Consider the following 144,179-nt stretch of genomic DNA (forward strand, 5'->3'; position numbering starts at 1 on the left):
AGGGGGAAAAAATGAGATGAATGAATGAGAATAACAATCTTCAGAGTAGCAAGATCTCAAAGAAATGTCAGTTAGGAGGCAGAAACAAATCTTGTATTCTGTTTCAACATATTGAAAAGCAAAAACTGACTTTTGTTCTGTTGCTACTATATGACAACACAAGCACAGATTTGTTTGCAAAGTCTGCCTGAGCAAGACATACTAATGTTGTAAATCTTGTAAAAATGTTGAAGTATAAGACTTTGAAAATACAGTACCTAATTAGAAAGATTACACACCCAAAAGTCACGCAAGTGACATCTCTCTCACAGAGGCTACGATGCTTGTGTGTTTCGTACTGGGATGTACTCACACCAGCAACGGGCCTCACTCCTTCTTTCACTTGCAAGCTGATAAAAAGACCAGGAGTTGCTGGATGAAAAACACATCGGGTAAGATAATGTTTCATTTGTGACGTATATTGTGTTAGACGAGAGATGTGGTTTACTGGGCGGTTTCACACAAAACTAAATGATACTACGGCAAACCTACGACAAACTGCGACTTTCCTTATTTAAAACTATGTTTTAAATTGACAAACATCATATGTGTGATCCATGGCGCAATTCAAACGGGATCAAAAAATGATTTGTTTCTCGATGTTGATTACCGTACACATTTTTTTCCCAAAATAAGATCCCATGGTGGCCCACCGGAAGGGGCGGGGCTTTGCCTCTCTATAGGCTTCACTTTTCAGACACTGGAGGTTGCCCACTGGTAAAACTAGATTGTTGGTGGTTTGACAATAAATCCCAATATTGTATATAATCACAACTAAAAGGTGATACAGCGATACTGGTCAACAGCGTTGACCAGTAATGGCATAGTTTTAGCATCATGTGGATGACGGTGGATGTCATTTGCCAGAAGTAGGGGTAAACTGGGTGGCGGCAAGAACTGGCAGCCTCCTCTCAGCTGATACCAGAGAGCCTTGGAGGGGGGGTTGACTCAGATAAATGTGTTCAGTGTCAGGGACTTCTCTGTGGCAGATACACACATATGCATGACACACACAGATGCATTCATTCAATAATTCAGGCCTAACTGCATTCTAGTGAGGCCTCATATCCTCTCCTCATCATCCAGTGCGTCTGCATAAGTTTATCCATATATCACATCCTGTAGAGCTCTGCGTCTTGTTTCACGTGAATAATATTCTGTTTTTATTTCACGCTCTGAGGTCTTCCTCTACTGTCAGATGGCTTTATTTGTGTAGAGTTGTCATCTTGCGGCGCAGATTGTGAGCCATCGTGTGTGTCTGCTTCCTTCAAAGGCCTGCGTTCAGCCTGATGTCAGTGTGACTTACTTCATCATTGGCTCAAATCAGCATCAAAGCTGCGGCAGACGGGGCTGCTGCAGATGGCTGCTGCGTGCTCCGTTGCCTTGTGCGTCTGAGCGGCTCTGTCAAGTACTTGTTAATTAGGAAGAAGGGACGCCCGTGCTTCCCAGCAGGGTGAATGTTGTCCTGAACAGCCTTCGGTGTTTAACCCCTCCCTTCGCATCAGACAACAGATCAGTGAGATACGACGTTGCTCACTGTTGCACACCATGTGCCGAGTACATTTCTCGCTCTCTCTGTTTTCACTTGCTCCCCCGTGCACACTCAAAGTTTCTCTAAGCACTTCTCAGCGTACACGCTTCGATGCTCTGATGCTCTCTCTCTGTTTTGCTAGAAAGAGAAATGACGTTTTATCTAGAATGTGTCTCAAATCCTTCAGTCAGTACAGAGCTGGGGAGCAGCTGTGGGATTGGTGAAGCTGGTGATCAGTCCTTCTAAGGGCCAAATCAAAACACAATGATGACAATGTACAATGGCATATTAGGGCCATTGTAGGTAAAAAAAATATATATAATTAGGGAACCGGGAAAGGGGGTAATATTCAGAGAAAAAATTCTGAGATTGAAGACGTAAATTTATGAGAAAAAAACTCTATAGTAGAGTGCAAAACTGTGATAACCCTCTGAATGTCGTTGCTTTTAAATTATTGTTTTTATGGTTTTATTTGTGAGTTTTTTTCTCGTAAATTTGCCACTTTAATCTCGGAAGTTTTTTCTTGGAATATTACCCCCTTTCCCGATTCCGTAGTTATTTTTTTCTATACGACAGTGGCGGCTGGTGACTCAAAAAACTGGAGAGGACAGGAGGAAAACCAACCCACATGATGTCATGTTATTTTTAGGGTTGTCAATGGATTAAAATATTTAATCGGGATTAATCCCATTAATTGCAAATTAATCACACATTTTTTATCTGTTCAAAATATACCTTAAAGGGAGATTTGTCAAGTATTTAATACTCTTGTCAACACGGGAGTGGGCAAATATGTTTGCTTTATGCAAATGTATGTATATATTTATTATTGGAAATCAATTAACAACACAAAACAATGACAAATATTGTCCAGAAACCCTCAGGTACTGCATTTAGCATAAAAAAAATATGCTCAAATCATAACGTGGGAAACTGCAGCCCAACAGGCAACAACAGCTGTCAGTGTGTCAGTGTGCTGCCTTGACTAGGACTTGCCCCAAACTGCATGTGATTATCATATTATCAAGTGGGCATGTCTGTAAAGAGGAGACTCGTTGGTACCCATAGAACCCATTTTCATTCACATAACTTGAGGTCAGCGGTCAAGGAACCCCTTTGCAAATGGCCATGCCAGTTTTTCCTCGCCAAAATTTAGCCCGACTTTGAAGCGTTACTGAGCTAACATGACATGGTTGGTACCAACGGCTTCCTTCGATTTTCTAGTTTCATATGATACCAGTATGTTCATTCTAACGATTTTGCGTTAACGCGTTATTAGCGTGTTAACTGTGACAGCCCTAATTATTTTATATAGACTTTGTCACCTTTTAGACTTAGTGTGAGGCTAGCTGTTATTTACAAACTGTTGACTTGGCTACAGCTGCAAATTGACACTAGTTGCTGTTTCAGCTTCAGCATGTGTGTGTGTGTGTGTGTGTGTGTGTGTGTGTGTGTGTGTGTGTGTGTGTGTGTGTGCGCGCGTGCGTATGCGTGTGTGTGTGGTGCAAGAGCTCGCACACTTAACATGGCGTGGCAGTGTATTAAAGTGGTGGTGTCATAACTGATGCTGGGATCACCATGCTCGCTCCCTCTCTCTGCATCACCTCAGGCAGGCACTTATTTAAATGTTGCCACAGTTGCATTTCATGCTTGTGCCTCCTCTGCTGCAACATGCCAACCAGAGCAAATTAAGCTTTGTCCAATAAGTGAGCCAATATAAAGATATTGAACGCGTACTTGTGTGTGTATAACAGATGAATTCAACACTATGCAATGATCTCATAAAGCTCATAAAATCAGTGTCCTTTATAGGAGGAATTATTCAGCACTGCACTAAGGGAGGCAGAAATGCCCTATATTTTCAGCAAAGTACCGTAGTGATGTGTAGCTAAAGTCCTAATTATCTTTCCAGATCATTTTAATTGTCATATGCGTTTTTTTTCCACAATTTGTACATCCTGAAAATGTGCATTTACCCCTTTTTGACATGTGGGTACATACCTTCTCCTTCTCTTAGTCTCCTAAAATAGCCGTGGCTTTGCTTTGGTCAGAAGACGCTGACCTCTGCAGGACTCGGTGAATCTCATATGCTGGCCCAGTACTTACAAGCCATAATCTTTTTGCCCCCACTGCTCCGTCTTCTTTTGGATTCAGCTGAACTCTCTGAATGAATGCACGACTACAGATGGGAGAACTTGGCATTCCAGACTTGGCTGTCACTTTATTAATCACACAACAGCCTGTTTAATTTTCTTTTTAGTTGATCTCTAAATTGACAATCAATACAACGATGTCGCAGAAAATGAATGCTGACGGAGCTCATTATTCATACAACATACGTCTTCCAATCAAGTTAAAAATAACAAGTGTAATCAATGTTAGTCAATAGCCAGTGAGCAGAGAAAACATCTGCTTGTGTAGTTCAGCAGATGAGCTCAACAGTCCCGTCTCACTTTTCTGTAAAGTGTCTGACCTTCCCAGCCGACACTCCAGGCTTTAGTCTACTCAATCAAGTTATAAGGTAGAAGGCTAAGCAATACTGACTGCGTAAAATATACAGAGACAACAAAAGCTGATTAAGTCAAATGTAATCAGACATCTGCTGCATGTTTGTCATTCAGTGAAGACCTTGGTCAAGCTATTTTGGCACTTAGCTGACATCTGCACTTAACTCTGGACACAAAGAACCAGGGTGGACTTTATCATTAGGCAAGGCAGGCATCATCCTGGGCCCTTCAACTAAGAGTTCCACTAATGGCTATAGTTATACATGTTTTGATATAAAAAATGAAAAAATGAAAAAATGATGTTCCTATTCTTACAGATATTTATAACTTAAAGCTAGGGTTAGTAATCTTGAGAAACTTGCAAGTATACACTGAATTTTTTTTAATTATCCAACCGAAAAACCGAGCTCAGTGTTGACAACTCTTTTCCAGTGAAAGTAGCTAGTAGCACTAGCTCCAAAAAGTCCCATTTGTGCCAAATGAAATGATTGGATGGGTTTATTACAGAGCTGCAACAGCCACAAATAACATTTTGTTTCTCTTTTTTTGTCAGAACATTTGATTTATTGATTGCTGTCGGGATGTATTGAGAATTCCAACAAATATAACAAAAATATTTTTGAAGAAGATTACCAACTCTAGCTTTAATACATACCAGCAAAGCAATTATTTTATCACCCTCACCCAACTCTCATATACAGGGCGGGATTAAGGCATAGGCCGAATCCGAATTTCACCTAGGGCACCAAAAGGGCTAGAGCCAGCCCTGCTCATATTACATAAAAATGAATGGACTACTTAACACTAGACTGGCTACTGCAGTTTGCAAATGCGCTACACAACACACTCGTTGGTGAGGACACTGAAACTGGTGACAAACTTCTGGTCCTACGCGGACTGAAACAAAGTTATCACAGTGGACATTCCAAGACAAACGAGGCTGAGAGTACAGCCATGTTAGCAGCTCAGCGAGGCTGTATACAGTAGGCACAGCTATGCTTTGAGCTAAATGCTAACGTCAGCATGTTAACATGCTCACAATGACAATGATAACATGCTGATGCTAAGCAGGTACATTGTTTACCATGAGGCGGGGTCCTCCTCTCTGAGTCAGGCGACCTGCAGCTTCGTCTGAGACGGCAAAGAATTGTTGCCCGATGTAACTGCAGTTGGCTGGGCTGATCACATGGAAATCTGTAACATCCTTAATACTAACAATATTGTACTGGAAAGGGTTAGAATAAGACACAAGGGAGGCCTCCTGACTGGGTTTGCCCAAGGCCCCCAAATCACTAAATCTGCCCCTGCAATGACCACATAAAGCTAGTAGGAAGAGTAAACTGTATGCAATAATAATCTTCTGTTTGCACAGTCCACAGCTTTGTTGTCATATCGAGGTGTCTTTACTCGTACAGAACCAGAGCTTTCAAAGTCATCTCGGCTTTAATCATCTTCCATTCGCTCGCTGCTGAATAAAGCTGATCTTTGGGCTAAGACGCTATAAGCCTACAGTACCTCTCCATGGGATATCTCCCTCCCGTTGAAGGAAATCAAAGAGCTGCTGCGGCCTACACATTCATAATCACACACACAGAATCACCCACTTTCTTCAAAGGAAAATGATTTCACCAAATGTGCGCACACACCGATCCACCCACAAAGTAGCCAGAGGGACGTGGCACGCTGGCACTTAACCAGCTTAGAGCAACAGCATGCATCATCATGCACTGAGGTTGATAGACATGACACACATGAGGGGCAATTATGTGGCATTGTCTCTGTGTCCTCCCACTCCAAACCACAGATCGAGCTCTGTCTTACTCTATCTGGCAGCGCTGCTTAATTCTTGTTTATTCAACATGGGGCAATGAGTGCTGGGGGCACACACACACACACACGTACACACACGGAGAAGTCTGATCTGTGAAGGAATGTTTCTGTATGTATTGTACCACTGCACTGCGCTGCAGGCTGCCTGTGAGCTAAATCCACATACAGCAGCATCGCTCCAGGTAGAGAGATAAACAAGAGGCCCGATTTAAGCTCAGCAACACTCTTCTGTTTCATATTTACTTCATGTCCATGTTTGAGGCCGCCCTTCCACTCCTCTGCCCTTCACACATCCCCCTGAGAGAGCGGAGGCAGGGATCAGCCATGTTCCTATAGTGTTATGATATGATGGTTTCACACTGCATGAAAAAGGATTCCCCTTTTACTGAAGGTCAATATATGGCACTAATTGCACTTTAAAGGGGATTAAAGAAGCATATATAACGATCACGCGTTAGCACATTAAATCGCATATGCTACACATTGCTGAGGACCATTTTGTAACACATACCATACATTTATTAAATTCCCACTTTCAAGTCATTTCAGTGTGGTATGATTGAATTATAGATAGTCTCTAAAAGTGATATTCGATGTCCAGTTACGCATTTATCCAAGTTACTCTGTGATTCAGTCATATAACAGTGTGTAACATTAAGGAGGATCTAATGGCAGAACTGGAATATAATATCGATAAGTATGTATTTTTTTGGTGTTTAATCACCTGAAAATACAGTAAGTTGTTGTGTTTTCTTTACCTTAAGGCTGGCACACACTAGAAGATTTTTTCAAATCTTAACAGATGTTGAAAATGTGAGAGACCCCACACACAACGACATCAATTTAACAGTTTTGTTCCTGTAGTGTGTGTTGGGCAGCGATTTGGCCAAAACAGAACATCACACACTAACAGATTCCATTCGTGAACAACAAGAAAACTGGAAATCTTGCAAAATCTCTCGTGATCAAACGTGACTTTAGTGAAAACAAACACGGCGAACGACCGGCAGGAAGAATTAGCGGTTAGTTTTTGCGCAACTTTGTACTGAAAATTCACGAAGGATGGATGAAGTCATGGAGACACGTTAAATAAACGTGTTGTTGTTGTCACAAATTAACAATTTGGTCCTCCATTTCTGATTTCCATCTTACTACTACTTTATGCTTTGCATTTTGCATCAGCTCATGCATTCGCCGCGGCCGCCATGACAGCGGTGGTTGTTCTCCCGCTTCAGTCATCTTGGTTCTAAATTGCTATCGTTCCTTCCCGTTCGTCATCGGCTGTCCTCAGGGTTCCCCACACACACACAACAGGATATCCGAGGCCAGGACGGACTAAAAACACTCTTAACATACCTCACACTACAGGAATATCTGGAAAGATAATCTTACGAGCCATCAAAAAGTCGGGGCTTTGCTGACGATCGTCGGGAGGGGGGGAATCAGGTGCATAATCGGCATTCATGTATTCTCGTTTACTTTGTTGATCATTGTTCGGTTCAGTGTAGTTTACTTTAGCTGTGTTAATTTACTATAAATCACATGTGTTGCCCAAGCAGCTTTGGAAACAGATGTAATTTCATTTGAATTGGTGGGTTCAAGTGGGTTTCTGTCTGCGATGGTGACGCTGAGGCGTCAACTCAATTATCACCTCTCTTCTCCACCCAGGAAGCTGACAGTTTCTCACACAATTACACTGACGGATCACTCGGTTTTGCATTGCGTACTAACCTGAAATGCCCCCCCCTCTCCACCACCACCACCTATTTCTGTTCTGTCCCAGCCAAACCTCCCAGGCTGTGTGTGTCCATCATGTGGCTTAAAATGGTTCAAGAAGACGCAGGCTGTCACGCTGAAAAAAAGACCTAAGTATTGCAGGGGGCCTGCAGCACACAATGAGCTGTCAGTTTCCGACCTGTGAATCAGCTTTGCAGCATGATGGATAGCTCCACTGGGACGCAAAAGCTCCGCCCTGATTTTGCTGTTTGCTTGATTTGCAGATACCAAAGCAATCGTTTTTAGAATCATTACCGACCAACAAAGAATATGGTTCACTGTCTCTGACGCTCTTATCGCTCTCTCTTCCCAGCTGCTTGTCACAATCATACGTCTATCTCTTTCTTTGTCTTTTACCGCTCTCTTACTCTGCATAATTTATGAGGCCCTCTGTCCCACAGACCCATTACTCTCTCATCAGGTGACCCAGTTATGAGGGGGAAGCCTGCAGTGCAGATATGCTCAGTGTGGGGCTCATAAATCAACATTTATGGTAACATTGTCCACTCATTCAGATGTTGAATGTGCGATCAGAGCCCCTCTAGCTCAGTGATTAAAAATGATGTAGTACTGGACTGCGGCCGGTATTGTTATGTTGGCGACGTGGCTCTAGATATTAAGGTCAGGATCAAAGGTTTCTGACCTGTGTAGTACTTTCCTGGGACTGATAGAGGATACATGAGAACATATTTCTCGCCGCATACTTCAAGCACTAATGACCAGAATTTATCGCTGAGCTGCAAGGAGTTGCAGGACATCCAATTATTTATGTCTATAATGAATTCAACCAGCTATTTATCAATGTTAAGGTCTCCAGAGTGCAAGCACAGCTAACTGTGTGTAGTCAGTGTATCTATGATAACATCAGCTGTATTTCTGTATTTTGTGGCCTAGAGGTAACTTCACTTCAATTTATTTTCATATAGCGTCAAACCATAACAGAAGTTATCTCAAGATACTTTTCATATAGAGCAGGTCAAGACCATACTCTATAATTCAGATACCCAACAAGAGATACCCTATGAGCATGTTCAGACCAGCATGTAACCTCCGGGTCTGAAAAGTGAAGCCAATGCGGAAGTGCCATAAACCTGCATTCTTTCTAATAGCCAGCAGGGGGCGACTCCTCTGGTTGCAAAAAGAAGTCTGATTGTATAGAAGTCTATGAGAAAATGAGCCTACTTCTCACTTGATTTATTACCTCAGTAAACATTGTAAACATGAGTTTATGGTCTCAATCACTAGTTTCAAGTCTTCTTCAATACAGCATGATGTTAGTTTAGCAAATAATGGTCCGAATTAGAGTCAAACAGACCATAAAGCAGGGTATGCTTTAGGGCGTGGCAACCTTGTGACTGACAGGTCACTAGCACGGTGTTGTCCGGACTGGGAGTCCTCCGTGTTTTCATCTTAGAACTTTAACCCTTTCACAGTGTGCTTTTAATTCATAAAAGTTAATTGAAACATTTTGGTCGCCTGAAAATGTCTTATTCAGCATTCAGTTGTGCTTAGCTCCACCCTCTAATGTCACTTCTGGTTGCAAAAAACCAAGATGGCGACAGCCAAAAACCAAGATAGCAATAACCAAAATGCCCAACTCAAGACATCAAAACGGCAGTCCACAAACCAATGGGTGACGTCACAGTGACTACGTCCACTTCTTATGTACAGTCTATGTTTCAAACTGAACAGCTAAGGAATGGTCTTCCTATTAGACAAAAGAACATTTCTTTAGAGCAGATGTGTAGGGATATTATTTACCCCTACACTATTGTCCATTTGAAGAGAAAAAATATCTTGTAATACTAGTCAGTGTTTTTGGGAAGGAAAAAATAAAATGACCATGGAGATCATTTCCATTTTGAAAGTGATTGGATCATGATAGCTTGTTCTTCCCTCCTACATTTAATTAACCTAATTAAACTTTTAGATTGATAACCCTCTGCAACACCTAGTGTCTCTCTAGATCGGTGTTTAAAACAAGTCCGGATCCAAAAATAGGTCAGGCCAGTTGCCAGCTATTTGTATGTTTTAATGAGCTCGGGGCCACGGAGTGAGATGATTTTCTGAAATGGATCCCAGGTTTGTCGAGGTTAAGGGCCTGTGTGACTGAGCACTAATAACACGCTCAATGGTAGTTTGTCTTACATCTTAAAACAGGAAGCAAGGCAGATTAAGTGAAGTGGAAATATAAATGAAGTAGAAATATGAAGTGATCTGAGGAACACAGACGCAGAGGGCTATTTAAAGAAAGAGCATCAGCAGAGGCCAGAAATATCTTTGCTATCACCTAAAATAGTTTCCCTCTTTCCCATTTTAATGCCAGCTGGTGCTAGATAGATAAAGGATCATATTTCTAACAACTCAAAAGAAGAAGAATATACATATTTTGAGTGCTTATCATATTACGAGAGTATTTTTTACTGAACTGCTATGTATGGCAGGCATAATAATACTTTACTATAAAACCACAAACCTCTAAAGGGAAATGTATACCGTGTATGGGCTCTGGAATTGTAGAGTCACATCATTTTATTTGACATTTTATATTCAAAAAGGCTGCTTCAGAAGTATGATGTAGCAGCACCTGAACAGGTTTGACGCAGGGTAAAGTTTGTTCCTGAATTAGCTGCAGAAATGTATTATATTTAGTTTATGATAATAAAGGGTGCCTTAAAGTAGCAGTAGGCGGTATATATTTTTGGCATCATTAGGCAAAAATTCCATAATAACCTTTCAGCATAGTGTAATTCAAGTGTTCTGAGAGAAAACTAGACTTCTACACCTCCTCATGGCTCTGTTTTCACGCTTTAAAAAATCTAGCCCGTGTCGGGAGACTTTGACCAATCAGGTTATTTCAGAGAGAGAGCGTTCCTATTGGCTGTGTCCTGTGACCGGTACTTGGCGTTCCTTCAAGCCATCTCTAACCTGATCTCATTTTACAGCTAAACCGTGCACTACAAGATGATTCTGAAAACATTTGAGGCGAGAAATAGGCATTACAGTAACATAATATTGATTCATATTTGATCAGCGCTGCCTAGTTTGACCGTTTGGTCGGAGTTCACGAGTGATTGACAGCTGGCTCTAATAGATAGCAGATGGACAGTAGACCTCAGATCAGCTCTGACTGGTTATTTTCCTCCAGTCTGTGAAATCTTGCAGATGCCATTAGGAGCACCGGAGATAACAGAGGCACATGATTTTTTTTCAGGTTACCTGTTTCATGCACTACTGTCAGGATATAGCGACCGTTTTATAAAAATAACTTTTTTTAATCATATTTGCTCCAATCTGGCCTACTTCAGCTTTAAGCGTTGGTATCTAACGCTAACGGCCGTGACAAAGTGCCAGTATTTGATGCCCTGTGAATTAGAATGAGCTGGTGAAGCAAGACAGAGAGCGACAGCGAATGTGTGTGCGTAAACAAGTGAGCTAGTGGAGCAGAAGACAGTTATTTTAGTTTTGAGAATATCAGGTGAATGTTCAGTGGAAGTTGCAGTTTGTGCAGAAATAAATGCTGCAGCTCCTCAAGACCAACAGAGCTTTCCCGTGTCTTGTTTCCTGGTGGCTGAGTGGAGTGACGGGGGTTAACTCCCGAGCGAGTAAAGTTATGGGCACCGGCCCAAGCAGGAAAAATTAACAGTGTTTGGTTTGTCCGTTCTGGGCTACTGTAGAAACATGGCGGCCGGCTCCATGAAGAGAGGACCCGCTCCCTATGTAGATATGACCGTCTCATTGAGATCCAGGATGAACTTCCGAGCCGATCGGGGGATGCAAAAACACTCTTAACATACCTCACTCCGCAGAAATATCTGGAAAGATAATATTAAGAGCCATCAAAAAATTTTGGCTTTGCTGATGATCGTTGGGAGGAATCAGGATTTCACGGTGACCTCCACCCCTCCTCCGTGTCACCAACACTTTGAACTTCCTGTGCAAAGTCCCGACACGGCAGGAACGTTTTTAAAGATTCTGTCCAGATGGAGCGTGAAGAACTACTCTCTTCATCTCTCTCCATCTCCCACCCATCCTCTCTTCATCCTCCGCCCACACCGCTGCGTGCCCTACCTAATGAGGCGCTTCGCTTCAGCATGTGGGTGTCTTATAGGGAGTATCGGCAGCCTTGGGCGCCAATCTGGATGCTTGCAACACTGTCAATCCCTCCGCGTGCTGCAGATTTCCCTCTGTCTCGCTCTCTGATGCACAGAGGTCCAACATAAAGGGACATATAAACACTTACAGCCAAATGCATCAACACACACTTCTCAAGTCAAGTCATCTTATTTATCTCAAGGGGCTTTAGAATCTGTACAGTAAATGACACCCTCTGTCCTGTGACCCTCGCTTCGGATAAGGAAAAACTCCCCAAAAAACCCATGAACAAGAAAAAAAAGACTCGTGTGTAGCCTACAGCTCTTTAAGAAGACAAGTAACCATGTAGGAGCTCATCTTTGTGTATTTCATGATGAGACAATGATACTGTCACCCTTAACTGGAGCGGTGTTTGGACTGAGCCATGGCACAATTATTTAAACACAATAACATATGGCAGTGGATAGCATAAATAATTAGCAATGTCACTTGAAGGAATAGTGCAGACATGTTGGGAATAGGCTTATTTGCTTTCTTGCCAAGAGTAAGATAAGAAGATCGATACCACCCTCATGTCCGTCTGTTCATTTCAAGGCTACAGCCGGTTTAACTTGACCCGCGAGATGGTTTGATACACAGAACCTTCTGAGAAGCCGTTGTTGGAAACTGTTTGGAAAAGAGCAGCCCCTTTCAAAAAAATACTTGGCAGGTGATTGGATGAACCATCTGTCAATCAAACTCTTGCCGAAGCCAGTCAGGAGAAGAGCGAAAACATCTTTTCCATCGAGAAAAGCCTTCAGTGCCGTTCTTTGCTCTTCTTTCAATGAAGAAATACTCTCCAGTTCTGATATAACTGATGCTGTTGCAGCATCTACGTTAACTTCTTCAGGAGCCGTCATTGTTGTTTAGAACAAACAGTCGCCTCTCCGTGTCGTCTCACCTAAGCCACGTCCGTAGCTGCCAGTAGCTCCTCACAGGGCGCTGATTGGTCCATGCTCTGGCTTGCTGGACACATACATTACTTGAAGCCTGACGAGATGGATTTTTGTGTGATATGTGAATCCGTGACATTGCGAGAATCCAGCAGCCGTGCAAGGTAACAGCCGGGTAGCATAAAGACTGGAATCAGTGGGCAACGGCTAGCCTGGCTCTGTCAGAAACAAAATCCACCTACCACTTTATATCATGTTTAGGCTATTTAATTTTTACAAAGACCAAAGTGTAAAAATGACATGTTATGGTTTTTACAGGGGATATGTGCCAGTTAGCTAAGCTAACCGGCTGCTGGCTGTAGCCTTAAATTGAATTGACAGAGTGGCGATATCTATCCATCACAGGTGGCATTTTTCTGCAAGTGCTTTTACTTTGATGCTTTATGTACTTTCACGAAAGTAGGATTTTGAACTTTTAGTGAATACTCCAGAGGTTATAATCTATACTCTATACAATATTCTCTTATATTTCAATATTTCATTATGAAAAGTATAGATAATAATTGATTATTACTTAGGTGATATCACATCATTTTGGCTGAAATGCTCTTCATCTCATGTGATCATTCCACTACACGGATATTTTCAAGACATGGCCATCTGGAATGAAGCTAAGTGGTGAGTGAGAGTGGTGTGAAAATGGTCGGCAAACGCCGCTTTGTTTCATGTACTAATCATAATAACGGCTTGTATATCCGCCGTCCTCGGTTTCCCTTTTTGAATGACAAATACAGACTACCGCCACCTGCTGGTGTGGAGAGTTATTTCCGCTCACGCAGTCGCTGAACGTATCTGCTAACTGGCCGTCGCCTGTCGCAACAGTCGGCCTTCATCGCCACTAGTTTTTTGACGTTAACTTGGTGTGTCTGGGCCTTAAAACACACACTTTAGGACACACACATATCAGTCCCAAGTCTTTTTCCATCAATGCCTGTCATTGCTCTCAGTATGGGTAACAATACAATTATTACCTGATATAAAAAAGCCACATATATGTGTAAGCGTACTCTGGTTACTGTGTCTCAACTGCACATGAACTTTCTTAATCCCAATTTTCACTATTTACCACCAAAGACCAGCGTTAACTGACACCAGATGGATTATGCCTCAGACATCAGCAGAAAACAGTTGGACAACAGGCGGCAGCAGGAACACGACACATCTAGAGTTAGTTAGGAGCCAAATTGGTGGTAGCAGTGATGAGGATGATGACAGTGATGCTGATAGGTGGTGGTGGTGGTGTGCCAGCACTGCAGCCACCACCTCTAATAAAAGCAACCGGACTAAATGGGCTTCTCGTGCCCGGGGTGACGGACAGCGTGTCCCACAGCAATTTGTCTCCTTAACAGTTGGGTCATATTATCTGTGTCTGCTACCATGGGCTCAGATCTTTGTTGTTAGTGGGGTGTCCACTGGTGGGGATGCATTGTAAGTCACACATGAATTACTTGTTGTTTACTGTGTGGTCTGGACTGCGTATGAAACAGCTACAACGGTACAAGAATATCCAGAAATGTTCATGGGGCTCCATTGGACATTTATTCCTTTTTATACTCTTTAACAGAACATTATTAATTCCCATCTCTATTCCCAGAGTTTGAGTCATTATTGAAGCAGGTTGTATGTTTGTGGAAAAGTAATATAGCTGCTTCCTCCTTTCATTTCACTCAGGCACGAATCAGTTGGAATAAATAGTGCAGAAGTTTAAATGCCATATCTGAGCTGTTTTTTTTTCTTCTTTTTTGCTTGTTTGTGAAAGTATTTTGTAACGACACGTTGTCTGAAAGTTCACAAAATAATTGGTTGTTTAGTAGGAATAAAGTGTCTTACCTTTCTCAACATGCAGGTGGTTGGAGTTCACAGCAACTAAACATAAAATATTATATTTTGCTGCAAACAGGCTGCACAAGCTCAGTGTGCACTCATAAACCCGTGCATCTAGTGGTCTCAGGTGCGTCCATCGGTAAGTTAACTTAACATCTTGAAATGGGACCTGCTCGACTGCGTGGGAAGTAACATTAGGGATGGCTGCCATTAAATGCTGCACCAAATCACAGACATTAGCCTTTACAGTTGTACGCTGTGCTTACTTCTTTTAAGGCTACATGATAGGATAGCTCACTGCTAATGAACTGTCAATAATTTAATAAAACTACTGCACACGGTCGTGGCTAGAAGATAACAAGCAAAATTGCGAAACTATGCAAGACGGTTAAGGTTAGGCATTGACCTTGAATAATTAAGTTTAGCTCCGGGGCACACAGGGAACATCAGCAGCGCATGGTGGCTGCAGAACCTGTTGTTTCCATTCATTCATTAACACAATGCTTGTACTCCGAAATATTCACAGGAAGGGGTTGTGAAAAAGCAGTTACTCCCAGGTCTCCATAAATTACCAAGTACCGGCTTTTAATTTTGTAAACACAGTAGTCCTAGCAGATACCCCACGTATGCTATGAATATAATAGGCTATGTTAATAAGTTAAAAGCACATCAGGTGAAGGGCAGTATTTTTCCAATGTGCTTTCTGTCTCTCTCTGTCTGTAAACAAAAACTAGGGGACTTTTTCTTGGGTACAACTCTTCACTTTTCAGACCGCTCATCAACAATGGATGACACAAAACTCATCGTGGAGGTAGAGAAACACACAGAGCTGTAGGATCTTAACCTTTTCTATCTTAAATAAATATAAATCCCATTTATAATGAAGTGAAATGGCCATTATGAAAGTCAAACTCTATGTAGAAAGAAAGGACTGGCAGCAGCAGCGCTGCAGCAGAAACGCTGCTGGTGTGGACACCAAACGCATGAGAGTCGCAGCCGAATGGTTGGCGAGTCTCGTGAGAGTCTTTGCAAGTTTTTGAACGTTGCCTTCTAGACACGACCACTGCGCACCGCCAAAGGGTAGCCGTAATGCTGTATTTTTTTTATCCTGCAAAAACTGATTTGGCCACGTGGGGGCAGACCAAACAAGCTACGGGTAAACGACCACATCGTCAGCAGATACGGCAACATTAGCATTCATTTGGAGTGGTGCTTCTGTGAACGTCCAATATTCACTCGCCCTGTAGCTCAGCTTTTGGTCTTCACTAACTCCTGAGGGAAATATCTTTGCATATGGCTTATTAGTTGCTAAAATTCACTATGTATTTAAATATACACATATTTAAAATGTCCATTAAATAAAACTACAGAAGAATTATCAGCAAAATGTACTCAAAACGAAAATATGATTTATGCAGGATGGCACCTTTCAGATAGTACGGATGCATTAAAATGTAAGCAACATATTTAATGTTGTGGCTGGTTGAGATAGAGCTAATTTAACTACTTCATATACTACGGGTAGTGACATTTATAAAAAGGCATCATATTTATAAACTCATCACATGTTTTGTGTGTAAAATTTTAATCTAAAACTAACTAAAGCTGTCAGATAAATATAAGGGGAGTTAAATGAACAATATCTCCCTCTGGAATGTGAATAAAAAGTCACATATAGTTATTTGATCTATTGTTATTGTAAAAATATTGATTTTAAGACACTTTAATATTGGCTGGTGGGTTTCACATAATAGGCCCCCCAGTCTAAGAAGAGCTGTGTCCTCAGCCTAATTTGACAAATGGGATTTATTTTCATGCAGGTTTGCTACCTGTCACTTACATTACTTTGCACTGTCATCCATTGAAATGAGCCTCCCTGTCACCATCCCCAGCCTGCCCTGGAGTCTCCTACATTTACATCTCATTATGAGAAGATTGCTGCTCTACCTCCATGTTCTCTGCTCCGGGACCCCATCTGGTGTGTTCACAATAACATGCATCATTTCCCCCCCTGTGCCGGAGGGGTTTTACAGCAGACCAAGGGACCACTCCACTGGATCCTCTTGTGTAAAGGGGTGGGGGGGTGATAATAGCCAACTGCAGCAGGAAATCAAATCACATGAGATGGAATTTATTTTCCAATCACAATGAAAGAGGGGAACACCTGCTGTAGCCTTGATATTTACAGAAACTCGCCCACATGATGTTATTATGGCTTGACAGTAATGGCATTTACCGATACAGCAAGACATGAAGCAGCAAAGCCCCATGATAGAACATTGAACTGAGACAGGGGACTATGTTATGAAACAAATTCCTGAAGAGAAATAGTTGGATTGAACTAAATGAGACTCTTGAGGAAGACGCTCATGGTATTTTATGTGTAGGCACTTGAGCTGCTACAAAAAGTCAGATACCTTATGAGTGATACTCTTTGATTGCTTCTATATTCTCTTAAGACAATCCAGTTCTATTCAAGATAACATTAGCATTAACAATAATCAGCCATGCTTGCATACCGTCACTTTATAGACCCCTATTCTGTTAGTAAACACCATGACGTATTCCTGTGGGCGGAGCATAGGTGGAGGCAGAATAATAGCGTGATCATGGGATGATGTATTTTTGTAGACCAACCAGGAAGTTAGCATCGGCCTGGGTTCCCTCGACAAAAAGCCAATGGGACTTTTCCATTGGGTTTTGGATTATTGCAGAAAATAATCTTCACAAATGAACACTACTATGCTTTTTGAAGTGTGAAAGCAATCGGCAGAAGTAAAAAGCTAACGTTAGACTATAAATGAACTACACCACGGTCGCATGAGCGCGAGTATAAACAACGAGGCTGTAAAGGTGGACGAGTAGGCATGATGACGTTAGTAGTCTCATTTAACCACTTGTTGGCAACTGCCTTTTTTAAGACATATAAAGGCTTCTTAATTCACGAGTGGGGTGTTTACTGATGTATTTTATGTCGTAGAACAAAACTTTTAAATCTCTTCAGTTTGTGTTAACCACAGACCTTATTTCAAGCATCTAACTAAAAAAACATTGACTTCCAGACGAGGGAACCGGAAGCAACATTTACTCTCCATCTCTTTTATAGTTTAGTTTATTAGCAACATTTTCTTTCCATATCTCTAAAGGTTTAGCCTATTAGCAACATTTTCTTTCCATATATCTAATATTTTTGTTTATTAGCAACATTTTCTCTCCATCTCTGAAACACTTCACCGATATTATAGCTCGCTAGAGCCTCCAATCACTGTTTGTCATCTCAAATGTATGCATTATTGATTCTGGCACTCAACAACACAGCAAGATGACATTTTTGACGTGTAACTTTAGCCTACTACTCTGACATGATTGGTGTATGCCTCCAGTCTTTTCCTTTGTTTTGCCTCCAGCTATAACACTGTGAAGTAATCATGAAATCAGCTGTAAAAAGGGTCTACAGTACACAAGTGTTCAGTATCTGTCTGTTATTTTACATTTTTTGTCAGATTTTCCCATATGGACTCATATGTACAGACTGTGAAAGTGCTGTACACACAACAATAAGTAAAACAAATTGACATGATGTAATAGGGATGATCTGATTTGAGAATAATCAAAAAATAAGAGCTTTGTTGAGTGTTTAACTTGCAGAATTAGCGCAGGATCAAGTGGGAAGTACAGACAAAGGAGAAAGCCTAGTGTAGGAATTTGGTCCTTTGTTGTCGAGCTCAGCTGATTAATGAATTGCCCCTGTAGACCACAGCTGGAGCTCTTGGCATAATGATACAGGGGCATGTCTCTGTGTGCCTGGGGGGGTTGTGTTTGGAGAGCTGTGCGGGAATTATGTGTGGTGGTAATCAGGGGGTGTGTTTAAATGATGGGCTTGAAATTGGACATCATGGTTGTGTGCTCATGTGCCCCTTTTTGTCATGTTTTGCGGCTTCGTAATTTAGACTAAGGGTATCTTGGTTCTTTGAAGGAATAGTTTGACTTTTTTTGGAGTTAGATGAGAAGATTAATACCATGCTCATGTCTGTAGAGTAAATATGAAGCTTAGCATAAAGCCTGGAAACGGGGGGAACCAGCTAGCCTGCCTTTGTCCGAAGGTAATAAAATCCAGCTAGCCTACCAGCAATGCATAAATGGTTGAAATAAATAGCTAAAAAGTAAGTATTTAATTTCAACTTTATACAATAAGTCATGTGAAATAACATCCAATTTAAAATAAAATAAAATTAACACATTTGGAACATGATGGATGGAGTCGATGAAGACTGGTGGACTCTCTCTGGTACTTCTACACAGCTTTAAAGCATTTTATTCTGAGTAGATTTGTGCTTCCAGCTCTTTGTATTGGCCAAACTTCTTGCATGAATGCCCATCTGATGTTTAACTGACTCTGAATTGATCATCTGAATTATTTAAATGAGGCATGTACATTGCCAGTATGCAGTATATGTGCACTGCATGCATTCATGCAGTGCACATATACAGTATACAAGCGTTACCGGACTCATGGTTGTGCATGAACGAGTAAATGTGTTAATGCATACAGTACATACTGTGTAACTTCCGTCCCATTGACTAAATGTGTTTTCTCCGCATGCTTCTGCAAGGTTTCCGTGGTAACAACAAATTCAGCTCAGCAAGATGTCTTTCAGATCCAACCCTTGTCCTTTTGCCCTTCTATATCCTTCTATATATATATATATATATCATTCTCTCTCAGTTCTTTTTCCGTCATTGAAGGACAGAGTTTATTTCCATTGTAGACTGGAGGATGGTGCGAGGAGCCAGGGAGGGGGATGGACATGGAGATGGAGAAGGGTATATGGCCGGGAGGAGAGTAGACCCATGGGACAGGCATCCAATGTGCTGTAAACCATAACGGCCCCATAACAAGCAGATTTCTCATTTCCACGATGCTCGGGCCATATCTCATCTACCGCCCTGACAATCCCACTGAGACCCATACGAGGCAGGGCAGCACACTCAGCACTGGAGGAGGGGCCTAGTGAGGTGGTGATTTGGAGGGAATGACAGAGAAGGGCGATGGATTTAGAAACAGATTATTTAGGGACAGGACCCAAGGGTTAGGATTATGAAATAGAGAGTTTATTAAGTGATTTTTTCTTTTGAGCCATGTGGATTTCCTTTTTCGGTCAACCTCGGTCAACCATTTCGCAAAGTAAATAAGTCAGTTATTGTTCTCTGCCTCTAGCTTGATGTATTATTGTTCATGAAATATATATCAGAAGCTATGTGCACATGAAAAATAGGCTGGTGGCTATTAATGTCTCTGAGGTAATGCTATATTAATGAAGAGTGGGCAGGGCAGAAGCCACCAGCAGCCCGGCTAACAGAGACGCCTGAGGTTAACCTCTTGATTCATTTAGCACCTCTGGGTCTCTCTGAGCTGTAGGAGTCAACCTGTCCTCCTGTTATTGTGTGCATTATAAAAGAAGATAAAACAGTGTATTGGTGATCAAATAAGTTGTTTCTGAGCAAAGCTTCTCGCAAAAGGTGATCAAATCCGACTTTGTATTTTAAATGAGGCACATTTTGCTCTCATATTTCATGTTATTTTTCTTTTTCGTAACTCATCCGAGAAGGTGAAATGAATGTGATAGTAGGTTATGATCAGTTATTAGGTCCCTTGTCAGTCTCTTTGAGGTAAGCGAGGCTACGATTTTTTTTGTCAAGCAAACAAGTGGATGAATAATTTAATTATATAAAAGAGCTAACTAAACATTACTAAAATATAGTCATTTCTGAATGTTATTAAAAGCTATGTAGATTTAGATACATAGACCTGGTACAAAGCATCCGTCTTTGTTTGAGATTAAAAGAGTAATTTGTCATTTTGGGAAGTACGCATATTTGCTTGCTTGCCCTGAGTTAAATGAGAAGATTGATACCACTCTCATTTCTTTACACTAAATATGGTTAGCTTAGCATGAACCATGGAAACAGGAGGAAACTTAGCATAGCTCTGTCCGGAGGTCAGAATCCATCCAAAATCTGCCTATAAACCTCATGAGTTAACAATGTATAGCTGGTTTAATCCAAAGCAAAATTTAAGAATATTTTGATATGTGGTTGTTCACCGTCTTTGTTTAGTGTGCTAGCATGCTAACATTTGATAATTAGCACTAAAAACAAAGTACAGCTGAGGCTGATGGGGGGAATGTCATTAGTTTTGCATGTGTTTGGTCCACAGACTGTATAGAAGTGGACGTAGTCACCGTGATGTCACCCATTGGTTTGTGGTCTGCCGTTTTGAAGCTTTGAGTTTGGCATTTTGGCCGTCGCCGTCTTGTTGATCTTGACACGAGAGGGTGGAGCTAAGTACAATCGAACGCTGATAAGACATTTTTAGGTGCCCAAAATGTTACAACTCATTTTCATGAACTGAAAACACACGGTGAAAGGGTTAAAGTTCTAAGACGAAAACACGGACAACACCCAGACTGGACAACGCCGTGGTAGCGACCTGTCACAAGGTAGCTACACCCTAAAGCATACCTTGCTTTATGGTCTATTTGACTCTAAATGGGACCATACTTTACTAAATGAACATCATGCTGTTTTGAAGAAGACTTGAAACCAGCGACTGAGACCATAAACTCATGTCTTCAATGTTTACTGAGGTAATAAATCAAGTGAGAAGTAGGGTAAATTTCCCATAGACTTCAATAAAAACTGACTAGTTTTTTCAACCAGAGGAGTCGCCCCCTGCTGGATATTAGAAAGAATGCAAGTTTACGGCACTTCAGCATTGGCTTCACTTTTCAGAACCGGAGGTGATCGTCTGGTTTGGTCATAAACCAAAAAGTATTGGACAAATTCAAATTTTGACCTGATGATTGCGCTAGATGAAACGTTAAGATTGCTTTTCTTTAATGATTAAAATTAATTTGTGTGAAGACATTTCACTCACTGTTTCAATAGCTTATTCTGTCTCCCCCATATCTCACCATGACCAGAGATGTTTTAGCAGACTGTTCTGTCGCAGCTCTATCTTCCTTTTCCTGCATGACTCCAAACTTTCATTCACCTTTAACACTGACACAACCTCTTCCTCTGTTGCCAGCTCCGGCCTATGATGTTACATGTGCTCCAGGAGCCTTAGATCAATAGCCATGTATCATTAACCCACATCCAGGGTGTGCTGAGCTGGAGGCAGGCAGCCAAGCATCCTCACACACACACACATGCAGCCTTCTTTTCTCCCCTAGTCTGCAGCGTCCCCTCCTTCTTTCCTCTAATGTTTGGGTCAGGTTCATGTCCTCTACGTCCATTCACGAAGAGGAGGAGAGGGAAAGAGGAGGGAGGAATGGATGGATGGATGGAGGGAGATAAGGGGAGAGATGGACAGAGGTAGAAAGAAGGGGAGGGATGGAGAGGGAAAACAAGCTTTGAATACAAATGAGCTGACACACATAATGCATGCCCTCCCTTCCCCTCTCTCTCTCTCTCTCTCTCTCTCTCTCTCTCTCTCTCTCTCTCTCTCTCTCTCTCTCTCTCTCTCTCTCTCTCTCTCTCTCTCTCTCACACATACACACACACACACTGGGATGCACTCTTACTCTCTCACACACATGTTCTCTCCCTCTCCTCCGTGTCTCCTCATTGGACCGAACGCTGCACAGGAGGTGATTTCAGCCACTTAATTTATTAGTCATCACTGGTTGTTGGAACAAGCTAATTAAAAGGAGGGTGAGTGTGTACATGTGTGGAAGATTCAGAGACACTGCCTCTGCCGCCGCCGTCTCTCACGCTTCACTGTTGGACCAGGAGGAAGCAGGGGAGAGAGTAGAGGAGGAAGAGGAGGAAGAGAGGAGACACAGACAGCAGGGTGGAAGGAGATTTTCACGCCACTTTTACCATCATTTGATTCGACATGGCCACCGCATAGGAATCTGGTGCCACGGCAACCGTCAGCACGGCCGACGAGGTATCAGGGGGGGGGTAAGGAGGGAGGGAGGGGAGGATGAAAGGATGGACGGATGGATGGATGGCGGGTTTCCTCTCCTCTCCTGCATGCCGGGCTGATTTGAACTGCCCGGGGTTGCTACAACAGAACATGTTGTTGGAAGTCACTGTTGTGCATTTTCTGCTTTAAGTGGATCTGTTGTTACGTGCTTCTTTCTTCCCCGGGTCTTTGAGTGTGCCTGTGGGTGTGTGTTGTGGTGGTGGTGGTGGTGGTGGGGGGGTGTCGCTCTGTGGTACTGTGTGTTTTGCAGTGGTATTCCCCAAACAGAAACCCTAATTATCCAGCTCTGGGTAAATCCTATTATGGATTTACTCTCCTCCTCGACTTTGTCCTATTAATAGCAGGGAGGGAATGCCGTATAGTAAGAGGAGTGGGATGTTTGTTGTTTCTTCGTGACTCAACTCCGGTGTATTGTTTGTGTTTGTAGCCTGTGTGTGTGTGTGTGTGTGTGTGGGCACACGGCTTCCTGTAGTGCATGTAGAATATATGAGTTTGATAAAGCATGAGTTTTGAAGGAAATCGGTGTGACAATGTCAGGGCAAAAGATGGCCACACAAAACAAAAAAATTCCAAAGCAGCATGAGAGCTGAGGGATGTGAAGCTTTGCTCAGATCGACAGTGACAGCACTGGGCTGCAGGTAAACGGTAAAAAAACAAAAAAACAATTCCATCACTGCCCCACGCTGAAAAAATTGTTCTGCAGTCTTGAATATGTAGGTTATGGAAGAGTGTCTCTGTGGATGGAGCACACAGATACAGGAGGACGTGCTGAGTGACAGTTGGTATTTTAACGCTGCATTGCTGCTGCACCTTCTCTCATGTTGCTGCTGCACAAATGTGGATTTATGCATTTGTGAAGAGCATCGTTTGGCAAGGAAGAAATAACTTTAAAAATCAAGCATGATCCAGATGCCCAATTAGCCTTTGTGTGTGCATGCTCACGTGCACCGGCGTGCGTGTACTGTATGTCCTGGGGCAGGGTGGTGGACTGCAGAGGACATATGGCTGCCTGGGTCTCTAGACTCTCTACCCTTTGACTGGAGTCCTCAGAGCAGCAGCAGAGGATTCAATTGTCCTGCTCTGGACATTTGTGTGTGTGTGTGTGTGTGTGCATCAGTGTGAGTGTGTGACGGTGCTAATTCAACTTTCCCCTCTGCAGCTTGCTTTGGTCCTCTCGTCTCTCCACCATTTTGATTTCAGTTCCCTCGTGTTTTTATTCTGATTGGTGTGTTGTGGCTGTGTAATTGTCTCCTTGGCTATAGTCTCTGTCTTTCTTTGTCCCCCCCCCCCCCTCAAACTACACACATCTGTCTATCCACCCGTCTCTGTCTGTGTTGACTGGTTGGATTGATTTTCTCTGATTGATAGATGGATGATCAGATTAGGCCCCTTTTCACTTGGACCCCCTCTAATCAGATCAAAACCAGCTGGACTACCTCGTCCTTCCACACAGTTACACTCACACACACACACACACATGCACACAGTGTTTGGCAGTAGCACATTACCTAGCAATGTTACAGTAATGTGATTCCTTTTTTCAATCATTTTCAGTAGTTGATATCCGTTGGTTTCAGTTTGTCTCTCTGTATTCAGTGGACTGGACTGGGACGTGTTGGTCGGAGGTGTGATAGGCCATTTAGCCTCTAACAAAATCTGAGAAATGTGATTTCAAGTAACTCCAAAGTTGTCCCTTTTAGCTCCAGATGTGAGGACAGGGCTTCTGAAGTGCCGCTGCTTGCTATTGATAGTCAGCAAATACCATCAAACCGTAAGCTAGCTTGTTAAACCACAATGTCTTAATTTCTTTTCATCCACATTTTAAACCTGCTATAACTGGGTTTTTTTCCCACTTCGGGGCAGTGGAAACACATTGACATATTATTAACTTTTAAGTTGATTTGGAGTCGTGTTTATGTCCACCTGGTGAATGTGAGTCCAATATTCTCTCTCTTTTAGCTCAGTTTTTGGTCTCTACCAACCCCTGAGGGAATTATCTGGCTCTTCAGCTGTTAAATGCTCCACTATGTTCACCAGCTAGTCTCTGACTCTTTCAGCTATTTGGTGCTGAGCAGGTAGTGTACAGTGGGTTTTCAGCTTTTTCTCCGAAAATGACGCTTTAAGAGCAGTGAGAGTGAACGAAAACAGTGAAGTTGTGGGCCGGTGGTGGACTTGTTTGACCGTGCCAACACAGCCTCCCTCTTTCATTCCTTCAACCACCTTCTTGAAAAGGTCGGCGTTGCGATATTTGTGAATATCCAAAAACCTGTTGATATCCAAGTCTTTCATAATGTTTAATAGTGGGTGTGTTTTTCCTTCCGACCAGAAATGTGGGCTTTTCTTTTGGTCATGCATCTCCGTAAACCCTAGGCTGGTTGTTTTGTGTACAACACACACCAATTCCTGAGGGAAATATGTGTCTTTAGCTGCTAAATGCTGCGCTATGTTCACCAGCTAGTTTCTGACTCTTTCTGTCTCCTGTTTGGTGCTGAGCAGGTAGTGTACAGTGGGTTTTCAGCTGCGTGCTGCATCTGGAAATGATGCTATAAGAGCAGCGACAGTGCACCATAACAGTAAAGTTTTGGGCCGGACAGCACAATGGGCTTAAACTTACTGTAAACCTGAGGGGGGCTGCAGATTCATGTAATGATTCTCTACAGGTTCATTACTATAAGCAACATCTTTGACATTGTCACATTGGTTTCTAATTGATATCTGATAGGACATTTGGAGATTTCTGCAACAATTGCATTTTTCTGTGACTGGATATTGAGCCCTTCTGTTCTGGAAACTGCTCGGAAACCCCTTTATTGTAAATCTACCTAGGAAAGCCATCCATCCTCTGAATGCTCTAGGTCTCTAGTTTGTGGTTGTAAAGTTTCATGAGGCTGTGATTATCCTAGAGGTCACCACAGGTCATTTTATACAGTGAGGTCAAGTTTAAAAAAGTCTCACTACAATGAAACGGCTACTATGGAGACTAACATCATCACATATGAATACAGTTGGGCTCATTGGATCCACAAGAGTCTCAGCTTTCCAGTCATTTATGCCAATTTATGCAATTCCTAGACTGTTTAGGGATCCCAGTATGCAGAAATATTTAAATGTACCATTTTAGGATAGGCAAAAATAACACATTTATACTGCATGCAAACAACTGCATGTGATTATCATAAAGTGGGCATGTCTGTAAAGGGCAGACTTGTGGGTACCCATAGAACCCATTTCCAGTCACATATCTTGAGGTTAGAGGTCAAGGCACCCCTTTTGAATATCTCTATGCCAGTTTTTCCTCGCCAAAGTTTGACATATTTTCATAGCGTTGTTTAACGTTTTTACCAACAGTGGTTGGTACCAATGGATTTCTTTATGTTTTCTAGTTTCATATGATATTATTGCATGCATACAGTCTTTTCAAAATAAACTTCAGCCTTCACAGGTAACAACTTGGTTAGGTTAAGGCAACAGAAGTACTTAGTTAGGTTTATGAAAAGATCGTGGTTTGGGTTGAAATAACCTACGGAAGTGGCGAAACTTAAGTACGCCAGTTACGTGACAAATAAGTCAATGTTGCCTTCTTGGTTCACACGGGACACTAACACCGGTTTCCTGGGCGAAAGTCCGGTGTCTTTTGACCCACCCATCCACCCCGCCTCCCTATGTGGTGTTTGGCATTCTTTATAATTCCTGGTTCAGGATTACGTGGATTACATACAAATTGATTTCATGGGATATATATGAATTACAGTGCATTACTTTTCAAAGGTCTAGCTACGAACGGTGTGTGAGAACAGCCTGGACAGAACTGTGCTGGGTAACAAAACCCAAGTAACAAGTATTGAGTAAGTGATTACATTTTTCAAGTAACTTTCCCAACACTGATTTTACAGTAACAGTTAACGTTAAGTAGATCTGTGTAAGCCTCTAGCTCAGTTTTCTATGTTCTGCATACTGAGCAGTAGCCAGATTTTCTCATACTAATTAAGCTGCAAACTTGTCACCCAAATCAGCACTCAGAGAGCGCTTCTGAGAAAAACTCACTTACACCAAATGTGCGTGGGACAGCTCAGAAGCCTGCGCTGCACACCCCTGGAGAAAACAAGCTTTCTAATTCCCATTTTTTACGTGGAAGCATCCCTTGCTTGGCGTCCCACTTATCAGTTATTAATCATCAAGAAGCTTCCTCGCCTCATCTCGCTCGTGGCCACCCGAGTGGTTTCTCCCATAACGCAGTTTCATCTTCAGGAGATCTGCCGCCACCAACTCACAGCTCATGGGTGTACTTTCTCAGCCGGTGGCCCAAACTGTGGGAGAGAGCCTCTTTGTGCCGCCTCCCACTGCAGGAGTGAAACACTAAAGTAACACTTCCCATCAGCCTCTAGTGGAGAAGACACAGCAACGATTCCTCCCTCTGTCTCTCTGTTTCTCTTTCTCCCACTGTTGGTTTCCGTTACCTGGGGCTTCTGCTTGTTCACCCTGACAGCTACTTTTTTTTTTTGACAAGTCTCACACACACACACTGTACACATGCATGCACACCGAGTCCAACCAACCCTCTCTAAAAGCAGTCTTGGTTGGCACATTGCGTTGTTCTGAGGGATGCTAAGAGCTTGGCTTCATGCCTTATTCATCCCTCAGGCCTATTCTTTCCACCAGCGTAGAAGGAATTAGGCGGAAGAAAGCTCTCTAGCACATTACACACCACTTGCCAGCAGAATAGAGGTCAACCTGACAACTTCTCAGAAACAAAAAAAATCGTCTCTATATATTGTATGTGTGTTTAAAACCTGTCCAACCTGACAACAAATGATCCAGAGTCCATGTCAAGCCTCTGAAAAGAGGGTTTCTGTTCCAAGTTCAGCAATGTGACGGATAAAAACCTGAACGCTAAATTTAGCTGAGCTCCTCATTTCTGAGACTGTTTGCAAAGTGTGACGACAGGGATCACGCAGTTCATACTGCTGGCACTTCTTATTTTTTCTTCCAGTTAAAGTGGAAATATATTGAGTCGTAGTCGTGTCTTGCCAAATTTGATACATTGCAGCTTAAAGCAATAGTTTGACATTTTTGGGAAGTATGCTTATTTGCTTTCTGGTGGAGAGTTAGATGAGAAGATTGATACCGCCGTCATGTCTATCCGTTAAATACAGTATGAAGCTACAGCCAGCAGCCGGTTAGCTTAGCCGAGCAAATACTGGGAAAAAAGGGAAATAGCTAGCCTGGCTGTCCAATGGTAACAAAATCCACCTACCAGCACCTTTAAAGCTCACTAATTAACATGCTATATCTTGTTTGTTTAATTTGTACAATAAGTTGTGTAAAAATGACAATTAAGATAAAGGAAGCTATCATATTAGGTATGCTGCACCATCCACTTTTATATTGTGAAGAATAAACTGCTCCACAAAACAGAAATAGTATGCAGTCAGTTATTAAATCAGGAGTCAATGGTACGGATGCATCCCTTGGATGAACTGTGTATTGTTCGTGTAAGTGTGTTAGGTTGAGGGATAGTTGTGTAATGTACTCCTTCACTGACTACCTGCTTGCAGTAAGCTAGCAAGGCTATTGAAAATTAGCCTACTGACGTCTTCACTAAAAACTCACCTTTTACAGAGCTTGTGCTCATACATTTGGGTATCTGGAGTGCCTACCAACCCACGAACTATAAATCGACCCAGTCAGTTTTTTGTGGCCTCCCTAGATCAGAAAACATGTGATTCAACCAGCCATTCAGATTTGGCTCCCCTTCCTATGTTGTATGCGGTCTCATTAGAATATACTGTATAGCCCACAGTTTGAGAACTACCTTTGCAAAGGTGCATCATATTCTTCTCACAAGTCAATCAGAGCAGACTGGGCTTTTTCTGGAGGGGGGCTTAAAGAGACAGGCGCTAAAATGGAGCGTTTCAGACAGAGGGTGAATACAGGTACATACTGTACAAGAAAAATAAAGTGCTTTTTGAACATTAAAGCATAAACCTGAAAATGAGCATGATATGTCCCCTTTAAGATTCTCCAATTGCGGCTTGATAGCAGGATGTTCCAGGCTTGCTAGCATATTACCAGTTAGCTTGCCAGCTGCTGTACATTGCCAGCCCTGCATATTGTCTTCAACTTATCTTCAAGCACCACTTGCTTTGCAAGGACTAGTGAATGAACCGTGCTACTATGGTGTGACCGTTCACAATTCATTTCCCCTGTGAAATATTCACATGTACAGTAATCACTCACATATGCAGATTTATTTTGGATGAAACAATTGTTTCAGTGTGCGGTTGCTAAATGATTATGCCTGGATGAGACTCAGTGTACTGTTATCATTGAATAAAATGCCGAGCACAGAGAGGTAGATTGTGACACAGTTCGCAGAATTGATTTGAATGATTTTGTTCTTCCTCCTAGGGCAGCTTTGATGCATCTAAATTCAAAATATGTAAAGCAATTTCAGTGACTGCAACAGTAAACTGTGGAAGGTACATAGCCCACAGTGCTAAGAAATGAGTTCACATTTTGTGTGTGTATTAAATATTCATGAATGTAGCATATGCAGTTAGATAAACAATAAAAACAGAAACAATGCGCTGAATAACAGCTTACAGCAGTGTGATCGTGCCGAAAGACAGATAAGACGTCAAGGAAAGCCCCAGATCTATCCAAAGCTCATTTGTCTTGATTGGATTCCACTTAATCTCACACTCTGGACTTGACCTCAGGTTGGCAGCTGGACTAACCTGCCTCACCCTCTTTCCTTTCCAGGATAAGGAGACAGAGAGCTGGACCGAGGGACGCTCAGAGCAACAGAGAGAGGGATGGCAGTGGAGGAGAAGCCGGGCGTGAAGAGCAGCAGCTCCATCGTCCCCTGCTTCCTGTTTGTGGAGGTAAGAAACACTGTGTTTGTGAACAAAACAAGAGAATCAACACTTGAAAGGTAATTTCCTCAAATATAACATTGATGAGACCTCAAATTGCAAGCAGACAACAAGTTCTTATCCTGTTGGTGTAAAATAATAGTGAGTGAAGAGCCAAGAGGGATTTCTTGATCGTATCTGCGTTGGCTATTTCCTGTTTCTCTGGCCTTTGACTTGTGATTTATCTCTGCGATTGCCCGTCCTGTCAGTGAGGAGAAACCTCTGCGGCCTCGCATCTCTACAATCTGAGCCACAGCGGTAAATATTTCACGCCGAGCGGCAGTGTTTGGGACAGCTCGGCAAACAGGCTCTCCGTCGCTGACATTCCCTCTCGGCGTCACACTTCCCGCCCTGCTCCGGCAGCACCAGGGCCAGCTGAGGCTTTCGCAAAGTGGCTACAGTTGTTTTGTGGCGTGTTGAACATTTTCCAGCATATTTGTGAACTGCATGATTCATTGAGGTGGTTGCGGATGTCACAGCAACGGACAAAGTGGGTTTTCAGCTGCTGCACTGTGGGGGCTTTGGAGCCGCGTTGTACAGATCATGCCAGAGGTCGTTGTCTGTGGCTGACCGAGAGATGCACTAATGCACCACACACACACACACACACACACACACACACACACACATCACACACCACTTCATCCCCTGTGGAAAGCATGCTCTACGTTGTTCGTATGAGCAGTCAGACTCATGACTCGGAGGGCAACGGAGGTCCCAGGGCCTTCACCAAATTGTAACTGAGGTGGAGAAATGCATGAACTGGTGAAGTAATCAGACTGTCTGTAATCCAATTAGACAAACCAAGCAGTCCAGAAGCTCATCGGCTTCAAGTAAGTCAACCATCAGCTTTTCAGCTGGAGCATCCCGTGTATTCAGGGGGCACTGATTCAGATAGGAAAAGCTGCTTGCATCGCTGCATTACAGGTGCATCATGATGTGATGCAGATGTTACATCATGTTGGATTTACATGTTTGGTTTCACTTTTGTTCTAACAACATGTGCGCACAGCAAACTGTATTTTACTGTATTTATTTTTCCCTGTCTGCATTGTGATCCCATGGCATTAATGAATCCAAGTTTTCAAAATTTATTTGTGAGCGTGTTTATAACCTAAAACTAGATAAATGTCATTTAGATTCGAAGCAAAGACACTGCGTAAGGTGTAAGGGACAAGTGCATGCAAAACAGGAAGTTAGTTACTGTAGTTTGGCCGTTTACCAACACAGGCAGCAGTTGCAGCAGCAGCTTTGACACGCATGGAAGCAATTAGGGTACTTAGCACCCGATTGCTGCCATTTGCGTCACAATTCGTACTCCTCCCTGGAGTCATAACTCAGAAGTCAGATCTGAACACACCAACATGATAACACATACGCTTCCCGAGGATATCATTATCTCAGATGTCTGTCGCTAATAAACGTCCATAAATCAACTTAGAAATAATAGAAAATTTGAATTACGGCCTTGTGGTTGTATGCCTCCATCTACCAGTCAAGTTGCAGTTTACATCCACGTCTGTCCAAAATGTCATCATCACTACATCATTTCATCCTATTAGACGTTTGTGTGAAATAGTCATAATTAGCATATGAATTCATGAGTTATGGCCAAAAATGTGTTTTTGTGAGGTCACAGTGACCTTTGACCACCAAATGACAAATTCTTATTGTACAGTAGTTTGTGCCAATTTTGAAGAAATTCCTTCAAGGCGTTCCTGAGATATCGCTTTCACAAGAATGGGATGGACATAAAGTCACAGTGACCTTTGACCTATGACCACAAAATTCGTATCAGTTCATCCTTGAGTCCAAGTGGATGTTTGTGCCAAATTTGAAGAAATTCCCTCCTTCCATGAGATATCTCGTTCACCAGAATGATCTGGATAGACAAAAATATAATTCATCGAAAGACATTTCTTGTAACTCCAAAACTTGCCTGAGAATTATCGTATTTTTAAGTTTTCTTCAGAATCAAAGTAACCCAGTGATAGTTTGTCTGTACATCCACGGGTGCATTGCAAATAAGAACTGCTAATAGCGAATTCGGCTTACTTTTAATAGTGCCAGTTTGCTAAAATGTAAACATATTTGAAGAAAAAAAAATCATATTTGTTGAACAAAACGTCTGCCATTTGTTGAAATACAGCAATTCCATCACATGCTGTTTTGTAGCTGGATGCAAGTAAATGTGTCATGAACTGAGCGGGATGCCGGTGTATTTTAGTTGCCCTTTAGTCTTCGCTGTCCACCTCTACTGTACCTCTGTGTGCGTCCGGCCCCAAAGGACGGACCAGCGTACAATAGTTACACTAACCCGCCCCGCCCATGCGAGCCTGTCTGTGAAACACTGGTCCCTTTGGTTATAATACGCTGTAAAAGCTCTCCATTAGGCCACTCCGCCATATGCCTCCCACACATCAGCTCTCAGCCCTCAGGTCTCAGTCAATTCCCTCGCTACCTCCACATCTATGTGTGTGTGTATAATAGAGGGAGGGAGTATTTCTATCTATTTGTACTGGGATGGAGAACCAGAGCAAGCAATCGGGGCCAGGGGAAAGAGGCCAGCAGCTGTTACCTGTAATGGAGGGCAGTGAACATGTGCATGGAAGCCAGACAAAGAGCAGGTATAACAGCAGTTTATTGCCCATTACTGTATTGCAAATTACACAGCAGTTACAACATTGGAGGTGCACCAACTTTTCAGGACTGAATGGATTGTTCGCTAAGCCCGGCTCCAATTAGTTATACAATGATAGCAGTGGCAGGCATACCATAGCAAGTTTTTGAGGCAGACAACAGCAGGCTCCTCACAGGTCCGGGTCGAGTCACGTATACGGGTTTGTAGCTAATGCGTCCTGGGTGATCCGATCACAAGTGGACAGCTCTAAGTACAGGTGTGAATGCACCCAATACGCATTGAGATCCTATCGCTTAAGGCCCCGACACACCAAGCCAACAGTTGACAGACAGTTTGGGGCCGTCGGTGAGCGTCTGTCGGCCGAGTTTTTTCGTTGTGTCCCGCACCGTCGGCTCTAGTCTGCCCATGTTGAAACTTTTTCGACCGATTCAGCATGTTGAATCGGCGGCGACGCCCTTCTGTGAAAGAAATCACTCTGATTGGCTGTTCCGCTTAAACAAAACAGTGCACGAGAAGAGAAACGGACGTGAGGAAAGCAAGCCAACGAGTAAAGTCAAGAGGAAAAAACACAGAAGACTCTTCTCATTTTTCATCTTCATCTCTTTTGATCATTACAATACACGGATATTTTCACAACCACATGGCCATCTGGAATGAGTGATGAGTGAGAGTGGCGTGAAAATGGTTGGTAATCGTTGCTTTGTTTCATGTACGTATCGTAACATTACAGTTTCCCTTTTTGAATGATGAATACAGACTACCGCCGCCTGCTGGTGTGGAGAGTTATTTCCTCTCACGCAGGTGCAGAATGTACGTGTTAACTGCCCTCTTGACTTTACTCGTTGGCTTTTGATTTCCTCACGTCTGTTTCTCTTTTCGTGCACTGATTCGTTTAAGCTGAACAGCCAATCAGAGTGATTTCTCTCACAGACGTGCGCCGTCGCCGATTCATCTTGCTGAATCAGCTGAGGAAACCTCTAACAAGGGCAGACTAGAGCCGACGGTGTAGCACACACACTGCGAAAACTAGTCCGACAGCCGCTCACCGATGGCCCCAAACTGTCTGACGGCCAACCGTTGGCTTGGTGTGTCAGGGCCTTGAGATTGGACAGTCACTGTTTGGGGTGGGGGGGGGTTCAGCAAACTGACAATTTGTTTTCTTCAATGGCTGATTTTAATTTTTTCTTGATTTCTTGATATTTTTTAACATTTCTGTAAAATGTTATGACACACATTTTACTGTAACATCCATCATGGATGGACCCGCTGGCCAGCTTGGACCCTTCTGTGTGGAGTTTGCATGTTCTCCTCGTGTTAGCGTGTTTTTTCTCCGGGTTCTCTGGTTTCCTCCTATAGTCCAAAGACATGCAGGTTAGGTTCATTGTTGACTCTAAATAGCCCGTAGGTGTGATAGTCTGGCGACCTGTCCAGGGTGTACCTTGCGCCTTCGCCCAATGTCAGCTGAGATCACCCTGTAAAAGATAAGCGGTTACAGATTTTGGATCAGAATCAGCTTTATTGGCCAGGTACTGTATGAGTACACATACCAGGAATTTATCTTATTTTTGTTCTCTTTGTTCATACGCAGAAATAAAAAATAGAGCTAAAAACAAGGATGGATGGATGGATGGATCCATCGTGGATAGAATAGTCAGGCTACATGTAGAAATGAGGAACTAAGACAGCTTATCATGCCACAGCATAAAACTGCTTTCATGTCAGCTACTAACTCTTCTTTTAAAATATTAAAAGGGGGGCTTGTGCAATGTGCTGCAATTTGCACTCTGCAGGGAGGGCAATCTAATTTACTGTGGACGGGCAAAGGTGTCATCAGTCCTGAAATATTATTCTACATTTAGATATAATCTGGCAACTAGATGTTGATGCAAGTCAGAAACCAGGCCACTGAGCCACAATATCAACTGGGTTTGGAGGAGTTGATCTCATTACTGATGCTGTTGCTAAGCAGACTGCAACATCACAGAGTTTCCTATCTTTCTTGCTCCTTTAGTCTAATTTCCATTCAGGCATCAAGGTTTTTTTTGCAGAACAATGGTTTTCTAAACTATGATATTAGAAGATGCCTTCATATTAGGAAGATACGGCCCCTCTATTACACCGTATTATTTCCATTAATTATCTTACCTTCTTTGAAATTACCTTACGTTCAGTACCACGATGAGGATGGCAGAATATGGCTTTTCATTAGCGGACGAATGAGAAAGTGGGGTTTTCTGAAGCAGTGATGTAACTGGGAGAGAAAGTCATCCCGAACTGAAGGAGGTGAAATTGGCAGATTTTGTCATCTGGGCTGAGAAGACAGTGTGAAGTACAGACAGGCAACTGTACAGCAGTTACTCTCCATTAAGCTCCTTCTCATTATTTTTGTGGTCCCTTTGAATACTCTGGTCCTGCTGCTGCCATCCAGAAATAAATGTGTTACTGAGCATCCATACTATTTCACACCAACACCCTGTTTCACACACACACACATCGGCAGTCATCCACGAGGAAACACCTCGGATAGGTTGGCGGTCTGTCGCCCAGAAACACGTCCACAATCACACCCCCAGTGGCAGTCCACTGAATCCAAATCACATGCATCCTAGATTCAAACCCTGGAGCTTCTTGCTGTGGCTCGCTGAGCCACTCTGCTGCCTTAAAACAAGATTACATTGATTATTGACTGCTTTAGTGCTTTCAGTGGTTAGTGCTGTCGACACTATAGTGAGAAGGACACAGGTTTGATTCCTGGGCGTCTGAATATTCTGTGATTGCCAGGAGTTTATGCGGCATAGTTTCTAAACACTGCAAGCTGCATATAGCAGGGTACAGGGTACCAAGACATTCTCACTCCCAACTCGTCAAAAGACCAACACACGGGGTAAGAGATAAGATAAGATATTCCTTTATTACTCCCACAGTGGGGAGATATGCACCCCTCCTGCCTTATTTTATTTAAACCTTCCCTTGTGAGATTTATTGTCAAAACACAATACATTTACACTCTCCAATTCTTCTCTGCATATTTGAAAAGCCTCATATACTGTCTATCATTAAAGACCAATACATATACATACAACATAACCAAGTCCATATGCTTAATTTATCCAACAGAAACATATGGACAGTCCTTAAACAGTGCTTACATCTTCAAACAAACATTTGCAAAATTAAGTTTGGGGAGACGCACAAGGTCAGTTCTTTTGGAATAAATTAGATTAATAATGGAGGTTTCCATTGATAATGTATTGCAGTGTTTTTCAAAGAGAAGGGGAGGGTCCAAATAAAATATTAATAATGCTCAAGATGCTCAATAATGCTTCTTTTTTTTTTTTTTAGATTCAACCTCTCTCCAATAATTTTCAGACAGTCCCTTAAATGAAGTTTAGGATATGAAAGCTTTACTATGAGGTGGGATGGCTGATCATCTCGGTTGTAAACATGAGTTTATGGTCTCAATCGCTAGTTTCAAGTCTTCTTCAATACTTTTGGACGGACCAGGGACAGCGTGTCAATATATGTTCGTTACATGCATAGTGTCCTTTCAAAATAAACTTCCATTTTCACAGGAAGTAGGTTTAAGCAACACAAACACTTAGTTAGTTAGGAAAAATGGTTGTGGTTGACGTTAACTTCACTGATTACCAGCTCACGGGGCTGACGATACTGACGAGTCACATGACTAAAGACTGACATGACAAAATAAGTCAACATTACTTTTAGTTTCACACAGGACACGAACACCGGTCACCAGTCTTGTGTTTGTTTGACCCATACACCACACCTCCCACCCGCCCTGAACGGACTCTCATGTTATTAATATTACGTCACTTGCTCCGACCATCGATTAACGCCGCGGGTGGGTTTACATTGGAGTTAGTTGAAAGCCCGGTTCATCACAAACTGTTGCTAAAGGGTGCCTCCTTGCGTCGGTTTCTGATGCCGAGTGGCGCTTACCAAACGGTGGTATTTGACAAGTTGGGAGTGAGAACGGGTTAAGGGTCACAAACCCTTTACCCTTGTGTATGCTGGGTCAGGTTCGGTTCCTGCGACTCAGAAAACAGGAAAGCTAAATAAAAAAACAATGAATTATTCACAAAAATAATGAATGAGGATGATTGACAGCCTGTTACATGCTGAGTAACCACGGCTCTTGCTGCAGCGTCTGATCTGCTTTGTGAAACGTACAGAGCAATGTCAGCGAACTATTAATAACTTCATAGTAGAGAAATGGGCTTTTGGCCAGAAGGCACTCTGGAGTGGACCGATTAATCTGTGTGAGGGTTGAAGTAGGTGAATAGCTGCTCACTGACCAACAATAGAAGGAAAAGTGATGCTGAAAAAAAAAAATCTAATTATAAAAACACAGGGATACACACAGGATAAATAAAAGGAATAGTTTGACATTTTGGGGGAATAATCTTTGCATTCTTGCAGAGAGTTATCTGAGAACATTGTTACAACTCTCATGTGTATGTAGTTCCAGCCAGCAGTCAGTTAGCTTAGCTTAGCACAAAGACTGGAAACAGCTTGCCTGGCTTTGTATCAAGGTAACATTTGCCTACCAGTAGCTCTAAAGCTCTCTAATAACACGTTTTATTACACGGCTTTGTTGAATACTCGATTGTGATTGGTCAATTACGGCTTCTACAGTCTGTTATTTCTTTGTAGCAGACCGCTGCTATGTATAACAGACCGACCGTTGCTATGTATAACAGACCGTTGCTATGGACGCAGTTCTTATATCAGACTCTTGAGGATCATTTTCTTTGTCAAATTATTGATTTCTTTAGTAAATATCCATGTAATAAGCGGGATAATGTACAGCTATCGGGTCAAGACCACCTCCACTTGGCGTCGGGGTCCTGCATCACCCTGTTGGGGTTTATTTTGCATCCATGACCTGCTTGCTGTACATTATCCCTTATATATACAGTATATAAATATATAGTTGTGGTTCAACATGGGGTTATGTGTGAGACTAGTTCATGCCGGGCACTGTGACTTACAGGACTTCCCCCTCTTTCCGATCTTTATGCTAAGCTAAGCTAACTGAACCAACTTCATATTGAATGAACAGATATGAGAGTGGCATAGATTTTCTTCATCTAAAAGCCATTACACACAGTCAACGTTTTTTTTATACAATTAATTTGCACATCAATATTGTTTTTTTCAACTGTTACTTTTTCTTTCGGAATGAGGTTGATTTCTTTTTTAGCTTTCGCACCGTGAATAGAGGCATCAGTTAATTACGTTGTGTGGAATGGGTTGAGTTGCGCCTATATTTATGATACAACAACAAAGAGGCTCTGTAGTCCGAACCAGGACGGCAAAATGTATTACTCCTTTTTAACCTTGACAAAGGCAGAACAGACCAGATCCACTCTTTCCGTTCTTACCTTTCACAATAAAAGCCTAGACATATATTATTTGCAGGTGAATATTTCCCATTTTTGTGTTGTTTATTCGTCATGCCCCTGGTGTGTAAATGCCTTAACTCTCAGCAAGAAACCAGAGAAATATACGGACTTGGCGAAGTTAGCAGAAGTATACACGTGTGACTACGTCCGGTTTTCAAAATAAGGTGTTAACAAATGGAACTGCATATACAAAATACATATATAGAGATAAGATTGATGGATTATATTCACCAGAAGTATAAAACATTAAATGTCTCTTATGAATTAAAAAGAAAATACCACTAATTTATGAGGGAAATGTCTTTTTCTTTGATTTTAGGGTTGCTGGGAAAAAAATGTAATAAATAATGCCTGACAATGACTGATATATTTAACTTCAGGACATCTCTGACTACATACATGCTGAAGATCAATTTTTTTACTGTATTAATTTATAGGAACGCAGATATTTTTTTAATATATAATAATATAATATAAATAATATATTTTTTCAGAACAAGGTCGATATTTCTGAGCTTTTGCACCGTGAATAAAGGCATCAACTAGTGACGTTGGGCAGAACGGGTTGAGTTGCGCCTATATTTATAAAACAACAACACGGAGGCTCCGTAATCCGAACCAGGACGGCAAACTTTATTACTTCTTTCAACCTTGACAAAGGTAGCGCGGACCAGATCAACACCTTCCATTGTTACCTTTCACAATAAAAGCAGAGGCATATAATATTTGCACATTTTTGTGTTGTTTATTCGTCAAACCCCCAATGTGTAAAGGCCTATGGAACTGTTCCTTTAAATAATGGTAAATGAAGAGTGGAGCTCTGCCTATAATGAGGAAAGGTGTGAGACTGCCTATCAACCATGTCCCTCCACACCCTCTTCATTTAGTGTGTGTGTGTGTGTGTGTGATATGTGACAGTGATCCATACCAAGCCAGAAGGACCTGCTCTTTTATTTAGCCCCACACCTCATCAGCAGTTACCATGGAAACCAATCAGCCAGACTCATTCTCCATCTCTGCTCTCTTTCTTCTGACTCCTTTCATCCTGCCTGCCCTAATCACAAGTCACAACCTCTTCTATCAGCGCTACCCACTCAGCCATCTTGTTCTGTGTGTCTCCTCTATCCCCTCCATTTTGCCCCATCATTTCCCATTTTTCAGTGGGATTCCCTGCCAGTGTTCATCTTTTGTCTCCGATTTCTCCCGGCCATTCATAGCGGCAGCACAGATATCGACATCACCTTCCATTAATCTCTGATTAATCCTGTTTTAATGTGCACAAATCGGTGTCATCATCTCCACTCCTCGTCTAATCCAATTCTGCGAAGGCTGATGATACAATCCTTTAACCTTTTCACCTGGGGAGCAAAAATAAATCCGTCTAGCACATTTTTATTTACAAATTGTCGATGTTTTTCGCTGTGTGGATGGATCAAACTCTCTCTACCTTCACCCTTTAAAAAAAAAGATAATTATCCTCTGCCATCTGGGGACACGCAAGCAAATTTGCAGTTAAAAAGTAATTTCTGTTTAAGGCTAATCTACTGTGTGCTTCAGTGAAGAGGTGTAATGGAGAATGCAGCTTTCTATTGCAAAGAGCCTCTGATTATAGGCACTTATCCAGACCAGTGGAGGGGCGAACATAAAGCTCCATTCCACCACTGTAAATACTTTCCACAGCTCCTCTTCTCTCAGCTCTGTATGTATAGGCTTCTGCCACTGTCACGTGACTGACTGTGAGCTGCTTCCTGTCACCTTTTGACCCATGTTCAAGTTTAGTTGCACCATTTACGCTGCAACTTTAGCCCTTGGCCTTTTCATACCAGCTGTGATTTAGGACAATTGGGTTTTATATCAGTATAGATTTACAATTTGGGCCTTTACGATATCATCCTATTAGGGAGTGTGCAAAAATTATAGGGGGGGGGGGGGGGTTATCAAAAAAGGGGAAGGGTTATAGTTAAGTGCTGAAGAGAGGGTAGTGTGACTTTTCTTGAAAGAGCACGGGAGGTACACAATACATTTACACTCTCCAATTCTTCTCTGCATATTTGAAAAAGCCTCATATACTGTCTATCATTAAAGACCAATACATATAAATACAACATACTCAAGTCCATATGCTTAATTTATCCAACAGAAACATATGGACAGTCTTTAAACAGTGAATACATCTTTAAACAAACAATTGCAAAATGGAGTTCTTTTGGAAAGAATTAGATAAATAATGGAGGTTTCCATTGCTAATGTATTGCAGTGTTTTTCAAAGAGAAGGGAAGGGTCCAAATAAAATATTAATAATGCTCAAGAGGGCATTGCTTTTTTTTTTCTTGCTTTTTTTAGATTCAACCTCTCTCCAATAATTTTCATACAGTCCCTTAAATGAAGATTAGGATGTGAAAGCTTTACTATGAGGTGGGATGGCTGATCAGATTAAATTACTTTCTGTCTCAAACACTGAATGTTACACATCCGCTATCATGTATTCTCCATTGGGCTATATGTGGGTGTGATCATTTCCTTTGCCATCATCTAAATTAAACCACATTTGAGCAGCCAATGTCTTAATCCACCACTATTTTCCCTGAGGTCCCTTCCTTGAAAAAACTAAATGTGTGGATTGATGTCTTACTATAAAGCTGCGGAAGGGCGACTCCTCTGGTTGCAAAAAGAAGTCTGATTGTATAGAAGTCTATGAGAAAATGAGCCTACTTCTCACTTGAATTATTACCTCAGTAAACATTGTAAACATGAGTTTATGGTCTCAATCACTAGTTTCAAGTCTTCTTCAATACAGCATGATGTTCATTTAGTAAATTATGGTCCCATTTAGAGTCAAATAGACCATAAAGCAGGGTATGCTTTAGGGCGTGGGTACCTTGTGATTGACAGGTCGCTGTCACTGCGTTGTCCGTTCTGGGTGTTGTCAGTATGTTTTCCGTTCATGAAAGTTAAAAATAGAATATTAGAATAGTAGAATAGTTAGAAATTACAACATTTTGGTCGCCTGAAAATGTCTTATCCAGCGTTCGGTTGTACTTAGCTCCACCCTCTTGTGTCATTTATGATTGCAAAAAACTAAAATGGTGATGGCTAAAACCAAGATAGCGATGGCCAAAATGCAGAACTCAAGGCTTCAAAACCACAGTCCACAAACCAATGGGTGACATCACGGTGACTACGTCCACTTCTTATATACAGTCTATGGAAATACTATATAGTGGATGTGCAACTATAGTTGTGAACAGGATTTGGTGTCACTTGTGGTTGCAAAAAAACAAGAGGGTGGCCAAATTGCCAAACACGAGGCTTCAAAATCGTAAAAAAATGTGCGACGTCACGGTGACTACATCCACTTCTTGTATACAGTCTGTATCCAACCGAAAAAAAATCCCAGCCCCTCCCTCAAAAGCCACTTCCCCAAAACACATGAACACACCTTGCCTAACTACGGCTGGAGGATGAGTCTATTTGTTTTTTTATTTTTTCCAAAATAAATGACCTACCCTAGCTTTAATCTTATGGACAGGAACAAAGGATCCTGCAGATATTACTATGCTTTTAGTGCTCTTTAAAGCTAAACTGTGATAAAATGGTGAAACATGTGCTCTGGTGTGGCTTTTCTTTTCTCTTCCAATGTGCTCCAGTACCATTTTTGTAGAATTTATCATGGATTGTACAACATTTGTGTTCCCATTACTCTGATATAATGTAGGAAGCAGAGCCTCCACCAGAGGGCACTGCTGTAACACAGCTGAACTCCCTCACAAGAGACAGTTCTACTGTTTCCAACTTGTTTGTGAGCTTTTCAGTGTTTTTCACATAGCTTTGAACCTGATCTATCAACAGGTGTTTTGACATAATCATCAATATCATTTTGTGCCATCCTTATTTTTCTCACTTAATTCACTTTGACACTTGGGTAAGAAAATACTTTCTCTCACAAATGTCTGTGTTATGCACACACACACACACACACACACACACACACACACAAACACACACACACAGTCTCACAAGCCTCATTAACACCTGAGCGCCATGCAGAGATTAGACAGAACACATCAGCGTGTCTGCGGCTGCCTCCCCCGTCTTTATAAATAGGCCGGTATGTTTAATGGTGGGTAACACTCTGGTAGCTTCACACCTCACAGGAAGTCTCCCCAGTCTTGCCAACAAAGACCCCTCCCGACGCACACAGACATTAATACACACACAGACATTAATGTAGACACACAAACATTCTTTAAAAGGATATCGGTAAATGCACACACACACTCAAATAAAGACAAACAAGCAGCCTAAAACACACGCATATACAGCGTCTCTGAGGTGTGATCAAGCAAATTAAATTAAATGTAACAAGAGCAGATTTTTCTTTGGTTTCCAGCTGGTGAACTTCATAAGCAGGACCGACTGTATGATGCTGCGTGGCAGCTTTAAATTGACGCTGTGATGCATAACAAGCCTAAGAGACTTTCAAAACCTGCACACTGATGAATAATAAGCAGAGTGTCCTTATCTTTACTGAATTTAATCTCCCCCATATCACCAAAGCTTTTTGTCTTTCAACTCACCCTGTCTCGTCACCTTGCAAATGTTTTCTTCCCGTCTTAACTTAGCTTTTACATCGTGACACTGTTGGCTCATAATCTCACAACTTAATTTTGTGAGTTTGGTGGTTTTATTGCAAAAACAGATATAAGTAGGGCGGGCTTCAAGGAAAATAGGTTGGGACCCACTGCTCTATGGCACAGAGGGAGAAGATATGTCAGGTTTTGGCTATAGGAAATACTTGTTAGTAAGATCAATCATTGTTAGTTTTGGTCTTTTCATGGGTTTTGTCGAAAAAAAAAATGTAAATATCAACAAATATTTCCATTAAAGCCGCAGTGGGTAGAATTGGAGCAAACATGATTGAAAAAAAGTTATTTTTATAAAACGGTCACTATATCCTGACAGTAGTGCATGAAACTTGTAATCTGGAAAAAAAAATTGTGTGCCTCTGTGTCCTCCGGTGCTTCTGCAAGATTTCACAGACCGGAGGAAAACAACCAATCAGAGCCGAGCTGAAGTCTGCCATCTCTGAGCAGCTGTCAATCACTCGCAAACTCCAATCAAACGGTCAAACTAGGCAGCGCTGATCAAATATGAATCAATATTGTGTTACTGTAATGCCTATTTCTCGCGTAAAATCTTTTCGGAAATATCATGTACTTGTACTGTTTTAGCTGTAAAATGAGAAGTTGTGGAAATAGCAAGCACCGCCCACCAGCCGGAGCAAACTTTAATTAATATTTGATCAGCACTGCCTAGTTTGACAGTTTGATCGGAGTTCGCGAGTGATTGACAGCTGCCTCCGTTGAAGAAAACAGCCAATAGGAACGCTCTCTCTCTGAAATGACCTCTGGTTGGCCAAAGTCTCCTGTCACTTGCTAGATTTTTTAAAGCCTGGACCCATAAGTCTAGTTTTCTCTTAGTACACTTGAATTACAAAATGCTGCAAGGTTATTATGGAATTTTTGCCCAATGATGCCAAAAACATTCTACCTACTGCCACTTTAAGGCGCTGCAGGTGTCTGCGTTGGCTGCACTCATCCATGGTGGTTTTCAGTCATCGACAAAGAAAGTAAACCAACCCCTGCTTTTTTTGCCTACTGTTCTGTGCTCTGGCTACTTCTCCGACATTACTCATTAATGAGGAGTGAGTAATACACAGATATGACTCGGCAGACAAAGGAGTTTGGTGCTCGGAGCAGGTAGTGGGCCAGTAATAGCTGTTTTGCTGCAGTGTAATCTCTGTAATGTGCATGCACAGGGTTTCCCCGTGGCGCTGTGTGCACTGCAGGGGTGTCTGTGACCGCACTGAGGACACGCAGAGAGGTGGATCCCTAACACTGTGTATTATTGTCCTGTATTATCCATTAAAAGGCCATTGTTAGGCGGTGTACATAACGGCTGGCAGGGAATGAAATGAGAGCAACAGGAGAGGTGTTTTTAAAATGGGGGGAAGAGAGCTGGACTGGAGGATGATTAAGGCATCTTTTCTCTTGTTCCCCATTGGACTCTCCTTTCCCTTCAGCCCTGTTTTCCACACAAACACACAACAAAAGCTCTCTCTTTCTCTCTGTCTGTTCTCACCTCACCTACCCAGAAACACACACACATAGTCAGCGGAGAGAGATGCTGCTGAAAGCATGTAGGCCAAAACTCTCCACTGCCAGCTCTCCTCTTCTCCCTTCTCCCTTCTTTTTCCATTCACTCACCCCTATCTCACCCCGCTCCCATCATCCTCCCACCCTGAACACCTCTTCTTCTGCCTCTTCTTTCTGGGACTACAACAGCCCTCTGAATGCACCATTGGTTCTGCCGCTTTCTTACTCCAACTCCATTTCCTCCGCATTATTTCACCCTCAAGTACTTCCTCTAAACTTGTATAGACTATAAAATACTCCTCTCACTCTCTCTCCCTCTCGCTCTCTCATTCATTTGCAAACAACCGACAAACCTCTCAGGGTCATTTTCATGTGGAAGTCATTTATTCAGCCCACAAAGCCTATTTATCATGTTCTCCTCCGTCAAAATACGAGTATAGATTGAGTGCACAAGCCAGCGCCAAACATTATTGTTTTAATGTAGCTGTTTGTCATCATTTGAGCGAGATATCAATGGAGAGAGAGGCTGCATGTTAAAAAGAGTTGTGGAGAGGTAATGTGTAGAGAGGCATACTGCAGGCAAATGCAGTATGTGAGTTTCCCAGATCTTATACGTGACTGTATAAACATAATCAAAGATCCCATTACAGATTCATATGGACTCAAAAACCACAACAGTATGGGTGGTGAGCCAAAAATCTACTGGAATATAGTAGTATTTCTAGCAACAATAACAATAATCTCTATTAAGTAATATAAAAAAGGGTGATTACTCCAACATTAGGCATCAGGTATCTAACAGTACGGATGTCATAATAGCAGAAATTGAATACTGTAGTTGATACAAATAGCAGTGAAATTCCAGGATTCTCAATACCCAATTCGATACCACGGTTAAAAAACAAAACAATAAATCCCATGTGCCTCGACCTAACCAAGTCGCCTATTTCAAACATAGTTATTTTAACCCAAAGCACGATCTTTTCCTAAACCTAAGTAGTTTTGTTGCCTAAACCTAACCAAGTTGTTTCCTGTGAAGACGGAAGTTTATTTTTGAAAAGACTGTATGCATGTAACGAGTGGAAATTGACATTTGGCACGCGTTGCTGGACATTCGTAGGAAACCGCTTGAAAAATGAGGAATAACTTTTCGTAAGATATCATAAGAAATCGTTGTGTGAGGAAACGTTGTTAGTGTTAAGCAGGTAGAGTATAGTGGGTTTAATCGGAGCTGAAACAACAGCTGCCTGGAAACTAGTGAGAGCGGTGAACCAAAACAGTAAAGTTGTGGGCCGTAAAACCAAAACAATGAGCTGAAAGATGCTAAAATGCTGCATAGAGCTGAGGGGATCTGCAGATTCAGGTGATACTCCTTTGTGGGTTCGTCATTTCAAGCGATCCTTTTCACATTATATGGAGTAATTTCATTCAGTGTTAACAGAAAATGCCACCCCTCATGGGCTCATAGCTATAATGCACTATATTGTTTGCCAACTGAAAGAGAGAGAAGGGATATTCCTGTTCCCTTGAAAATGAAATGGGAGCACTATATGGCTGGAAACCATTTGAGTATCACATTTTTGACAAATTTTGGGGGGTAATTCACACAGAGATGGGTCGCTACAGCCATGCATGCAACAATTGGGTTTTTGAAGGTTTGTTTTTTTGTTTCTGTCTCCCAGTCCCTTCAGTCTCAGCAGGGAGCCTCTCTTGTATTTAGAATGACTGATTAGAGATCAGTACAGACCACCAGGCTAGTCCAACTCCTGCTGCGAAGCTGTAATTAGCACTGACCGCCTGTCAGTTTCCAGTTCACACAAAATAACCCACATTAGGAGATGATGGAAGTCATGTTTGTAGCAAGGTAGAGTAGAGATAGAAAGGAACTAGGAGTGGGAGTATTGTGTGTGGGCAGGGATGGTGGTTGTGCTGGCACAGTGTTGGTTGGTAGGAGGTTTTTGGCTTTATACCTGGTTGAGGAAACAGACTCCAACTCACTATACAACAATACAAGGTCACTGTCTTCCAGGATCAAACATGTTTTTCAGGAATATGTAGCTGAGAAAACCAGTTCTTTCAATAATATATCATGTTCTTGTACTGTGCAGTTTGTAAGAGCATGGAGTGTGTTTCTGCTTTAACACTGAAGAAGCATTATTGTCATGTTTAGTAGTGTTCATTGCAGAGCAGAGCAAAGCAGAAGAGCTGCAGTGGATCTCCCACAAACACAGATAAACACATAAAGCATATACATGTACATATGCATACTAACAAGTCCTCCAAACTAAACAACAAAATAGGTTGTTCATCATTGCTATCTAAAAGGACCCATATGTGCATTTCAAAAATGATTCATTTGGCTGTTTTTTGATCTGCTGCCACACATGTTTAAAGGACTAGTTCGACTTTTTTTTTGGGGGGGGGGGGGAGGGGGGTTGTTATGTTCCAGACTATTTCAGTGACTTCCTGAAGTCTCCTGCTTGTCTTAAGGTCTTTGCAAACCAAGGACATATTTTACGTATGTATTTTTTAATCTTTCATTCGATAAAAATAGAAAATTCACAATACAATACAAAACTGAATTAGTTACGTGGGTGCAATGGATAGCGCTAGTCCCAAACGGGGCTAATGAATGAATGACATTAGCAAGAGGCTATCGTTTAGTTGCCTAGAGCACAATCACTGCTGTCTAATGTTTCGTACATCCTTTGTTTTGCGATCATCCCCGATCCCCAATCACCTGCCACAATCTATCTTTAAACTCCACGTCTCTGTATTCTTTACTTTGTTTGTGGTAAAGTGCTTTCTGCTGGGAAACGAACTGAATGTTTTTCATGATGACGTTTTCACAGACAGTGGCTCCAAGTGGTCAAACGACCCTCTTTTGGCTTTTTGACGGATACGAAAATCGCAGAAATTGAACCTGTTCAAAAAAGCTTTTGGAGTCGGTTTGTAAACGGGATTGATGCAACGTGAGGTTGTATTCATTTTGAAACATGCAACAATTCCTGAAGAAAAATACGGACTTGGTGTGCAAAGACCTTTACTGTTCCAGGTTAAGAAATAGTCCGGTGCATAACCTTCCGTAAAAACCACAACGTGTCGCTTCTTCACTTCAGTTTTCAGTAGGGATGTCACATGAACCAATATACTGTACTTTGGTATATTGTTTGAAGGAGATGTTTCACAGCAATATAAAATAGATAATAGAGAGAGAATTATGACCTGTTTAACTTCCTAACAAAAAACAGTATGCAAACGGTGATAAAGGAGTGGATGTTGAGGCACATGTTTGTTTGTTTTTACCGTGATATCAAATTGGTATCGAGAATCGTTGAATTTCACTGGTATTAGTATCGACTACTAAATTTCTGGTATCGTGACATCTCTAGTTTTCAGTTCAGTTGAGGAACTGGTAGAAACCAGCAAAAAGTGTGGAATCAAATCAAGTTATGTCAAAGCTGCTCCAAAAATAGAGGAAATGCTAGTGCACTTACACACAGCTCTACCACCAGAGATCAAGGTGGGTCAACATTAATACAACTTCCCATAACCACTCTACAGTCAGTCAAAGACACCTGGCCATCACACACACACACACACACACACACACACACATGTTTTCCCGTTGCCAGACAGCCATGGAGTTAAGCCCACGCAGACACAAACACCACCAAGCTAGTTGTGTTAGAGTACAAGCCACCTACGCTAACCGGGCAAGGAAGGTGTATTACTGTATTTCTACGAGGTGAATCGCGGTCATCTCTTTTGATGCTGACAACATTGTGGATTTGGAGCTGTGAGATGGAGAGAAGTAGCAGCCTGAGTAGAAATAAGTCAAGAAGAGAGGACATGAGGAAGACAAAAATGGAGCAGAGGAGGAGGTGGTAAAGTTTTTGGGCCACCACCCCGAGCTTTGCACCTGTTCCCTAGCCCCCCTCCTCTCTCTTCTTTTACCTGTACCACACAATTACACTCCACACTCTGTCTTTTTACCCCTCCTCTCTCTTTGTATTGCCTCGTCACTCTCGCCTCTTTCCGTCCTTCCTCTGTCTCTGATGTTGTCACTTTTTTTGTCTTTCTCATCTCATCTTTCCTCCCCCTACCCTTCTTCCTTCTCCACTTTTGAACCCTCTTCGTCTTTCATTCTTTTCCAATCCCCTCCTTTCTTCTACCCTCCTGCGGGCTTCCCTCTCCTCCCCCAGGACTCCTGTCATGCTGGCCAGGTGCAGTGTAGCGTGTGTTGATGTCAGGCCTCTTAATGGACAGCATGTGTCTCACGGTGGACCCCTGTGCCTCGCCGTGCGTCTTCTGCTCTAAATCCTCTGTCCGTAAAACACAAAACTGCTCTTTCAGGCAACATGGCTTTAACAGCGTCCAGGGACACGATTGGACCTCCAGAGAGAGAGAGAGAGAGAGGCAGGCAGGCATAATGACGCCTGTTAGAGCTTTCTAACAAATGCTGTGGAGATCTATCTTCGAAATGTAACATTTTAGCATGAATAGCATCATATTTCCTATCTTAACTATTTAATCTTTAATGTGCTTTTTGAAGAAGTGGGATCAAATAAGGTTATGGTTGAGAAAGCTGGCAGCTACAGGGCTGCATTTTGTGCCACTGGTCTAAACTTTTTGATAGTGTGATTGATTTAGAGCACCAAAGAGGAAGTGGGCAGAGTGCCTCCAGCACAAACTGAGCTAAAGTTGTGGTAATGGTCAAAAATGGAGTTCATTGAAAGGCTGATGGAAAAAAAAAATCCACTTCCAAAATGTTTATTCTCCTCATTAAAGCAAAACAGAAAGCACTGATCGATGCCAAGATGAGGAGTAGAATATTTGCAAGCAGAAGCAGATTGATCTCTGGGTATTGAGGTACACCGACTTTAACAACAACACCGGGGTGAGACTAAGTCTACCAACATTTCTTCATCAGCTTGTTGAGTAGTGAAGTGGGTAGTCTGCGAGTCTGCATCTAGACCCTTCTTGGCTTGGCTGGAAAGGACTCTAGTGAGCATGCTCTATGGGCGAGAGGGCCTAATAAAAACCCTCTTGAGGAACACCATAGAAAAAGCCATGCTGGGATTTGGTTTCAAAAGCTTTTGACATTTGGAGATTTCTGCAAGAATTGCATTTTTCGGCGATTGGATAGCAAGCACTTCTGTTCTGGAAGCTGCTCAGAAACCCCCTTATTGTCAATCTAGCTAGGAAAGCCATCCATCCTCTGAATGCTCTAGGTCTCTAGTTTGTGGTTGTAAAGTTTCATGAAGCTGTGATTATCCTAGAGGTCACCACAGGTCATTTTATACAGTGAGTATAAAATGGTCTCACTACAATGAAATGGCTACTACAAAATCATCACACATGAATAAAACTGGGCTCACTGGATCTACAAGAGCCTCAGTTTTCCAGTCATACCCAATTTATGCAATTCCAAGACTGTTTAGGAACCCCAGTATGCATGAATATTCAAACACACCATTTTTAGAATAGGCGAAAATAACACAATTATACTGCATTCAAAAACTGCATTGGGATTAACATAATGTGTCTGTAAAGGGGAGACTCGTGGGTACCCATAGAACTCATTGTCATTCAGATATCTTGAGGTCAGAGGTCAAGGGACCACTTTGAAAATGGCCATGCCAGTTTATCGTCTGCAAAATTTAGCCTAACTTTGGAGCGTTTATTTAGCCTCCTTACCGACAAGTTAGTATGACATGATTGGTATCAATGGATTCCTTAGTTTTCTAGTTTCATATGATGCCAGTATCTTCACTCTAGCTCTAAAACTGAACCTGCTACAGCCTCTGCAAGACAGTAAAGTTGGGTCTCAGGGGGTTAACCAGTATAAAGGCACAAATTTGTGGCTAATCAAACTGCTAATGACAGGAATGATAAAGACAGGAGCGCTGTGCTGTGTTAATGGTGCCCTGTAAAAGCAATGATGGTTGTATTATGGTGACAATAAAAGAAATTACTTGCGATTGAATCCTTGCCGACCCTCACAACAGAGAGTATAGTTTGGGCTTCAGACAAATCGAAAAAAATACAGTAGTCATCTCACCAAAACCTCTGAACCACTGAGCATGTCCGTTTGTTTCTAATTAGACATAGACAATAGACAATAGACATTTTCTGTATATGTAGTATATATAACACTCACCCAGGTAATAGACACAGCGCTATATTTAGATCCACAGTCATCATCACAGTTACTTTCCTTCATATAAAGTATTAATACGTTCATCAAGTATGGCTAACCCTGGAAAGCTGTCCATCCCTGTTTGCAAAAAACGTATGATTTGGATTTGTGCAAGGATGGCATGTTTTTAAATCCAGGTTAAGGGAGGCAGAGAGAGTGGTTATATTTTAAGCTCACTGTGGTAGGTCCTTCACACGCCGTCGGCTGTTGCTGTTCCCTGGACTCGTTCCCACAGCGCTCCCAAAATGCTCTCCATCTATCTGTGCTTGTGTTTTCAGTCGTCTTGATGTCACCGCTGTTGTTAAACTCTTGCTGCCTCTTGGCGTCACAGTCACTCCTGCTGGGCACAGTGTTGTTGAAGTTTAGAGGTACAGTACAGATATGAAATATTCAGAAAAGTTAAAAAATGTTTTTGCATGTTGGAGGGCAGAGAGAGAAGTGGAGGAAGCGTTGAAATGAAGAAAGACAGAAACGGCAGTATTTGGGAGGTCAAATTTAAGGCTGTCATAGTTAACGCGATAATAACGCGTTAATGCAAACTTGTTTTAACGCCACTAATTTCTTTAATGCATTAATGCAATTTGCCATTTTTAGGTTGTGGCAGGATCAGTTTTAAAGCTAAAGTGAAGATACTGGCATATACAGTACATATGAAACTAGAAAAACCTCAGGAATCTACTGGTACCAACCATGTCATACTAGTTTGTCGTGAAGGAGGCTAAATAACGCTCCAAACTTGGGCTAAATTTTGGCTTGGAAAAACTGGCATGGCTGTTTTCAAAGGGGTCCCTTGACCTCTGACATCAAGATATGTGAATGAAAATGGGTTCTATGGGTACCCGCGAGTCTCCCCTTTACAGACATGCCCACTTTATGATAATCACATGCAGTTTGGGGCAAGTCATAGTCAAGTCAGCACACTGACACACTGACAGCTGTTGTTGCCTGTTGGGCTGCAGTTTGCCATGTTATGATTTGAGCATATTTTTTATGCTAAACGCAGTACCTGTGAGGGTTTCTGGACAATATTTGTCATTGTTTTGTGTTGATTTACAATGATAAATATATACATACATTTGGATAAAGCTGCATATTTGCCCACTCCCATGTTAATAAGAGTATTAAATACTTGACAAATCTCCCTTTAAGGTACATTTTGAACAGATACAAAATGTGTGATTAATCACGTTTAACTATGGACAATCTTGATTGATCGCAATTAAACATTTTAATCGATTGACAGTCCTAGTCAAATTATAATGGAGGGACAGGAGGAGGGGGAGAGGTGTGTTTTTGGAGCAGTTGAAAGGGAAACACACAGTGACATTTCTATTGTCAGACATGTACAGTAGATATCAGGTAAAACTGTATTGTCATCTGAGAAAAGGGCAGAATCTCGTCCTGTAGTGCCGGTGGGAATGTGACGGTGCACCGAGGCTGAGTCCCCGCTGAATACTGTGCCCTTTGAGAGAACGATGATTCAAATTGAGGTAATTTTTTTGACTTGGCTTGTCAGTTGTGAGGTCTTAACACTTTCTTGGCTGTGTCACATGAAACAAGCTTTGTCTCTCACATGATTTTATGATTTCTCCTGTATAATCATACTGAACTAAAGGAGTCAGTTGAGACTCGGTGGTGATGGAACTCAATAACTATCATATTCAACATTGGTTGTTGGTATCATGTGACATGGATCAATGACATCATCCAGTTGTTCATATTGGATGCTACGCACATGTCGTTAATCCTTACATGCAGTACTGTACAAAGGACCATTTGCTAAGCCCCGCCTCCCTTAGTTACTGTTGCTACGCCTGTCATTCTTTCCATTCCTGTACAGCACAATGATGACTGACTTTCCGATCAGATTACAGGGATAGACCTTAATATTTTTGAGCACTGGCCCCAGGGGCAACCAAGCCCTTACATTTGGTGGCCAACATACATTATTGGTGGCCTAAATGTAAAAACACTACAGAAAAGGCAATTTAAGCTATTGATCAGGCAGAGTTTTGCAGGTGGAAAACGTGAGGCGCACCGCACTGCCTTTTTGTTGCCAGATCAGATGAAGTGTTTTTTGCAGTTTTCATTTTTTTTTATATTGTTGCAACCACCAAATGAGTGCTAATGTTACCTTACTAGAAACCATGAACTGTATGCTACCTAAATAGTTAATAATACATTTTAAATTAATGAAAACAACTTACCCGAAATCTCAAGTACCTCACTATTTAGCCTCCTGCTATTTTCTGTTCAGATCATGGTAACTACGGTTGGTAAAGCGATATAGCTCTGGGCTAGTGGGGACTAGTTCCACCTTAAAGGTCAGCCCACCTTAAGTGAGCCTGGGCCGAAGTTGTTGCTAACTTCGGGGCTGACCACCTTCGCTTTAATCAGCAGGGGGCCAGCAAGACACAGGAACTTGGCTTGGGTCTTGAGGAGTTGTAGCATTTTTCACAACAAATAAACTGTACACACACTGCACTGCTAAAGTCACAGCTATAACGTTACTACTGACTTCCTACTCAAAGGAGTTTGCTACTTGTGTACAGTAACTAATTTTAGTACAAAAAACATCTTAAAATGCATTTAAAAAAAACCTGGGAACTGTAATGTTCTTGTTGGCGAAGGCTTGCAGTATGGGGAATTACATTTTTTTATTTAAAGGAACAGTGTGTAACAGGGAGATCTACTGGCAGAAATGGAATATGATATTAATAAGTATGTTTTCTTTAGTGTATAATCACCTGAAAATAAAAATCATTGTGTTTTCGTTAGCTTAGAATGAGACGTTCATATCTACATATGGAGCGGGTCCTCTTCACGGAGCCGGCCGCCATGTTTCCACAGTAGCCCAGACCGGACAAATCAAACACTGGCTCTAGATAGGACCATCCGCGTTTTCACGTTTTCGTGTCGGCCGTCGTAGTTCTCCTACACGCTCGGCACAAAGGAGAAGTTTCTGTTGGTTGTAATCTGCAACCTCACTGCTAGATGCCGCCAAATCCTACACACTTCTCCTTTAACCTTTATTTAGACAGGTAATCTCAGTCTCATTCTCAAGAGAGACCTGATCAAATTTACAGGGGATATTTGGTGGCCACAGGCCATGGTTAAAGTCAAACCTTGGATTTGATCAGCTGCGGCTACATGTAGATAGCTAATTAAGCTAAGTATTGCTCTTACAGTGCTCCAATATGTGGAGAAATCCTGACAGGCTCTGTTTGGAGAGTCGCTTCTCCTGTTACGAAAACTGTGAATTTCCAACCTTCCAGGTGTCAGCTCTTTTTTTTTTTTTTTTTTTTAGCTTTGATTAAAACCTGTTCTGCATTAATTCACATCCAGACCCACTTCCAACACCTACTACCCAAGTAAATGCATAGTTATCTTGCCAGAGTGCAGTTAACATAGGGGAATTTGTGGGGGCTTTGGAAAGCATTATATTTCTGCACATTTAATATGTAGAACCTTATTTAATAATTAATTGTATCTTGTCATAGAAGTGTTACTGTAGTGGAATAAAGTGTAACATACCTCAGTTCTAAATTCGTGCACTTAATTACTGACCGTCGTCTTTTATAGATCAGTCATGAAGCCATTGTGACTTGTTGCACGTATGCACAGCATGAAGGAACTGAAACTTGTTAAAAATATCTGAAATAATTAAATCCGTTTTATGTCAGTACGTAATGAGGCGTAGCGTGGTAATGGCTTGATAATCTGACAGGTATTAAGTATATTTTCAAAGCTGGTGATATGAAGGCAGGCTCGGAGGGAAATGATGACATCTTTTAGAAGGTTGAGGATAGAAGAAGACGCTCCTTAGTCTTCAAGCTCGTAACGGGCGAGCCTGGTGTCTCCCCGTGACAGCTCCCAACTTGAGCTGTCTTAATGTGACCTTTCATCGTTTATGAGACGCCGCAATCTTTTTTTTTTTTTTGCTATTGATCTGCCTTTCCATCTCCACGCTAAAATAGGTCAGAGTTCTTTACTCAGAAGCCCGTCCCCTTTGCTATTAATGGCAGCTCTTTTGTGATGAGAGGTCAAGAGAGGAAAAAAGGAAGGTGAGGTCTCCAGGTGAGAGCGGGTAGAGGAGTGTGAAGCAGTGCTAAAGGGAGGGCAGGGGGAATATAAGGAAGTTGTCAGGGTGTGAAAGACCTGCTGTCACCCACATAACAGGTTCAGCAAAAAAAGTGTGCCAACATCTGTACGACCACCACTGTTTCACTGTGAGACAGATATAGATATGCACATGTAGAGCTGCTTACAGTCTTATGGTACATTACGTTTGAGTTCATGCTGCTTTTTGGGATTTCCTAGCACAGTGACTACGTTTACATGCACTAGGGATTCACCGATCCGAGATAATTAAACGTCATCATGCCGACTCGTCCTCTTTTAAAGCCTTGTTGTGTATACTCGCGTTCATGTGACTGTAGTGTAGTTCATTATAGCCTAACGTTAGCCTTTTACTTCCGGCGATTGCATTCACGCTTCAAAAATCATAAAAGTGGTGTTCATTTGTGGAGAATATCTTGCTGAACAAAACGTGTAAGTATCATAAACAGGTTCGCCACAGAGCTTATTTTCTGCAATAATCCAAAAGCCAATGGAAAAATCTCATTGGCTTTTGGTCGAGGGAACCAGGGCGATGCTAACTTCCTGGTTGACCTACAAAAAGACGTCATACCTGGAGCGCTCTATAAGGCCTAATTCAGAATATCCCAACAGAATATGCTGTTTGCATGACCCTTATCAAATTCGGAGTATTGTCATATTCGGAATAATAGTGGAATATGAGAGTGCATGTTAACTTAGTCAATGTGACCTAAAATGGGGCGATGAGGAAAAACCCAGAATCACCAAAAAAGCACAATCTATTAGCTGGACATGAGGATTTGCAGGTTAAAGTTCATGAACTCTGACCTGCGCATTTGCAGGAGCTCGAGGCAAAATCGCATCTCCACCATTCTTGAATTTCTGCCCTTTTCATGTTTGTCACAGGAAATTAAAGAGGCACGTTAACAAGCCGAACTCTACTGTAAGAATGCTGCTGATTTTTAAGGCGGCGTATTGAATTACTGGCGTTCCTTCAATGTAGCAATCACGAGCATGAGTCAGAGTTGGTCACAATATGCTGGGTAAATGCAGGGGAGGAGCACTCCGGTATTTAACAGCAAAACAAGGGAACGCTTTGTGAGTCACACACATCAAACACCCCCCCCTCTCGCCCCGAAGCAAACCCACCAAAGAGCTCCTGTCAGGTGTGCATGCAGCCCCTCACCTCCAACACGCACATGCACAAAAACACACACAAATCGGCAATAGTTATTGGTATGATTTCTGTTCAATATTTGGTCAGAAAGTGTAATAATAACACGGCCTTTACAGGAGGACTGGCCTTTACGAACACATTTTTGATGCGGAAGTGCTAAAAATACAGATTATAAATTCCTCAGTCATTTCTTCACCATGACAACCGCAGATAGCAAAACACTTCTCCCTCAAGGGAGGCACAGATGAAGGCTGGTTTGATACAAATAAAGAAACAACGACAAAAAAAAAAAAAAAAGAACACGATTGTTTATAAATAAATAATAAACGTGCGTGTGCACATGTGATGGATATAGATATACATGTTTCTTTCTGTATGCGTTGGTGGGAGATTGGTTACTCTTGCACATACAGTATATACAGTGCGTACTGTATGTTTTAGTGCATGCCATGTGCCAGTGTTTGTGCCACTGGAGTGGGTGGAGCCATGTCTCTATCAGAGTGATGTGACTTGAACATCCCTGAGGCTTCAGCCTCTCCTCTCTGTCCTCAAATGCAACACCATTTCATCCATTCATCCAAAAGAATCTGATGGTGACAATGCCAGTTCTTTATTTGAGACAACTTTAAAGCTCCAAAATCCAGTTGTTTTAGATTAACAATGGATGTGTAATGTGTAGTGATAAACTTTATATCAATTCCCCTCAGCATTTTTGGCCTCTTTCAGCTCCTTGTTTTCATTTTTACAGCCCACAACTTTACTGTTTTGGTTTTGTTTTAGCACTCTAATCCACCTCATGTCAAGTATTCAATGAAAAGCCCTAATAATCCAACGGTACATTACCTGCTCAGCAGCAAACAGCAGTTAGCGACTAGCTGGTGGACATAGTGAAGCATTTAGCAGCTAAAGAGACAGATATTTCCCTCAGCAGTCAGTGGAGACTAACCTTCCCTGCCAGATAGTTTGTTCCACCGAACCATCTGAGAAGCCGTCACCGGAAACTGTTTGGAAAAAGGCGGGCACTTTTAGAAACTACCTAGCAGGTGATTGGATGAACCATCTGTCAATCAAACTCTTGCCAAAGCCAGTCGGGAGAAGAGCGAAAGAGTCTTTTCCATCGAGAAAAGCCTTCAGTGCAGTTCTTTGCTCTTCTTTCAGAGAAGAAATACTCTCCAGTTCTGATACAACTGATGCTATTTTCAGCATCTACGCTAACCTCTTCAGGAGCCGCCATTGTTGTTTTGAACCAACAGTCGCCTCTCCATGTCGTCGCTTCACACACACCTAAGCCACGCCCGTAGCTGCCAGTAGCTCCTTACGGGATGCCGATTGGTCCGTGCTCTAGCTTGCCAGACATAAACACGTTACTTAAAGCCTGACAAGATTTTCATGCTATATGCGATCCAATTACATCGCGAGAATCGAGCTGCCGTGCGAGGTAAGGTGGAGACCAAACCAGAGCTGTAAACACAACACTGACATAGTTTCACCTTTAAAGGAACAATATGTAATATATTAACTATGACAAATCATAAAATGACCATGATATGTCATCAGAGATTAAGGAAACATGCCGAATTGAAATACTACAACAATGCTACAGCTGGTATGTTCTCCTTAGAAATTTCCATTACGGTCCGAAACGTGTGTTTTTTGGCGGGCCACGGCTCCAATGTTTGAATTTGGGCTGCAGTACCTATTTTGAACGCTACCTGTCAGTGCTACATATTGCTCCTTTAAAGTTTATATGGCAAACTTGTTAGCAAGCAAGTGCCTATTTACACGTCCCAACAGATACAGAGCAGCATTCATTTGGAGTCGTGCGTCTGTCCATGTGGTGATTATGAACCCAACGTTAATGAGTCTCAAACCATGAGGGAAATATCTGTCTCTTTAGCTGCTAAACTCTCCACTATGTTCGCCTGCTAACATTTGGTGCTGAGTAGGTTAGGTGACAGTGGACTACACTCCAAGATCTATATTTAACACCGCCTTCTTAAGTGTTATCTTCCCACTGAAATGCACTTATCACAAAGACACAAGAAGTTAGTAGAAGTATTTCAGGTATTAAACTTTTTTTTTAGAGATGTCAGCTGATGGTTAGAGCCACAAAAACACTCTCCTGTGCACGTGTTCTTACCACACACATTCATGTATTTTACACACACACACACGCACACAGTATCTACAAATACACCCACAGCTCAACTGTAGTAGATTTTATGAGTGCTGGCAGCATAAAGGCTGCTCCCCCTTTCTTTCCCTCCCACCTCCCTTCCTCTCTCTCACTCTATTGCTCTCTCGCTCCCCATGCTATTCTTTGTTTTTGACGCTCGTTCTGCTGCGGAACCCTCTTTTATTCTGTTTTTTGTTCATCTCTTGAAGACAGAAGCCTCCTCCTGCAGATTTTCTTGTCTCTCTCTTGTCTTGCTATCTTGTTATCTCTTCCTCTCTCTTGGATCCAAACACTGAGACCTCTCTCACTCTCAGTCCGTGTGTTCCTATGCATCTCCCCGTGGCTGAGGGGAACAGGGACTTGACTCTCCCCTCTTCCTCTCATCCTCCTCCTCCTCCTCACCCTCTTCCACCACCGCCTCCTCCGCCTCTCCCTCCTCTTCTTCTTCTTCCTCTTCGCCTCTCGTCCTCTCACTTCCTAACGGAGGGATAATGTTCTATTTCCAGCTGGTGATCATGGCTGGGACGGTGCTGCTGGCTTACTACTTCGAGTACACGGACACCTTCCCCGTGCACATCCAGGGCTTCTTCTGCTACGACAAGACCTTCTCTAAGCCCTACCCGGGTCCGGACGACACCAGCAAGATCCCCCCCGTGCTCATCTACTCGCTGGTCACAGCCATCCCCACCCTCACGGTAAGGTGTATTTTTAAGTGTGGAAGTAGAGGTGCATGAGAAAAGAGGCGTAAGTGGGTGTGCGTCTACTGCATGTTGGAAAAAGGAGAGTGGGGAAAAAGAAGCTTTAATAGAAAGTAAGAAGTTGTCAAAGTTGAGGTGGTGCGTTTGAGATGTTTATTTTGCTTTCGCATGCTGTGAAAGTGTATGAGAGAGTGTTGTTCGCTTCCTACTTCGTATGATTTGTGAGCTTTGTGATGATGAATCATCTCTGGTGTGTGTGTGCTGCACCACTGATATAGTGAGCAGATTGGCAAGCGGCATGGAGGTAACCCCCTCCAGCCATGACAGGCAGGTGTGTGTATGTGTGCGTGTGTGTGTGTGGAGAGAAAACACAGAATCAAGACCACACAGAGATGTAATGTGAACAGGCAGGCAGGTCATTAGAGAAAGAAAGAAAGAGGCAGAAGAAGAGTCACGGAGACAAACAAAAGAGAAATCAACAGAAAGAAATGGCGCAAAAGTTGGAGTCGAGGCAGAGTGATAATGGCAGACAGCAGATGCTGTTTGAAAAAAAAAAAAACTACTCAAGATGATAGGTGAGAAAAAGACACAATGAGCACAAAGGAAGGCAATTTGGAGGAGGGCTTGCACTGTGTTTTTGTATGTGTGACGTGTGCGTGAGGTTAGCTGTTGAACCCTCAAGTGAGACGCAAGGCAGTGAGCGTGAAATGCAGAACACCTGGCACCGACTCTGAGCACAGACACATCCCCAACAGACCCCCACAGAAACACCACAGACAGAACCAGCCGACAGCCACAATGCAAAAGCACCCAAATGACCCGGCCAGATTACATGCACAGACTAAACCATAGCCTGCAAAGACAAGAGTATCTTACAGTTACAGACATATCCTGTGTGTGTGTGTGCAGCAGTTAATAGCTTTGGGTTGTTATTATAATGTCAATACACCCTGGAAATAAAAAATAATTATATCCACATCGGACCAAAGCAATGTGCATGATTAGTAATTAATACAGGTCCAGCATCACTAATAAAGTTGGGTCTGTGTAAGTGTAATATTCATTTAGGGACTGTATGAAAATGATTAGAGACGGGAGGGTAGTCAGAAAGGGGGGAGGGTTCAGATGCTTTCTTTTAGTTGAAGGGAGGTGTAGTCTATTTTTATTTCTTCCTCCATATGCAGAGGACAGCAATCCTGTCTCTGCATCAGGGCATTCTCACCCATTCGTTGACTGTAATGACTTATCATGATTATTTTGCAGCTATTTTCTCAAAAATAGCCAGCGACTGTATTTTTATTGTCTTCCATAAATATACTGTGTCGAGATATTGGAGAGAGAGTAATGCAGTTTTTTCCAAGTCAAGGAGAGGGTTCAAAACAGAAAAAAAATAGAACAGATATTCCCATTCAAATCAACATAGCGTATGCGTACCGTTGCCATTGTGACCGTTGTAGCGGGTTAACTTCCATATAAACTAAACTGACTTACGGCAAGTTGCGCCCTCACTGACTTGTGTTTTTGCTGCAACGACTAAAATAATCAGTGAAGTGGTAACATTACGAAGCATAGAGAGCCAGAGTAAATAAGTCAAATTTAACAACTTAATGCTTCATCCACACATAGTGTAGGAAAGCACATTTCTATCGCCAGATGAGTGCTTTGTTCGGCTCATTTTCTGTAACCAGTGTAGCATTAAAACATGGTGGAATTAGCTAGCTAGCCAACTAGCGGACAGCTGGCAAGTTAGCTAGCTTGCCAATTCCGCCATGCTTTAATACTACACTGGTTACAGAAAATGAGCCGAACAGCGGGTCTAACGGTCCCTCCAACTCACTCCACCGCTGCTCTAGAGAAGGACAAGCTACCTAGCTAACTAGCCAGCCATCCGTCTCCGGGAGCTGCGTCTACTCCCATCCCGAAGAGCTTCTACCACACTTTACGGGCCCACCGATGGATGTCGTCACTAGGACTGTCAATCGATTAAAATATTTAATCGCGATTAGTCGCATGATTGTCCATAGTTAAACGTGATTAATCACACATTTTTTATCTGTTCAAAATGTACCTTAAAGGGAGATTTGTCAAGTATTTAATACTCTTATCAACATGGTAGTGGGCAAACATGCTGCTTTATGCAAATGTATGTATATATTTATTACTGGAAATCAATTAGCAACACAAAACAATGACAACAAATTTCAAGAAATCCTCACAGGTACTGCATTTAGCATAAATAATACACACAAATTTAGCCTAAGTTTGGAGCGTTATTTAGCTTCCTTGGTGACAAGCTGGTATGACATATTTGGCACTAATGGATTTCTAGTTTTCTAGATTTATTTCTTGTGTGTCTTCACTCTAGCTTTAAAACTGAGCCCAATACAACCTTAAAATTTAAAGTTGCATTAATGTGTTAAAGAAATTAGTGGCATTTAAACAAATTTGCCCTAGTTGTCACCATAACGCCTAACAACAATCACCATTGTCATTTGTGCAAGTCAATTGACTACAGAGCACGGTTCAATATCAGCTTGTATTCTATTTCTATGGTTCAAAGCAATAATTTAGTCAAGTGTCTTACTTGTGAATACAATGTAATATAAGATTCAGCCCCCACCCCATCCCCAATAATTTAGATAAAGGTTTACTTTCTTCCAGTTAAACTAAAAACCTGCATCATCACTTCATTATTGTTTAACATTGCTGATATATACGGCAGATGCACTATTTAGCACCAAGCTACACTAATCCAAACCAAGCAGCCCTTTAAAGTTGCCCTAGCTGAGGGTAAATGACTTTGGAAGTTGATCTGGGTCAGAGCACATTACTTACACCGGCTAGTGTGCCCTAATCTGCACTGACAGAGGCTTTGGTGTGTGTGTGTAACTAGCAGCAAGGTGGATCGCAGCAGTAACTCCCTGCGATAGCAGCAGTCTGGTGCGAATGTGCTTTTCCTCTGGTTCCTGAGGAGCCTGATCTCTTTCTATCCAGAGCGGCAGCAAATCAGAGCCTCGAGTTTGGTGATAAAGTGTCTTCATGGCACGAAAGCCAGTCAGCTTTTTGTGGCTTTTATATGGTTTTAGGTGAGAGGTTTGGCAAGGAACATTATTGTAAGTAGCATTGTGTTTTGAACAATTGGACTGTCTTTTGATTTTCAACTCTTTATAGTACAAGAAAGGTTGAGATGTAAAGAGATGACAGTATAAAGAGGAAGACCCTGCCTGGCCGAGTCACTGTAGGTGATAACCAGCCACCAGACACATATTTGGGTCAGTGCCAGAGTCCTACAAGCCCATAAGAGGGCCCTCTAGCTCTCTGACAGCTCCCAGTAGGGCCACCACATCTAATTAAAGTCATCAATCACCTTCTGAAGTTTCAGCACAAGGAGCCAATCCACTGCTAAGAGACTGAAACAGAAGAGGAGGGACCTGACATCTTCCCACCTCAGTCTGTTAGTCACATTTGTAGTATGTGTTAGTCACTGTTACTATGCCTGTCAAAGCTTTCCATTATAGTGCAGCCCGGTCTCACGAAAAGGCGCTCGAATGACACGATAATGCGCAAGGCAAAAGGGTGAAATAAGAATGACGTTCGTGCCTTAGGCGTGTTATTTGTACGCTATGTAGTCTGTACTGACTTCAGTGTAAATGCATCTGTGTAAATATGCTACGCTCAGAGGTAGTGTCATAATAAAAAGTGAGAAAGACTGCTAATCGCGGGCGGGACGGGAGGTGGATGGGTCCATTAAATGACGTGTTTTCCGTACTTATGTTACATTGTTTCCGTAAGTATTGTTCTTAGTTTATGTACTTATTTTAAGGGCAACAATGATGTTTTTCCTAAACCTAACTAAGTGGTTTTGTTGCCCCCTGCTGGTAGGCTACTGCACCTCCAAACACACGTGTGATATTCACACTATCCTCTGGTGGACAGGCGGGTCTGTCACACGCTTTGGCGCGATATTGTGTTGTATATTGATAATGGTCGAAATTCATAGTCATTTTTGAAAAAGCGCATCCTTGATTTTGGACAGAGGACGACAAAAGCAGCTTCTCATTTGATTGATTTTGGGGGCTTAAATGATGATTAATGCTGGCAGATTTTATCAGCTGTATCTAGCTAGCTAATTAAAAGCTAACATCAGCTCCATGAGTTGGTTGAAAACTCAGTCTCCAGCTGACTTTTTAGTGTTTCCAGCTTACTTGTGATTAAAGCTGGGGGAGGCAGTTTATTTTTGCCATTATTGAGCAAAAATTCCATAATAACATTTCAGCATGTTGTAATTCAAGTGGTACCCCAGGGTAGGCAGTTTTCTGGAAAAGGTACAAAAAATGCCAGAATATGAATATACGGCCCTCATCCTGCAGCTCTCCCCTATCTGTCCTAAGCCCCTCCCACCAGACGAGCACGGGCATGTGCAGTGTCCAGTGACACCAAAGATAAACTGCCTACCCCAGCTTTAAAGGAGAATCTTGCAAAGAGGTGTTTTTGTTCATCTTAAATGTTTAGTCATTATGTGATTAATTTATGTTAGCGGTAAAATTTGCAGGCATCCTTTGGATTTGATTATTTTCGGAAATATAACAGGGATTGGACAAAATCTCAAGCTTTTGCAAACAGTGAATTGGTGCAGAATCTCAATTAATTATTGTCATCAGAAGATTTCAGATTTACCTGAACCATAATAGCAAGCCACATGAGTTTGCATTTTAAAAAAAAACAACTCAACTTTACAATCATTTTTTTTAGGGCTGCAACTAATGATTATTTTCATTGTCAGACAATCTGTCGATTATTTTTCTTGATTAATCGATAAGTTATTTGGTCTATAAAATCTCAGAAAATGGTGAAAAATGTTTCCCAAAGCCCAAGGAGACGTCCTCAAATGTCTTGTTTTGTCCACAACTCAAAGATATTCAGTTTATTGTCATAGAGGAGTAAAGAAACCAGAAAATATTCACATTTAAGAAGCTGGAATCAGAGATTTTTTTTCTTTTTTTGTTAAAAAATTGCTTAAACCAATTAATCGATTATCAAAATTGTTGGCAATTAATTTGATAATTTATTGTTGCAGCTCTAACATATTTGTTTAGAGAAGAAAATACATTTCCCTTTTTCATTAGTAGATTCATGCTGGTAGAATACTGTCAGATTTCACCATGAGGCCACTGCTGCAGCAACACTGAAAATTCTCCTCACAAACACACACTTGAGTTTGGTTCATTTTAAGGGCATCTTGAAAGTTTGGCTAATGGAGCTTGTAAGCCAGTTAAGTCGAGGATGAATTAACTTATCTAGCACAGATTCAATCCGACAGTGCGTGTGCAAATGTGTGTTCATGCTCCTCTGTAAATCCCTCCTTTGATCAGCTTTGTTTTTTTGTCTTTCCCTCTCTGTTGCGTGTCCTCTCTCTCCACAACCTTCCCCAGTCCTCACGCCGCTACATCTCATCCACACTGACCTTTTTGCCTTCATGTTCTATTCATCACCATTTCTTCCTTTCCTTATGCAATTTTAGCCTCATCTGTGTTTAGTCTTGCCTTATTTAGTATTCACCCAACTCAGTCTGATAGCACTTTCATTTGTACCCCTTCCTTCCACCATCTCTGGGTTGTCTCCACTCTCATCAACACCTCCTTCCTGTCTTGCCCTTTCTGACCTCTCCTCACACCTGTTGTTTGTCTCACCTTCCAATTAACACGTCTCCTGTGAACCGAAGGAGCTGCTCAGCTTGTCTGCTCTACAGTCGGTGGCTGGAGTGATAATCAAACTCCTAGCGCACAGGAAGACATCAAAACTCTGTTCCTCCCACTTTCTGCTCTTTTCCTCAGAAAAAAACAGAGAAATCTTTTATTTGACTGAAGTCATACTGAGATAAAAGGCAGTGAGAAATGCATACCTATCTTAATAAATAGGAAAAAAAACATGAAGTCTTTGTTCTGACTCAGGCAGTTCAATTCCAGGTGAAGCCCACACTACATCCAGGTGTAGTTAAGACACTACTGTGAAAAAGCCGGGTCTCAGATGGCAAATAATCGCAAAATCACAAGTTATACCTCTACTGAAGCTGAACAAATTCAATTATGAGCCATTAATACAGTAAGTCCATCTCATTACTTATTTTAATTACTGTAATAATGATTTGAGTATTAATGATTCACCAGTAAGAGATTTTAAATTTTTCATGACCTGGCAAGTTGTTCTTATGAATGTCTTATAATTTATTTAGCCTATAAAGCATTAGTAAATGATTTACTATCATTGATAAAGCCTTAAGTTACAACTTATAAACCCTTTATAAAGGTATAGCGTAGGTCAGGCTGTCCTCATACATCGTTCAAATACTATACCTACGAAAAATAATGCACTTTAATTCGTATATATCCCATAAAATCAATTCGTATGTAATCCACGTAATCGTGAACCAGGAAGTATAAAGAGCGACGAGCTCCGCATACGGAGGAGGTCAGGGTTGGATGGGTGGGTCAAAAAACACCAGACTTTCGCACAGGAGACTGACGTTCATATCCAGTGCAAAGTATAAGTAAATGTTGATTTGTCACGTAACTTCCGTATTTAAGTAACGTCACGTCCGTAGTTATCTTAACCCAGACCACGATCTTCTCCTAAACCTAACTAAGTCGTTTTGTTGCCTGAACCTTACCAAGTTGTGTGAAAACGGAAGTTTATTTTTGAAGGCTGTAGCGAGCCGAGCAGAAATGACATGTGTTGCTGGTAGGGGTGTAAGAAAATATTGAAAAAATCAAATATCGTGATATTATGTTGTGTGATACTGTATCGATTCTCAAAAACTCTATCAACTTTTTTATTAATAGTTTACATGCAATGATTAATCAACCAATAAATACTTTATTTCATTTGCAAAGAGATGCTCCCTCTCAGTGTATGTGCCCTCTCAAAGTGCTATGTTGTTGCATGTTACAGGAACTGTGATTCATGCAAATGCAGATCTCACTGTTCTGATTGCTTAAAAAAATAACTTTTTTTACACAGATTTTATGCCTGTGGTGGTGTGTTCTTTATATTATGACAGTTTTCCTAAAATTAGATAAAAGAAATCACAATATATCGCCTTACTTACAGTATTGCAATATATCTCAATATATTGAATCGTAACCCCTGTATCATGATACGTATCGTGTATCGTGTAAGTGTAGTTACAATTCAGTGTTTGTGCAGATTAAACAAACAAGATATAACGTGTTAATCAGTGAGCTTTAGAGGTGCTGGTAGGCAAATTTAGTTACCTTTGGACAGAGCCATAGCTCGCTAACTGGCAGTAAGTAAGCTCTCTAGCTCCGAGAGCTCTTTGTCCTCATTCAGTAACTATTTATTGAGTTAAATCCTTAGAATAGGTGTACAGCTCTCAAGTGATAGAACGTCAGGGTCACGTCCGGGCGAGCCTCTGTTGTCACTAGCCTCTGTAACTCAGTGATTGAACTCTCATTTAGCATTTCTTTCACTGGTCTTTCTGAAAAAAATGAGAAAAAATGAATTTACCCTCTATATTCTGAGACAGATTGGCATTCACTACAGCACTATGAGAGGTTGTCCTTTGCGATTGTAGGCTAAGTTAAACATTAGTATACAAAAGAAATGGAAGTTCTATATTTGCTATATTTGCTGACCTAGCCCCGCAAGTAGACCTTGGGTTACAAAGCTTTAACACCTTTTACCACCTTGAATTATGCTGTATGACATTCTGTATAGTTTTATGTTCAGGTATATATGGAAATACAGTTATTCGAAAAATTATATGTTAGAAAATATATAATATTGAGTGGATGGTTGCAGTAATTAATTAATTAGAATACTCATAATGCTGAAACGTTGGTTGAACATGATCCTGTATTTTTTTGCATTTGTCCCATCTCTAACCTCAGAGCTTCCTGTACACGTTTAACTGACTGTCACAGAGGTGTCCTGTCAGCGTCCTCACATCCTCAGCCATAATGTCAGTGGACTGACATTAAACTGTGCTCTGCCTCACCCAGAGGAACCATGACCTCACACCAGCCCCAACAGAAAACTCTCACATTCATGCACAATTGCACGGACACGGATCAATGCCTTTCTGTTTGTCTGCCTCTAACTCTCTTTTAAGCTTTTGCCTTTCAATCCTCTTTGCTGTTTTTGGAACTTTACTGCATGCCATATCTCCTTTTTCAAACGCAGACCTGCACACACACATCCACGCAATCGAGGCCAGCATGCTGCTAACCCAGGTTAATGAGACAGATGGCCGGGTGGGCTCCATGGTGGGAGAGGGGGGCATCGGTTGCTGTGACACTGGCTGCCACGGGCGGAGGCTTTCTGCCCCTTGACTTCTGTTCTTCATCGTGCGATGGAAAGGGAAATGAGGAAAACGTGTGATAAGAGGGTGATGAGGGTAAAAGTTGTGTTATTAGAAAAAATAAATGTACAAACCAGGCTTGCAGCCTATCGCAGAATAAAAGAGGAAAAGATGAAATCACGGCTCAGAGAGAAAACGAGAGGGATTCTATTCATGGAAGGAGGAGGTACGTGTTGTTTTTCCTCACTGCACATTAAAGCAGCTTTATCTGCTCTGCCTATCTGTGGTGCTGATATCCCTACAGAATAATTTACCACAGTCTGCACAGATCCCACTCTGCCTGGAACGCAATCACAGCTCCGATCTAACTGCTGCCGATAATAATCACCCTACCCGAGCCAGTATGGGTTTGCATCACCGCACCATTTTAATATTTACATAACCAAACAATCTTCTTGTTCCCTCAGATTTTTTTTTCACCTTAGAAGGGGAACTACGCCCATTTTATAAATTCATACATGTTATTCCTATGGTCTAAGACAGTCCAAAAAATATTAGTAAACATGAACAACTCTCTCAAATCCAAAAACTACAGTGGGAACCACTGTTCTAGATAACACTGAGAGAATGTTCTGAGTATAGGGGAACATTTTCTGTTTCAAAACTGACAACACTACAATAGAATAAAGCTCATTTGGGTATTAAAAAAATAAAAATAAAAACATTCAGTGTCTCCCATTCATTGTCTATGAAGCAGCTCCAGACTTTATACCCTATGACATCACCAATTTGAGACTTACTTCTCTGGTTTCTGCCTTTGAGAGAGAGAGAGTAACTCATGTATCAAGTATTGATTGAACTTTCCTCGGCCATGGAAGTAACGTATTTGAATTCTTAATTTAGGTGGTGTTTCCCTTTAAAGCTGGGGTAGGCATATTTGGAGAAACCAGCAAGAGTAAGCTAGATTTTGAAAGTATCCGAGCCCCTCCCTTCAGGCCTCCCTACAAAGCCACACACAATGTGTGCACGGGCAGAGTGCACACAGGTAGGTATGCCATCCAGTCATTTCATGCGGGCTGAATGAAATGGCTTATTACAGTCCTGATACTGCCAAATATACTGTAATTTTTTTCTTTTCTTTTGTCAGAGCGTTTGATTTATTGCTGTCTGGATCCAATGACAATTTCAACATATATAACAAAAAAATGCTTCTAAAATACATTTCCTTCCCTAGCTTCAAAGGTAGGATTTGTCAGCAACTAGTGATGTGGTTGCAGATTGCAACCAGCTGAGAACCCCTCCGCTCACTCCTCCCTTTCCAAATCAGCGGTAGCGTGAGCTGCCGAGTACAAAACCGTGGTAACGCCGTTCACCTCGCTCAGAGGCCATCCTTACCATAATAACACTACTATAGGAGTAACGGAAGTCAGAAGGCGGCTGGCGGGACCACGACTTTGCACTCTGCGGCTCATGTTACCGCAGTTTCACAAGTGTCAGAGAACTACGGTTTGGCCGTTCTGGGCTACTGTAGAAACATGGCGGACTCTGTGAAGAGAACCTGCTCCCTATGTAGATATAAAGGGCTCATTCTAAACTAACAAAAACACAACAATTATTAGTTTCAGGTGATTACACACTAATGAAAACATAGTTATGAATATAAAAATCCATTTCAGCTAATAGATCCCCTAAATGTTACACGCTGGCCCTTTAACCAGTTCCTCTCTTTCACTCTGTGCAGTTAAGTTCACAGTTGAGCTGCCTGCTCCATGTACCATTTCCCTGGTGGGCCCGAGGCGGGTGTTGCATCACCCTGATTGGCTACACAGCGAACGAAGCGAGAGAGAGATAGACGGACACAGAGAGAGAGTGTTTATGCCTTCCTCTTGCCTATCTAGTGGTTTTTCGGCCGAAGTCACCCATTCCTGTGAAATGCGATTAGACCGAACAGTGGTTGTCATTTCTGCTTCTTTGCTTTGATCCATTTTTCAGTCAGGCAGAGAGGAGGGACACCTCAGGGGTCCTGCGTGGCTGATGCACTGCCACGCTTCACTCAGCAGCACCTCAGAGATCTCTGACGAACGCCAGTATGCCCAATCTGCATTCACAACAGGGGTGCGTCCCAGCTCGCCACCCTCTATTCTTACATCGTTGCTTTTGGCCACTGAACCAAATCTGAGGTTTTCTGTGTGTGACTGTGGGCATTTCACTCACACACACACACACACACACACACACACACACACACACACACACACACACGAGTCCTCTGCTGAAAATGATGAATCAAGGTGATATAACACACGGATGAGTGTCTCGGGTTGAAGGTTTTACCATAATATGACTTAACGAGAATATTTCACCACCTTCCCAGATTTCTCATCATAAATTAAGTTTCATTTTAAACACAGGCCTGCAGGTGTTTAATCATAAAATGTGTATTGTAATTGTCTGATGTTGTTGTTTCATATTCATTAGAATAATAGTATGTGGTGACTTTTACGAGTACATTATGATTAAAGTGGAGAACACCATGAAACAGAATCTTTTTATGCTCTGTTTCTTTTGTTAATTGTTAATGGTTGTTTCCGAGCATGTAGCCGTCTTTATAGTGCTGACCTGATGTCACTGTGTGCAGTGGCAGTGATGAAGCTGTCCAGTGCAGTCATTTTGGTATGTTGTTTTGGTAGTTTGAGGCGTGGTACGTTTAGTTGTACCATTAAGCCACTTGTTGAATAGACTTGGTATTTGGCTACAACTATTGCATGGCATGTTAAAACTTATAATATAGGATTATAGGATTTCAGTCCTGCTTCATTTGGTGACACCTGTGGTTACGGGTAGTAATAGGAAGTGCAGTTTATTTAATTTAGCTACAGCTATCACTTGTTGAGCAGCTACTCTGTCAGCAATGGCGTCTTAATGCACAGGCTCACCGGGGCTGAAGTTTATTTTATTTATTTATTTTACCTTTATTTCGCCAGATAAGTCAATTGAGAACCAATTCTCATTTACAATGACGACCTGGCCAAGAGGCAGCGACAGAAGTCAAGGCGAATCTGTATATTAAGTCGCCATAATCCAGGATTGGGAGAATTGTCATCCTAACCACGGTGTGTTTTGCAGAGTGGGTAAAAAATGCTTTATTACAGTATAGGAAACCAATTCTTGCCGTAACTTTGACAAATAATTTCAACTCAAAGGTCCACTTACTAGCCTTTTCATAGCTTTCAATCATATCTCACCGTCCAAACACTTCAAGCTTCTCTATAAGATATTATAAGTCCCGGGCCCTGAGTACCAGGGTCCTCACGACACATGTAATATCAGGGTTTCCCCTGCCATTATACGGCTGGACGAGCCGACGCATGGCATGGCACGGGGAGAACAAGGGTGCTGTTATTTATCGGTACAATGTTCACATCCTGCAAATGCAGTACATGCCGATGAGAGTGAATCATCTACCAATCATTCGTTAGAATGCTGGGTGGAACTGTGTTTACTGATGCGCGATGCACTGATAAAACGATGTTCATGACACTAACTGAGTTGCTAATGTTAGGTAGGTAGCGAATGAGTACCAGAAGACAGACGCTGCCTGTGTTATAAATGTTCATTTTCTACACACTGTGAATCCATAACATGCCAGTGTTTTCTTGGTAGCCCGTCTACCAACCGCACCGCTGTTATCGTCATTAGTTTATTGGCCCCGAGCAGTGGAAAATAAATCAATAACACAACAATAGTAGTTAATAACACACTCATCATGTTATGATTTGAACACACCTGATGCAACTCAGCAGCCCTTACTGTTGATCAGGACTGAGCATCGGCTGGTTCAGGTGTGTTAGAGCAGAGAGAGCTGGAACATGGGCAGGTAGGCGGTCTGGAGGTCTGGAGCTGGGAACCCTGGGTCTACGCTATAGGATAGAATAAATATAATTAATGAGACCGTATTTCTTTTTTTCTTTTTTTCTGAATCTGTTCTATTGATTTACAGAATCTGATTTTACATGGCAAATGTTTCCAGAAGAATTACATGTTCAGACAAAAGCTGTGATATGTATAAATAATAAAATAATTATTTAACTGTGGCAAGTTTTGTTTTTAAGCTTTTTGGGCATTATCAATAGAACTAATAACCCCCACCCCAGATTTATACCGGTTCTTTGGTTGTGATGTTTGCAGGTTTTTAATTGAAAAGGCTGATCTTCTCATGTTGCCACAGAACACAGGACTACTTGGCTCAATAACCTAGCTTTGCCTTGTCATATTGTTGACGTATTGTCTTATAAGGATGAGTTTCATATTCTGTTTACTAATGAGGAGGTCACTCCTTTTAACATTTGTCGCTGTCCATTGATGGGAGGTTCTGAATTAAAACTGCTGTGGCATATTGTAAAGGGAGGGGAGGGCCTCAAGTCATATAAAGGTGCCTCTGTTTGTACTACAGAAGAGCAACTGGTGTGTCTGTTTACAGCGCAGCAAGTTGTGCTGCCTGTCACTTCATCAAACCTCCTTCTTGTTCCATAACTCCATGTAATATTTAGAATGTATCCGCTGTCCAAGAATGCAGGAAATGACCGTTTTCTTGTTTTGTAGACACATTTTTCATGCCAGCTACTTCTCAATAAAAGCCATCCCATGTTTCACCAGTTAAATGCTTTTAATGTGAAGCTGCAGCAGTAGGAAATGTTGAGTTAGTGTTAGCAGTAACCCAGCTCTGATGTGTCTGTGGGAGAGTGAACGGTAAACAGATATCAAATAACAATATAATAACAATACAATACATGCATCATTTCCTGTTGAATCCCTTCGTGTCCGTGTGAAGGCAATTTGAATCTGGCGCGAACATGGTGGACTCTGCCACTAACAGTGAGATTTTCGATATAAAGAGGTAATTACTGAATGTAAATACATTGAATGGATATTGCTGAAAAGAATATCAACCTTTAGCAGTATCAACAACTGGATTGGACTGATTTCTAGGGCTGTCCTCGACCAAAAAAAGTTCTTAGTTGACTAACGCTCCTACGATTTTGTCGACTAATCGATTAGTTGATTTAATCGACAGATCTGTAAAACTGGGATTCTCCACAAACAATCACACAAAAGTGCCACTTTAAATCTTGTATTTACCAGAGATGTGCTCATATGTTTCTTGGAAATAAGTCATTCAGTAGCAAAAAGCATAAAAAACGACAGATTGATCGACTAAGAGGGGGCAACCCTACAGATTTGATGAAAATCCTAAGGATTATAATTAGGGCTGTCAGAGTCAACCCGATAATAACGCACTCATGCAAATTCATATTAACGGCAGTAATTTCTTTAACACATTAACGCAACTTACGATTTTTAGTTGGTAAACTCAACTCTAAAGCTAGCGTGAAGATACTTGTATCATATGAAATTACAAAACCTAAAGAATCCATTGGACCCAACCATCATACTAGCTTGTCGCAAAGGAGACTAATTAACGCTCCAAACTTACGCTAAATTTTGGCGAGGAAAAACTACCATGGCAATTTTCAAAGGGGTCCCTTGACCTTTGACCTCGAAATATGTGAATGAAAATGGGTTCTATGGGTACCCACGAGTCTCCCCTTTACAGACATGCCCACTTTATGATAATCACATGCAGTTTGGGGCAAGTCATAGTCAAGTCAGCACACTGACACACTGACAGCTGTTGTTGCCTGTTGGGCTGCAGTTTGACATGTTATGATTTGAGTATATTTTTTATGCTAAATGCAGTACCTGTGAGGGTTTCTGGACAATATTTGTCATTGTTTTGTGTTGTTAATTGATTTCTAATAATAAATATATACATACATTCGCATAAAGCAGCATATTTGCCCACTCCCATGTTGATAAGAGTATTAAATACTTCACAAATCTCCCTTTAAGCTACATTTTGAACACATAAAAAATATGTGATTAATTTGCAATTAATCGCGATTAACTATGGACAATCATGCGATTAATCACGATTAAGTATTTAAATCGATTGACAGCGCTACAAAAAATATGATTATAAGCCAAAGATGTAAAAAGACAAAGACAGAAGGGGAGAAAGAGAAAAAACAGAATGATAGATACACAGTGAGACATCAAACAGCTTGCAATCCCATTGATGCAGCTTTTTAAGGAATGTAACAGAGCAGATTTGGAAAAGGGGGGCGTGCAATTGGACTGGATAAAAAGGGAAAAGGGAAGACAAAGAATATATAACCTACTTTGAGAGAGGAAAAGAGAGGGATTAGTGATGCTGCAACACCATGATGAAGAGGTTTTACTTCTGTAAAATGGAATAAATTTATAAGCGTATACCAGTGTAATACTACAAACACGTATTTGGGTGCCAGGGCAAATTCTCAGCAGGCTAACAGTGGTTACAATGTGCAATCACACAATCACTGTGCCTATATTTGATCTGTATGCATGTGTACGCATGGGTGGGCGTGCTTTTGCACATGCCTCCGTTTCAGTAGGTGCAGTGAGTTCTGTGTGAAGCGCCCTATGCCCTTGTGAATGCATCTGTTTGCATGTATGTGTTGCGTGCCCATCCATCCATGATCCACAAGACCGTGTTCTTTTCTCAGTCGTCATTCTTCATCTTGTCAGTGGGTTGATGTACACGCTGTTGTCTGTTTTCTGTTAGCAACCATCCAACGCAGTCAAAATCGTGGTGAGAAGCACATGTGAGTAAAGGTGATGGGGAGCCTGATGTACTCCGACAGGTGCCGTGTCTTCCGCATCATCCATTAGCCCCAAATCTCACATAAACACTGCTCTGCAGAGATTAAGGTCGCAGTAGACGATGACAGATAATGGGATACTAGTGACAGCTCGGCATCTCTTTGTACTTTACACATGAATAACCTTCCCAATGTTGTCAGAAGCATTAGGTCTTACGGCTGCAGAGCTGCGCTTCACAGAAATGAGTCCGCAGTTGGTCCGTACAGCACAAGAGCTGCAGCGTGCTTTTGTTTCATCAGATGCCAGAGAACAACTCTTGTGGCTGCTAAATAATTTACTTATGAGTGATCATTGTTCTTGCTATTTAAAGTTTAGCATTCACTACTGTGGAAGGCTTTTCACTCTGCCTGAGTGTGGCCGTTTGGAACAGCTATAAAAAATGTTACCTTCAGACATGGTCAGATGACACTTCATACGTTTCAAGGCTTTAGGACTAGGGATGCACTGATTTGACTTTTTCAGTCCTGATACCGATAGCGATACCTGGGCTTTGGGTATCGGCCGATACCGATCAGATACCAGTGTTTAATTAATAAGCTGTATGCCTCACTGTGTGGAAGTGACTGGGATCATTCTTTTATGTGTAAGGCAACATCAGGCTTGACTTTGTAAAACAAAATGTAACAAATACAGTGAATACATAGATATGAATGAACTGAATTGTTATTAATTATTAAAATAATAAATCGTAAACCAGAAACCTGGTAAAAAATCCTCAAATTTAACAGGAATTACAATTCAAGTGTAAACATTTTTACTGCATCATGAAATTGGTCAAAACTTAAACAGGATTTCAAATTCCAGCTATTTGAGTCATTATCGGCCCGATATCCGATCCGGTATCTGTGTCGGTGCATGCATCCCTATTTAGGATCTTTCAAGCCATTTCACACCAAGCACGGATTTTCATCTGAAAAATTTGCACAGAATTGATAAAAAACGACTTTGTGGGTTCTTATTGAATGCTTCCACATCCCTGCGGAACATTTGGGCAGGGGAGAAAATATTTGGACGGACCGCGACTTCAGCGAATTTCTGCTGTTTGACCAATGAAATCCTTTATTCCAACTGATCACCGTCATTTTGCATAATAATAAGCCATGTGCTTCTGATTTTTGTTGCACAGAGCGTGTATTTTTGGAACAATGGCAGTTTCTTTTTCGGGGTAACGGACTGTCGGACAAATGTTTAGGACTATTGGTGTTTCAGAAGACCAATGGGTCGTCCCCTTCTCAACACCGAATAATGTACCACAAACACTACGACCTCAACAACCAAATAAAAGACTATAAAAATAAATGGCTTGAGATTGCCCAGCAGCTGGGATACGATGAAGATGGTAATGTAGCTGATATGCACTTGCTAATGTTATATATTGGTCACGGAACGTGGCTAGCCACAACAGCTAGCATTAGCGTTCGCATCACATTTGGGGTCTGATTAGTTTATGTATTTTGTCGTTAACGTTGGCCACTCTCCGTTTGGATAGGTTTTTATTGAGTGGAGGAAACTCATTGCAAAAATGGAACATGGCAACATGGATAATTCACACTGATTTCACAAAGTCAAACCATCTTAGTAAACTATGAATTGTTGGTCTTACTTAACAAAGTATACCAACATTTTAAGAAACATGTAAAAAACGCAATTAGGGTAGACATTTGGGTAGTTGGCTTCTTGCAGCATTGGTCCATTTTGTGCAATGGCTCAGAGTCAAGCATACATTATATTTCCATCTGTTTCTCTCTGTTGACTTCTATATTTTTTGCCACTTTATTTTATCACTAAGACGGGCTGAACAGAGTCAGTTGCTATTTGCAGAAGAGGATACTAATGGAAGCAATCTGCATCTCACTGCTCTGCTGCAGTGCCATCGTTCAGGCTTGTTCCAAGATGCTTGATTTGTCCTTGGAGCTTTATTGACACCATTACTACACGATGATGGCACGACAGGCTGTTTGCCTCCTGTCTGTAGACTAACTGGTGGCTTTAAAGTACAAGAAACGCACAAGTAAAGCTGGTTATACACAGTAATTAAACCGTACATATTCACCATTAAAACGGCAGTTGGTAACTTTAATAAAAATAACTTTTTGTCATATTTACTCAAAATGTCACTATATCCTGACAGTAGTACATGAGACAGATAATCTGTGAAAGAAAATCTGATTCCTCTGCCTCCTTTTAGTGCTTCTAATGGCATTTGCAAGATTTCACCGCGCCCGAAAGGAAAACAACCAATCAGAGCCGAGGAGTCTCCAATGCAGCTGTCAATCACTGCTCATGAACTCCGGTCAAACAGTCAAACTAGGCAACGCTGATCAAATATGAATCAAGATTATGTTACTGTAATGCCTATTTTTCACCTCAGATGTTTTCAGAAACATATTTTAGTGTTTAGCTGTAAAATGAGAACGTTTGTTACCCGACCGCCATGTTGACAACAGTAGAGCCAATACCAAGCACCGTCCACCGGCCGGAGCAACCTTTCTTATTTTACAGCTAAACGTTACACGACGAGATGTTTCCGAAAACATTTGAGGCACAGACCGCGGCCACGCCCCTGGGTAACTTTTCGAGTCTGATATAAAAATTGTATTATTTTTATTAAAAGCCTGAATTGTTAATTTTTTTTCTCAAAACTTGGACTTGAAACGAGCCAAACGATATTGGAATAGAGAGAGAGAGAGAGAGAGAGAGAGATATGCAAGCTGCAGATAGCTGTTCCTATATGCCTTAAAAAGCTGTTTCTCTGCACCTCCCCCTGCTGATTTTGACAGAGAATCGTTCATAAATTCAAAATATATTTAGCGCTCTGCTATGTTCTTATGTGAGTGCTCTGAATAATACATGTATTCTTTGATTTTGAAACAGTAGCCTTATGTGGTTGTCAATTTGCATTTCTGATGCTATTTGATGGTTAAGTTAATTAATTTTATTTGATGAATAAAAGTGTTCTGTAACGTTACTCAATATTCTACTCATACATCAGTATTATATAATATTAGCCCATGTCTGTTTCAATGCATATGCCCCCCACCACCTCCACGTGCCTTGAAGTACCGCCCTCCCCTTGTCAAGATGCGTTCCATGGTCCATGAATATTCCAAATACCATTAGCAGCACTGGGAGGACGCAGAGAAAACTGATTTTTTTCACAGATTATCTGCCTCATGTACTACTGCCAGGATATAGGGACCGTTTATAATGTGGCAAAAAGTTATTTTCATAAAAGTTACCGACTGCAGCTTTAACTTTTAAAGAGCTTTTTGAGATCATAATCATGTGGAGAATGAGCATATATCCTACCTTCTTTACTCCAGCTTCTGAATGTGCATATCTACTGATTTATAAAATAATATGTATAAATATCATTAGGGCTGTCAATCGATTAAAATATTTAATCGCTATTAATTGCATGATTGTCCATAGTTAATCACGAACATCGCAAATTAATCACACATTTTTTTATCAGTTCAAAAGTATTTAATACTCTTATCAACATGGGAGTTGGCGAACATGTTGCTTAATGCAGATGTAAGTATATATTCAGTACTGGAAATCAATTAACAACACAAAACTATAAATATCAAGTCTTATTCCCTCTTCTTCCTCTTTAATAGTGTTCTTCCTGCTCTCTTTATTCCCCTACTCCCACTGCTTCTCTGTCATCTCCACAATCCTCTTCATTCATCGCATCGCTCTGAGTAAAACATCCCCCTTCATTGTCTTCTAATTGACACGTAGTCATAAGAAGGGCCAGTGTGAACGCGCTCTCACATTTGACTAATACCCACTGACACAAATCGAGATCTGATTACTTACACACACAGAGCAGAAAATGGGCTCTGTACTCATGACGTCGTCTGTGCACGCACACAGAGTTAATCAGGTCTCGTGTGTATATTAATGTTTCATTCCTTCACTCCTCTCTCTTGTTCTGCTTCTAAATCATGCATGCGAGTGTAAATGTAAAACACGTTTTTGTTAACATGTTTTTTTCCCCCACATCTTGAAGCTCACCTTTCTATTTCTAGAAAATCATCACGGAACGGCACGTTTCATCATTTCTGCATTTTCAGACTCGATGGGCAGTTTAATTTCAAGGAATTATAATCCGCTCGTCCCTAAACTGCAGCGACAACCTCGTCATATTTAACTATGAATCCTTGGCAGAGGCAGGGAGCTGAACCACTGCAGTGGAGAGAGATAATTTGGGAATGTTGGTTGAAATAATGCGCTACATGATTCACATGGATGCCATCCACGCATGAATAATTCATTGCTGCAGTATTACCCCCCAACCCCATCACTGTTCTACCGTCCCCACACTGTTCCTCTCTGTCTTTCTTCACTCTTCAATGTTCCTATTGTGTATCTTATACCCTCACTCCTCCACTTAATCTCTCACAGACTCTCGCATATAGGCTTGATTTCAGAAGTGAAGTGGGGAAATGTAATTGTATCAGCATTTAAAGAAAAAAACAGTCAGTCTCTTGCTTTAACACAAGCGAGCGAGCTGTAATAACTTTGAATCTTTAGCTGTGGCTCAAAACAAAGTGACATAGTTATATAAACTTGTGTTCTGAGGATGAGAGATGAGGGAAAACCAACTTTTAGAGTTCAGTCCATGTTTGTTTTATAAGAGACTCTTTTGCACTTTAAAATCTCATGATCAATTATATTATTTAATGTAGTTAAATCATTAAATAAATCATTAAACACTAAGGCTGTGAAAGTTAACCTGATAATAACACGTTAATGCAAATTTGTTTGCGAAAATTGGCAATACGAGACAAAACTGAATGCCGTCTAGTTTTTTGTGCATCCTTTGTTTTTCAACCATCCCAAGCTATTCTACAATCACCTGCCACAATCTATCTTTAAATTCTGCATCTCTTTATTCCTGCATTTCTTTATTATAAAGTGCTTTTTGCCGTGAGACGATGTGAATGTTTGTCAGATGCCGTTTTGGATGATGATGTTTGCACAGATTGACAGATTCGGAAAAAAACCCCGCAGAAAATCTATCTTGTTTCGAAAACTTAAATGACGGAAGAAAGTTTCAGAGTCGCTGTGTAAATGTGATTGACACAACGTGAGGTCGCACGCTTTATTTTTAAACGTCCGACAGTTCCGAATGAAAAATACAGACTTGGTGTGCAAAGGCCTTAAAGCTCACCGATTAACACGTTTGTTAAATCCGTACAAAAACCAAAGTGTAAAAGCGTCATATTTACCTTACAGACATGAAAGTGGTATCAATCTTCTCATCTAACTCTCAACAAGAAAGCGAATGTGTGTTTCCCAAAATGTCAAACTATTGCTAATCAAACCCAATCAGCAAGTTTCTCTAAAAGATTCTCTAACTTCGACTAAATTAAGAGAAGTGAAAATTCTAAGTTGGATCAACTCAATAAGTTAAATTGTCTAATTTGTGATTTTATTGAATTTGTTACTTTGAAACAAGCAATGAAAAAGGTCCAACTGGTGAAGTTAGCTTGTTAACCTTAAGCACACAGTAAAGACTAAAAGCAACCTATAGAAGTATGTACATTTAGTCAACTCAGAGCTTCTCTGGATCACGGTGACTGGACAGTAAGAGGACACTGTTTAGAGAGATTTCAGAGAGCATGTTAAACTGTAGAAGTGGTGTTGATTTAAAAAGCTGTGGGGGACTTTCTTACTGCTCGTCTCAAGAGGCCTTTCACAGATTCACAGAATAAGCATTCACATTGAATAACAGTATTGGACAAAAAGGGCGTAGTAATACCACTACATGCTTCCAAACAGGCCTAACAGACGCTGCTTTACAGTTTTGCCCCGAGGCAAAGTGTTCAACAGCACTTTTCCATGAGTGGCAGCACACGACCATTATCTCACATTTTGTGGCGAACACATGCTCAAACCCTCCACAGTCCCCATGGAAACAGCCGCTATGCTGTCTTTAATTGGCCCATAAATGGTTGTCCACGGTGTGACGGTGCCCCTAAAATCTCTGATTTGAAGCTACTGATTAAACCCCCTCGGCTTTGATTTCATGCTCTTATTAGTGTTTCGTGGGTTGCCATGGGACACCCAGTGGGGTTGTGTTCCACTAATGGAAGAAAGCACTCGGCCGGGCACGCGCCTCACAGCGCCGCTGCACTGACTGGGCCCCTGCATGCCACTCAGTCATTCGACTTGGCCAGACTCGAAGCAGGAGACTCAACTGAAAGATGATCATCTCTTTCTTCCTCTGTTTCTCTTTCACTTCCTCCTGCTTTCCCTCCTCAGACAGCCCGTTGTCACCGAGGGGGATAAATGAGGGGATTATGTCAAATATGGAAAGAGGAAGAACAAGGTTTATGGGTTTGTGGAACACGGTCAGCGTTAAAGTGGGTCCCACTACTGTCACAGCGGAGCGTGGAAACTGTCAGGATGATTTAAGATTAAGCGTATTTCTCTGTCATATATAGTTATTCATTGAGGGAACTGTGTTTTAGTGTGTGCCGGCGTCTTTGAGTGCTGTGGGCTCTCGTACAGATGAGTCCCACTGTTGCGGTCCATTAAGGGATCATCAGTCTGGAGAGGCACCGCTGTTCACACTCACAGGGAGAGAATTGAGCACAATCACCTGACCAAAACCTCTGCCACGAGCCCGATGATGCTCCTCTCAAGGAGAAAAATAAAACTGCGAGCATTGGCTGCTATTTTTGATCACAGCAATTTCTAGACTGCAGTGAGTTGACATCTCTATGTGACCACAACCAGGGAGTCCGTACTTAATAGAACAGATGATGATTAAATCTAATTAGATTCATTTCCACTGTGAGCTCTGAGGTCATTAGTAATGATATGAGCTCTGAGCAGCACAAGGTCAGTCCTGCTGCAGTTTTATCATCTTGGTCCAATGATTCCTCTGTGTAGAGTTGTATAATGTTAGAACTTGAAACCCTGAGTTTATTGTCTTACTCCATGATGTGAGCTACCGGTGGAGAATCCTTTATTTATAGTATATAATCTATTTATTTGTAATATATTATTGGTTCAACATCTGCTTAAAGGTGCTCTATACGATATCTAGAGCATTGATATAGCAGCAAACGACTATTTGCTATGTAAAGAAATAGAGGAGTAATGTTTACCTGAGCAGAGAATGAAGTCTCTCTCCCTCCGTGTGTGTTGTAATCAAAGCTTCTTTGTGCTTTGTTGACATCGCCGGGCTGGATTTGCGTGCGTTTTAGTGCATGTTCATGCATGAGAGCGTGCCACACTGGCTACCTCACAGCCGCAGCTCTGCACTGCTGTCATACGGCGGTTATAGCTGATAACACCATCCCGACGGCACCGTTGCAGAAGCGTAGCGCCGACCCGCTGGTTTCCCCCAAGGTTAAAGTCTGTCAGTACTATTGCTGTTGTTTTCACTGTTAGCTCTTTTAGCACCGTTAGCTGCTCAGCTATAGCCATGGCAAGGTTAAACGTAAATGGTTTTTTTTCACTATCCCGGTCAGGCTGGTGGGTCAAAAATCTACTTGCACAAAGTAAATTTTTACTTGCCCCTATACAAATTGATTTATCTATTAGCAGTTCTCAAATGACAACAAAGACCAAAGTTAATTGTTTTTTTTGCTATGGTGTAATTTAAGTAAATTAATCTGGATTTTCGCCCACATCCTTTTAACGCCACCCAACTAAACTCCTGTTTCCAGGATAATTGAAATACTTGTGTGCGCTTCAGCTCATAAACTTTAACTTTACCCACCACCATTTTCTAGCAAGCGCCCGACCTATACTGCGCATGTGCAAATCACATGTTCTATTACACAGACTCATAACGGTTATAGAAAGTTAAAGTTACATCTCTCTCGTACAATTTCCGAACCTCCGACTCCGAGACTGCTTCACTCAGAGCAGCTGTCAATCATGACGTCTTACCCCCTTTTTATAGCATCAAATAACTAATTAAAACCAAACTTATCAGAAAAATGAACACATGAACATACATCAGTGTGATAAGAACTACCTAAAATGACAGAAACAATCTTTTGGAAAAAATGTATTTGACGTGTACTTTGACTTTTTAGTTTGGCCCATGTCCTATCCGCTAACATGGGGGGGGCGGGAGTTATTATCTATACTGCAGCCAGCCACCAGGGGGCGATCAAGATGTTTTAGTTTCACTTTTGGAGAGCTGTCATGTCGTCCGTTTTTATATTCAGTCTATGGTTGAGTGTTGCTGTAGTGGTGTGTGTGAGCATGACTGCAATACGTTTGGTAATATTATACGATAAATTCAACGTACCAGATGTACCAACCAGATCAATTGTAAAGCGTGACACTAAAGTTCCTCTCAGTTTTTAACCAGCAGCTTTGTGTTTTCTTTGTGTGCACAGATTCTCATTGGAGAGCTGTGTGCCTTCTTCACCAAGGCAGAGGGAACCCAGGAGAAGACCATCGTCACTGCAGACTGCTGCTACTTCAACCCCCTACTGAGACGCATAATACGCTTCCTAGGTGAACACGCTGTTTTGTATTACACGGCTCCTCTGCTCTTTACGGGCCCGTAAAAGAGCACTTTTGTGTCTGGGTGTGTGGTTTTCACAGAAAGAGTGAGACAAAATCAAAAAGATCAAAACTACATGAAAGAATAGGTTGACTTGTAAGAACGTGACCCGCTACACTTGAGAGTTTGTCAACCAGAGCTTGCACATGTAGCTGTTAATTGGCTGATGAACTGCGATAGAATCATTGTGTTAAGATATTCAGGATCGTGGCAGGAAGACACTTGTGAATATTAAGCAGCCTACAAATTTGCATCTTGAGTTGAATCAGCTGAGGCGGAGGCTTGTAGTTGTAATTTCACACCTCAGCTGATAATAATGTGTCGGGACTATTTCAGGGAGGAAGAACTTATTATCACCTGTTTTATCTTGTAGTGCTGTCGCGTGTGTTGAAAGGGTTCAAACATCTATTGTGCTTTTCTTCAACTTCTGATATATCTTTGAATGTTGTTCTCTGCCTTCTTATGTTTTATACCACTTCTCTATTCGCGATCTCAGGTGTCTATGCCTTCGGCCTGTTCACCACCACCATCTTCGCCAACGCCGGCCAGGTGGTGACAGGAAACCAGACGCCTCACTTCCTCTCTGCCTGCCGACCAAACTACACGGCGTTGGGCTGCCAGTCCACCATGCAATACATCGCAGAGCGCCGTGCCTGCACAGGCAACCCGCTGGTTGTCATGTCCGCGCGGAAATCCTTCCCGTCCAAGGACGCGGCGCTCAGCGTCTACTCTGCAGTGTACACAGTGGTAGGTGGGAGCATGCTGGAAGTGAAACTTCTGTTAAAGTATGCTGCAAATTGAAGCGACTGAGTTAAAGACGACTAATCATGCACCAATGTTTTCTCGTTTTCACTTTTACTCTGTAATTCTTTGGGATTGAAGTACTAAACTAAACTTTTCTTGCTGAGAAACCAGCATTGTCGAGTGTCACATAAGCAGATTGGTACCACTATCATACCTTTACCGTGAATATGGAGCTACAGTTAGTTAGCTTAGCAGAAATACTTGTTTGTTTAATCCATACCAGTGGGCAACCTCCGGGTCTGAAAAGTGAAGCCAATGCGGAAGTGCCTTAAACTTGCATTCTTTCTAATGGCCATCAGGGGGAGACAACTCTGATTGGGACTTTTAGCCCCAGGAACTACTTTTCTAGGAACTAAAAGGTTCCTTCATCCCACTGTTGTCTGCTAAAGACAAAGATTAGGCAAATTTGAACACTGTTGTATGAAAAAGCAACATGGCATGGGTGAGGGCTGCTGGTGGTCACAGTGGTAAACACACCCTGCAGTTTGCAGTTCAGTGTGTCCACCTGTTTAATCTAAAAAACACGTAAAAAAAAAAAAAAGTAAATGTTTTTGTCTCACTGTGAAGATATTTACTGCTGCATAGTATTTATTGATGCACGTTGCATGTAATGAATGAACTACAGACTTTTACATGAAATTCCACTGTTTCTAAAATTCCATTTGTGTTGAATCTGAACACCTTAAAAGAAAGATTTCCTTCTGGACTCACCCATAGTGGTTGTAAACATATTTTGTTGAGATCATTTTCAGGCTTGTAACGCTTTAACCACCCAGTAAGAAGGATACGTACTACTTTGGCTGTTTTTTGAAATACCTAGTCAGGTTGTATTGATGCATACATGCTTGTGTGTCTTGTGCTGCTTCCTTTGTCTGTTGTACCCTATTGTGTGCGCCATCCTGTATGACTCCCTGCAGATGTACGTGACGCTGGTGTTCAAGACCAAAGGCACGCGGCTGACCAAGCCCACCATCAGCCTCACCCTGCTCTGCCTGGCCATGCTAGTAGGCGTGGTCAGGGTGGCCGAGTACCGAAACCACTGGGCCGACGTCCTGGCGGGGTTCTTCACCGGGGGAGCCATCGCTGTGTTTTTGGTGAGAGACTATAGAATAGAAAGGAAGACATGCTAGTAGCAAGAACTACTGCTCAACCTATGAAAACAATTGTATAATGTCTAATGAAGGGAGTGTCTAATGTCAGATAGTGTTCCATTCTCACGTTACACATATGCAGTTAACTGTGGCAGGTTTACCACTCGCAGTTCATAGTCATTTTTAAACTTTTAGCACTATATCATGAAAATTAAAAAGGACCTATTATACTAATTTTCAGGTGCATACTTGTATTTTGGGTTTCTACTAGAACATGTTTACATGCTTTAATTTTCAACCCCCCGAAAAAAAGCCCAGTCTGTTCTGATTGGTCAACCGAATCAAACTCTTCGGACTCAGCTCCAGCTCCGCTCTAACTAGCTTTGTTTGAGGGCGTGCCAAACTAGGCAGGTATTCTGAAAGTGTGTTACTTGGTGACATCACCACGTTACAGAAGAAAATGCAGGACTTCAAGCAAGGGCAACACGCTGTAGATGACCCCTCTACGGGAAAGCAGAAAAAGAAGACAGACGTCTGTCATTAAAGCAGACTGTTTTCTTAGTCTGACAAATAGTCATATACTATAGCCTAGTTATTTGTATGTTGACGGCACGTTGTACTATTGCATTTTGAGATTATTTTGTAAATATTGACATTTATAAAAAAAGTGTTTTAGCCCCCCTGGCCAAGTGGTGCTATCCATGGCACTGAAAGAGTGATTTAATTCTGCCACGTAAAATTATCATTTAACCTTCTGTTTTGTGGATGATCAAATCCCCTATGTGTCTGCATGAGGAAAGGACGAGGCAAGAGTGGAATTATCACGCTACTTTATGAATCAAAGTTATTATTATTCCTGCAAATGCAGTGGTTAAGTTCAAGTTCCGAAATTCTTTAATTAAAGTTCAGAAACAGACACTGTTAACAGGCTCCATTGTCTATATAGGCTAACTGTGGTTCATGATTTATTTTCATGAATAAAAACATTTCACAAACATCCCTCCTCTGATTTTTTTCACAAATCACACCCTGAGTTAGTGTGATGAGTGACATGTCCCTTGGAAATGGTAGCAGATAACGCTACGACAAATAAACACAGTTAAATCTGTTCCTTACAAATTTAGGCTTCTGCTTTTTATTTGAGGCTAAAATAAAAGACTCCACCTTCCAAACTCTTGAGATACCAGATTGCCCCAATAAGAGCGTTTGTCATGGGGAGAAATCTAAAGCCTTGACAGGCTTCTCGTGCCCAGTCACGGTTGCTGAGCTATGATTGGACTATCGCAGTGGCGGGCGTGGTTTAGCAAAGGGTCAATTCTTCTCATATCTTTCTTTCAATCTTCTTCTCTCTAACACTTTCACCTGCTCTCTCTCTCTCTCCAGGTGACTTGCGTGATCAACAGCTTCCAGCAGATGCTGCCCAGTCCTCCTCCACTGCGACCCCAGCGCCCCGAGTCCGTCCTGGGCATGCCGATGGTGACGCTGCCCTGCGTGGAGAGTCCACTCGAAAAGTTAAGTGGCCCTCAGGTAAGGGGCGGGGGTGGGTGTGAGGCACGCTCACAACAGAGGGGCTGAGATACACACCCCTTGTCTCTTACCTGAATCCGTTTGTCCTCCTTCCCCCCACTCCAAAACAAAAGAACAAATCCCCAAACGTGCATGCTCCGAGCCCCACCTGCACCAACAAACACATCCAAGTGAATCCTTTAAACCTCAGAGCCTTGTTGTAGGCTGATAAGAACGCAGCTGAGATTTGCTCTGTGAAATGAGCCGCGGTTTTATTTCAGCCGGAGGAGGGAACAAACTTTAGTCGGAGTGTTTGAAAGCGGCGCTACCTCGCTGCTAAACTCGTTACACTTTTCCTTCTTATCAGGGATTTAGAGAGTCACTTATCTCTTTTTTGCGGTGAGTCAGCAGTTTGGCTGACACACTTGAGGTGTAATTTACCATTCTGATATAATGCACAGCAGCTGCCTGGAGGAAACTATGAATTCAGCTGAAGGTCCCAGACAGTTCAGCTGCATTTTCCGAAGATATTACTCGCGAGTCCACGTCCGAGTATCCAGGAAAATGTCTTGCGTCCTCTGTGGTCTGTCACCGTCACTAACCCTCACCTGACTGCCTCTTTTCCTCTGTCTCCCACCTTGCCTCTCTCCTCTCAATCTGCTCCCTTGTCCCTCACTCTCCTCCAGCATCCTGCACTCTCCTCCTCCTCCCCACCTTACAACACCTACGTCCAACCATTCTAACCAACTTTAAAAATCTTTTTTGCCCGCCATCGCCACCCCTTCGCCATCTCCGCCATCCGTTGCCTTATTTCTGTTTTTTGCTCCCTGTTTTCTCTTCTTACCCGCCCCTCATCCCGTGCATTGCTCTTGATTATTCTTCACTTTTCTTCGCCTCTCTTTCTCTCTGCCCCCCCCTGGTCCTCTCTCTCTCTTTTCTCACTCCTCTCTTTCCCCTGCAGACTCCGCGGGGATCTCCGTTCACCGAGATCACATGACCATCAGCCCTATCGGTTCCCCGCCACCCCCGATGTCCTCATACCGTCTCGCTCCATTTCCAGCGAAGTCTAGACCAGCCGGAGCAGCACTCGCCGCACTGCGCCGCCCACCCGGCAGGGCGGTACGCGACGCTGCACCGCTCCTATTCCACGCAGGTCTAGACCTCCCCGCGATACAGCAGACACACACACACACCATCCTCCTGCCCTCTTAACCCCCGGGGAACCGATAGGCAAACTCTTCAAAGACTTTCTCTTTGCTGGACAGTAAAGAGCTGAACATTCAGCACAGAGTCAGGTTTTTCATTTTGAATATTCGAATTAAAAACTTTTGTTTTGTATGAACTCAACCACGTGAAGCTCACTTCCATCTTCAGTGGCGCGCTCGGTAAGGGAAAACAAACTGTGACCACTGAGAATGTCCATTGCTTTTCTTTTTTAACAACGGTATGAACGAGTTTTCGCCTTGAAGAAGGTTAAACGCGACGGGGAACTCCCCGTGTGACTCCCAGGACGCAGCGTCGATGTCTGCTGTCAGGAGGTTGCCATGTTGGACCAAAGAAACCTGCTGAAGGATGCACGCGCTGCTGAGATTTACCCGTAAAAATATCCTTTTAGCAAGCCATACACACACACACACACACACACTCTTTCTCTCACCCTCTCTCTTTATCTCATCCCATTCACAAACACACACACACTCACACACACTAGTCTGAGTAGCAGTGCCCTTGTCAGCTCCGCATGAGATTTACTCAGATCAAAGAATCCATTTCATATCTCTCAGCAGAAGCACCAGACAAAAGCAAACAGGATGAAAGTGCAGACATCTTCACTTGGCTATCTTCTTCACGTTTTTTTTTTTTTCCTCTCTCAGATGGTCGCCAAAAAAAAAAAAACTGATGTGAAATACAAACACATTTGATAAGACAAAGCCAAGCTCCCGACTGCAGGTGGCACAACAGCGAGCCAAATAAAGTGCATTCAGGAGCAAATATTTGTCCGGTTTTGTATTCTTCTGAGATGAGGAGCCTTCATACAAAACAATTCCTGTGATGCCAACAGACTTTTTTGATTTTGATTTTTGATTTTATTTCACTCTTGAACGGTATCGCTCACCCTGAACTGGAACCTCTTTCTCGCCAAATCTTAAAAAAAAAGAAGATTTGCTACAAACTGGGCCGAGTCGTGTAATTAATGTGATTAATTTCTGAGATTTTATGAATAGATTTATTTATTGACGTGTATATACGCTGCGGTTGCCAGAAGCGCTCCATGTGGCGTGACAGTTTTGCTGATTTTGATTTGCACACTCCCTCCAAACCCATGTTTTTTATTCGCCCTCCTCTTCCTCTCCCCGCACATCTTTTTACAACCTCTGTTTTCTCTGTGGTTTCTTGATTATAACACCATCACTGTGCTGTGAAATGTTTCCCTCTGCTGGACGACACACACACACACACACACACTTGCACACACACACACACACACACACGAGTCCTGTTTTACAGAGCACACGTATATTCAAACATCTTCAAAAGCACACCCATGCACAATCACACTTATATCCCCTAATCTAGTTGTTACCCTACGTCCCTTCCCCTTGATCCACTTTCTAACGCTGAAACCTGTTTGTATGATATTGTACATAACTCTTTTTTGTATCGAGAGACTGATTTTTACACAAGCATCACCAACACTCAGTGTAGAGATTGGGTGAAATCATGTATGTATTGTGATGATAGAGAACACTAGATCGGTTGGAAAACACCCAGATGACTCACTCTAAAAAGAAGAGAATAAAACTACCGTATTTGCCCACTGGGCCATGTTTAAACTCAGTTTATGAGATACTGTGTGTTCAGGTTCAGGTTATGAACTCAGAGCCCTTTCTGTTTTGAGTTCTGCGAGCATAAATAGTGGACGTGAATCATTTTTTCCCTCTTTCTCACACAGCCAAAAGTCAATAGAGCTAGCATAAGGCAAGCTAACAGGAATACAACAGGTTAAAGCAGCACTAAGTGATTCTGCGGAACAAGCTGTGAACATAACATGTGTTTCTGGACACCTGGTGAATGTAAATCTAATATTCATTCCTGTTTTAATCATATTTTTGTTCCCAACAACTCCTGAGAAAAATATCTAACTCTTTAGCTGCTAAATGCTCCACTATGTTCAACAACTATTAGCTAACTGTGTCTGTCTGTTGTTTTGTGCTGGGCAGGTAGCGTAAGGTGGGTTTATCACATAGACTGTATATAAGAAGTGGACGTAGTCACCGTGACGTCACCTATTGGTTTGTGGACTGAAGTTTTTGAAGCCTTGAGTTCGGCATTTTGGCCATCGCTATCTTGTTTTTTTTGCAACCAGAAGTGACAGGAGACGGTGGAGCTAAGTTCGACCGGTTTTAAGCGACCAAAATGATACAATTAACTTTCATGAACTGAAAACACACTGTCAAAGGATTAAAGTTCTAAGATGAAAACACAGACAACTCCCAGACCGGTCAACGTCGTGGTAGCAACATGTCAATCACAAGGTAGCCACGCCCTAAAGCATACCCTGCTTTATGGTCTATTTGACTCTAAATGGGACCATAATTTACTAAATGAACATCATGCTGTATTGAAGAAGACTTGAAACTAGCGATTGAGACCATAAACTCATGTTTACAATGTTTACTGAGGTAATAAATCAAGTGAGAAGTTGGCTCATTTTCTCATAGACTTCTATACAATCAGACTTCTTTTTGCAACCAGAGGAGTCGCTCCCTGCTGGCTGTTAGAAAGAAGGCAGGTTTAAGGCACTTTAGCATTGGCTTCACTTTTCAGACCCGGAGGTTGCCACCTGGTTTATCACTGCTATTTTGCAGCTGCCTACTGCTACGGGAAACAAGGTTGATGATGGCGTTGAAACCAAAACAATGAGCTGAAAGATGCTAAAACGCTCACATCACTATTAGTGACCCGTCACTTTTCACACGATCATTTGATCCATTGTTAACATAAAAACATAGATTAGTGCAGCTTTAAGAATTTGAATCTTAAACCTATGTGGTTTGGTTGGAAATCTAGGAAGTCCCCACATTTTGGAAAGATGATTTTGAAACTCTTGTTAGCTCAAGATAGTCGAAATGGACAACTCTTTGCTAACACGTTAGCCATGGCAACTTTACAAGGTGATAATATGTCACTGTCGTGTTTATACTTGCTCTTCTGACCTCAAGAAGACCAACAAATCACTTCATGCTGCTTTAATATCCTTGCTGTGTTTTTGTTAGCTTGCCTTATGCTAGCTTTGTTGACTTTTCATTTGGCTGTGTGAGTTAACATAAGAACATGAACGTGTCTGACAAAAAAAAGAGGGAAAATTGCATTCTCGTCCGCAATTTATCATCATTTGGGACTACTCTTTGAGCCAGAAGGTTCTTTCCTGTGTTTGTTCTAATATTTCTACCGAGCCCCGACCATGTGCAGCACAGCCATCAAGGCTATGTGCTGAATTACCCTTACATATTATCCCAAGTATGTTAAGCTCTGTTATCTCATGTGAGAAAGATTTACTGAGCATCTTCGTCTTTGACTTCAGAAAAAATCATAAACTGTGACATTCTGGTGAGCTCAGAGTCCCAACAAACATACCACGCACCTGCAGAGTTGTGAATTTGAGTCACTCATGACCTTTGCTGCATGACATCCCTTTGTTTCATATTTTTCCTCTTGCTTTCCAGTCTTTAACGTCCCGATGAAGCAGACATGCCTTAAAATAATCTTAATGGAAATCAACAGAACATATTACATTACATGGGCAGCTTGTAAATGTGTGTATGTTTTTAGTGCGAGCTTCTCATTTGTGCAAAATCTCAGCAACTCTTCACCGATGCAGTCAGTCGGTATCTGACTCAGTGTTCACCGTGTGAGCGCTGCTTTAGTACAAGGAATGCTCGATTGAGATACAAACACCAAAAGAAAAACGCCATGCAAGAAAGAGTCCGATTCTCTTCAGGTCAGAACATGTTCTCCTCCGGTTCAACCGTCAACACCACAGCTTTCTTTTCCTGTAAAGTCTGGAGTGACTCATGTTTTAAATCAAAGAACAAACACATGCAGCATTTGACTGACATGTGAATAAAAAGCACCAGTCCTCCTTCAGATCTGCAACTCTGAGGGAGAAACATGTTTTCCTTTGATCCTGTTGCAGCTAAAAACCCTCTGTTTTGTAAAGATTTGTGTGATGAGAACAATAAATGGATATTGCAATAAGAAAAAGCTGTCAGTGTGCACTGTTTGTTTTGTTACAGTATTGGTATTGGTCGTGTGTGTGTGTTTGTTTGTGTCAGCATTCTTTACATTTTGAGTAGAGGAGATTTTACAATCTGTTAGTACACTTCCTTGTAGTACAATGTGTACACTATGTACTTCCTTGCGTAATGCGTGAATTTCGACAGGGTAGTGTTGTCTCAAATGGAACACAGCTGTTATGCACTCACCAGAAATGACTATCGCCCCACTGTTAGCTAGCTAGCTGTTAGCTACCTGGCTAGCTAACTAGCAGAGTTATCATTTGTGGTACCAAATCATTACAGACTGCTAAATTCACCCAATAAACAACACTGATGGCTTGTTTCTGACAACAGTAGGCCTATAGTAGTACTTAAAGGTGCAGTGTGTAGGATTTGGCAGCATCTAGTGGCGAGGTTGCAGATTGCAACCAACTGAAACTTCTCCCGTGTGCCGAGCATGTAGGAGAACTACCGTTGCCGTCATGAAACCGCCAATGGCCGTATCAACCTGTTCTCACTCCCAACTCGTCAAATACCGCCGTTTGGTCATCCTTTGGCATCGGAAACTGACGCACAGAGGCACCCTTTAGCAACAGTATGTGACGAACCGGGTTTTAACTATAACTAACTATGACTAACTCCAATGTAAACCCACCGGTGGCTTTAATCCATGGTTTTGAGCAAGTGATGTAGTATTAATAGTGTGAGAGTCCGCTAAGGGCGGGCGTCAGCGGTGGTGGATGGGTCAAAATGTTACACACTGGTCCTTTAACTTACATTTGTATAGTGCTGTGTTCACCGGAGCAACCGCAACCACTGTTGGAACCACCCTTATGCTACGTGGCCAAGATGGCGACTATTGAGGCTGAGTTTTTTGTCCAATCAGCCTGACACTGAGATGCAAAAATCAATGCAGCAATTTGTTTCATTATTTATTTTTTCTAAAGCATTTTGGGCCTTTGAAATAGTATTTTGCCAAATCTGCACAATAAAAAGATGCTCTTGGTGGCATTATGGGAATCCAGTGTTTTTTTTTAGCTTGACCCATAAGAGGGACTAAAAGACAGGATATGTCAGCCTCTGCTGCATCAATTTGTGACCTTTTTAAAAGTCTCTCCCCTCCTTTACATACTGTAAATGTAATATTAAACACAAGATCTGCTCACTGGCTTTTTCTAGAGTCTTCATCTCCAGGATGGCTTTTGTCATCCATATCAAGGACATTCATACCCGATACCAAAGACTGTCCTTGAATAGAAACAGGGGTTACCATCTCGTTCCACTTTTAGGTTATGTGAGGACGTCTCGGCCATCTCCTTGACAACTGAGAAAACTCTATCCGCTGATGAAGGCCATAAGATGTGGTTCCAAATAAAGCTATAGTAGGTGGAGTTGTGTTAAGATTTTTTTTAATCAAATTTCTTATTATTATTTTTTTGCCTTTGTGATTGTTGAAATCTGTTGCCAGTGATGGAAGAAGTATTCAGATCCTTTACTTAAGTAAAAGTACCAATACAGCAATGTAAAAATCACAATCCCACCTAAGTAAAAGTAAAGTACAGTATTAGCAGTGAAATATACTTAAAATATAAAATTAAAAAAAATGATTGTTGTATATTTGACATTGTTAGATTGTTATTGATACATCAATGTGAAAGCAGCCTTTTACTTTTGTAGCTGATTGAGATGGAGCTAGTTTTAAATATGTTATGTACAGTTATTGGTAGTTTAGTCCAGCGGTTTCCAACCTAGGGGTTCGATCACAAGATAAATGATTAATGAGAGAGGAAAGAAAAAAAAAAGTTCTGCTCCATGAATCCATATATTTTTTTCTCTAATAATTTTTTTTTTTTTTTTTGTTAATTGTTCGATAAATGTGTCTCTTTGGTCCTTAGTATTTAAATGAAACAATTTGAGAAGTTTATAGGGGAAATCTTTCTTGGAGGTGGAACCGCTAACAATTCATAGACATCTGAAACATGACAAGGAGCCACAAGCCAAAAAGGTAAGCACTGGTTTAATTTTTCACAATGACTTGTATTTTAAAGTTTAAAAAAGATAAAATCTTAATCTGTAAAGTAACTTGTAACATATCTGTCATATAAATGTAGTGGAGTGAAATGTACATTTCCCTCTGAAAAGTACAGTTCTTGGGTAATGTACTTTCCACAACTGTTCCATCATTGAAATCATCGAAATGTGGGCGCACCAGTGATCTTGTGTTGCATTTACATTATGTAACGAGGAACAATTTGGGAGAGACAGATTTTTTTTTTTAAACAATGCAACAGAGGCCAAGATATCCTGACTTTAGTACCTAAAAATGATCAAAGTCCAAAAACACAGTCTTACACTTGATAATGACATCATCGAGGTTATGTAAGTACTCTCCATGACCGGTAAACTGACCTTCATCTGTAAAGTTTTTGGGAGTTGTCTTTTAAGACCTACATTATGATCCAGTGTCAAAATCCTCAGTCCTGACCCACCATGTGTGAGGTTAATCAGACTTACTCTGTGCTGTGATAGGCTCAGCACTGCCATCATGTGGTTTAATGTGTTCTTACCCACCACACACCTTACATGGATCTGATCTTGGTAATGATACAAGAATATATGGGGAGATTTTAATATCGCAGCATATTGAATATTGAATATGCAACATTATAACTCTCACATGTGGATTTAAAAAAAGTTGAATTGTAATTCATGCAGGTCAGGGAGAAACAAGATGAAAACACATCACATGAAATTTAAAGATATAGCCAACATTCACTCTCACTTTCTGTGCATGACTCTAAAAGCCTGTTAGGAATATCTATATGACTCTTCCTGTCATATGCATGGCTATGCATTTGCAGTTTAAATCCACAAGGTGGCAATGTACATCACAGACATGTACTTGTATATGTTTTGAAAGGGCTACAGAGAGACAATCCTAAGCCAGCATTCATCTTTTCAGACATTTTATGAAGCGATTTCTCAAGCTGTGTCATGAAATGAAGGGAACAATCATAGTAGTTAATGAGAAGATCTGCACCTGTGTACGCTAATGAGATCCATTTTCTTAATGTCACAGATAATGGAAAGGATTACTTATACATCAATGTCTCTGCACCCTTCATTCTGCATGCTTGATTTCCACAGCGAGTGCCTTTTTGACTCGTTTTAGGAATTTTGCACCCATGAAACACAGAGAACACTATCCGTGAATTACACTGAAAAGCTGATCAAAGAAACCTTACAGTACAGCCGACACTAATTGCAGCCAGCTCAATTCTGCAGACTTTCGAGAGACGCACCTGCAATTCCTAAAAAAAAAACTCTTCTTGACTGAATTTAAACGACCACCAAACATCCCAGTCAGAGAGGTTCAAAGGATGACGCTGTTTCCGTGGTGAAATCCCACCTGCAGCGTCTTTTCTGCCTCTTTTTTTTCCGCCCATACAGGCCTCATTAGTGTGGGCAGCACAACTCCCTCTGTTAGTTTGCTGGGAATTTTAATTCCGCGGCGTTCTTCTCCGCATTCCAATCACGGGGGGTTTCTGGTAATTTTAGGTAATTTTATCTTCAACCAGCATGCTCATTTGGTTTTTGAAGGTAAACGTGATCAGTGTGACCAAACGCTTTAGTGCTGATGTGGTTTACAGACTGTGGATGAAGGTGCATGTAAGGAGAAGAAGCCACAAAGAAAAAGCACTAGAGAATAAGAAGTAAGTGATATTTCTTGGAGAGTAATCATATTCTGCCTTTGTGGAAATGAAAATATATGATATTACAGTCTTGTTCTGAGTGCATTACTGTGAGTGGTGTATAAGGTAGCATTTTAGAAGAGGATCATAAAGACAAAGCACCATGAAATGAAGATGGTAGGTAGATGTACTGTATATAGTCAATATCTTTGCATTTGACTGTGTCTATATGACCAAAAACACAAAACTAAAAGTATATGAAATGGATTAAACTGTGTTTATTTGCTCAAACCAGTGGTCAACCTCCAGGTCTGAGAAGTGAAGCCAATGCGGAAGAGCCGTGAACTTGCATTCTTTCTAACAGCCAGCATGGTGCGACTCCTCTGGTTGCAAAAAGAAGTCGGATTGTATAGAAGTCTATGAGAAAATGATCCTACTTCTCACTTCATGTATTACCTCAGTAAACATTGTAAACATGAGTTTATGGTCTCAATCGCTAGTTTCAAGTCTTCCTCAATACAGCATGATGTTCATTTAGTAAATTATGGTCCCATTTAGAGTCAAATAGACCATAACGCAGGAGATGCTTTAGAGCGTGGCTACCTTGTGATTGACAGGTCACTACCATGGTATTGTCTGGTCTGGGAGTTGTCTATGGTTTCGTCTTAGAACTTTAACCCTTTCACAGTGTGTTTTCATTTCATGAAAATTAACTAGAACCTTTTTGGTTACCTAAATGTCTTATTCAGAGTTCAGTTGTACTTAGCTCCACCCTCTCATATCACTTCTGGTTGCAAAAAAACAACATGGCGACGGCAAAATACCAAGATGACAACGACCAAAACGTCAAACTCAAGGCTTCAAAACGGCAGTCACAAACAAATGGGTGACGTCACGGTGACTACGTCCACTTCTTATATAGAGTCTATGGCTCTAACGCAAGCTGCAATTGTTAACATGTCCGCCTAACCAGCTACTAACTACAGTGCGGGTAGTAACCGAGTTCCAAGTTATTTCCAAGGCTATTTGTAACTTGCAACCCAAAAACTAATGTGGGGGTACAACTTACATTACGATGCAAAAAAAAACCGTTTGGTTATCATACCACACTGCAATACAATGCTGTTTTTTTATTTCCATGTCTTCTACATGGATCATCAGCTGATGAGGATGTTGACTTTGCCTGTGACTTTAGCCTAAGTCTTTTATCATGTATACTACTTATTTTACGAGATTCGTCTTTTAAAACGAGTCAGCTGAAAAAAAAAAAGAGTTAGCTAGAGACAGCATCTTTAGCTCCTTTAGCTAACATTAGCTTGAATTGCTAGCTAGTTATAGCTGATAAAATATGTCAATTGACAGGAACAAATGTTGGCATTGTACGTTTCTGCAAACCAAGGAGACGTTGAATGTTGACATTTTCGCATTTGGTCAGAGCAAGTGACGTAGTACAATGTGCGACGCGCAGGGCAAGTGACGTAGCATACCGAGCGACTGAAAGTTACGTTTTACAATAACGAGTATAACAAACAAACACAGGACTTTCATCCAGGAGATCTCTGTTTGAGCAAACCAAAAGTCAAAGTTCACATAACAGTCATGTTACATAAGAAAGTCTACTACGGGTGGTTGTTATTTATTTTTATTACACGGCTTTGTCGATACTCGATTCTGATTGGTCAATCACAACGTTCTACCTTCTGTTATTTCTAATTAGCCGACCGTTGCTATGTTTAACAGACCGCTATGGGCGCAGTTCTGATGTCAGACTCTGGCGGACCGTTTTTGTGTCAAATTATTAATTTCTTAAGTAAGTAGCCGTGTAATAAGCAGAATAATGTACAGCTAGCGGGTCATTGTTGTGAAATAAACCTTTTCAGGGCAACAATGACCAGCTCTCTGTACATTATCCCTTCCATAGTTACATTATTAAGGTTGTTATGTTACGGTGTTACGTTATTATTTTAATACAAACCATGATATTTTTTTCTAACCTTAACCAAGTAGTTTTGTTTCCTAAACCTAACCAATAGATTCACAACGTTAACCATTGTGCATTTCTGCTATCGTGACACAAGATTGATTTGAAGCGTATTTATGAAACATATTTTTGGTTCAGAAATGTCGACATTCAACGTATCCATGGTTTGCAGAAGCGTACAATGGCAAAAAAATTTCTGCCGAGTGGTTTGCATTTCGGCATTCGGCATACATTTCAAATGGTATATCTTCCACTCTTGCAGCGTAAAATGTGTTGTCTTTTCACAATTACAGTTTTTCTCGATTGTTTACACACATTTTCTGAAAGCATGCCTCATACTCTCAGAACTCTACACACAAATCAAAAAACACACACACAATGGGCAAAACCCCTCAATTCTCCTGCAAAATGAAACTTTACATTCAAAACAATGTTATTTCTTCTCAAAATGGTATTTTGTTTTCAAATGACACACACAAACCATCATATGAATAGACATTTATAAGAACCAGTTGAACACTGATGTGCTCAATGTAAAACACTATGATGAATGGAAAACACTTCTTCTCCATTCGTCATGATGACTTAGGCCTTTTTTTTGTTCAGTGTTACACTTACTACAGACAGTACATACATAAGTGTGTTGTAAAATATTTTAGAATATTGTTTTTATACTCAGAACACACAAATACACGGTAACAAATATATTTTATTTTCCCCACAAAAACAATGTACACAGTGTACATCCCAACCAACACAAAGTTGCACATACAGTGGTCTACATACAAAACAACAGAGGAATTTACTGTATACAGTTACAGTAAAAAAAACTATGCTGCATCCTCTCTTCTGTTTCGGTCTGGCCACAGCACCTCATCCACATCACAAGCAATGTTTTCCCTGGCCAAGCAACGGGGGAAATATCGCTTAGCATGTCGAATCCAGCCATGAAAAGCATCAACTGATTGCTAATTGTAACACTGTGTGACAGGTGTTTGCCCATGTGATGAGTCAGTGTGCATAGTAGGGCAATTGACTTTAGAATTTTGAATGACAGTGTGTTCCTTGTGAAAACGAGATTTTCTTCATGAAAATTGTGCCAAATGCAGAGAATTGTGTGTAGTGTTTTGAAAAAAGTGTGTTTTAGAACTGCAATTTGAGTGTAAAGCAGGAATTGTGCTTGTAGTTTAGCAGAATTGGTTCAGGGGGTTGGTGCATGAGTTACATGTTGTGGTCATTGTGTGTCAAGTACCAGTATTTGTGTGTAAACAATTGAGAAAAACTGTAATACCAGTCTATTACAGAAGCGTGTTTGTCGTGGACGAAAGGCACAAAACCCAACATAGAGTGATTAGTGGATCACAACAATTTAGTTAATTTTCAATCTCAAATATAGGCGTAGGCCCTGATTTATATTCTCATTCCTGTATACTTTTTCTTTTCTTTTCTTTTTTTAACAGCAGTGTGCAAGCAAGCAGGTGGCAGATGAGCAGGAAAGCTACAGAAAATCTATAACAACCAGACAATGGGGCATTCCTACTCGAATCTCAAATTCCATCCCACTCCGTTGTTGTCTTCTATCCGCCTCTGCCGGGATACGGGACCTGTTTCTAAAAGCAGGTGCTGCCGGTCCGGGCCATCAGTTTCTCCTGACAGTTTGGAGGTGAGGCGCAGTCAGCTGAGGCGCTCCATTGAGGAAGTTGCACATGTCATCATCGTGGTTAAGTGGAGGAGAGGAGGAGAGACAAGCCGGATGAGTCATGATGGGACAGACAGAGACGTGGAAGGGAGGGAAGGGAGGGAGGAGTGTGTGTGTGTGTGTGTGTGTGTGTGTGCGTGTTGCTGCTATTGAATTTGTATAGGATGTAGGCTACAGAGCAGGTGTAGAGCAACTTATTATGTTCCTGCTCCTCACCGCTCTGCCTCTTACTCTCCTCGCTTCTCTCTTTACACGAGAAATAATGCACATGCACAGATGCCAGATGTCAGCTCAATATTAATTTAGTTAAATTATAATTGTTCAGGCAGAACTACGCACAGGCTGACTCAATGAAAACACACATAACCGTGAGTTATTGATTTTGTGTTATGTGCAGAGGGTGTGAAATAAATTGAAAGTGTTACCACGGCATCAAGCAAAGTGCGCAGCGGCCGACAGGAACATAATGTATACACTTAAATCGTCCTTCTAACATGACTAGCAATTACAGATACCCATTGAAAAAGCAGGAAGATTCAATCAGGCAAAGTTGAGACTCCCATCCACGTGGTGGAGCCGGGGGTTAATTAGTATACTTGGCTTTAACCAACCGTGCAGGATGTTGAAGGGTTGAAGGATAATGCTTGTTTAGATACACGGGCGCGGTGTCCACAGATAATGTCTTCATTAACTATTGATGCGCTCACACGCGCAGGCAGATAGCCCCCATGTCTCCTCCAGCTTATATGCTGCATTTCCCTTCACCTCTACACCTGTCTCCCCCCTCTCACTCCGTCTCTTCTGCTTTTTTATCTGAGCATCGGGGGGAAATCTGCACACCTCCTCCTCTAACCCCCTCACGGCTTTTCACGCCTGCACCCTCCTCTCTCTTTCCTTTCTTTCTCTCTCTCTCTCTCTTTCACTTGAACATAAGCGCAAGGTACACACCGTGTACTCGCCCATCCTCCCTTCCCACACCCCCCAACTTTAAACCCCCCCCTACACACAGCCCTTCACTCCTTGCATTATCTTTCCCGGAAATTGCATTTCCAGCACAGCCAGGGCCCCATTATGAAGAGGGAGCGACATGCTGTAACCTTTTTAAAAAGCCATTAGTGATGCACCTGCCCCTCCCCCCTCCTCCCCTCCCCCACCCCTCACCCCCCACCCCTCCCTCCTTCACAGCACCCACCCCTCAGACCCCCACCAACCCTCACCCTTCATACATACATCTCCCTCCTCTTCCCTGACCCCCCACCCCACCCTTATGGCAGCTGTAATGTTATTAGGCCGATTCTACAGCCATTACTCGGCCGGCTCCCCTCTCCTCCGGCTGAACGGCGAGCAGATGCAGAGGGAGCAGCGCGGGGCAATGGGTGCAGCGATAAGTGTGCGAAGGGTCAGGTGTAAAGGAAGGTTTGTAGAGATGGTTGGATGGATGGATGGATGGAGAAGGAGGAGGAGTAAAGATGAATGCAGTAGAAACGATAGCAATGAGAGCGAGAGAGGAGAGGGGGAGCGCAATCGATAAAGGTAAACAATGAACCGTCTATCTCTCCATCCCCCATCCCTTGCTCCCTCTCTTTCGGCCCCCTTATCTAAACACAAACAGCAACTGTAACACCAGACCTGGCTATCACGCACAAATATGTAAACACACAGCGTAAACCTACACACACACACACACAGCAGCAGCTCGATACACCGAGCCTGCATGTCGGAGGAGCACTATTGTTGTTGCACTGTCATGTAGCGTTGTAGTTGTGGACCACACTGGCTGCATTATCGTCCAATTAGAATGCAGAGACGAGCCAAGGAGGGCAGTAAAGAGGGGAGTGGAGTGCCACGGAGCAGAGGAGAGAGAGAGGGTTGAGACAAGCCAGGCACACAGACAGACACTAAATCCAATTGCATGGGCAGGTTCCAGGAAGCGGATAGTGAGAGATAGAGGAGGAGGAGGAGGAGGTGAAGGAGGTGAAGGAAAAAGTTTTTTTTTTTTCCCCTTCTGTACAGCACACAGCCGAGCATGCGAGCCCTGATGCAGCAGCTGTAGCTTAACTGTACTGTACAAGCCTACACAACACGGCTTCGGCGCGGCTCAGCCCACTGACTGACTGTCAGCGTGATGGAGGTGCTGCGCTACGCCGAGGCATCGCAGGGAAACCCAGAGGACACAAATCCATAAAAACAACCCACTGTATATTTTATGATTCGGCCCACTTCATAAAAATCCCACCATCACACAGGAGGATGTTCATTAAAGTAATTATTGGCAGGATGACGGCGCTACACGCGGGCCGCCATACTGCGAAGGTGACTGCAGCGAATGTTTGTAAGAATACCTCATAAGTCTATTTATTCACGCTGCTAATGTGATTCTAATGCTCGGCAACATATCGATCAGAACTGCGTGAGATGCTGAAGGAGGTTTAAATGATGGCCGGGGCTGGCAGTAAGGTTTGTAATCCTCCTCCATACAAGTCCCCCGTGTCTACTGGATGCTAACAGGGCCTGATTCACTTCACAGTAAGTCATGAGGGCACCAGCCTCCCCACGCTCTCTTTCTTCTATCTATCTATCTATCTATCTATCTATCTATCTATCTATCTATCTATCCATCCATCTATCTATCCATCCATCTAGTACCCATCCATCCATCTAGTATCCATCCATCTATCCATCTATCCATCTATCTATCTATCCATCTATCCATCCATCGATCCATCTAGTATCTATCTATCTATCTATCTATTTATCTATCTATCCATCCATCGATCCATCTAGTATCTATCTATCTATCTATCTATTTATCTATCTATCCATCGATCCATCTAGTATCTATCTATCTATCTATCTATCTATCTATCTATCTATCTATCTATCCATTCATCCATTCATCCATTCATCCACCCACCCATCTATCTTAATCTATCATGGTGGAAGAAGTATCTAGATCTAAATGTAGCAATACCATTCTGTAAAAATACTCCATTACATGTGAAAGTCCTGCAGTCAAAGATTTCCTCAAAGCAGCAGTTTGACATTTCAGGAATTTACACTAATTTGATTTCTTGCAGAGAGTTAGATGACAAAATTGATACTGGTATCAATTTCTCTTTTGTCTAAGAGTGGTTTCGAACTTCTCCTCTAATTCTTGGCAAGAGAGCAAATAAGTGTGTTTCCCAAAATGTCAGAGTACAGAACTATTATCATCAAAACGAAAGTACGAAAGTAAAGTATTTGTTATGCAGAAAATGGTCTGAGTGAGTGTTTGTGGGAGTGATGTGAAAACATATTAATGAATTTCTAATACTGATGCTTTAAAGGTTCTCTCTAGGATATCCAGAGCGTTAATATAGCATCAAACAACTATTGTCTATGTAAAGATATAGGGGAGTAATGTCTACCTGAGCAGAGAATGAAGTCAATCTCCCTCTGTGTGTGTTGTAATCAGAGCTTCTCTGTGCTTTGTTGACATAGCCGGACCGGCCGTGTGTGCTTTTAGTGCATGTTCATGCATGTGAGCGTGCCCCACTGGCCGCCGCTCTGCACTGCTCTCATATAGTGGTTACAGCTGAAAACGCCGTCCGGCCGTCGCGGAAGCGTAACACCGACCCTCCAGTTCCCCCGCAGGTTAACACTTTTATTTCAGTAGTGTTGCCGTAGTTTCCACTGCTGTTAGCACTGTTGGCCGTTGCCATATTGAAAGCCATGCGGAGACAATAGAAATGCTCTCAATCTTACATCCATACACCATTGTAGCAGGTGTTTGGGGAACTGATGTGACCCACTTTATACTGTTGGGTAGTCAAAGAAATACTTCAACTTTTGGGGAAATACGCTCATCTTTCTTCTTAAAGGTTAGATGTGGAGATCGATACCACTCTCATGTCTCTATGGTATATATACTGTATATATATATATGAAGCTTAGCTTAGCATAAAAGCTGGAAACAGGGTAACAGCTAGCCTAGTGCTGTCTAAAGGTATAGAAAATCCACCAAACAAAAAGGTGTGTAAATAATGAAACATTGTTGGTTTTATGGGGGGTTATTTCCCCCTGTTCATGCTAAGCTACTGTAAGACAAGAAAGTGGTATCAATCTTCTCATCTAATGGCAAGAAAGCAAATAAATGTAAACGTTGAGTTAGTGCTTTAACCTTTCAAGATGCATCATATTTTACCAGATCTTGGTATGTTTTGATAGTAAAAACTTGATTTTCAAAAGTACCTATTAACTATAGCTGTCAAATAAATGTAGTAAATTAAAAAGCACAATATTCCCCTGAAACTTGCCCAATTGCAACAAATGCCCGATTTTTAGACTTTAGACTAAACTATGCAGCTTAGTTTATTTGCTCCAAACGCGCCTAATTTGCATTTCTTTTTTTAACGACATTTCAAAAGGTTGCTTAAAATTTGCTTGACAATTGAATGGAAACACGACTACTATCATCCTTTAAATTTTTTCTTAAAACACTTAAATCTAAGTCTTAGATTATTTGATTTGAGTTATTTCTTAATTATTTTACGCTATCTATCTATCTATCTCTTCTTCTGTCGCTCATCTCTCTCCTCCTAACCCCATCAACCCCATCCTCTCTTCCTCTCTCCTTCTCTCTCTCCAGACACCGACACCAAATCCCACAACAGACGCCCTGCTGATCGATACCATGACATCATCAGCCTTGGACATCATCAGTGGGCTGTGGGCGAGGTGCTGACCTGAAAGACACACACATGCACACACTCTGATCCACACGCACACACACACGCACACGGTAGGCCCTGAGGGACTGAGGCGAGCTGAGCTTCCTCGCATCCCGTCCCAACCCGTACAACCGCTTCCTGCCTGCCAACGCCGCCGCTGTAGTAAATCTGACTGATGACAGGCCCATGACCTCTTTCACACACACGTAAACACATGGACACACACCAAGCTAATAGACAATGAGGACATTCCCCTTGAGTGATCTGTTGAGCGGAGGCCAGGCTGATGGGTCTAAGTACAGTCGAGACAAAGCACTGCACTCTGGGACTGTTAAACCGCACTGCAGCTGTCATATTAGCGCTATTTCACCCTGCTTATCAGGAGAAATGAAAAACAAATAGAATTGTGTGTGAATGTCACTATATCCCCCTCTCTCCCCTGCTCTATCTTACAACAAAACATTTTCATTCCAAGCTTGACTGACTGAAAGCGTGATTGACTGACAGACCTGCTTATTGTCCGACCAGGCCTGGACAATAGACGTACATGCGGTTTTATGTCGGCATTACTTGTGTGAAGCTGTCACCGGCTTTACAGCCAGCTGGGAGGCTCCGGTCTGAAGCTGGACAGCCAGGATCAAAGAGCAGAGGAGGAGTCAATATCCATAAAGCTGAAAACACCTCCCAGTCAGTTTGAAACGGCTGTAAATGGGAAAATCGCTCCGTTTTTATGGTCGCGGGCTCGGCAGTGCATTTCAGCCCTGAGACAGACAGACGGACGGACAGGAAGGAGGGAGGGCGGGGCGCAGATGGCGAGCTGTGATTTCTTTTTTTATGTAATGGAAACATCTGTAAAATGTTGTAAGTATTGGTATATTTGTCTGTCAGTATAAATTGCCCCTGGCGTTGTGATTGTGTGGAAGCTTTGGCCTGTCATGTATCTGAAGGATGACGCTGCAATCTTAATGTCGTTTGACATCCAGGACTCCTAGAAAACATATTGAAACACTGGTGATGTTTTTGATTACAGGCTGCATAAATGTTTTGTACATACAGGGTACCAATGAAATACTTACCGTGTACCTACTGTACTGGTCGTTAGAGGGGGACCAGTACAGGGATTAAGAGGGTAACATTTGTGTTTAGGAGGGACCTAGAACTAAATGACTCCTTAAGTACTTTCCCATTAGGCCTACATACTGATTAATTTACAGTGTACAGACAGGGAACCAATGGGTCCGTAATGAAAAGGAGCCAAACTACATGTAGCACTTTTCAACCCGATCTCATGGAAAGGCGTATAAATTGCACGACATTACAAGAACATTCCACGTGTCATGAGAATGCATTTTAGCCTTTTTGTCATTTGTACGCCTCTTTTTGCATTTTTACGCCACGCAACAAAACTATGGTAACGGCCGCAGTTAGGTTTAGACAACAAAACCACTCACTTAGGTTTAGACAACAAAACTATTCACTTAGGTTTACACAACAAAACCACTCACTTAGGTTTAGACAACAAAACCACTCACTTAGGTTTAGACAACAAAACCGCTCACTTAGGTTTAGACAACAAAACCGCTCACTTATGTTTAGACAACAAAACCGCTCACTTAGGTTTACACAACAAAACTACTCACTTGGGTTTAGATAACAAATCCGCTCACTTAGGTTTAGACAACAAAACCACTCACTTAGGTTGAGGCAACAAAACCACTCACTTAAGTTTAGACAACCAAACCGCTCACTTAGGTTTAGATAACAAAACCACTCACTTAGGTTTAGACAACAAATTATTAATTTCTTAAGTAAGTAGTCATGTAATAAGCCGGATAATGTACATTTATATAAATTATGTAAATAAATGTGTATATTTATATATATATATATATATATTATGTAAATAAATATGTGTATATTTATATATATATATATATATATATATAAATTCACTGTATATAGTAAGGCTAACGCAATCGATCTTTCGGAGGTTGTAGCGGGCTCAGTTTTAAAGTTAGAGTGAAGATCATCGGTATCATATGACACTAAAAAACCTAAGGAATCCATTGGTACCAACCATGTACCAAATAACCAAATAACGCTCCAAACTTGTGCTAAATTTTGGCGAGGAAAAACTGGCATGGACATTTTCAAAGGGGTCCCTTGACCTCTGACCTCAAGATATGTAAATGAAAATGGGTTCTATAGGTACCCACGAGTCTCCCCTTTACAGACATGCCCACTTTATGATAATCACATGCAGTTTGGGGCAAGTCATAGTCAAGTCAGCACACTGACACACTGACAGCTGTTGTTGCCTGTTGGGCTTGAGTTTACCATGTTATGATTGAGCATATGTTTTATGCTAAATGTAGTACCTGTGAGGGTTTCTGGACAATTGATTTCCAGTAATAAATATATACATACATTTGCATAAAGCAGCATATTTGCCCACTCCCATGTTGATAAGAGTATTAAATACTTGTCAAATCTCCGTTTAACGTACATTTTGAACAGATAAAAAAAAAATAGTGATTAATTTGCGATTAATCAACGTTAACTATGGACAATTATGTGATTAATCACGATAAAATAGTTTAATTGACAGCCCTAATATTTTTTTTATATCTTATATATGTTTATATCGTACATGTTATATATTAAAACTGTTTTATAAAGACAGCTATAGAAACACCCTTCTTTCCAAATTCAGCTTAATGTTTTTTCCCCAGCATCAATAATGATAAGAATAATAACAGTAATGATAATTTGCCAAAGAAAAATATTTGCACATATATCATTTTAAGACAAAGGATAACAAATGTCATTGCAATATTGTCCTTGTCACCTTGTTCTCCCAGTTTATCCAGTCTTGCTACTCAACATGTCTTAGCTACAGTTGAAAAAACACTAACAGTGTCATTTATTTCCAAATCCCTCTTAAAGAATATTGTTTTTTTGCCTCCTTACCCCCAGACCTCTTGTCCTTTTTGTCTTTACTTACATATTTGCATATAAGTACCCAGTAAGTATTTTATTCATACTCCATATGTACTAAATATTCACACTGTTATCTAAGGCATTACCAAAAAATGATTGTCTTTTCCTTCTGGACGTGAACATTTATTTCCCTATTGAAAGAGTACTATGCACTGATATATGGTCAAATATGCTGTCAGACAGCATTTGAAGAAACTCTTTAACTAGTTGAGGGTGGAAACGGCTTGATTTGTTTAGCAGGTAATTCATCTATTTTCAAAGCTATTCCAGGGAGCAGAATATACAAAGTGTACCTCAACTCATTTGAAATTATATTCAAATATGTTTCTGCCAACCAGGAAATGTATTCATTACATGTCTGCGCCCTGCCAATTTTTCCAACCACATTTTCACTTGTCTGAATCGGAGATGCCACTTGGATGTAATAGACAATTCAAAAACAGTTATGTGGAGATTGTTTTTTTGTTTTGAATGGATAAATCCCCTTTTGAATCATGCAATCATGGGTCACATTTGTTGATATTGTTTGGCTATGTCAGTACCCGGCTGAGCAGACTGGACACCAACTGTCACTGTTTGCATTCAAAATATTTACCAACCACATGGTCGTAAACCTCCGATCATAATGCAGTTAGGCCAATTCTAGCTCAAATTAATGTTTATTACAAGACCTTAAGGGAGGTGCAACATGACAAATTAAATACTGAAATATTATTTACCTGTTTTTTTTTTTCTTGGGGCAATCTTCCTTTCTGGGATTTCTTCTATTTGTAGCACTGCTGTAGCATGGTTAGATACAGATTTTTCTGATGTGATGTGACAGACAAGGTGTTAATTCACTTCTCATTTGATTGCCCAAATTGACTCAATTGACCAAATGATTCAACCAGTTTCAGTTGATCAAAGTGACGCATGTTAGATGAACTGGAAACCTCCATGTGAATGTTTGTCTATACAGGGAGCCGTGGTAGAAACATTTGTCCTGTTTGAGGTTGAAACCTACTGAGATGCTTGATGCTGATGATGTTTGATCTGTAATCAAGTTTTCAGCATCTGAATATGACATTACTGCAAAATAAAATTGACTCTTCTCCAACTCTTCCCCAAACAAAAATTGTCCAATCATAGCTTTTCAGCCATAACTAGGAACAGCAGGCCTTCCCACGCTAAAGCAATAGGGAGGGGTTGTTTTTTTCCCTAACCAAAAATATAAGAAGATGAAAAGGCTGTTCTCATACACCGTTCGTAGCTATACCTACCAAAAAGTAATTCGTAGGTAGATTTTATCAGCACAGATTTCTTCAAAATAACCGGTTGCCAACTAGAAATGAGAAATCAAGGATGCATTGTTTAGAAAATTTCAATAGTAAATCTGCCATCATTATAAACAGCACATGTGCCGTGCGAGAACGACAAGCTTGACAGGCGTAGCAACAGTAAATAGCAAGCGGTCAATTAAGGCTGGCATTGCTGTGCTATGTGAGATATGTGGAGCTCAGAGCCTCTGGTCACAGTGACTGTATCTCCTGATGTAGCAGGGTGCCATTTCAGGCTGTCACCCACAGCCTGCTGCCGGACCAGATGAGACCAGGCAGGGGAAGCGAGGGCAAAGCAGTGGGGTGTATCACACCTCTTCTCCAGCTCAACTCCACGGACTCCCCATGTGTCCTTATATGTACAGTGGCGTGTAATGTATGTGCCTTTCACTTTAATCTCCCCTGTCACTTCGGCCCCGGGCAGACTTTGAGGAAAGGGAGATTTCTATTCTCAATTCGTCTCCTGTGCGAGGGCTCCTTTTCTATTTTCCTGTCCTGTCCCTCCCTCCTGCCATCCCATATTCTTGTCGCCCAGAGAGGAAGGTACAGGGGCGCGACCCTTTCCTTATTCGCCTCTCTTTCTCAAACATTGTACATTCAGAGTGTGTGGTGCAACAGAGTGAAGTAGGCCCATTGAGCCGGGTGCTCCTCCCTGCGTGAATGTGTGCGTTTGGAGTGAATTGAGCTTGACTTTGAGTCCCCACGAACCCAACCCCCCCCTCCGTCCCCACCACCACCTCCTCCTCCTCCTCCTCACCCACCCTCCCCTTCCATAGCAGGTGGCGCCACTGGCAGCGGGGCAGAGAGAGGGCTTTGATTCCTAAGCCAGTGGGCTCAGTGCATATTCAAACTAGGGCCTTTTGTTTGTGTTGCTGCGAGGCCCGAGTCAGACTTGCATGCAGAGAATACAAATCAGACCTTTGACAGGAGCAGTTAACCTGCCGCTAAATATAGCTGCCCTGGGTCTGAAAGAGATGGAGGGAGCACGGAGAGAGAGGGAGAGAGATGGAGGGAGCACATAGGGCGGGAGCGATAGAGAGTGAACAAAGGGCGAGATGAGGTAGGGCGACGAGAGGAGTGAGCACGGAACGTATACGGAGAGAAATGAGGAGCCTTTCTCTCCGTCTGTATCCTTTGGTTTTCTGTATTAAAGAGAACATGGTGGGAGCTGTAAAGTATATACAGTACAGAAACGCCTGCTGAGCAATGCATTGACGTATGCAAAGCCAGTGTGATGTGTGTGTTGAGGAGGGGGAAAAAGAGAGAATAAATAAAAAACACGGAGCGTCTGAGAGCGGGGAGCACGGTGGGGAGAGTGGCAAATGAAAGATAGGGAGAGTCTGTTTAATAAAGCAGCAATCTTGAGGGAGCGAGGGTGAGGGAGAGAAGGAGAGGGAATGAGAAATGTGCTCATACCACAGGGATCTGAGCAGACTGCAAAAGAGGAGGAGAGACAGGGAGGAGAAATTAGAGATCCAAAGAGCCAGGAAACAGGACAGGCGCAGGACTTACAACCGTCCTGTCTAGGCTCTGATTGCTTCGGATCCCAAAACCATCATCTGACCACCGGGGTCATCTTGGCTCAAGAAATGACCACAGTGGTGGGATGCATTTTTTTGGAGAATTATGCCTATGTGGGAAACAATTCGCAGAATATGTCTTTAAGAGCCACACGAAACATCCTCTTCCAAGTTTGTCCACAATAGCCGTTTTTCCACTATCGCACCATTGTGAGCTAGGGCTACCATCGAGCCAGCCGGTGTTGATGGCCTCGACAGGGCCGGCTTTGGTTTTTGGTGCCATAGATTTGGAGCCCCCCCCCTGCAGAGGTGTTTTCTTTCTTTCTTTCTTTCTTTCTTTGTTAATTTGTTGCCTTAATACAGAAAATGAGGAAGGGCACCCACCGGCATTTATTTTTATTCATTTATTTAGTTATAGGCGACCGCCTATATGGCCTATGCCTTAAGCCGGCCATGGACCTTAAAACGTGAAAAACAAAAAACATTTACGTTTCTACTATTGCACTGATAACCCCGCAGTATTGCCCTAAAACCTGCCCATAACATGCCGCCTCGGTGTAAATGACGCCCAATACACCGCAGATAACACAAACAGACTTCTCCGACTCCTGTAACTTAAAATAGTCATATTGGAATTACAGTTAGCGTCACTGAGCAATCCATAACACAAGTTAGATTAAACATGACTTAACATAAATCGGCATTAATTTTAGTTCCATGTAAAGTGAATAAATTCCTAGATAAAGCTTGTCTGCCTTACACATTTTTATAAGTCTGGATTTATTCATCCTCTGCCAAGATAATGTTACCTTGCACAGCATCTGGATTCTTGCGATATCACGAATTCACACAAAAATCCATCTTGTCCGGCTTCAAATAATGCGTTGTGTCCGGTCCACCAATGTCCAGATCAATTAGTGTCCTGTGAGGAGCTACTGGCAGCTACGGGCGTGACACGACACAGAGAGGCGTCCATTCGTTTTAAACAACAACGGCGTCTTCTGAATAGGTCAGCGTAGATGCTGATAATAACATCAGTTATATCAGAACTGGTGAGTATTTCGGCATTGAAAGAAGAGCAAAGAACGGCACTGAAGGCTTTTCTTGATGGAAAAGATGTTTGATGGCAAATATTTTTTGAAAGTGCCTGCCCTTTTTCCAAACAGTTTCCAATGACGGCTTCTCAGATGGTTCTGTGTAACAAACCGTCTGGGTCAGGTTACAGATAGCGAGCAGAGCCCTAATGTCTCATTTGACCAATACTGTTGGTTGTTGTTTTTTTGTTTTTTTCTTTATTTTTCAGCGATGAAACCGGGTTGATGAGAAATGAGCTATTGTGCTACTTAAATTAGTTGCACCCGTTTCCCCGCCCAAAGCCAGGTAAGCCCTGCCTATGATCCTTGACTCCGCCAGTGGGCCGTTAGCACCTGGAAACTGGTCCGTACATAGCCCTCCTGGATGCTCGATCTATAAGACCAGAACTGACAATGGAAACAAAACTGGCCTTGGCAAAGCACACGCTCACCCAATATTGGGAAAGCAACATATTCTCACTCTCAACTTGTCAAATACTGGTCACTGCCCCTCGGCATTGGAGACCGACGCACTGGGTTAACTCTATTACGTTACTTTTGGATGGACCAGGGACAGCGTCTCAAAATAGGCTTGTTACATGTCTCACATAGTGTCCTTTCAAAATAAACTTCCATTCTGGGCAAAACAACCACCTAGTGAGGGTTTCAAAACGGTCATGGTTGACGTTAACTTCACTGACTAGCAACTCACGAAATAAGTCAATGTTACTTTTAGTTTCACACTGGACACGAACACCGGTCTAATGGTTGAAAGTCTTGTGTTTGTTTGACCCATCCACCAACCGTCCCACCCACCCTGAACGGACTCTCACGCTATCAATACTACGTCACTTGCTCCGACCGTCAAATAACGCCGCGGTTGGGTTTACATTGAAGTTAGTTGAAAGCCCGGTTCGTCACATACTGTTGCTAAAGGGTGCCTCCGTGCGTCAGTTTCCGACGCTGAGGGGCACTGACTAAACAGCGATATTTGACGAGATGGGATTGAGAACGGGTTGAGAAAAGCAGCTATTGAGCACACATACAGCACGTGATGTAAAATCAAACCGCTGACTGATTGACAGGCAGCATACAGCAGTATTATATAATACTACAGCTGTATCAGCCGCAGAGTGATAGATGGTCAGATCCGGTGTGTGTGTGTGTGTGTGTGTGTGTGTGTGTGTGTGTGTGTGTGCTCTTTCCGCCTGGTCCCTCTAAAGATATAAAGTAAATCCGCCCTCAGTGTCAGCCCAGTAAAACCCTGCATCCTGATACTGTTTGACAAATCATAAAACCATGATGAATGGTGGCGCAGTCCCACAATATGCCCACCTCGTCAGCTATACTGAGCTATTATGCAATGATGTAGCAACACCACTTCCACTACACCACTACCACTGCCACTACTACTACTACTCCTGGAGTATACTAGCCCTACTTCCACTGCTACCCAGGGAGCTGAGCTGTGTAATCCCCGGGCGGATAAGGCGAGGTTTGGGGAGATTTGGGAAGCCGAGATCCGCGCTGAAGCTGCCAGTCCTCCTTGCTGTGGAAATCCCATGGGATTGGATTAGGATGGATATAGAGCCAGTCACTGAGAAGTTGCTGTCAGGGAGCTGCAACGCTCACAGTGGGCCACACTACACACAGATTGTGTGCTCTTGAATGGGCAGGCGGTGAGACTTCCTTTACTCGTGCATCAGGCAGTAATGCACTTACCGTCTGTCCATCAGCTCCTATTATGTGCCGCTGACGGAAAAGAGAATTTTAAAGGGGAAAGAAAGACGCTCGGAGGGCCTAATTTTATGCACAATGATGATTTTGTAGCAAGGGAGGCGGGGGGAATTAATAACAGAAAATGTCGATCATTCTGCCCCAGAATTTAAATGCGGGACCATCTGTAATTTTGAAAAGTTAATTAGCCTAACGCGCAACGCGGTCATGTTCAGGGCAAACGGCTCCAAAGTAGAGCTCTCCAGGCAGCCTGCCACCGCCTAATGAGTGTCTCCCGGTGTGCAGGTTTATCATTTGAACACTTTGGTGAAGGTTACATTTGAATAATTTCCAAGCCTTAGTTAGAGACTATTGTTTAATGTGCTTATTATAGCCTAATGGAATTAAGACACTGAGACAAAGGAGGAAGCCAAGGCTACATAAAGTCCAGTGACCAAAAAATGGAGCCAAGTTAACAGATTTTACATTTGGAATTACATGACATTTCAATCTAGTAGTTTATTACCACACAGTCTCACGGCAGTTCGTGAAATAGTCACGAAATTTTATTTATTTGATTTGTGTAAATAGACACGAATTTCCTTTTTTTTGGTGACGCCCAGCATGACTCTCAACAACGTATTTTTCGTGCTTTTTCCTACAAATGTCCAGCAACACTTGACACGTGTCAATTTCTGCCCCAGTCAAAATAAAACTACTCGGTTAGGCTTAGGAAAAGATCGACTTGATAAGGCTTAGGCAACAAAACTACTTAGTTAGGTTTAGGAAAAGATTGCGGTTTGGGTTTAAATAACACCGGAAGTGCCGTTACTTAAGTACGGAAGTTACGTGACAAATCAACTTTGACTCCTGATTTTTTGCACGGGACACGAACACCGGTCTCCTCGGCGAAAGTCCTGTGTTACGTGATTCGTGTACACAGACACATATTTCCATTTTTTCTTGTGACGCTCAGATAGACTTTAAACAACATATTTTTTGTGCTTTTTTTTTTTCCTACAAATGTCCAGCAACACGTGAGGCACTTGTCAATTTCCGCTGCAGCCTTTTCAAAATAAAACTACTTAGTTAGCTTTTGGAAAAGATTGCGGTTTGGGTGTGAATAACCACGGAAGTGGCGTAACCTAAGTACGGAGGTTATGTGACAACAAGTACTTAGTTAGGTTTAGGAAAATAGTGTGGTTCAGGTTAAAATAACACTGGAAGTGGTGTAACTTATGTGCAGAAGTTACATGACAAAAACTACTTAGTAAGCTTTAGGAAAAGATCGCGGTTTGGAATAAAATAACTCCGAAAGTGCCATAACTTAAGTACGGAAGTTACCCGACAAATAAATCAACTTTGATTTCAGTTTTGGCACGGGACACGAACACCGGTCTCTTGGGCGTAAAAATCGGTGTTTTTTTGCTCTCTATACTTCCCGGCTCACGATTTTACATACAAATTGATTTTGTGACATTTGTGTCTATGTACACTAATCAATACATACAATTGCGTGACTATATTTCTCAAACTGCTGTGCCACTGCAGGCTTTTTATTATTATTATTGCTATTATTATTATTATTATTATTATTATTATTATTATTATAAGACATCCACCTACTAAATCCCCCCTGTATCTGAGCTGTCACTACCTCCTTGATGAGTGTGCATCACATCACCATCACCGTGCGTGTGTGAGCCTCAATCTGTTTCTTCTTCTCTGTGAATCCTGAATCGTTGAGTCGCCTCCGCCGCGCCCCTTTGACCACGCTTGATTCGCAACAATGGGAGGACAGGAGGAGGGAGAGAGAGAGAGAGAGAGAGAAGAGGAGAGGAGAGAGAGAGAGAAGAGGAGAGAGAGAGAGAGAGAGAGAGAGAGAGATGAGGGCAGAAGCAGAGCCAGAGATTCCAGGATCTAAAGGGAGGATAAAGGGTGTAGAGTGTTCTGCCTCTCGGATCTTTTTTTTTTTTCTCTCTTTTTTTTTTTTTTTTTACCTTTTCTTCCTACAAGGGAGAGGCTTTTCTGAGTGATGGAGGGAGGAAAAAGAGAGAGTTTAGAGAGGGGGGCGTTTCCCCCCCTTCTTTCTCTCTCTGTCTCTCTCTCTCTCTCTCTCTCACTGTGATTTCCAGATATTGCCAAATACACTGTCGTCGACTTGAGGAGGAATTGACAGACTTCCAACAATGGGGTGAGTATATGGAATGAAATCCTCCAGAGATGCTGCTGCTGCTGCTGCTGCTGCTGCCATTCTCCTCCTAATCCGTTAAATGCTGTGTAATAGAATTAATGCAGAACCGTAAGTCACGCAGAAAATGTGTGGCCAATATGGCTACAGACAGACAGAGAGAGAGACAGACAGACTGTGCTCTATGGAAAGCTGTCAGGTGGGCTTATTCAAATGTTTGACCACCGTATAGAATATAGCCTCTCTATGGAGGAAGCAGAAAGGCGGAGGGAGAAGAGGAGAAAAAGCGCTCACTATGTTACAGTCGCATTATAAAGAGTGTCATGCTATATTCATTCAGTCTTTTCCTCACGTTTCCAACTTGCTCCCAAGCTTTTCTTTTCTTTTTTTCTTTTAGTAAGTAAGATAAAAAAGAGTTGACTTCGCTTGTTGCGTTCAGAGTGACTGTACTGTAATTGCAAATGTGTGACTTTATTTCCCTTTATAATAAAGCTTAGAAATTAAAAAAACACTTTGAAAAGTGTGAAAATGTATTTTGTTTATTTATTTATTAAATTTGGGCTTCAAATTAACCCCCATAATTAATACATCACTTCAGCAGCAATTCTTTTTCAGAATAGTTGTGTGTGTGTGTGTGTGTGTGTGTGAATGCTGTTTCATTTTGAAACCCAACAACACGAGGCTCTGGTGTGTGTGTGTGTGTGTTTGTGCATGTATACGTCTACTTCAGGCTCTCTCAGGCCTTCATTTCACATTCCCTTTCATGTGCCACAGCAATCTTGTGTAAGTTTTTCTGTCAGTATATCTGTGGGCTCAACACCACGCCACTTTAACTCTAACGTTTTGTAAAAGGCGGGAGCCGCACTGACACAAGGGCCCCTGTAATGTAATGGCCTCTTCAATTGATTGCTTTCAGCTCACTTCAATGAAATATTCAAGCTTTTCCCCTATAGATTCACCCTCCTGCCTGCATGTAATTCAATAATCAGTGAATTCTTATTTCAACGCGCATCGAGGCAAACTCTGCCAAATCGATTGAATTCATAGCATTTGCAATTCAATCGGCTCAAGCTTTTGGCAGCTTGTGTGTGTGTTTGTGGGAGCGTAATATGTACCATAGAGAAATAATTGTGTGTCCATGTGTGTGTGTGTGTGTGTGTGTGCGTGCGTGAGCCTCCCCCTTGCCTGCCTCTCAGCGTGCATGTGCTCAGCCCCTCAGGCACGTTGGCAAGCATGAACTCCCTGAACTCAATCCTTGTCCATTAAATTCCTATTGATCAAGCAGCAGAGAGAGACATAAAGTTCCATCTCCTCGGTTTCATGTGGGCTCGGCTCGGAGCTGGCTCTCCGGTCTTTTAGGCCCCTCTGTACCCCCCCCTATCTATGAAGAGAGAGGAAAAAGAGAGGCGAAGAAGAAGAAGAGAGGAGGAGGAGGAGGAGGAGGAGGAGGAAAGAAAAAAAAAATTGGTTGAAGCCTTGGGAATCCATTAGGAGAGATGGATGAAGAGGGGAAAAAGGAACGAGCTAACGGTTGATTACTAAATTGCAGTTGGTTGCTCGGACAAGGATGTATGCACATGTGATTGCACGTATATGCATGCGTTTGTGCATGTTTGATTTGTGTCTGTTTGCGTACACAAGCCATTTTAGTTGTGCTTTGGCGCAATGAGTGTGTGCTTTATGTGTGTGTGTACAGGGGAGACTTCCATTTAGTAACGCAGTAAAGCAGTACATATCTCTCCACTGGGAGCTGTCCTTGGTTCTGATCCGTGGCCCTATACTCCTCCGCCCACCACCCACCACCCACCCCCCAACACATACTTGTACACACACACACACACACACACCCTCCCCAATCATCCCCTTCCTCCCCTCCCTCCTCTCCACCCTGTTGATTGACATCCACATGCTCTCCATTTGGCTCGCTAAAGGCTGCTCATGTGTGTGCGTGCATGTATGCAAGTCAGTTAGTGTGACTGGTGGAGGGTGTTTTTTTGTGGTGGGGGGGGACTGGGCCATCCTCAGAGGGCCTTGAGCAGAGAGGATGCTGGGTAAAAAAAAGGAAAAAAAAGCAAGGAGCGAGAGGAGGAAAAACAAAACATCTGTGTGGTAATTGGGCTCCCCTTAGTATTGTAACGCATACATTGACATCTGTTTGATAATTGGCTACCCCGGCTCCTCGGCGTGTGTCATGCTAAATGCCGGTTTGGTGGGAAGGAAGAGAAAGGAAGAAATGAGGAAGGGGGGGTTGGCGTTCACATGCATGTCTATACCAATGAGGAGGGGGGGAAGGGATGGATTTGTTGGTATTGTGTTGTGAGAGCTCCACAGGTCTCTCGTGCATCACCTTCTTTCATAAAATAACCTACCTATACGGTATGCACGTCTCCGAGCGGAGGTGTGCGCGAGTTCGCTGCCTGCGTTTAGCCTCGACAGATTCAAAAAAATACATATAAGTGCCGAGTGTCAAGTGATTGTTTACAGCCTCTTGTGCCTCGCTCAGCCTCTGGGTGCGATTTGAGCCACAGGCCCCCACCAGAAGCGATATTAGCTGCTTCCGCAATTTGTTTGGAGCTTTAGAGGGGAGAGGCCGTCAAATTGCATAGATAAATATGTTGAATAATTGATGCGGCGCATAGTGGGGAGCTGTTTGGGAGCACGCTGGAGATTGCCGGTGATGCCTGTGCAGCCCTTCGCAGACAGTCTGTCTGTTTTAGGCGTGTGTGTGTTCTATCCTCGCAGGGTCTACAACGCTCTTATCCTGATATACTCTCAGATCCGTGTGGGTCCGAGGTTTATAAAGGGGGTTTGTGATCTGGATTCATCCTTCCTATCCATTCATCCTTTAAGTCTCTACTAGAAAACCACTTGTATCTATAGAATTCAAAACTCCTTTTCGCTGGACTTTTGCGTCATCAGACATGAAGGTTTAAGCTGCTACTTAGAAAAACTAATTCCTAGTAATACCTTATAATTCCTACCTATTCTATAATCCCGCAGATCTATACAAGAGTGTCAGAGCTTATAGTAATGGGTGAAGGATTAATTTGGGGATGACACATGGGAAGTGGTCGACTGAGTCGGGGGAGAGCGGCCGGACGGGGCCGCCGGGACGGTTAAGAGCCGAGATGTTAAGTCCCGCAGGAACCCGAGACGCAGGGGAGTTGCTCCTCCTCGCTCCATCTCCCTCCCTAATGCCGTCTAATGTGAGAGCTTATAGCGGAGTGGAAGAGGAAGAAAGAGTTGTAAAGACGCAGGGATTTGGAGATCTCAGGGCCTTCCGAAAACCACAAGGCTACTATCAGGATACAACCTCCTGTGAAGGATCCGAACGTTTTTCAAAACCAGACGTTTTTCATGCCTTTTTTTCCCTCCACATCCATCCTCTTTGACAAAAAAAAAAGTGTGGTATTTCACATGCAGAGGTGTTTAGAATAATAGCAGGAATCACTCCTTTCATGTAGTCTCTTTTCAGTGCAGAGGAGCGCGCGGCGGTGTTCTCCACCGTTTGATTCCGGGGCCTTGAAGATGCGAGGGCAGAGGGATGTGAAGACTGCTTATCTCTTCCTGACACAGCCAATCATGTCATAGAATGACAGTCCGAACCCAGCTGATACCCCCCCCCCAACACCATCCTCTCTGTCTCACACACAAACACTCCCTCCTGCTCTCTATCCATTTCTTCTCTTTAAAATTACACTCTTCTTTTGCCACTCTGACATTTCCCTTATTTCTGTCTCACTCGGATGCTGTCATGTCGCCTGTTCCATCCCTCATAAAAACACACGTGCACCGCCTCCGAGTCTTCTTCTTCTCCTCCGCTCTCTCCTTAAATTCTCCTCCTCTCTCTATATCTTTTTTGTTTCCTCCTTCCCTTCCTCCTGGTTCCTCTCATGTGTTACAGCATGGGGGCTGGAGCTCGCAGCGCTGCGGGGGCAGCCCTCGCTCCCTCAGATGTGTGCGTGCGACTGTGGCGCTCACTGATAAACACAGGGACGGGGGGATGGCAGAGCTCACATCTCCCACTTCCTTGCTCGCACTCAGTCAGGGGTTCCAAGCTTTGAGGAAAAAAAAGAAAAAAGCCCAAAACTTTATTGCACCCTAGCGCGCGATGACAAAATGACTGTTCGTGTAAGCGCGGCGGTCCATCACGTTCTCTCTCTTCTTTTTCCTCTCGTTGCTCGCCTGCTGCTGACTGCAGATACAGTCGGTTGGCGTGGCAGGAGAGAAATAGTGAGCGGAGGATATTTAACAACAGCCGTTTCGCTGTCGCATTGTGGTTGACGCCGTTAAAACACGAGAGATATTAGCACCAATTAGCGAGGACTTCTACACGATACAGATTGGGCATCTTGAACAAAGCCCTCGCCCTCCTTTTAAACGGATAAAACTCCACCTCACAAATGATTTAGTCCTCTTTTTATGATGAATTGTTCCATACTCATTAGTCATTTTCCTCCCCTAAATAAAATGTAACTTTAATTTATCTATGTGGCATCTACAGACAACGCTTACCCCAGTGGAGATGTGGTAACGCTTTGTCTTGACGCTGAAACGATTAATCCATTCGTCAATCGACAGAAAAATGATCAGAAACTGTTTCGATAATGAATCAATCGCTTTAATCCTTTTCCAAACAAGAATAGTGAATTTTCTAGTTCCATTTGCTGCTTCGCTTTGTCATACATCATTGTAATCTGATTGTCTTTGGTCAAACAAAACATTTCCAGGCGTCACCCTGTGCTCTGGGAAGTCTCAGTGGGCCTTTATTCCACCAAGATTAATTAACTAATGGAAAAAAATCATGTGCGGATTAATCAATAATAACATAATCATTAGCTGCAGCCCTAATTATTTGATGAACCAGTCCCAAAACTGTTGTGTTCTGTCTTTTTTTCTTGCAGGACCTGGACAGTTTGAGCAGCTTGTGAAATCCCCACCCTTCCCTCCAGCTCTCTCCTGCTGTATAGCGTCGAACAGAGAAAGGGGGGGATGGGAGACGAGAGAGAGAGCGAGTGAGAGAGGAGAGAAGGTGGAGGGGAGTGAGGTGGCGTGGCCGTTTGCTCCCGTCTCGACCACGGGTATTCTTGGGTTGATAATACAGATGTCGATGTTATTGCTTGAGAATACGCGTAGCTGAGCGGAAGCCATCATCGCCGGCTACAAACGGATGTTAATGTACACGCCGTCCTCCAGACGCAGACTATGAAGAGCGTCCGTGGTGATCCTCTCCTAAAGTCCAGCTCGTGGTCCTGAGACTGGCCCCCGTTCCTCCACCCAGCATCCTGTTGGCCTCTGCAGGAAGTAAGATCCTCCCAAGCGTGCATCACACACCTTTTTAGCCCTGATTGTTCATCCGCTTGACAGATGCCCTTATCAGAGTGCGTGGTGGAGAGGGGAATCCAATAAGTGCACACGGTGGATGGGTGGGGAGGTGGGGGGGTGTTGAGGGTTTGGTTGGGTGGAAGGGGGTTGGGGGGGTGGAGCAGGGCCCCCGATGGCAGGAAGACACGACTCTGCACGACAGGACAGAAGGTCCAGCAGTGGCACTAGCTCCTGTGGCTCGCCGTGTGTATAAGGTCACAGTCAAAGAGCAAATCCAATATCCAGACAGGCTGGCGGGCAGACGGGCTTGCGAAGGCAGGTAGGGGCACGGGCGGGAACGCATTTAGAAAGTCAGAGATAAATCTCAGTCTACTCTCAGCTGTTCTCCAAGCTGCCTGGAGGAGGGGCGGGGGGGGACAATGAGACACACTGGTAGCAGCAGACAAATACAATATGGGAGGAAAAGCTGTCTGGGTCCAGTGGTGGAAAGTAACGTTTCTGAGGTACATGTCATTTACGCGAGTATTTAAATTTTCTGCTACTTTATACGTCTAATCCACTACACTTCAAAGGTAATGTTCTTAACAACCGATATTACTCCGTACTCCGACAGTAAGGATGGTTGAAACCAAACTTTTTTTGATTTGATGCAGTACTGACTTTTTGTTACAATTTTAACAATACCGTTACCAATACTGATCATTTCTGAAAAAAATGACCATTATTTTGAAAAATCACAAAAAAGATCATTACACTCAAAAGGCGAATTACGACACAATACTCCACTACATTTATCAGACAGTAGGGATGGGCGATACCAAACTTTTTAAATTCAATATGATACTGATACTTTTTATTACAATTTTATCGATACCGATACTGATAATTTCTTAAATGGTTGTGTGATTTTTCAAAATAGTTATCCTTTTTAGAAAAAAAGATCATTACACTCAAAGGCAAATCACATGACACATTACTCTACTACTTTTATTTGACAGTAGGAATGGTCGATACCTACCTTATCTTTTTAGATTTGACATGGTTACTGATTGTACAATTTTTACAATAGCAATTCGATATTGTACTTTTTGTACAATTTTAACAACACTGATACTGCTAATTTCTTAAACTGGTATTACATTTTTCAAAATAATGGTAATTAAAAAAGAAAAAAAAAAAGATAATTACACTGAAACGCAAATCAAATGACACATTACTCCACTACAGTTATCTGACCGTAGGGATGGACGATACCAAACTTTTAAAATTCGATACGGTACATACTTATTGGTTACATTTTTTATAATACCAATACCAATACTGATCATTTCCTAAATTAGATTTTTCAAAGTAATGGTCTTTTTTTACAAAAAAAAAAGATCATTACACAAATCACATGACACATACTGGCCATTAAAACATATTTAATACAGAAGCAAATATGAGTGCATTAAATAAAAATGTTTTGTGCCATTAAGTGTAAAAATAATAGTCCAGTATTTTACAGAAATACTATGATTAAATAATAAGCCTTCTTATAACTCTCAGGGTGTGTTGTTTTTAAATGTTTGAAGAGGTTATTCGTGTTGCTGTGTGTGGCGCTTTATTGTCACAAATGGTGCATCTTGCTGTATTTTTATCTACAGGTGACAAGTAGCACCACACCATGCTACGTTTCCCTTCTGCAGTTCTCTCACATGTTTGATGTGGAGGTGTGCGACTGTGCGCTGCTGTGCGCTTGGTTCTGATGTCACATTGGTTTCCACAGTCATGTGACACGGGCCAACTAAATATGTCAGGGCTGTTGTGGCACAAACATTATACAAAAGTAGTGAAAATGTTTGGAAGAGATGCAGCCGCCCACATTTGTATTTACATAATTCTATTATTAGTGGGGTTTTTTTAAGGAATCGATACCAAATGAGTAACTTGTGAGTATCAAAGTATCTGCCCGTCCTTATCTGACCGCTATACTTACTTTGCAGATTCAGATTTTTCAGCTTTTAAAACATGATGCGTTGCTTGATGCAAAACATATCCTCCTTATCAAGTCTTTTTAGTCTGTGAGTGAGTCCTTAAAGTGGCTATGAATGAATATTTGTATAATAACAATGTATCAAATGATGATGTGAAAACAATGTGACAATATGAAACGTGTTACCTACAGAGATTTATCACCAGCTTCCCTCAGCTTTCCAGAGCGCTATAGTGAGTTCCAGCTCATTGTTTAGCTGGCCAGCCCACAACTTAACTGTACAGATTTTTTCATTATTTTTAAAAAATACGTTTTTAGGACTCAATTATAGAAATCAATTAAACAATATATTTATTGATTTATCTTTTTTTTTAAACAAGAAATGTACAAGAAATGGTATTACATTAAAAAACTACAGCAACAAAAGACAAACAACATAAAAAAAGAAAAGAAAAAGGAGTTAACAGCATAAAACAAACAAAATTACATTTTACACTGGTCTGATTCAATAGGATAAAACATATTTGGGACATATTTAAGATGAAACACAGAGCCACAAGCCAATCGGATATCTCGCGCCACCACCCTCGATGCATACAGAGCACAGTAAATTACCCAGAGTTCCCCTCATTAGCCAGTTTTTCACCCACATTACTTTGCTCAACAAAATCCAAAAATGGCCCCCAAACTTTTTCGAAAGTGTCTTGTTCACCGTTAACCATATATGTTATCTTTTCCATTGTAAGGCAATAAGACATTTCTTTAAGCTGTTGCTCAATACTACTGTAGGCCTATTCATGCTTTTCCAGAAATGTCTTTATTAGATTGACAGTTTCTGCAAATATACTGCCCAACAGTTTATAGCTCCACCTCGACCAGCTACAATAGTATATTCTACTTACACATTGATGTATCAGTATTAATGAACGCATAATATAATATAATATACAACACTATTTAAAGTGGCAGTAGGCAGTATATTTTTGGCATCATTGGGCAAAAATTCCATAATAAGCATATTGTAACTCAAGTGTTCTGAGAGATAACTAGACTTCTGCACTTCTAGACTTCTGACTTCTGCACCATGGCTCTGTTTTCAGGCTTTAAAAAATCTAGCCCATGACAGGAGACTTTGACCAATCACAGGTCATTTTATTGAGAGAGCGTTCCTATTGGCTGTGCTCCGGTCATGTGACCAGAATTTGGCGTTCCTTCAACAGATTTTACAATGGTGGCCACGTCACAAACTTTCTCATTTGACAGCTAAACATTACACTACAAGATGATTCTGAAAACATTTGAGACGAGAAATAGGCATTAACGTAACATAATATTGATTCATATTTGATCAGCGCTGCCTAATTTAACTGTTTGGTTGGAGTTCGCGAGTGATTGACAGCCAGCTCTCATAGACAGCAGACCTCAGATCAGCTCTTACTGCTTGTTTTCCTCCAGTCTGTGAAATCTTGCAGATGCCGTTAGGAGCACCGGAGGACACAGAGGCACATGATTTTTTTCAGATTACCTGTTTCATACTACTGTCATGATATAGCGACCGTTTTATAAAAATTACTTTTTTGAATCATATTTGCTCCAATCTCGCCTACTTCAGCTTTAAGTTGTTGTTTTTTTCAATGCAGGACTTTTACTTACTTTTACTACCTTTACAGACATGCCCACTATATGATAATCACATGCAGTTTGGGACAAGTCATAGTCAAGTCAGCACACTGACACACTGACAGCTGTTGTTGCCTGTTGGGCTGCAGTTTGCCATGTTATGATTTGAGCATATTTGTTATGCTAAATGCAGTACCTGTGAGGGTTTCTGGACAATATTTGTCATTGTTTTGTGTTGTTAATTGATTTCCAGTGATAAATATATACATACATTTGCATAAAGCAGCATATTTGCCCACTCCCATGTTGATAAGAGTATTAAATACTTGACAGAACTCCCTTTAAGGTACAATTTGAAAAGATAAAAAAATGTGTGATAAATTTGCAATTAATCACGATTAACTATGGACAATCATGCGATTAATCGGGATTACAAATTTTAATTGATTGACAGCCCTGATTTTTACACTGTGGTATCGCTACTTTTACTAAAGGAAAGGATCTGATAATGTCTTTCACCACCGTCTGGATCAAATCATCACTCAAGTCGTTGTTTTAAGAGCAGAAACATTGGTTAAGTACTCTAATAAAAACACTGTTCCCTTGATGATATTTGCTATTTTTGTGATTTCCTCGCCCCGTCTCTGCTACCCTGCGGGGTGGTCAAAATTGTCAATTCCCCCTCTGTGGTATAGTTTGCAGGGCATTGGATCATATTAGTGTTATTGTAATGGGGTGTAATACGATTATTCAAATCCCTCTTTTTCTGGGGCTCATCCATGTAAAAGGGCCCTTTGACAGAAACTGTGTCTGTGTGCTAAACCCTGGAAATTCCCAGCCAAGAGGATTCTCCACGCCACTCCCTAGAGACTCCACTCACATCAGCGCCACTGTCTCTCTGTCACTGTGCATGTGTGTGTGTGTGTGTGTGTGTGAGTGTGTGTGTGCAATTTTTCTGTCTCTTCCTCCACACAGCAATTAAAGATCCAATTGATTTCCCTGCCTACACTGATTACCTGCTTCACTAGTTTGGTTTTTCGATGATATCTGATTAATACTGAGACTATATACAGGGCTCTGACACAATAACACGAGCACCTCATGTTATAATACAACAACGGCATGAAAAATAGCCCATTTATAGAGCTGAAACCATGAATCGATAAGTCTATCTACAGAAAATGTATATCAACAGTTTTGACAGTTAACTTTTAACTTATTTTTAATGGAAATGTACCAGTGTCTCTGTGTTATATGATAGTGAACTGAATCTATTCGGGTTTTGGGTAAAACGATACATTTTAAAGAAGTCATCTTTCGTTCTGGGACCTTGCATTGGACATTTTGCAAACTATTTCAAGCTATTGTATTCTACAGGTATCCTCATTGAGTCCACTCCCTCTTTATTTAGCAACAGGTAAAGCCAAAATGTTGTATTGTGGTATTGGCACAACAACACCATCTTCCACTAGACATACTGTTAGTAACGAGACTAATGCCTCACTTCCACTGCATGATTCGGCTTGACTCAACTCACCTTTGGTACCAGTACTTTTCTCTATTTCGTTTTCCACTGCAGATAGTTCCCCCTGAGTGTAGGTGACCATCATAGCCATAACCAATGTCTGCACAGCCAAAGCGTAGTTTTGCAGGCTGCCATTTTTGCAGTGCGTCACGCCTGTCATGTAGCAACAAATGTCGGGCTCGTCACTTTATAGATTCATATCACCGGCCTCCATTGAAAATGACTTGCTGTGTTGCTCGTAGTGTGAACATGGCATAACAGCTCTGCAAGAATGCACTTAGGCACTGCAGTTCTTTAAGCTAAATGCTAACACGTCTTAGTTTAGTGTGTTAGCACACTAACATTAGCTAGTTAGCGCTAAACACAAACTATGGCTGAAGTCAGAGGATCATCAAAGTCTTTACAATTCATCCTTAGGGGGAACAAGAATGTCTGCACTAAGGTTCATGACTATCCAATAGTTCTCACTTTGAAACATCATGATGGCACTAGAGGAAAAGTCTGGGGATCAGCAAAGTCAATAGGTTCATCCTCAGGGAACCATAAATGTCTGTCAAAATGTTGTGCATCCATTGAGTAGACCTGGAGATATACAGTAGATCACCGGATGAGTGAAAACTTCTACCTGCTGTTGCCACAACAGGAAAAGTTAGGGGATCATAAAAGTCTCTAGGGTTCATCATCGGGGCACCATGAATTATATGGAAATCCATACAACGATAGATGAGATATTTTAGTTGAAGTTAAAAGTGTCAACATGTTGGTGGTGCTGGAGGAAAAGTTGGGGAAACCAACATTAGTAGGATTCATCCTCTGGGGATCATGAATATCTGTACAAAACTTCCTCTTTATCAGCCAACAAACCAATATTGCCATTTCAGAGCCATTCCGCTAGCATGGCTAAATTATAGCATACAATATATTCCTAATGATCTGTAGCCAGTATATGTCTAACATTTCTTTCCACATAATATTATATTGTTCCGATGCTCAGCTGAACTGCCCACACCGTACATCTACAGTACTGTATAATCGGTATCACTGCCTACATGCCCAACACTCAGCTCACCAATATTTCTTCATTCTTCACTTCCCGTAGGGCTGACAGTGATAAACATGATTAATCTATTGTGTTTCCTGTATAGCTGCCTCTCAACAGGAATGCGGCGAAACATGGCCGACAGATAGTCCAGCACGTTACATCTGTGAGCGAGCTGTGACATCAAAGCGACCCCCCCCCCCCCCCCCCGTCAGAATCAACCTGGTCAACTGAAGCCTCTCCTCCTCTGCTCTGACCCGCCATCCTCCTCCTCCTCCTCCTCCATCCAAGCTGTCCCCCCTATACTCCTGTCTGTAATAACCACAGCACTAAAGCAAACAGAGACAATAGACTCTGAATGAATAAGTACGTCTTGGATTTGGCCATGCGGTGAAAGCGGTAATTTCCCCCCACCCTCGATGGGTCACTCCATTACAATTACCCTGTAATATTTATCCAGACAAACAAAAGGCCGTATGCGTGCAGGAGTGGCTGCAGGGATCTGATGGATAGATGGATGGAGAGAGAGAGAGAGAGAGAGAGAGAGAGAGAGAGAGAGGATGCTGCAGGTATATAGAAGGATGGATATGGAGACAAGAGAAGAGGGGGGAGGAGGGGATGGAGGGACGGAGGGAGGAAATCACAGTGCAATAAGAGCCCTCTCATTAGGGCCTGTCTTTATCACTGTGCGGCTCCTATGAGACGTGGCAGATGAGAGGAGGGAACAGAAGGCCAGGCGGAGAGCAGAGCTCAGATTAGGATCCTTATTGCTATGATAATCACTGTTTGTCATCCAATGCGCACGTTTCACACCTGTGGTAAATGCAGATGGGTTAGTTAGTTAGCGCCAGGGTCATAGAAGTAGGTGTGTGTGTGTGGCGTTTCTGCGTGCATGTGTGTGTGTTTGCAAAAGAAAAAAAGATAACAGTTCATGTATGTGTGCATGTGAGAGCAAGAGAAAGAGTGTGAGAGGAACAGTGATAACAGTGTGTGTGTGTGTGTGTGTGTGTGTGTGTGTGTGTGTATTTCTGGCGCATGGAGCGCGGCGCGCGCACGTGAACGCAAGTGCGGACGCATTTAGAATGAACAAATAGATAAAGATAGAATTAAATAAATAAGTAACAATCACATGCATTGCTCTCGGTGCCTGGCAACCGGATCTCTCCGTTGCCTTGGAAACAGTTGCTACAGAATGTGAGGTGATTGGCAACCGTGACAACGAGGAGGGAATAACATTTGACCCCGCTTGCTGACGAGGGGAGGCGAGTTGGGGGCTGGGGGGAGGGGGGTGAGGCGGCGGGGGGAGCAGAGGGGAGAAAAAGAGAGAATAGTAGATAGAAGACGATATCAGAGCGTATTTAGAAATGTATCCTCTGAAGCCGCTTCTTCACTCTCACTCCTTCCTTAACACACAACCTCACATATACTCGTTTTCCTCCCTTGAGGGGTCCGCAATTTTTTTGCCCAATTGTGGAGTCCACCCCTCCTGGCTCTCACACACACACACACACACACACACACACACACACACACTTATTCTCACTGATACTGTAACACCATGCATTCAGACACACACGGACTGCTTTAACATGCCAGTACTCGTGCCAACCCGAACTCACACTCTGCTACCCACCACCATAGCACACACACACACACACACACACACACACATTTACACACAGTTGTCTTTAGGACTCAGCACATTACACACTAAATCTACACTTCCTCTATCACATGTCAAATCTGTACAGGGCGTGCTTGAAATTGCACGAGGATGTTTTCTGCATGCGAGCGTGCGAGTGTGTGTTGGCTTCACGAGTGTTGTTCAACACCACCTTAAGTAAAAATATAACCGCACACACTATACAGTGCAGGCATGTATTAATCAGGGAGGTATTGTTTCGCTCCTAAAGCAACACTATGTGAAACAGAAGGCAGTGTGAAATCACAGTCGGCTCCGGTGCCAAGAGGAGAACCTCTCTCTTCCCCCCTCTATATCTTTCCTCCTCCTCTATTTCCCATCCGATTGCACTTTCCGTCCTTCCATCCCTCTCCTCACTCTTCCCCTCTCTCTGCCTGGCTAAACTAATAAGGGTGTGATTAATGGTCTGCTAATTGCTGTAATCTCAGTTAATTAGAGTGGAGATTCTTCAGTGGTGGAGTGCTTAGGGAGAGATGCATGTTGCACTGATCTGGAGGTGCAGAACTGGCAACACTCCACAAAGACAGGAAAAGAGACGTACTCGCAGGCAACACTGAATAGCGCAGTAGTACTATCTCACTCCAAGGCTCCCCTTTACACATCTAGACGCACAGTGAACAGGCAGATCAGAGATTTTGGTGTCTAACATACTGTACACCACTGTACTATAGTGTGCTGTATTTTGTCTGGTCATCATAGAAATAATCTTGACTCAGTCCAACATTTTATGAGCTCCCTCATGTCTCTATTAGGGCTGTAAATAACTATTATTTTCATTATCAATTAATCGTGAGTGAGTATTTTCCTCAGTGATTTTTTTGCCATAAAAACGTCCGAAAATAGTGAATATACCCATTTGTCCGACAAACTGTTCAAAACCCAAAGACTTTCAGTTTAATATGACAGCCTTGTAATGGCCTTAAAGAGGAACAACCACCTAAATTAAGAATTCCAATATGTTATTTCCATGGCCGGGGAAAGTTCAATCAATATTTGTGAACATGAGCCAGAAACCAGAGAAGTAAGTCTCAAACTTGTGATGTCATAGGGTATAAAGTCTGGAGCTGCTCCATAGACAATAAATAGGAGACAGATTTTGTGGACACACAGAATGTTTGTTTCCTTTTTTTATACACAAATTAGCTTTATTCTATTGTAGTGTTGTCAGTTGGGAAAAAGAAAATGTTCCCCTGGGTGTTACCTAGAACATCTCTCTCTATTCATTGTCTATGGAGCAGTTCCACACTTTATACCCAATGACATCATCAGTTTGAGTATTGGCACTCTAGTTTTTCTAGAGTTGTTTATATTTACTTGAATTTTTGGGACTGTTTTAGACCATAGGAATAACATGTATGAATTTTGAAAATGGGTGTAGTTCCCCTTTAAGAGAACAATTGCAACAATGCTCTAAATGTCTCGGCAAGTTTGGCTGGAAAAAAAATAACATAACCATGCCCCTTTTCTGACTCCCTCTCCTTCTAATAATTTTCATACAGTCCCTAAGTTAAATAAATTTAATATAGCAGCATATATTATACGTATTTTATGCTTTTTTTTTCGTATATTTACCTCCTTCTTGATCACAATTTTTAATATGCCGTCAACTCATTTTAATTTCCCTGGACACTTAAGAAACTCAACTCCAAATTAATAACCTCTTCAGTTGCCAGCTTTACAAATGAATGCAAACTCATACAAAAATATTAAATATTTCAAATTGTAGTTAAGAATCCCAAGGATAAATATAGGCTATTTGCCTAATATCATGGAAATAAAATGATGCATAGGACATCTGCAGTTTTCTGTTTGAAGTTATGGTGCAGCCATAAAACAGTGATGCCTTGGGTTTAAATCTTTCACTTGGTGTGAAATATGTTTGGTGCTGTACTGGAACAAGGAGATCCAGAATATATAGTATCTGTGAGATTGTGCAGTTTTTCAAAAAAAAACTTTACTTGAGGTCAAATTCAAGAGAAATATTGGGAGTATGTGGGTTCAGCTGGTTCAAATGTAGCACCAACTATTGAGTGAAAGTCATTGCTGGATTTCATTTACGCTGTTGTGTGTTTAAAAAATAAGTACTATTATGGGACGTCTTTTGATTGGTTCGTCTTAAATGTAATTTTCTTTAAATATGTTTGCATTTTGGAAAGGTACGCTTTAAAATCTTTCTTCTGAAGCAGAGTCTTTGACCCACATACACTGGCTACAGTGCCTGGTATGTCTTTCTGGGTGTGTTTTTAACTGAGAGGTGTGAAGACTGGAGCCTCAGCCCTGAGGACATACATGTACCCAGTGTCACACGCAAACAAGTACTAACACACACACATTCTCACTTGCACACAGACACGTATGCGTACACGCTCTGATAAGCATACCCAGTCTCACACATCCACGCACACGCGGGGCAGACGTGGCAGTGTGGATGCACATGTAGCCAGTGTCGCGCCTCTAACAGTGAGGTGGGCTCCAGGTAACCCGGAGTGACAGCTAAGTGTCTGCAGGACGCTGTCCAGACGTGTGAGGAGCGGGACAGCTGGACTGCCTCCCAGATGTGGCAGGATTCGTCAAACACACACCCGCAAACGCGCAAGACACACACGCCAGATGTGGCAGCAGGAGTCATAACACAGAAGGCCCCAGCTGTTCACGTGTCAAAAAAACAGGAAGACTAGCTCTTCTTGTCTGACGGCGCACGTCAAACTTGCCGGGATGGAGGACAAGTGGGGTTAAATCATACTGACAATAGTTGCCAGTCTGGGTAACGAAGTACATATGAATTTGTGTGCTTCTGCGTATCTGCACATGTTTTGTTTACTCGCTTTTCTTCTGCATTTTGTTAGTTGATACAGTAGTTAGTTTAGTTGTGTGGGTGTAGAATAGAATAGATTGCGCATGGCACCGACCAAACTTATGGCACCCCCCCTCCCTTTCTGACGCCTCCACACACACCCCCACACACATACTGGGACCTGGCATAGGCTGCTCTGCTACCCATTCGAGTCTAACTGCTTTACATTAGTACCACCAATATTACGTAAGCTAAATGTTAAAAATTCAGCCTTGCAGGAGATGGGTTGTGTCCGGTGGGATTTGGAAGTTTTAATATTATTTGCTCACTCTTTCCTCTCCACTTTCTAATAAATGGATGCCGTTGTTGTTTAGAGTATCGTAGCTGATGTAACAGCCACTGAATGAAAAAGAAAGCTACCATTCTCTGGGCCCTCTGAAGTACCGTTACTGGAAGACAGTGTCAAGCATGCCATCTTGTGTTCATTATCAGAATGACAACTTCAAATCAATTTATGATGGAAAATTGCTGTCACTCTCCGTAATCACATTGTGTTCTCTTCACTTGTTAATGTGTGATTGCTGCACAGTCACACTGTTGCTCTTAGGGACTGTACACAAATTATTAGGGGGGAAGAGGTGGTCCGAAAAGGTAAAGGGTATTATAATTTATATTTTTGCTGAAGGGGGTCTAGTTTTATTTTTCTCAACATTTATATTTTCAGCCTTCCCTTGAGAGATTTTTTATTTTAAAAAAAGAGGTCAAAATTGTTACATCACAAAGATGGCATCTCTGTATGAATTTTTACAGTTACATGATGAGTTCTGCATACGCATTATCAGTCCATAGAAAATTTGAATTCACACACTTTATTGTCTATTCTTCCACAGTTAACACAACTGCAACAAAGACACTTTGGTTATATTAATCACTTTGCACACAAAACCAAATTCCCTCATGTGTAACCCTAAAACTTACCAGTAGTGAAGTAGTAAGTAGCTTTTGTTTTAAGCATAGAGAGGGGCTGGAATAATTGGTATTTTCACTTTTAATGAAGAAATTGGTCGCATACATTTTGAAAATTAATTGTTCTATTAAGATATAACTGTCTAAACATGGGTTCATCATCTTTAATTCTTTATGCGTTTTCTCATTTTTATTATTAGTTCTTCATGGTTAAAGGAGTTGTACCAACTTAATAATTTTATGTTATTTTGCAGGTTTTTCCTAAGTGAAGGGGAGGGCCCAAAGAAAATATTAAAAACTTTTTTTTTTTAATGCAAAAAATAAGGTTCAGCCCATTTTCCTACCCAATAATTTGTGTACAGTCCCTTATTGACAATGTTACTTGCACGTGCTTTGAGCAGGAATATTTTTTAAATGTACTATACTGTACATTTATAATACTGTACATGTAAAAAATAATCAGAGCTGCTCACAAGGCATCTACTCCTCATGTTCAACTGCAATAGCACCACTATTTGGCCAATTCTAAAGCACTTTATATTATGCGCCCTGGTCTAGCAGCACTTTTACTTCCTGGATCCCCTGAGCCAAAAGAAATCTAATAAGCTTAAACACCTAAAATGATTTCCCACCATTTATATTTTATTTTTAAAACCCAATCTTCCAGTAGTTAGGGACACATTATAATTGATAAAATAATAGCTGGGAGGGTTAGTGCTGCGGTTGGAAAGAAAAAAAAGGGATGCCCTACCCTGAATTACCAACGAATATATCAAGGATGCCAAATTATGAACCTGCTTGTGGCAATTAATCATGTCAATATATGCTCTGAAGAACAGTAGATGACAACAGTCAAGCACATTTTCTCCGGAAAATGCACCTTCCAGTTAATAATAGGCCCCTAACAAAGATACCATAGTAGACTGTCCATTCAGGAAACGCTATGTTACATTTATCATCATATATATGGTGCAGAAAAACACTTCTCCTACTGCTGAAACACAATGCTTAAACTGAATTTAAATTGCATGTTTATTTGTTTGAATAATGGCTGTTTTTGTATCGCTACCTGCAATAAAGTGCTAATTAGTCTCCTCCTGAGATAATTAAATATTTTGAGCCTTGGTAAGTTCAAACATTACTCACGGGGCCCAAGGGAGGTTAATAATTACTGTAATTGACTAAAGACGGCAGCATAATGATTTATTTTGCCAAGTGTTTTCTTGGGATTGCAACTAATGTTATTGTTTAATAAATGCAGCATTTCCAGACTCTCATAAAGTGGAGAGCAGAGGAAGAACACAGCATTAATATATTAATACAGTGCATGAATATGATTTGCATTATACTGTCACACTGATGAAGATTCATAGTGTGTATACTCTTGCATGTGCAGTGCATACAAGAATATGTGCATGCATGGTGAGTGTGTATTCTTCCCATACCATCTGCATACTCTCAATGGTCACATATCCACCTGTCACACTAATATTAATATGGAACATATATTCTAGGTTCATGCTGCACAAACACAAGCAACATTAAAATATGTAGGGTTCACAGTATGTCTTGTTCTGGAACATTCTGGTAGTTTCTTTTCTTCCTGGAACAGATGGTTTCTCATTTTTCAGTATATTCTGTCAAACGTAGTTCTCAGTAAACCTTCATCACTTCTCTTTTTGTTCCACTGGTGTTGTATGCGTGCTATTCAGATAATTTCATTATCCTTTGTGGCCTTCTCCCGGAGCCTGATTGTGTTTTATAGGTTATCTGAGAAAAAAAGATCCAATCAAGGCTCCAAATGCCCCTGACCTCGGGGCAGAGCCATTGACATTTCCTGTGCGTCTGCAGCTCCGTTTCATGACTGCGTCTATTGCGGTGAAAAAAGACAGCGACTGCTGCTCTGCTTTTGTCCCATATGTCCATTTCTACTGAGGCAAACAAGCAAAGACTTTGATTATTTAACCCGGTTACATCAGAAGCAGAATCAAAAGCCTGTTCCCAAGGACTTCTCTGCATGAGTTTCACAGTGCAGGGCAAAGGGTCGTATACATACAGAAACAGTTTTCATACAGTAACAAATTTTATGTATAAACTCCAGGCCCATATACTGCAGCCAGGTCATGAGTTCAGTCCCGCAGCTCCCACCCACTTAGTATAATTTGACGAAATACATTATTTATTGGCCTTAAATCAAAGTCAAATGTAAATATATTAGTCTAGTTTAGAAATACTGTAATCAGCCTATAAAATGCTCACCATGGATAGGCTTTTAAATCGTAAAATGTAACCCCCCCCCCCTCCCCTAGGCTGCAAGAACCCCCAAAGTCACTGTTTGCTATTCATCAGCTTACAATGGTGTTGATTAAAATGACAACTGTCTCTAGCACATCTTATCATCTCTAGTTAATCAAGCTAATGTTAGCTCCATGAGTTGATTGAAAACGATGTCTCAAGCTGACTCTTAATGTTTCAAGCTGACTCATTTTAAAGAACCAGTGTGTAGGATTTAGTGGCATCTAGTGGTGAGGTTGCAAATTACAATCAACTGAATACTCCTCCACTCACCCCTCCCTTTACAAGCATGTCAGAGAACTATACGCTGACCTTCAAGTAATGTAAAAATGTGAAAGTCCCACTCTAGAACCAGTGTTTGGCTTGTCCGTTCTGGGCTGTACATGGTGTTGCAACATGGCAAACTCCGTGAAGAGGACCCGCTCCCTATGTATATATTAAGGGCTCATTCTAAGCCATAGACTGTATATTAGAAGTGGACGTAGTCACAGTGACGTCACCCGTTGGTTTGTGGACTGCCGTTTTGAAGCCTCAAGTTCGGCATTTCGGCTGTTGCCATCTTGGTTTTTGGCCGTCGCCATGTTGGTATTTTGCAACCAGAGTGACACGAGAGGGTGGAGTTCAATACAATCAAACACGGATTAAGACATTTTTTGGCGACCGAAATGTTACAATTAACTTTCATGAACTGAAAACACACTGTGAAAGGGTTAAAGTTCTTAGACGAAAACACGGACAACTCTAAGACCGGACAACGCCGTGGTAGCGACCTGTCAATCACAAGGTAGCCACGCCCTAAAGCATCCCCTGCTTTATGGTCTATTTGACTCTAAATGGGACCATAATTTACTAAATGAACATCATGCTGTATTGAAGAAGAATGAAACTAGCGATTGAGACCATAAACATAAAAGTTTACAATGTTTACTGAGGTAATAAATCAAGTAAGAAGTAGGATCATTTTCTCATAGACTTCTATACAATCAGACTTCTTTTTGCAACCAGAGGAGTCGCCCCCTGCTGGCTATTAGAAAGAATGCAGGTTTAAGGCACTTCAGCTTTGGCTTCACTTTTCAGACCCCGAGGGAGCCCACTGTTCTAAGCTAACGAAAACACAACAACTTAGTTTCAGGTGATTATACACTAATGAAAACATAATTAAGAGGCTTAAGCTTTGTGTCCCAGCAGGAAAAAGACAGAACAGTTGATGATCCATGGAGAAGACATGGAAATAAAGAAACAGCATTGTTCTTGTATCGCAGTGTAGAGCTAGTTGGTCCTCGTATTAGAAGTATGATAAAGAAAACTGTATGATCAGAATCTTATTGCATTGTAAGTCACTAAAGATACTACTTGGTAGAAAGCTTGTTACCTGCCGTGCTCACATTTGCATTTTACGTTATAGACCAGACAAACACGTTACCCTCATATTTTTGGATTAGAAAGAAACCCCCGCCCAGATGCTTCCTATAGCTTCAAGCCATTTGGAGAATTAAAAAACTTGACAGGTTTGCTGTGTCAGCATAGTTTTGGTTGCTAAGCTATGATTGGATGATAGCTGTTCTAGGGGAGGGTTTTAGCAAATGCCCAGAAAAAATAGAGAAACATGACCTCAGTGTCCTCAATGGTGGCCGTAGGCCTGGTAAACTCTTTCAGCTGAGATTTTGACCCGGATGACTTCTGCTATCAAAAATGGAAACCACATCAGTTACTGTATACCTCCAGTAGTTTATTTTGTGTGTGATGTGGATACACAGAACTCTGCAGTGTGTTTGTTCTCTTCACTGCATCTTCTCCTCCTGCTCAAACACGTATTTTACAAGCTCACCTCACCACAATCAAAGATCCAAACCATAACTGATCTGCTCCAGATTCTTGCTGTTTTAACTTTCTATATTTAGTATATAGGCATATGCGTACATGCACATACTGTATGTAGCCTACCTTAGTGCTCAGCATATGGACATCCACTGCAGGGCTACTGTAAACCAATTACCTCTCTGTCCTGGGCTACAAGCCAACCACCTTCCTCCTTCCAGCAAATGACCTCAAGGTTGAAAAAAAAAGAAATGCACTTCACCTAGACTTAATGCTTCGTTTAAACAGAACCAACAGGGATGGCACCGACCCAAAGACTCAGCAGGCCTGCAGATTTCTACACTGCCCTGCTGTGGTCTGCCCTTCGTCCTAACTTACACCTTGATGAGAACAGCCCTCTGGCCTGCAGTGAGATTAAGTAGCCTGCTGTATTAAATTACTCCCCTAATATAATAAACTGTGTCGTTGTTGTTCTCATTATCATCATTACAGGTTAATTACGGTAAGTCATCGGGGACATGAAATCTTCATGCTTGAAAATGTAAATTAAGGATTTGTTTAGTGAGTCTGACTGAATTAATTAAATCAATCGGGTAACAAAGGCTTTTGATAACTCTTCAGAGATTTTTCCGAGTTCAATAGAGAGACTTTCTGGTTTTGTTTGCGGATTATTAATTTTGTCATTTTCAAAATGCAGTAAATCATTTAAATTCCCATCCATTTCACACCCAGTTGTGAGTCAATTTCACACCAAAACTGTCAATATTTGCTTCTCTTTCACATACAGTAACCCAACAGGAATGGAAAAATTTAAGATTCCAACGTATCCTCATACCACTGTGTGTATGATATTGTATATTACGAAAAACATTTCCTCATTTTTCGTTTTCCTGTCCAGCAACAAGTGACGCACATCTCAGTTTCTGCTCCAGTCTTTTTAAATTAAACTTCCGTCTTCACAGGAAACAACTTGGTTAGGATTAGGAAAGAAAACTACTTTAGGTTTAGGAAAAGATCGTGATTTGGGTTAAAATAACACCAGAAGTAGCATAACTAACATACTTAAGTAGGCTACAGAAGTTAAGTGACAAAAACATCTTGTTTAGGTTTATGCAACAAAACTACTTAGTTAGGTTTGGGAAAAGATCGACTTGGTTAGGTTTAGGCAACAAAACTACTTAGTTAGGTTTAGGAAAAGATCGTGGTTTTGGTTCAAATAACACCAGAAGTACGGAAGTTACGTGGCAAAAACTACTTAGTTAGGTTTAGGAAAAGATTGACTTGGTTAGGTTTAGGCAACAAAGCTCCTTAGTTAGGCTTAGGAAACAATTGTGGTTTGGGTTAAAATAACTCCAAAAGTAGAGTAATGTAAGTATGGAAGTTATGTGATGAATAAATCAACATTGCACACAGGGTATGAACAGAGGTCTCCTAGTTGAAAGTTCGGCGGTTTTTGACCCTCCCAACCATTCCGACCTCCTCCCTACACAGCATTTCTCGCTTTTTATACTTCCAGGTTCACAATTACGTGGATTAAATAGAAATCGATTTTGTGAAATATATATATACGAATTACAGTGCATTACTATTTGTAGGTATAGCTACAAGCGGTCATGAAATATGATGAACTAAGGAACAGTTTGACATTTTGGGAAATAAGTTTATTTGCTTTGTTGCTGTGAGTTAGATGAGAAGATCGATACAACTTGATTTTCTCATTTAACTTTCGGCCAGAAAGTGAATAAACATACTTCCCAAAGTGTTGAGCTATTCCTTTAATTAACATGTATTTAAAGGGCCAGTTCACCCAAATTACAAAAAAATATGCTTTTACAGAACGGATTCCAGAGACTTTACAATTCAATGCAAATCAAATAATAGCACATCAGCCCCTGCTTACTTGGTTGCTCCTGTCATATTATCTGACATTATTTGAATGCATTGTTTTCCCCACACATCTTTATTTCACTACGCCGCTCCTATGATTGGCATCTGATCTGCTCTAATTAGCAGCGGATGTTTGGTAAATCTGCGAGGCTCTTCATTGTTAGAGGAAGGATTAGATTCATCCCGTCTCGACACACTCTTTCAATCGACGCAAATATCATTTACCCATCTCTGTGTGCTTTCTCACACACTCAGTCAATCACAGCGCCCTTTTTTATTTCCTCTCCCTGCTAGACTGGAGAGGAAATATTAAACAAATTTGAATTTTCACATTAAAATTGAATTATCTTTTCTAAATTTGCATTGGATCGCATCACAATCTAATTTTAATTGTGCTTCCTGGTTGTAATCGACCCGTAATGCCTAGGATGTCTCCTGCAGCATGTTCATTTCTGAGGTTGCATCTGGTTGAGTGAGTATTCTGTCTCAGTCAACGTGCACTCTATTTCTTTCAAAATGTCTCTATCACCACACTCGCTTCTGACTCACTCACTACTTTAATAGAGGGTACGATCCAGTCCTCACTCTCTCTCTTTGTTAGAATGAACCCAAACAGAGTGATTCACTTTCAATTCAATAAAACCAACACCTTTGTATCTTATTTCAAATAAGTCATTTTGTCTGTTTTAACCTTGCCTACTGAGCTCTTGGTGCCACACAATGTAAGCCCAAGGCTACCCACTAAACGCGCAGAATGTGGAAGGAAAAAAGGAAAAATATTTCTATTTCTATACAGGCCAGGATATGAGCATGAGATATAACAATTCCTCCTTCCTTGTGTGAGTATGTGTGGTGGAACCAGACAGACAACCTTGACTCAACATAATCACTCTGCAAAATGAGTCAGAAGCTGACAGAACAAAGAGGTCAGAGAGAGAACAACCCACTCCAAAATACAAACAGCTTATTAGCAGGCTGTAATGACCACCAGCACGTCAGCTTCAACAGAATTCTGATAATGCAGCATATACAAATCTGTTTCCTTTAGGTTGCTCATGAATTCAGTTTTTCCAAAGTCTACTGGTGACTGAAGGTATTTTTGTGTGATATGCTGGGATGGATTACTGTTATTTAATCAAAGGGGAACTACGCACATTTTCAAAATTCATACTTGTCATTCCTACGGTCTACGACAGTCCAAAAATATTAGTGAACATGAACAACTCTCTCCCAAATCCAAAAACTAGTGTGTTAAAACTCACTCAAGGTATAAAGTGTGGAACTGCTCCATAGACAATGAATGGGAGAGATGTACTAGATGACACTGAGAGCACCCAGGGGAATGACCTAAGTATATGGGAACATTTTCTGTTTCACAACTGACAACAATACAATAGAATAAAGCTCATTTGGGTATGAAAAAGAAAACAAACATTCAATGTCTCCCATTCATTGTCTATGGAGCACTTCCAGACTACTATAACATCACAAGTTTGAGACTTACTTCTCTGGTTTCTGGCTTTGAGAGAGAGTAGCTCATGTTCACTAATATTGATTGAACTTTCCTCGGCCATGGAAATAACATATTGGAATTCTTAGTTTAGGAAGTGTTCCCCTTTAAGGGACCATATCAGTGTATTTGTGAGAGGCCAAGTTGATGTCTTGAAATTACTTGTTTTGTCTGACCAACACTACAAAACCCAGAAATACCCAGAAAAGCAGCAAATCCTCTCCTAAAAGAAGCTGGAACCAGAGAATGTTTGCAAGTTTTAATTGGAGAATGACTTAAATAATTAATTGATTATCAAAATATTATAGCTGGGGTTGGTAATCTTGAGAAACTAGCATGAATACGCTATATTTGAAAAAGTATCCAAACAAAAAACCGAGCCCAGTGTTGTTGACTCTTTTCCAATGAATGTAGCTAGCAGCACTAGCTCCAAAGGTCCCTAAATCTAGTGAGGAAGTTGCCAAGTCGGCAACACTGACACCTTCCAAAGCCACGCCCCAAAAAGTATCATTATGAACATAAACAATGAACATGGCTGTTGTTAGTACTCACAGCGGTCAAGCTAGCAGCTTGTGGAAGACTCTGGTGACGCGCAATGAGTGCACGGGCAGAGAGCACGCAGGCAAGCAGGTAGGTAGGTAGCCCGAATTTGGCCCAAATGAGATGATTGGACGGGCTTACAGTTCTGCAACAGCCACAGATACCGGATTTTTTCTTTTTTTTGTCAGAGCAGTTTATATATTGATTGCTGTCGGGATGTAATGAGAATTTCAACAGATATAAGAAAACGTGTTTTGAAGATTACCAACCCTAGCTTTAATTTGCTATCGATCGACTAATCGATTAATTGACTAATCTTTCAGCTCTACTTTAATTTTTGCTCAACATTTTATGTCGTACAGTTCATTTATTTTTTATTTATTTGCACATACATATATAAAGACAGTAAAACAATTTTTTTTTAAAGTTTGAACATGTACTGGGGAGGTTAGAAACCAGAAATGGCTCATGAGGATACCTGCCCTATTAGATATCATTCATCATACTTAAAAAAAGAAAAGAAAACAGATGAAAAGATAAAAACATAGATTGCATAATTCATCAGAGTTTCAAGACTAAGAAGTAATAAAATAAATAAATATAAAATATAATTATATATAATAAATAAATAAATATAATATAAAATAATATAAAAAATAAAATATAAATTATAGTGATGTACAATTAACACAAAAGTTTATGTTTACAAGTTAAGATGCATTAGTTTAAGAATTTTAGATCAAATTATTATTATTATTATTATGTGTTATTATTATTATTATTATTATAATTATTATTATTATCACTATTATTATTATTATTTTTATTATTATTATTTTTATTTATTTGTACATTCTGGGCTTCCATCGGTTAGCAGTCATTGCATTAAGATATGAAGATCAATTATGAGAAAGATTAAAACTCGCTTGAGCCATGAAATCAATCACACAAAGACCACAAAGAGTGCATCTGTTTCTTACAATTGTGTGGTTGCATGGTGATGATACAGTGAAGATTTATTTAAAAGTTTTGGACCGTGTTGCCTCATAATGATACGACTTGACAAAAATGTGACTCAATCAAGTTTCAAGGGTCTATTTATAGATGTTCATATCATACGGCTATGAATGGAAACCACTGGAGCAGTAGAAGGTTAATTCTTAAAAACAGCAGCATGATTAGCTGTATAATGTTAAATAGTGATTTGTAGTAAATGGGCTACATGGTCCTTTAAGTCTCCACTATCTTGCATGTTATCATCATTAATATTACATATGGCCTTTGTTCCTCGTGGGTGTAGCCTTGCATGGTGATGAGAATGCAGATACGGTGAAGATTTATCTAAAAGTTTTGGACCGTGTTGCCTCATAATGATATGACCTGACAGAAATGTGACTCAATCAAGTTTCAAGGGTCTATTTATAGATGTTCATATCATATGGATATGAATGGAAACCACTGGATGTCAGTAGAAAGTTCATTCTTAAAAACAGCAGAATGATTAGAGTATAAGAGTAGTATAATGTTAAATAGTGATTTGTTGTTAATGGGCTACATGGTCCTTTAAGTCTCCACTCGTACTCGTAAATTTGTGAGCCTGGTTTGATAGCTCAGGGCTTTTGCCCTTTTCTATCCATAGGAAATCGTTGGAGGGAGGAGAGAGGAGATGGAGGAGGAGCCCAGTTGGTGCTGAGGCATCATGGCCCATGCCCGGCCAGTTGAGGAGTTTAAATATATATTTAGAGGAGTTTATATATATATTTAGAGGAGTTTATATATATATATCTTTTTTTTTTCTTCTTTTTTTTTTTTCTTTTTCTTCCTTTTCCTCATAACAACATAAAATAAAATGTAATATGGATAAAACTAAATGGAGAGAAAAATAAATTACAGAAAGAAAAAATAAATAAATAAAAACAGCAGCATTATTAGATGTATAATGTTAAATAGTGATTTGTGGTAAGTGGTCCTTTAAGTCTCCACTATCTTGCATGTTATCAACATTAATATCACATATGGCCTTTGTTCCTCGTGGGTGTAGCCTGTAGTCTGGGGGGGGGGGCGTGTGCACACGACGGGGTGGGTACGTACTGACGTCACCGCTCGGTCCTCTAACTGTGAACGTCAAAATAAAAATCCCGAGTAACAAACTTTCCCTATCGGGACTCATAACTAGAAACACATGGCAGCGAGGAAATAAGGAGCTGTGAGGAGAGGAAAAGGAGTCATTTATCTCCTTGTTGTAATGGTGGTTGTGACGCGGCGTCGTTGTTCGCTCAGCAGAGGAGGCTCTTCTGTCTCTCTTTCTTCCTCCCAGAGGGGGTCGCACGGTGAAGAAGAAGAGCCAGCGGGCTGCTGCTGCTGTTGAGTCAGTGTGGCTGTATTCAAGCTAGCTAACGTCAAGTTGTGAAGAAGAAAGTGGGAGAAGACGGCGGCGGCGGCTAAAACGGGGAGCTTTAACCGCCTTACAGACCTATGCGGACGGATAGCAGGTAACACACTCTCCCTACTACCTTCCACCTCGTTAAATACATATTTATTACACATTATATGTATGTTGTGTCGGTTAGATCTTACAGCAGCAGACGTTGCTTTAGCTAACAACTTTCCCCTCAAATCCAACCGTTTTTAACTCGTTTAACACCTGCCTGGCTTTGTTGTTTTGATATAAAACTGTGTGTTTCCTATTGATTAATGTGGTTCCATATTTATCTGACATAACTGTCTGCAATGCTTCACTTAGCGTTGCCACCTATACTGCATAATGATAATGTTCTTATTAAGGTTGACAATTACTACAGTTTACTCGTTACCTTGAACTGCACACGCCAGTTGCTATATGGTACCCACTATACTCAGAGAGGAGGACTTATTATAAGACATGTGTCTTAATAATCATGTTATTTATCAGTATTCATGTGTACTAAGAGAGAGGAGCACTTATTGTAAGCATGTGTGCCTTATTAATCATGTTATTTATCAGTATTCATGTCAGGAGCCAACCTGCCTGCAGAGATTGTGGTGAGATGAGGCTGGCCAAGGTTTTTAAGAGCTCGTTTAGCACCTGCCTGGCTTTGTTTTTGTTTTTATCATATACAACTGTGTGTTTCCTATTGATTAATGTGGTGTGACATCGCCATTCTCCCAATAACTGTCTGCAATGCTTCCCTTACCGTTGCTTCACCTATACTGCATAATGATAACGTTCTTATTATCAAGGAGAGGTTGACAATTACTACAGTTTACTCGTTACCTTGAACTGCACACGCCAGTTGCTATATTGTGCCCACTATACTCAGAGGATGACTTATTATAAGACATGTGGGTTATTAATCATGTTATTTATCAGTATTCATGTCAGGAGCCAACCTGCCTGTGGAGATTGTGTTGAGATGACTGGCCACAAGGTTTTAAAGAGCTGCTACAGCTATTGGTCTGGTTGTAGCAATGCGGTAGACAGACAGAGAGAGGGTGCTGGTTTAGATTTCCAAAGGAACACAGGGGGGAAATTGAACCGCTATTATTTATGTTTTGGTCGATATGTCACGGAGGTCACGGGTTTGCTGACAGCAGCAGGATAGTCCTGGCGGAACAAGGTCAAACGTGGACGGTGGAGGAGCACTTCTCCTGTCCTGTCCTGGGCTGTCAACCGCAGTGAGGCGGCTCTGTGAGCTGCCCCGTCTCCACCCTCCACACACCACCCCCATGGGGCAGTGTGAACCAGCCTGCCAGGTGAAGAATGCCAATGAATTATTCAGGCACATGCTGCATATGATCAACGTGGCCCAGGAATGTGCATAGCTGCTACTGCTGCTGGGGACACAATAAGAGGTTCTCAGAGTGGTTGTGGCTTCTCCAAGACAAGAAAAATTGCTTTAGCTTCCCTGTTGAACATGACTGTTTTTTTGTTTTTTTTAAACCTTTATTTAACCAGGTAGTACTCATTGAGATTAAGAATCTCCTTTCAAGATTCAAGATTCAAGAGTTTTATTTGGCATTTGCACCTAATATAAGTACATTGGAATTCTGAGCAGTTTACACCGAGTCAGCTTTAAGAAAAGAAAAAAAGGTAGAAAAAGGCACAAGGTAATTACAGTACAAAATAAGTAGCACATTCAACTCAACACAATAAATAAATAAATTATTAAAATATAAAACGCCCTCAGTGTAGTCAATAAATAAACTAAACTACCCTCTGCATAGGAACTATACCCCCAAAATACAAATATACAGTATAAATGCTCCATGACCATGTTAAAAGAACTTGTAACTCACAAATATTTAAAAAAAAAGAAATGATTAATATATTTCAGACAATTACACAGTGGAAGGCAGCATATTGCACAGCATTACAGTCCATCCAGTTCAGGTGTACTGTGTGTGAATAATGGTATGGAGGTGAGGTGTGGGGGATTTGTGTCCCTCTTAAATGTCCTTTGCCACCAGTCTTATTGTAGCTGGGAAGAAGCTGTTGTGAAACCAGAGGTGCTCTGTGAGTGGAGATGCTCTCTGGCCTGTGGTGCCTCAGGTTGTGACCTGATTCTCTCCACCTGAACAGAGAGTGAGCTCTCTTTTGCAAGAGAGACCTGGCCAAGACAGCAGCATTTCAACATACATTAGAGTTTCAGACGCCACAACATAAAACAAATGCAAAATAAATACATAGCACTACATCATACAAAACACATTAAAATCAAGTGTTTGAAGCCAACATTAAAGTGAAAATATTCAGAGACACAGACAGCTCCCGATTGACTGCTTCTAGGTCTTTCATTAATGTTTTAAATTCATCAAAAGTAATCAGATTTCCCAGTTTCAACTTAGCTTGCAGTGTATTCCAGGAAAAGGGAGCGGAATAGCTAAAGGCCATCTTACCTAGTTCTGTGCGGACCTTAGGAACAGATAATAAGTACAGGTTAGACGAGCGTAGGCTATAGCTGCCAGTGTTGCGCGATTAGGGAACGGAAACCAACAAATCAAATGTGGGACAAAGAGTATGTTTGTGTGGGACACGTTACCAATGCTGAGAGGTAGTCTAAGCATTTTTATATAATGTCTAACTTAAAATATAAACATTTCTATTCTGCCCCTTACCTCGTAACATCTCTATGCTTTGCCAGAATGCATCCATTGATCGGCAGATCTCTTTTTGAGCCAAACGTTTCTTGTGAGACTCACATGTACTGTGTCTCGCTTCATGTCCTAATCCTCCCACTGTGAAATTGAAAAAATAACTGGCAAATTCCGCAAAAACTCTCTGAGAATTGCCTTCAAAGTTGTCTTTTGTTGTAGTGTCCATCATATTCGGCCTAAATATGCATGGTTTGTGAGTTTGCGGGGACTCGCAATTTTCCCATTTGTATATAATGTCTAACTTAAAAAATAAACATTTCTATTCTGCCCCTTACCTCGTAACATCTCTATGCTTTGCCAGAATGCATCCATTGATCGTCACATTTCTTTTTGAGCCAAACGTTTCTTGTGAGACTCACATGTACTTGTGTCGCTTCATGTCCTAATCCTCCCCGTGTGAAATTGAAAAAATAACTGGCAAATTCCGCAAAAAACTCTGAGAATCGCCTTCAAAGTTGTCTTTGTTGGCCTAAATATGCATGGTTTGTGAGTTTGCGGTGACTCAGTAATTTTCCCTGGCTTAGCATATAGCAAAGACGGTGACAGGTCAACTTGCACTTGACCCACGTGTGCCCAGTTTGACAGCAAACACAGCCCGGTGATGACAGCCTTCCCTGCTTTCTTCACAGCCGTTGGATAAAAGCCAGATCTTAAAAAAGCTTCTGTCCTGCAGTGGTTTAACTCTTGAAAACTAGAGCCAATGAAAATGTGAAGTGGGACACCTGGTTAAGTAGGAGTTGCGCGTCTTCCAGCTGCTTTGATTTGTGGGAAACCT

At 41.6% G+C, this 144,179-nt stretch overlaps 2 protein-coding genes across 7 annotated transcripts in view; both read left to right on the top strand.

Annotated features, from left to right (window-relative positions):
• The first annotated feature begins 22,156 nt into the window (after positions 1-22,156).
• plppr2a (phospholipid phosphatase related 2a) lies at positions 22,157-87,657 on the top strand. 6 transcript variants are annotated; one of them, XM_037792801.1, is made up of 8 exons: positions 22,157-22,562; positions 29,350-29,471; positions 57,883-58,071; positions 81,529-81,649; positions 82,195-82,445; positions 83,420-83,596; positions 84,977-85,104; positions 86,061-87,657. In XM_037792801.1, the coding sequence occupies exons 2-8, from the start codon at positions 29,403-29,405 to the stop codon at positions 86,167-86,169; spliced, it is 1,044 nt and encodes a 347-aa protein (XP_037648729.1). In that variant the 5' UTR covers positions 22,157-22,562; positions 29,350-29,402; the 3' UTR covers positions 86,170-87,657. The 6 variants fall into 6 exon arrangements, with proteins under 6 accessions (XP_037648729.1, XP_037648728.1, XP_037648730.1 ...); XM_037792800.1 differs by having other exon boundaries at positions 22,157-22,548; XM_037792802.1 differs by having other exon boundaries at positions 22,158-22,548; positions 84,977-85,120; positions 85,786-87,657.
• A 52,692-nt stretch (positions 87,658-140,349) lies between these two features.
• tlcd4b (TLC domain containing 4b) overlaps positions 140,350-144,179 on the top strand; it is an 18,923-nt gene continuing 15,093 nt past the window's right edge. Inside the window, exon 1 of the mRNA XM_037793246.1 lies at positions 140,350-140,763. The gene's annotated coding sequence lies outside the window, so the exon portion shown is untranslated. The remainder of the gene's footprint in view (positions 140,764-144,179) is intronic.

This window comes from Sebastes umbrosus, chromosome 14, assembly GCF_015220745.1.
Source record: "Sebastes umbrosus isolate fSebUmb1 chromosome 14, fSebUmb1.pri, whole genome shotgun sequence".
Classification (NCBI taxonomy): Eukaryota; Metazoa; Chordata; class Actinopteri; order Perciformes; family Sebastidae; genus Sebastes; species Sebastes umbrosus.

Coding starts and splice junctions, on each gene's coding strand:
- plppr2a (XM_037792801.1), top strand. CDS start 29,403: ATGGCAGTGGAGGAGAAGCCGGGCGTGAAGAGCAGCAGCTCCATCGTC. Junction 29,472..57,882: donor CCTGCTTCCTGTTTGTGGAG/GTAAGAAACACT, acceptor TTCTATTTCCAG/CTGGTGATCATGGCTGGGAC. Junction 85,105..86,060: donor GTGGAGAGTCCACTCGAAAA/GTTAAGTGGCCC, acceptor TTTCCCCTGCAG/ACTCCGCGGGGATCTCCGTT.